The 139,434-nt window shown below is 40.5% G+C and overlaps 3 protein-coding genes, 1 long non-coding RNA gene and 2 pseudogenes across 6 annotated transcripts in view; 4 read left to right on the top strand and 2 right to left on the bottom strand.

The window, feature by feature from the left end:
- Positions 1-17,990: 17,990 nt before the first annotated feature.
- Positions 17,991-39,927, top strand: LOC309861094 (nuclear envelope pore membrane protein POM 121-like). Its single transcript, XM_082723656.1, has 2 exons — positions 17,991-19,303; positions 39,760-39,927. Exons 1-2 carry the CDS (start codon positions 18,081-18,083, stop codon positions 39,761-39,763), a joined length of 1,227 nt encoding a protein of 408 aa, XP_082579782.1. The 5' UTR covers positions 17,991-18,080; the 3' UTR covers positions 39,764-39,927.
- Positions 39,928-48,914: 8,987 nt separating this feature from the next.
- On the top strand, positions 48,915-110,637 carry LOC309861125. Its single transcript, XR_014309770.1, has 2 exons — positions 48,915-49,635; positions 109,836-110,637. It is a non-coding gene; the product is annotated as an uncharacterized lncRNA (long non-coding RNA).
- On the top strand, positions 80,855-81,812 carry OR2Y1 (olfactory receptor family 2 subfamily Y member 1; the record flags this gene model as incomplete). Its single annotated transcript, XM_082725206.1, is given in 2 exon segments — positions 80,855-81,318; positions 81,320-81,812. Coding segments are annotated over 2 exon segments (957 nt in total).
- On the bottom strand, positions 96,795-97,503 carry LOC309861904 (vomeronasal type-1 receptor 4-like; annotated as a pseudogene). The gene has a single exon. The product of its transcript is annotated as a vomeronasal type-1 receptor 4-like (transcript).
- A 14,494-nt stretch (positions 110,638-125,131) lies between the features above and the next one.
- On the top strand, positions 125,132-126,699 carry LOC309860911 (uncharacterized protein; the record flags this gene model as incomplete). Its single annotated transcript, XM_082723353.1, has 4 exons — positions 125,132-125,154; positions 126,038-126,173; positions 126,274-126,352; positions 126,577-126,699. The coding sequence occupies 4 exons, from the start codon at positions 125,132-125,134 to the stop codon at positions 126,687-126,689; spliced, it is 351 nt and encodes a 116-aa protein (XP_082579479.1). The 3' UTR covers positions 126,690-126,699.
- Positions 126,700-136,769: 10,070 nt separating this feature from the next.
- LOC309861107 (dnaJ homolog subfamily A member 1 pseudogene) overlaps positions 136,770-139,434 on the bottom strand; it is a 4,075-nt pseudogene continuing 1,410 nt past the window's right edge. The window contains exon 1 of the transcript in view: positions 136,770-139,434. This exon is cut by the window's right edge and continues 1,410 nt beyond it. The product of the transcript in view is annotated as a dnaJ homolog subfamily A member 1 pseudogene (transcript).

Raw genomic sequence — 139,434 nt, 5'->3', positions numbered from 1 at the left:
AAACGATAGAAATCGGAGGGCCTTGTGGTGATGGTAGAGTCCTGAATCTTGATTGCACTGATGGTTATGTGAATCTACACATGTGATAAAATTGCACAGTGCTACACATACATGTGCAAGTGTACACACACATAAATGAGTGCATGTAAAATGGTGAAATCTCAATAGGCTCTGGGCATTGTACCAATGTCAATCTCCTGGCTTTAGTATTGTACTATACTTATTCAAGTATTACCATTTGGGGAAACTGGTACACAAGACCCCCCCTGTATACTTTTTTTAAAAAAACAACTTCCTTTGAATGTATAATTATTTGAAAACAAAAAGTTTTTAAAAAGTTCCCATAATAAAAAAGCCCAGGCCCTGATGGATATACTCGTGAATTATTTCAACAATTTAAATAAGAAATAACACAAACCTTTCAGAAATTTATCCAGAAAATAGAGGAGAAGGGAATACCTCCCAACTCATTATATGAAGCCATGATTATCTTGGTTCTAAATTTAGACATTAAAAGAAAAGAAAAGTATAGACCAATGTCCTTGATGAATGTAGACACAAGAAAATCTTGACAAACTATAAGCAAACCTAGTCTGACCAAATAAAGTTGATTATATGCATGACTAAGTAGGATTTATCTTAGGAAGGCAACATTGGCTTAATATCTGAAACTCAGGGAATATAATCTATAAGATTGATAAAGGATAAATATCATAAGATCTATCTCAATATCTGCATAAAAATGTTTCAAAAAATCTACCACCCATTCATAATAAAATCCTTTTTATTGACTAGAAGTAGAAGGGAATTTCCTCAAAATGATAAAGGGATTTGCAAAATACCTACAGCTGAAAATATACTTAGCAGTCTTAGTGGCAAAATTTTAAACACTTCCCCCTAAACTCAGAAACAAAAGAAGAAAGCTTACCCTCACTACTTCTATTCAACAGCACTGGACATTTTATCCAGTAAAATTAGGGAGAGAAAAAGAGTGTTCAGATTGGAAAATAAGTAAAACTATCTTTATTCAAAACAAGTTACTCTGTATAGCAAATTCTAGGGCACATACACCCATATACACATGCTTCTATAACAAAAATTGGAGTTCAAGAAGGTTTCAGGATAGATGAATATATAAAAATTAGTTGCATTTCTATAAAGAAGTAATGAAAATCTAAAAATGAAATTAAGAAAAACAATTCTAGTCACATTGGTAGCAGAAAGAATGAATTACTTAGGAATAAATTTAACAAAAGATATTAAGATTTGTACACTGAAGACTACAAAACTTTTGTGCCAAAAGTTAAAGAAGACCTAAGTAAATGGAAAGTTATACTATGTTCATGGTTTAGAGACTTAATAGTTTAAATATGGCAATATTCCCAAGCTGATCTACTGATTCATGGAATTTCTAACAAATCTCATTTGGCCTTTTTTTGGAAATTGTCAAGTTCATCCTTAAATTCATATGGTCATGCAAAGAACTAAGAATAACCAAAGACAATCTTAAAAAAAAAACAATAAGGTTGGAGGACATATAATTCCTTATTTTATTTTATTAATTTAATTTAATTTCATCATGATAAATGTATTCTTTAATCCCCATCCCCTATCTCCCTGCACCCACCTCTGTCTGGTAACCATCAGTTTGTTCTCTGTAGTTAAGACTGTTTCTTGGTTTGTCTCTCATATTTCCCTTGCTCATTTGTTTTGTTTCTTAAATCTCACTTGTGAGTAGGATCACATGGTATTTGTCTTTCTCTGATTGACTTATTTCTTTCTCCTAGCTCTACCAATTTTGTTGCAAATGGCAGAATTTTACTTTTTGTGGCTGAATAATATTCCATTGTATATATATATATATATATATATATATATATATATATATATATACCTCATCTTTTTTATCCATTCATCTATGGACACTTGGGATGCTTCCATAGTTTAGCTAGTGTGAATAACGCTGCTATAAACATAGGGGTGCAGGTATTTCTTTGAATGAGTACTTTTGTATTTTTTTTGAATACCCAGTAGAGGGATTCTTGGATCATAGGGTAGTTCTATTTTTAACTTTCTGAGGAAACTACGTACAGTTTTCCACAATGACTGTGCCAGTTTGCATCCCCAGCAACAGTGTAAGAGGGTTCCTTTTTCTCCACATCCTTGCCAACACTTGTTGTTTCTTGTATTTTTGACTTTAGCCATTGTGACAGGTATGAGGTGATAGCTCATTGTAGTTCTGATTTGCATTTCCCTGATGATGAGTGATGGTAAGCATTTTTCATGTGTCCCTTGGTCAATAGGATGTCTTCTTTGAGAAATACCTGTTCATGTCATCTGCCCATTTTCATTTGATTATTTATATTTTGTGTGTTGAGTTATATCAATTCTTTTTGTTTTGGATACTAACCCTTTATTGGATATGGCATTTGTAAATATCTCCTCCCATTCAGTAGGCTGCCTTTTAGTTTTGTTGATTGTATACTTTGCTGGGCAGAATATTTTATTTTGATGGAGTCCCAATAGTTTATTTTTGCTTTTATTTCCCTTTCCTTATCTAGAAAAATGTCGCTATAGCTGATGTCAGAGAGTTTACTGCCTGTGTTCTCTTCCAGGATTTTTATGGTTTCAAGTCTCACATTTAGGCCTTTAATCCATTTTGAGTTTATTTTTGTATGTGATAGAAGAAAGTGGTCCAGTTTCATTCTTCTGCATGTGGCTGTCCAGTTTTCCCAAAACCATTTGTTGAAGAGACTGTCTTTTTCCCATTGGATATTCTTTCCTCCTTTGTCAAAGATTAATTGGCCATGTAATTGTGGGTTTATTTCTGGGTTTTCTGTTCTATACCATTGATCTATGTGCTTATTTTTGTGCCACTTCCTGTGGGGATTCACAGGATAGATAAAACCTGACTTGTATCTGCCTCCCTAGGTGAGACTAATTGGAAAGCAAAGGAAGAGTGCCAGAAATGCTGGGCCTTTTCTCAAGTTTCTTGGCTGAATGTGGCCATATTCTTACTGGGCCTCAAGGGTCTTATCCAGGTAGGAAATGCTAGAATGCAGACACCTGTAGAGGTCAGTACTTCATGAACTCCTTGCCTGGCATGTGGTGTATTAATTAAATTCATAATAAAAGCAGAGACCGAGCTTAGCTCAAGGCCTTTTGGCACTAGAGCATTTGGCCCTCAGGCCTCTCCTTTCTCCTACTAAGATATTGGGAGTAATCCTTTCATTTACCCTCTCAGGGTTTGCTGGCCAAACCAGACACTACCATACTGTTTTTTCTTTTTCTCTCTTTCTTTTTTTTTTTTTTAAAGGATTTTATTTACTTATTTGACACAGAGAGAGATCACAACTAGGCAGAGGGGCAGGCAAAGAGAGAGAGAGGGGGAAGCAGGCTCCTCATTGAGCAGAGAACCCGATGCAGGCCTAGATCCTAGGACCCTGAGACCCCAGCAGTAGGCAGAGATCCAACCCACTGAGCCACCCAGACGCCCACTACCAAACTGTTTTAATTACTACTGCTTTGTTATATAACTTGAAATCTGGAGTTGTGAGACCACCAGTTTTGTTTTTTTTTTTTTCAAGATTGCTTGGCTATTTGGGGTCTTTTATACCTTCCTATTTTAAAATTACAAAGCTCCAGTAATCAAGATAATTTAGTAGTAATATAAGAAAAGATACACAGGCTTATGGAACAGAATTGAGAAGTCAAGAAATAAACCCTTACATTTATGGTTAATTGATTTTGAACAAAGGTGCCAACACAATTCAGTGAGGGTAAAGGATAGTTTTTCAATAAATGCTGTTAGTACACTTGGATAGCCACATGCAAAAAAGATGAGTTTGGGGGCGCCTGGGTGGCTTAGTGGCTCAAGTCATGATCCCAGGGTCCTGGGATCAAGCCTCAATTCGGGCTCTCTGCTCAGGGAGCCTGACTCCTCCTCCCCTCTCTCTGCCTGCCTCTCTGCCTACTTGTGATCTGTCTGTCAAATAAAAATCTTTAAAAAAAAAGATGAATTTGGCCAATTACCTCACATAATATATAAAAATTAATTCAACATGGATCATAACTACATGTAAGAGCTAAAACTACAAAATTCCTGGAATTTTATAATTCTTAAAAACAAAAACATAAGAGGAAACTTTGAAACCTTATGTGTAGGGAAAAATCTTCACTCTTTCCCGTGTATGTTTCTCCATTGCTCTCACGTGACCCCAAAGTCACATTTGTGCCTCCTGATGTGTGTGGGTTTTCCCAACACCAAGCAATTAGTGACCCCATCTGGGGTTCCTATAATTTAATTCCATTCTGATGCTTCCTACCTGTAGATAGAGTCAGATCCCACAGGTTAAGTGCTCAGTCCCCCGAGATCACCCCTCACTTTAGATGCCAGTTGCAAGTAGTAAGTCCCCAGGTTACCCCACAACTCTTGTCCAACTTGGCTATAAATAACAGGTTCTCATACCTCCTTCCTCTTTGATTTATTTGCTAAAGCAGCTCACTGAACTCCGTGAAACACTAATGTTTACTGGTTTATTACATAACAAAGGCTATGCTAAAGGATATGGATGAATTACAAGATAAAGTGATACATTGGGCAAGGTCTGGAAGGTCCTGATGGCAGAAGCTTCTGTCCTCATAGTCGTGGAGCACATCACTCTCCTAGCACATGGATGTGTTCACTGACCTCAAAGCTCTCCACATCCCCACTATAGTCATTTTATGGAGTTTTCCTTACATGGCAAAATAAAAAATTTTTAAAAGATTTTATTTATTGGGACACCTAGGTGTCTCAGTGGGTTAAGCCTTTGTCTTCGGCTCAGGTCATGGTCTCAGGGTCCTGGGATCAAGCCCCACATCGGGCTCTCTGTTCAGCGAGGATCCTGCTTCCTCCTCTCTCTCTACCTGCCTCTCTGCCTACCTGTGATCTCTGTCTGTCAAATAAATAAATAAATAACATCTAAAAAAAAAAAGGTTTTATTTATTTATTCATGAGAGAGAGAGAAAGAGAGAGGCAAAGGTAGAAGCAGGGAGCCCGATATAGGACTCGATCCCAGGACCCTGGGATCATGACCTGAACCAAAGGCAGAAGCTTAAACATCAGAGTCACCCAAGCTCCCCACGGCATGATAAAGTATTAACTCCATTTCCAGCTCCTCTTTCTTCTCTGGAGAAATATGAACTATAAAAGTTCTCCTGGTGAAGTCACTGATGGGAATGAGGAACATGTTATTGGAAACTGGAAGAATACCAAGTGACAAAGAACTTGGCCACATTGTGTTCCCATGTGTTGTGAAAAGTGGAACTTGTAAGGGATGAACCTGGATATTTAGTTGAAGGTATTTCTAGGAAAAATGTTGAAGGCATGGCTTGCATTCTCCTGACGGCTTATAGTAAAATGTGAGAGGAGAGAAATAACTGGGAAAGAATTACCAAGCAAAAAGGAACCAAAGTGAAGACTTTGAAAAATTCTCAGTTAATCTATATTTGCAAAAAAATGAGGTGTTCTCGAGGGAGAACACTATAGGTGTGTGGCTGGACAACCTCCATTAAAGAGGTCACGGGTGTGCGACATGTGGTTCCAATCAACCATCCCAGCAGAAGCACTGTGGCTTGGACTGAGTGAGGACGGAGGTGGGATGAAATGAAGAAAGCTTGTCAGACCTCTGGAATTTCAGAGGCAGGATATAGGATGACATAGCAGTCTGGAGATGAATGAACATGGTAACAGGGAAAAAGGACCCCAAAGGTGGCTGCCATGGCCACCATGGGTTTAAAGGACACATGCCTAGCCAGTGAGACTCTCTCCTTCTTGGTTCCAGAGGGCTTGAGGCAGCAGCTCAGGGCTGTGAAGAATCAGGACCAGAACCTTGGTCTGGATGGTTTGGAGGACAGAACATTTGAGCTAACGAGGATTGTTTTCTAACCTTGAAATCTAACGGAATTTTTCCACAAAAGCCTCTTCAGATTAGCTGCTTGTATTCATGTTTGTGAACGTGTTCTGTAGAAGTTTTGCAGGCTGAAGAATAAAGATGCTAGTGTTGACATTGATATAATAAACTAAATCATTAAATCACTTACAAATTAATGGAATCTGCTTTGCTAAGTCTTGGGCTTGCTTAGGACCCATCATCCTTCTTCTTGACCATATCTTCCTTTTGGAATGAAGATGTCTATCCTATGTCTGTCTCACAATTGTATTTTGTAAGCAGATAACTTGTTCAGTTTCATGGTTTCACCACCATAGTGGAATTTTGCCTCAGGATGAACCATCCCTCTAATCTCACCTCTACCTGACTTTGATGCTATTTAGATGGTATTTTGGACTTAGAGTTGTTGCTGGAAGAGGTTGAGTCTTTTGTGGTTGTTGGGATAAGGCAAATGAATGTATTTTACATGTGTAGACCTGAAATTTTGGAAGAACCAGAGGGCGGAGTGCTATAGGTTAAACTGCATCCTTAACAATTCACAAGTTGAATTTCTAACCCTGAGTACCTCAGAATGTGAATGTATTTGGAGACAGAATTTTTAAAGAGATAATTAAGGTTAAATGAGGTCATTGGGGTGGGTTCTAATCCAGGATGACTTAAAAAAAAAGATTTTATTTATTTATATTATTTTTTAAAAGATTATTTATTTATTTATTTGATAGAGATCACAAGTAGGCAGAGAGGCAGGCAGAGAGAGAGGAGGAAGCAGGCTCCCTGCTGAGTGGAGAGCCCAATGTGGGGCTCGATCCCAGGACCCTGAGATCATGACCCGAGCTGAAGGCAGAGGCTTAACCCATTGAGCCACCCAGGCACCCCTATTTATATTACTTTAGGGAGAACACCAGTCAGGGGAGGAGCAGAATGGGAGGGAAAGAAGGGGAAAGAATCTCAAGCAGACTTTATGTGGAGCATGGGGCCAGATGTGGGGTTCAACCTCACAACACTGACATCAAGACCTGAGCTGAAACCAAGTCCCACGCTCAATGACTGAGCCACCCAGGCACCCCCAATATGACTTGTTCTTTTAAGAGGTGGACGCTAGGCTAGGACACCCACAGAAGAAAGGACCACATGAGGATACAGTGGGAAGACAGCCATCTACAATCCAAGGAGAGAGGTTTCAGAAGAAATCCACTCTGCTGACACTTTGATCTCTGAATTGTGAATATATAAATTTCCATTTAAGCCAAAAAGCGGTAATGAAATTTTAATACCTTCTACCGCATAGATGAACCTCTATCATATAGATGAACCTCAAACTCAGTGTTCTAAGTGAAAGAAACAAGACATGGAAGAGCACATATTGTAACAGTTTGTTTATAGGAAATGTCCAGAAAAAGCAAATTTATAGAGACAAAGAGAACAGTAGTGGTTGCCTGTGAGTAAGAATGGGGAGTAACTGCAAACAGGCACAAGTTTTCTTTTTGGGTTAACAGAAATGTTATAAAAATTAGATTTTGGTGGAAGTTACATACTTTGTAAAGTTACTAAAAATTCTTGAAGCGTAATCTTTTTTTTTAAAAGCCGGGCTTTTTTTTAAAATTTAAAATTTTTAATTTTTTATAAACATATATTTTTATCCCCAGGGGTACAGGTCTGTGAATCACCAGGTTTACACACTTCACAGCACTCACCAAAGCACATACCCTCCCCAATGTCCATAACCCCACCCCCCTTCGCCCAACCCCCTTCCCCCCAGCAACCCTCAGTTTGTTTTGTGAGATTAAGAGTCACTTATGGTTTGTCTCCCTCCCAATACCATCTTGTTTCATTTATTCTTCTCCTACCCCCTTAAGCCACCATGTTGCATCACCACTTCATCATATCAGGGAGATCATATGATAGTGGTCCTTCTCCGCTTGACTTATTTCGCTAAGCAGGATACGTTCTAGTTCCATCCACGTTGTCGCAAATGGCAAGATTTCATTTCTTTTGATGGCTGCATAGTATTCCATTGTGTATATATACCACCTCTTCTTTATCCATTCATCTGTTGATGGACATCTAGGTTCTTTCCATAGTTTGGCTATTGTGGACATTGCTGCTATAAACATTCGGGTGCACGCACCCCTTTGGATCACTACGTTTGTATCTTTAGGGTAAATACCCAGTAGTGCAAGTGCTGGGTCATAGGGCAGTTCTATTTTCAACATTTTGAGGAACCTCCATGCTGTTTTCCAGAGTGGCTGCACCAGCTTGCATTCCCACCAACAGTGTAGGAGGGTTCCCCTTTTTCCACATCCTCGCCAGCATCTGTCATTTCCTGTTAATTTTAGCCATTCTGACTGGAGTGAGGTGATATCTCATTGTGGTTTTGATTTGTATTTCCCTGATGCCAAGTGATATGGAACACCATTTCATGTGTCTGTTGGCCATCTGGATGTCTTCTTTGCAGAAATGTCTGTTCATGTCCTCTGCCCATTTTTTTTTTTTTAAGATTTTATTTATTTATTTGACAGAGAGAAATTACAAGTACACTGAGAGGCAGGCAGAGAGAGAGAGAGAAGGAAGCAGGCTCCCCGCTGAGCAGAGAGCCCGATGCGGGACTCGATTCCAGGACCCTGAGATCATGACCTGAGCCGAAGGCAGCGGCTTAACCCACTGAGCCACCCAGGCGCCCCCCTCTGCCCATTTTTTGATGGGATTATTTGTTCTTTGGGTGTTGAGTTTGTTAAGTTCTTTATAGATTTTGGACACTAGTCCTTTATCTGATATGTCGTTTGCAAATATCTTCTCCCATTCTGTCAGTTGACTTTTGGTTTTGTTAACTATTTCCTTTGCTGTGCAAAAGCTTTTGATCTTGATAAAATCCCAATATTTCATTTTTGCCCTTCCTTGCCTTGCCTTTGGTGATGTTCCTAGGAAGAAGTTGCTGCAGCTGAGGTTGCAGAGGTTGCTGCCTGTGTTCTCCTCAAGGATTTTGATGGATTCCTTTCACACATTGAGGTCCTTCATCCATTTTGAGTCTATTTTCGTGTGTGGTGTAAGGAAATGGTCCAATTTCATTTTTCTGCATGTGGCTGTCCAATTTTCCCAACACCATTTATTGAAGAGGCTGTCTTTTTTCCATTGGACATTCTTTCCTGCTTTGTCAAAGATTAGTTGACCATAGAGTTGAGGGTCTATTTCTGGGCTTTCTATTCTGTTCCATTGATCTATGTGTCTGTTTTTGTGCCAGTACCATGCTGTCTTGATGACAACTTTGTAATAGAGTTTGAAGTCCGGAATTGTGATGCCACCAACTTTGGCTTTCTTTTTCAATATTCCTTTGGCTATTCGAGGTCTTTTCTTGTTCCATATAAATTTTTGGATTATTTGTTCCATTTCTTTGAAAAAGAAGGATGGTACTTTGATAGGAATTGCATTAAATGTGTAGATTGCTTTAGGTAGCATAGACATTTTCACAATATTTATTCTTCCAATCCAGGAGCATGGAACATTTTTCTATTTCTTCGTGTCTTCCTCAATTTCTTTCATGAGTACTTTATAGTTTTCTGAGTATAGATTCTGTGCCTCTTTGGTTAGGTTTATTCCTAGGTATCTTATGGTTTTGGGTGCAATTGTAAATGGGATTGACTCCTTAATTTCTCTTTCTTCTGTCTTGTTGTTGGTGTAGAGAAATGCAACTGATTTCTGTGCATTGATTTTATATCCTAACACTTTACTGGATTCCTGTACAAGTTCTAGCAGTTTTGGAGTGGAGACTTTTGGGTTTTCCACATATAGTTTCATACCATCTGCGAAGAGTGATAGTTTGACTTCTTTGCAGATTTGGATGCCTTTAATTTCCTTTTGTTGTCTGATTGCTGAGGCTAGTACTTCTAGTACTATGTTTAATAGCAGTGGTGATAATGGACACCCCTGATGTGTTCCTGCCCTAGTGGAAAAGCTTTTAGTTTTTCTCCATTGAGAATGATATTTGTGGTGGGTTTTTCATAGATGGCTTTGAGAATTGAGGTATGTGCCCTCTATCCCTACACTTTGAAGAGTTTTGATCAGGAAGGGATGCTGTACTTTGTCAAATGCTTTTTCAGCATCTATTGAGAGTATCATATGGTTCTTGTTCTTTCTTTTATTGATGTGTTGTATCACATTGATTGATTTGTGGATGTTGAACCAACCTTGCAGCCCTGGAATAAATCCCATTTGGTCGTGGTGAATACTTTTTTTAATGTACTGTTGAATCCTATTGGCTAGTATTTTGGTGAGAATTTTCTCATCTGTGTTCATCAAGGTTATTGGTCTATAGCTCTCTTTTTGATGGGATCTTTGTCTGGTTTTGGAATCATGGTGATGCCGGCCTCATAAAATGTGTTTGGAAGTTTTCCTTCCATTTCTATGGAATTAGTTCTTCTTTAAATGTTTGGTAGAACTCCCCCGGGAAGCCATCTGGCCCACGGCTTTTGTTTGTTTGGAGACTTTTAATGACTGTTTCAATCTCCTTACTGGTTATGGGTCTGTTCAGGCTTTCTATTTCTTCCTGGTTCAGTTGTGGTAGTTTATATGTTTCTAGGAATGCATCCATTTCTTCCAGATTGTCAAATTTGTTGGCGTAGAGTTGCTCATAGTATGTTCTTATAATCGTTTGTATTTCTTTGGTGTTAGCTGTGATCTCTCCTCTTTCATTCATAATTTTATTTATTTGGGTCGTTTCTCTTTCCTTTTGGATAAGTCTGGCCAGGGGTTTATCAATTTTATTGATTCTTTCAAGGAACCAGCTCCTAGTTTCGTTGATTTGTTCTATTGTTTTTTTGGTTTCTATTTCATTGACTTCTGCTCTGATCTTTATGATTTCGCTTCTCCTGCTGGGTTTAGGGTTTCTTTCTTGTTCTTTTTCCAGCTCCTTTAGGTGTAGGGTTAGGTTGTGTACCTGAGACCTTTCTTGTTTCTTGAGAAAGGCTTGTACCACTGTATATTTTCCTGTCAGGACTGCCTTTGTTGTGTCCCACAGATTTTGAACCGTTGTGTTTTCATTATCATTTGTTTCCATGATTTTTTTCAATTATTCTTTAATTTTATGGTTGACCCATTCATTCTTTAGAAGGATGCTATTTAGTCTCCATGTATTTGGTTTTTTCCAAACTTCCTCTTGTGGTTGAGTTCTAGCTTCAGAGCATTGCGGTCTGAAAATATGCAGGGAATGATCCCAGTCTTTTGATACCGATTGAGTCCTGATTTAGGACAGAGGATGTGATCTATTTTGGAGAATGTTTCATGTGCACTAGAGAAGAATGTGTGTTCTATTGCTTTTTGGATGAAATGTTCTGAATATATCTGTGATGTCCATCTGGTCCAGTGTGTCATTTAAGGCCTTTATTTCCTTGTTGATCTTTTGCTTGGATGGTCTGTCCATTTCAGTGAGGGGAGTGTTAAAGTCCCCTACTATTATTGTATTATTGTTGATGTGTTTCTTTGATTTTGTTATTAATTGGTTTATATAGTTGGCTGCTCCCACGTTGGGGGCATAGACATTTAAAATTGTTAGATCTTCTTGTTGGATAGAGACTTTGAGTATGATATAGTGTCCTTCCTCATCTCTTATTATAGTCTTTGGCTTAAAATTTAATTAATTGGATATAAGGATTGCCACTCCTGCTTTCTTCTGATGTCCATTAGCATGGTAAATTGTTTTCCATCCACTCACCTTAAATCTGGACGTGTCTTTGGGCTTAAAATGAGTTTCTTATAGGCAACATATAGATGGGTTTTGTTTTTTTATCCATTCTGATATCCTGTGTCTTTTGATTGGGGCATTTAGCCCATTAACATTCAGGGTAACTATTGAGAGATATGAATTTAGTGCCATTGTATTGCCTGTAAGGTGCCTGTTACTGTATATTGTCTCTGTTCCTTTGTGATCTACCACTTGTAGGCTCTCTGTTTGCTTAGAGGACCCCTTTCAATATTTCCTGTAGAGCTGGTTTGGTGTTTGCAAATTCTTTCAGTTTTTGTTTGTCCTGGAAGCTTTTAATCTCTCCTTCTATTTTCAATGATAGCCTAGCTGTATATAGTATTCTTGGCTGCATGTTTTTCTCGTTTAGTGCTCTGAATATATCATGCCCGCTCTTTCTGGCCTGCCACTTCTCTGTGGATAAGTCTGCTGCCAATATAATATTTTTACCATTATATGTTACAGACTTCTTTTCCCGGGGTGCTTTCAGGATTTTTTCTTTGTCACTAAGACTTGTAAATTTTACTTGAGGTGACGGGGTTTGGGCCTATTCATATTGATTTTGAGGGGCATTCTCTGCACCTCCTGGATTTTGATGCTTGTTCCCTTTGCCATATTTGGGGAGATTCTCTCCAATAATTCTCTCCAGTATATCTTATGCTCCCCTCTCTCTTTCTTCTTCTTCTGGAATCCCAAATATTCTAATGTTGTTTCATCTTATGGTGTCACTTATCTCTCGAATTCTCCCCTCTTGTTCCAGTAGCTGTTTGTCCCTCTTTGCTCAGCTTCTTTATTCTCTGTCATTTGGTCTTCTATATCACTAATTCTTTCTTCTGCCTCATTTATCCTAGCAGTGAGAGCCTCCATTTTTTATTGCACCTCATTAATAGCTTTTTTGATTTCAACTTGGTTAGATTTTAGTTCTTTTATTTCTCCAGAAAGGGCTTTTATATCTCCCGAGAGGGTTTCTCTAATATCTTCCATGCCTTTTTTGAGCCCGGCTAGTACCTTGAGAATTGTCATTCTGAACTCTAGATCTGCCATATTACCAATGTCTGTATTGATTAGGTCCCTAGCCTTTGGTACTGCCTCTTGTTCTTTTTTTTGTGGTGATTTTTCCGTCTTGTCATTTTGTCCAGATAAGAGTATATGAAGGAGCAAGTAAAATATAAAAGGGTGGTAACAACCCCAGGAAAATATGCTTTAACCAAATCAGGAGAGATCCCAAATCGTGAGGGCGGAGAAAAGGGATAAAAAGAGGTTCAGAAAGAAAGAAAGAAAAAAAAAAAGGAAAGAAGGAAATGAATTAAAAAAATAAAACGAATAAAGAAAAGTATAAAAAAGAAAAAAATATGTATATATTAGTTAAACTAGTTAAAAAACATTAAAAAAGGGGCGCCTGGGTGCCTCAGTGGGTTAAGCCACTGCCTTCGGCTCAGGTCATGATCTCAGGGTCCTGGGATTGAGTCTCGCATCGGGCTCTCTGCTCAGCAGGGAACCTGCTTCCCTCTCTCTCTCTGCCTGCCTCTCTGTCTACTTGTGATTTCTGTCAAATAAATAAATAAAATTAAAAAAAACATTAAAAAGAAAAGGGTAAAAGTTAAAAAAATTTTAGCAGAAGAAGAGAAAAAAATGAAAAAGAAAAAAAATTAAATTAACTGCAAGACTAAAGAATCATAGGGAGAAAGCCATGAGTTCCGTGCTTTGCTTTCTCCTCCTCTGGAATTCTGCTGCTCTCCTTGGTATTGAAAGTGCACTCCTTGGTAGGTGAACTTGGTCTTGGCTGGATTTCTTATTGATCTTCTTGGGGAGGGGCCTGTTGTAGTGATTCTTTTTTTTTTTTTTAAAGATTTTATTTATTTGACAGAGAGAAATCACAAGTAGACGGAGAGGCAGGCAGAGAGAGAGAGAGGGAAGCAGGCTCCCTGCTGAGCAGAGACCCTGATGTGGGACTCAATCCCCGGACCCTAAGATCATGACCTGAGCTGAAGGCAGCGGCTTAACCCTTGAGCCACCCAGGCACCCCTGTTGTAGTTATTCTCAAGTGTCTTTGCCCCAGGTGTAATTGCACCACCCTTACCAGGGGCCAGGCTGAGTTAACCGCTCGGGTTTGCTTTCAGGAGCTTTTGTTCCCTGAGCCCTTTCCCTAGAGTTCCGGAGGTCAGGAATACAAATGGCGGCCTCCTGGTTTCCGGCCCAGAGGAACCGAGAGCCCGGGGCCCCACTCCTTAGTGCGCCCTCAGAGAATAGCACCCAGTAACTCCCGTCTGCCTGACCTCTGGCCGCGCTCTGAGCTCACCGAGCCTGCGACTGGTTCAAGGTAACCCTGAGCTGTGAGCTCACTGTCAGCTCTGTCTCTGTAGCCGGCTTCCCCATTCTAATACCTGCAAGCTCTGTGACACTCAGACACCCCCGATCCTTCTGTGACCCTGCGGGACCTGGGGCCATGCTGACCCCGCGTGGACTTCACCCCAGTTTAGCCTCTGGAGTGATGTCCCTCAGCAGAACAGACTTTTAAAAGTCCTGATTTTTTGCTCTGTTGCTCCACCGCTTGCCGGGAGCCGGCCCCTCCCGCCGGGGTCTGTCTACCTGTCGCTTTGGATTCACTTCTCCGCCAGTCCTACCTTTCAGAAAGTTGTTGTTTTTCTGTTTCTAGAATTGTTCTTCTTCTCTTCAATCTGCCAATAGATTTGTAGGGGTTTGCAATCTTTAGATAAGCTATCTAGCTGATCTCCTGCTAACTGAAGTAGTCTCAGCCTGCTACTTCTCTGCCATTTTGACTCCTCCCTTGAAGCCTAATCTTAATATAGGTGAATTTTATGGTGTGTAAATTATATCTCAATAAAGCTGTTTGAAAACCCTATGGTTGAAGAGTTATTCATTATGATATTCATTGGATCACAGAAACATGATTATGTTTTACTTTAATGTGTCTATACTTAAGATTTATTTCTTCAATAGAGTAGTGGGTTATCTTTAAACCCACTACTAAAATTATCATTTTTGTAAAATGATAATTTTATTCATATTGTGGTAATATGAATTTTTCTCTTATTTCACTTTAAAAAGGGCTTTGAAGCACAATAGGCTGATTAAACATTGGGAGGGTGAGAAGTCAATATTGTCAAAATATTCTGCTTAAAAATGATAGTCTCCAACTCCTGGATTTTAGGACCATTTGTGTATCTTAATGTACAGCCTTTTAGATATTGGTTATACAAAATCTTATTTCCTTCTGCTTGCTGAGAGCAGTACAGACTGTAATAATTATTTTGAATATTTAATTTATTTATTTGAGAGAGAGCACAAGGGGGAACAGCAGCCGAGAAAGAGGAGAAAGCATGCTTCCTGCTGAGCAGGAACCCAATATGGGGCTTGATCCCAGGACCCTGGGATCATGACCTGAACTGAAGTCATATGCTTAACCAACTGAGCCACCAGGCATCCCTGTAATAACTACTTTGAAAAACTACCTGGCCTAGTAAAATGACTAATAATTTAATTATTAATAATTAATAATCCACTACATGATAATGATCCAAATGAAGGCAAAAGATTAAAAACAACAAATGACGAAGTGGGGGTAATTATGAGAACATTAAAACTCTGCCATAGTCTAAATACTCTAATGTGTTCACCACTGAACCAATAGTAAGTAACTTGAGTCAGAATGTCTGTAGGGAGTTAAATTTGGAGCTCCACCTTGAATTGCCAGGTCATCTCTCTTTTACCCCACAGACATAGACTTATTAGAAAAGAATGACACAAAGGCCCACAGGATCCGTTAACGTGCAGAAAACAAGTATTAAAATGATGGTAGAGCATGACCTTGAAAACAGGAATCCAATTTTAGGTCCCAGATATATCCTTCTGGTTTTCTCAAAAGACATTAGGTTACTACCTCTAAGTTCTGATTTTTTAAAATCTAATGGATTCTTTTTTTCCCCAATGAGATATAAATGACATGCCATATTATATTAGTTTCGGATGTACGACATAATGATTTGATATTTGGGGATATTGCAAGATGATCACTACAGAAAGCCTAATTAATATCTGTCTCCATACAGAGTAACAGAATCATTTTTTCTCATGAAATGACTTCTAAGACTTAATTGCTAAGCAACCTTCAAATATGCAATGCAGCATCATTAACCATAGTCACCAGCCTGTACACCCCATCTCCATGACTTAATTTCTTAACTGGAAGTTGGTGACTTTTGGCTTCCCTCAACCATTTTGCCCACCCCACATGTTCCATCTCCTGTAACTAACAAACTATTCTCAGTATCTATGAGCTTGGTGCTGTTAAACTTTTTTATTTTTTAAAAATTTACATTCCAAAAGTGAGATCCTATACACTCCCTGACTTATTTCATTTAGGATAATGCCCTTAAGGTCCATCCATGTCACAAATGATAGGATTTTATTTTTTTATGACTGAAAAATATTCCATTGTGTGTAGATACCTATTTTATTTTCTTTTTTTTTAAAGGGGAGATTTTTTTTTTTAATTTAAAATATTTTTTCTTTGTTAGAGAGAGAGAGCACAACAGGGGGAGTGGCAGGCAAAGGCAGAGGGAGAAGCAGGTTCCCCATTGAGTAAGGAGCCTGATGCAAGACTCCATCTCAGGACCCTGAGATCATGACCTGAACTGAAGGCAGACACTTAACTGACTGAGCCACCCAGGCGTCCTGTAGATACCTGTTTTCTTTATTCAATCATCCACTGTTTGGGTTGTTTCCACAACTTGGCTATTATAAGTAATGATACAGAGAGCATGGGGGTGTATAAATCTATTCAAATTAGTGTTCTTGTATCCTTCAGGTTAAAACCCAGAAGTGACAGTGGATCATATGGCTGTTTTAATTTTAATTTTTAAAATTAAATTAAAATAGTTTCCATAGTGAATGTTCCAATTTATATTTCCAGGAACAGTGCACAGTACTGCTCCTGTACAAGGTTCTCTTCTGTCCACATCCTTGCCAACACTTAGTATTTCTTGCCTTTTGATTCCAGCCATTCTAACCCACGGAGCCACCCAGGTGCCCCGATTCCAGCCATTCTAATAGGTGTGATGTGATAGCTCATTGTAGTTTTGATTTGCATTTCCCTGATGATTAGTGACCTTGAACATGTTTTTACAGACCTGTTGACCATCTTTGTCTTTTTTTGAAAAATGTCTATTCAGATCTTCTGTCCATTTTTTAACTGGATTTTTTTGACTGTTGAGTTGTATGAGTTCTTCATATATTTTGGATATTAACCTCTTATCAGATATATGATTTACAAATATTTTCAACCATTCAGTTTGTTGCCTTTTCATTTTGATGTTTCCTTTGCTGTGCAAAAGTTTTCTATTTTGATATAGTCCCACTTGTGTACTTTTGCTGTCCCATCCAAAAATTCATTGCCAAGACTGACGTTAAGGAGCTTACCACCTATGTTTTCTTCTAGAAGTTCTGAGGTTTAAGGTTTTTAATGCATTTTGAGATAATATTTGTGTATGGTGTAAGAAAGGGGTCCAGTTCCATTCTTTTGCATCTGGCTACCCAGTTTTCCCAACACCAGGTCCTTTGTTGTAAATTAATTGGCCCTATAGGCATGGGTTTATTTTTGGGCTCTCCATCTGTTCTTTGACTTATCTCTCTTACGCCAATACCACACTATTCTGATTACTATAGCTTTGTAATAATACAGTTTGAAATCTGGGAGCATTATGCCTCCAGCTTTTTTCTTTTTCAGGATTGCCTTGGCTCTTTGGGGTCTATAATTTCTGGTTTTATAAAATGTATCTAGAATCCTTGCTTCCTAGGAAAGGGAGGGAGAGACAAGAAGGAATACCTGGAGAGTAAAATTCTAGAGAAAGGAGAGGGTAGATTGGCGACTGCGCTCTGGCATCTCAGCCCTAGCCAGTTCCCTCTTGGGGTCCTCCGCCTCCTGAACATTCAGGGGATTGTACCATCCCTTAGGATCTGGGCAGCACAGGCTCTGAGGGGCTTGGCCTCTGGGTATTGAGCCAGAGAGGAAGTACAGGTGATGGGCCCCGATGCTGACTCTGAATCTCTTGCTTGGAGTGGGCACTCCTGAGCCTGGAGCGATTTTGGGGCTCTGGAACCGCGGTACTGTACTGTCTCCTAATGGAGCAGCAGGCTGGTGGCGTGAAGGGCGGCTGTGGCCGCCATGAGCTGCTCTACCTCGTGCCAACACCTTCGATGGGAAGCGGGGGTTGGGAAGCGCCCTGGGTGCGTGCACCCTTCCCTCGCGCGTTTCTTCGCTCACGCGTTCCAAGCGTGCGTCATAGGCGGCACACCTAACAGTGCGCGCTTTGCCTGGGGCCCCTTTGGCAGCTAACGGAAACCTCTCTGAGCCGCTGACTCCATTTGAAGGACGCGACCTTGCAGAACTGCTCCTTATGGGCAGTTACCTGAGCCGGCCTCGCCCTCGGCTGGCAGCCTCTCTGCTGGATGGGGAGCAGCCCGAGGCAACTGAGAGCCTTGGGCCCAGGCCCGCGCACCCCGCCCACGGTGTTCCCCGGGCTGGCCGGGTTCACTCGGCGGCCTCGACCCTGGACGTAGCTCGCAGGCTGTCATACGAGGATCTTGTGGCTTCACCACGTCGGCGGCGGCGGCGACACCGTCGGCGGTTTGCCATAACCCATCGGCGGCAATATCCAATCCAGCAGGCCCGGTGTTTATTTCTGGGGGTCTTTTCCTCTGTGCCCCCGACCAGCCACCCGAAGCCAGCGCTGTCTGCGTGCAGCTCCAAGATGTTCTGCGCCTCCGTGATCCTGAAAATGGTATCCGCTAAGGGCAAACTGACGCTCCGTTTGGCTCTGAAGCAGACGGTCATCTGTATGTGGTCCTCACTTTCTGGTCACTTCCCAAATCTGTGCGTAAGGGAGACCTTGGTGAGGGCCCTCGAAGAGAACCACCAGGTGAGCACCAAGGATGAGAAGGAGCTGGCCTCCCTGGCCGAGAGCAGGGGAGGGCTGGCTAAGTCAGAGGAAGGACACCCAGTCCCTGAGAAGCAGGATAATCTGAGAAGGGGTGCCGAGGGCAGCCAGAGTGTGCCATCTGCGTTCAGACGGCTGATGGTCAATGGAGTCCTCTCTTCCTTCGTACCCAGGCCTGGGCCTTTGAAGAGAGACTTCTACTCCACGAGCTTAGAAGATGGCCTGATTAAGAAATCCCACACCTGCTTTTTGAGCTCATGCAGCAAACGCAATGCCATCACCAGTTCTTACAGTTCCACTCGAGGTGTCCCGCCACAGAAATGCTGCCGATGCGCTGCGGGGATCTGGGGCGCAGCCTCCTCCCAGCCCCAGCCACCCACGAAGAAAGCCAGCGAGGAAAGCTGTCATTCTAGCTCTTCAGTCTCAGTAGAACCACAAAGGAAGATCAGGATCGAAAAGGCTGCCGAGGGAGAGGATGGGCAGAAGCAAAGTTTGAGCAATCACTCACCTCCCCCTGACAGTTCCAGGCCCCGGAGGCGCAAGATTCCTCTACTGCGGTCGTCGAGGCGAAATGACCCATTGATCTTGCCTCCACCGCCCCAGCTAGGCTATCGAGTCACCGCTGAAGACCTTGACTTAGAGAAGAGAGCTGCGATCCAGTGGATCAATAAGGTGTTGGAAGGGTAAGACCGAAGTCCTCTCTGACTGCAGCGCCCCTGAGCCTTCCTGTTTGTCTGTGCTCCTCCTCCCTGCCCCCAGCATGAATGAAGAGCGGGAGAGCTTCTGGCAGGTGCAGAACTCACCAGGCCAGGGGGCCTTCCCATAGTTGATATGGGGGGGCACCTCCATGCGCTGTTTTACTTGGTTCTCCCTAAACCTCTGCCTTGCTTGGCTTGGCTGTAAAAAATTGATCCTTTCCCCCTGGCTCACCAGGGTCTGTTACCCAGTACTTTGTGCTGGACCTCACTGTTCTTTGGAGGAGAATTGTAGGAAACCACCCAAGTTCAGCTATACCCAGGGCACTGTACCTCCGGGTCCAATACAGCCATCAATAGGTTAGCTGTTTCCATAGAGACAATGTTCCATTTCCATCATCATTCTGCCAGATGGTGTCCCTACAAATTGGGTGGCTGAAACTTGTTAGGCTGATCCACCCAGGGGTCAGGACCCCTGCAACAGAAGAGGGAAGCTTTGGACTAGTTTTTCTTTGGGCAGGAGCAGGCAAGACACCCACTGCTGCCATAACTACCCTTTCCCTCCTTCCCCATTTGCTTAATTAGACCCTTGTCAGTCTTTCTCCTTTCTACGTGTGAATGCTTGGTGCTGCATGAACATTCAGGAAATGAACAAAGTTGTATGTGTCACCCACATATATAGTCATATGTATTTATATGTCACGTATAGTCATGTATATACATAGTCATATATGTATTATATATTATGTGTATATGTATTATCATATAACATAATGTACATGTAATATATAGTATATATACTACATATGTATAATGATATGAATAATGTATATGTATATATAACACAATACATATGTATAATATAGATGTATATAATACATAATTGTAATGTATAACAGTATATTACACACGTGTGTAATATATGATATGTATAATAATGCATATACATATATGTAACATATAATATGTATGGCATATTACATATAGACTATAAAATGTGTATTATATTACACATAACAATAGATATTGAATATATATGTGGTGTTTGTTAATTTGCCGAATGTTTTATGTCTTTGCTCTTTGAACCTAGTGGAGGAAAAAATCGATTTGTGTAAGTAGTTTTGCTACTGTGTCAGGTTTTCTGTGGCTCAACTGATCGGAAAGTAGCACCACTTTTTGCCTCTAGATGCTGATTCCTGATTTTTATGTTCAAGTCCATGGGAAGGCAGTTCACACGCTAGCCTTTTCCCACTTCTGCTTCTCACCTGTCCACCTGACATCACCATGGGCTGGATCCTACCTAGGAAATGACGTGTGACAATTAAGTCTTTATTTCCTAAATTTGCTGCAATTTTAGACTTACAGGACAGTTTACACAGACAGTAGAATCTCCGTCTAGTCTTCATTGAGCTTCTCCTAATGTTACCATCTTACCAAACAATTACCGAAGCCAGGAAACTAACAATGATATGATGCTATTAGATGAACTTCAGACTTTAATTGGATTTTCCTTTCTAGTAAAGTTTTCTTTCTGTTCTGGTATCAATACAGAATCTCATGTTGCATTTAGTTGTCATGTCCCCTTAGTCGCCTCCAAACTGACAATTTCTGTCTTAATGCCTTGTGTAGCATTGATATGTCTGAAGAGTACCGATGAGGTATTTTGTAGAGTTTCCCTGGATTTTGATTTCTCTGTTTTCTCAGAAGAACACTGAAATTACAGATTTTTAAGAAAAATCTCAGAGATGATGTACTCTTCTCAGAATGTAATCTCAGGGGCACATTATATCTATATGTCTTATGGGAAGTGTTAACCTTGATTACCTGGTTACGGTGGTGTCTGCCAGGGCTCTCCACTGTATATTTTTCCCTGTGTAATAAATATTGGGGGAGGGAATAATACTTTGATGATACAAAAGAATCCTGTTTATCCTTAAACTTTGCATCATCAGTAGATCTTGCCTACAGCAATTATTATTGTGCTGTTTTAATGATGATTTTCTACTTCCTTTGTTTCTTCTACATTTAATTAAAAATTCTTCTCTAGGGAAAGTTCTCTTGATTTATTTGTTTATTCAGTCATTTAAATCTGGATACACGCATCAATGTTTATTTTGTTCTTTGGGATATTATCTAATTTTATCACTGTTACTTACTTATTTATTTTTTTGTTCAAATTGTTCTAAATTTCACCATTGTGAACTTATTTCATGTTAGCTGGTAAGTCCTTTTTAACATGCCTGCATATACATGCATTCCCCCCTTCCCTTTTCTGTAGGATTTATCTTCTAGCCCCATAAGATGCTCCAGGATCCTCTTTCACTTTACCTATCCCAGCTCTGGAGTCACCTACCGCTCCAAGGAGCTTTGGTTCCTTTTACTGGAGAATAAAAGTTAAAAAACAAGATGTGGGCATTCAGGTGTGCTCATTGCTACTAGGAAGTCTCTGCTTCTAGGTTCTCTCAGGAGACAGAATTAGGATGTCTATGTTTTTGTTTATACATACTTACCTATATTTCTATATTTCTTTGTGTGTGTGTGCACAAATGAATCTACACTGATACCTCAGCATATAATTCAGAAATATAGGTTTCATTCTGGAAATGTTCCCCTTTGCTTATGTGTAACTTCTTTCTCCAACAGTTTCTCCAGAGAGACCTGGTCTAATCTATCTATATTATAATTATACTTATTTTTCCAATTTAATATTTGTCCAAATTCAAAATTTGTCCAGTTTAAAATGCTTACATAACATCTATAATAGATTTATTTAATTGAAAAATCCTACAATACATGTAGTTTTGGAATTGCCAACCCTGTGGGCAACTTATCATTATTATTGTTTGTGTACAATTTCTATTTAATTTCTATTTCTATTTAACCTTACAGTACCCACTGCTTTAACTAAAACATTGCTTTTAAAAATCACTGGGTTCAGCTTTCAGCTTCCTTTCAGTGAGGTTATGTGATCCATTTGTACCACACCAAGATTCATTTCTCACAATCTGCATTCCACTTTGGGTTCCTCCAACAATCTAGTTGATTTTATTTTATTTTATTTTATTTTATTTTATTTTTTTTAAAGATTTTATTAATTTATTTGACAGAGGTCACAAGTAGGCAGAAAGGCAGGCAGAGAGAGAGAGGGGGAAGCAGGCTCCCCACAGAGTAGAGAGCCAGATGCGGGGCTCGATCCCAGGACCCTGAGATCACGACCTGAGCCAAAAGCAGAGGCTTTAACCCACTGAGCCACCCAGGTGCCCCAGTCTAGTTGATTTTAATTTGCAAGCAGGAAAACTCATTCTTTTGATGTATACTTTGCTTGTTTTTTGTTGAGTACCTTTTTTTAAAAAAATATTTTTTATTTATTCATTTTTTAGAAAGAGAGCAAGAACAGGGGCAAGGAACAGACGGGGAGAGAGAGGAGGGAGAGTGAGAGAATCTCCATCAGATTCCACACTGTTTGAGGAGCCTGACTCAGGGCTCAGTCTCACACCCTGAGGTCATGACCGGAGCTGAAACCAAGAGTCAGAGGCTTAACCAACTGAGCCATCCAGGTGCCTCTTATTGAGAATTTCTGTGTCTGTGTTCATGAGAGACACTGTTTTGAAATTTTATTTTTTTGTGTTGTTTTTGTCTGGTTTTGGTATCAGAATACTACTACTCCTATAGAATGAGTTGGGAAGGGTTCCCTCCTGTTGTACCTGGAAGGATTTGTACAATTATTATAATTTCTTCTTGAAATGCTTGAGAGGGTTTACCATTGAAGCCATGTGGGTCTGGTTTTCTATTTATGGGAAGACTTAAAATGACTAATTCAATATCTTGTAAGTACACTAAGGTTTTCTAATTCTTCTTGAATCATTTTCTGTAATTGGTGTCTTTCTGGGAATCTTCCCATTTCATATTAGTTGTCTAATGTGTTGGCATAAAATTATTCATATTTACTTATCATCCTAATAACTATTGTTAAGGTAGAAAATGATACCCTCTCTTCCATTTCTAACTTTGTGCCTTTTCTCTGTATCTCCATCTGAATGTCTCCCATTCTACATTCTTGCTTTCCTTCTGGTCAGTGTGGTTAAAGGTTGATCAATTGTGTTGATTTTTTAAAGAAATCAAATTTCATGGTTTTTGCTGTTTTCTATACTTGTTAATTTAGTTTCCAATATTATTTAATTCTTTCTGCTTCCTTTGGGTTTGCTCTCCTTTATGAGTTACTTCTTTAGAAGTTTCTTAAGATGGAAGATTAGGGATTTGAGACCTTTCTCTTTTCTAATTTAGGTATTTTAAGCTACAAATTCCCCCTTTATTGGCAGTATAAAAATGTTGATTCTATGTTTGGATGACACTCAGTTCAATATATGTTCTAATTTTTCTTTTGATTTTTTCTTTGACCCATAGTTTATAAGTATGTTCTTGAATTTCCAAATATTTGAGGAGTTTTACACATTTCTTTCTGGTTTTGATTTATAATTCTACTGTGGCCTTAAGCCTACATTTAATGATTTCAATCCTTTTATATTTGTTGAGACATTTTTATGGGCAACCATATGGTCTATTTTGGAAAATGTTCCACAGGTCCTTTAAAAAAGGTATATTCTGCTATTGGGGGCAGTGTTCAATCAATGTCAAGTTAAGTTTTTGGACAGCTTTGTTGAAGTCTTGATTCTTACTAATTTTCTGTCCAAATTTTCTACCAGTTATTGAGAATGGAGTTTTATGATACTTAACTATAGTTGTCTTATTGTCTATTTTCACTATGAAATGTCCCTCTTTCTTCCTTTTTTTTTTTTAAAGATTTATTAATTTATTTTAGAGAGAGCATATGCACGTAAGTGGGGGTAAGAGCAGAGGGAGAGAATCTTCAAGTAGACTCACCACTGAGTACAGAGCCTATCATGGGGCTCAGTCTCAGGACCTATGAGATCATGACGTGAGCCCAAGCCAAGAGTTGGATGCCCAACTGACTGATCCATCCATGTGCCCCATATCTTTCTCCCTGGTGATATTTGTAGCCTTAAGGTCAGCTTTGCCATATATTGCTATAGTTACTACAGCTTTTTCATGGATACTGTTTGCAGTTAATATCTTTTTCCATTCTCTTAATTTTCAATTATTTGTATATCTGAATCTAAACTGTATCTCCTAGAGTCAGCATATAATTCAGTATTGCTTTTAAAAATCCAGGCTCCGCCCTTTTATTTGGGCATTTTAATCTATTCACATTTATTGTAATTATTGTCATAGTTGGATTTACTTTTTCCATTTTGCAACTTATTTTCTATTTGTCTCATTTGTGTTTTTTGTTTTGTTTTTGTTTTTTGCTTCTCTGTTCCTCCTTTACTACATTTGTTCATGTTAGATTTTTTTTTTTTTAGTGCATCACTTTAATCTCTCTTCCCCCCTTTATTTTTACTATTTTTTTAAAAGTTATTTTCATAGTGGTTGCTCTAAGAATTGCAATATGCATCTTAAATTTTCAAGTATCTACTTCAGGACATGCAGATGGCAAATAAACACATAAAAAGATGTTTCCTGTCTTTAGCTAGTAGAGAAATGCAAATTAAAACCACAATGATCTATCACTACACACCTATCAGAATGCCTAAAGTAAGTAGTGATAATACCAAATGCTGGTGAGGATGGAAAGAAACTCGGTCATTCATACATTGCTAGTCAAAATGCAAAATGATACAGCCACCCTGGTATTAAGGAGGGCACTTGTGATGAGAACTGGGTGTCATATGCAAGTGAGGAATCACTAAATTCTACACCTAAAACCAATCTTACCATATATTCTAACTAAAAAGAATATAAATTAAAAAATTGAAATGCAAAAACATGATACAGCCACTCTGGAAAACAGTTTGGCAGTTCTTTTGAAAACCAAAAGTGGACTTAACCATTTGACTGAGCAATTGCATTTGTGGGCATTTGTCACAAAGAAATGAAAACTTATTTCCATGGGGAAGCTTGTTCATCAATGTTTATAGCAGATTTATTCCTGATATTCCCAAACTGGAAACTACCAATAGTGAATAGTTAAAGAACTATGTACAGCCATACTATGAAATACCATTCATCAAGAAGAAGAAATGAACTATTGATATGCACAATGTAGATGGACCTCAAGAAAATTATGATGAGAGAATAAAACTAATACCCAAAGGTTACATAACATATGATTCCATTTATATAACATTCTTGAAATAACAAAAGTATAGAAATAGAGAACAGATTATTAGTTGACAAGGGTTAGGCATGAGGGGGGAGTGGATATATATGGCTATGAAGAGATGTCACAAGGGAGGCTTTTGGTGATGGATTAGTTCTGTATATTGCTTGTGGTGGTTGCACAAATCTGCATGTAATAGAACTGCATAGAAGTAAACACAAATAAATAAATAAGTAAAATAGTGAAATCTGAATAATAAACTCTAAAATTTTCCTTGTTTTTATGTTGTATTTTAGTTATAGAAGATATTGTCATTGAGGGAAGCTGGCTGAAGGGTACTTTGCTCCCCGATTTACTGCAGATAAAAATTATATAAAAATAAAATTTAAGGGGCACCTGGGTGACTCAGTCAGTTAAGTTTCTGCCTTTGGCTCAGGTCATGAACCCAGGGTCCTGGGATCGAGCCCCACATTGGGCTCCTCCCTCTCCCTCTGAATGTTACTTTCCCTGCTTGTGCTCTCTCTCTCAAATAAATAAAATCCTTAAACAATTTTTTGATTTTTAACTAATAATATACTACAGGAAATGTATAGGGAGAGCCTATGTACTTTTCACCCAGTGTTAGTGTTGTAAATAACTATACCACAACATAAAAAACCAGGAAATTGACATTGGTACAATCCACAAAGCTTACTGATATTTCACCAATTATACATGAATTAGTTGTGTGTGTATATATATAGGTCTATGCAGTTATAGCATGTGAGCTTTATGTAAACGGCACATCTAACATACAAACTGCACCATTACCACAAGACTATCATGCTACACCTTTATAGTCACCCCTCCTCATCCCTAACCCCTATAAACCACTGATCTGTTCTCCATTTTTATAATTGTTATTTCCAAATGTTAGATAAGTGGAGTCATGCACTATGTATCTCTGAACACCAGCACCACCAAACTATTAACTCAATTATGACACTAGCTACCTTGAGATAGGATTAGAGCCCACGGATTAAAAGTTTAGTACCACAAGACTGTCCCCACTTCAGAATCCATTCACAAGTCCTAATTGTTACTGACCCCCTCCTCAAGTTCAATTAATTGCTAGAGTGGCTCACAGAACTCAGGGAAACATTTACTTATTTTTACCATTTTGTTTTAAAGGATATAAATGAACATTTAGATGAAGAGGTATATAGGGTTGGCTCTAGAAAGGTGCTGAGTGCAGTAGCTTCTGTCCCCCTAGCATGTGCCACCTTCCAGGTATATGATGTGTTCACCAAATTGGAAACTCTCCAAATCCTGCCCTCCTGGATTTTTAATGGAGACTTCATTATATTGGAACAATTGAGTAAATCATTGGTCATTAGTGATTGAACTCAATCTCTAGCCCCTCTCCCCTCCCTAGTGGTCAGGGGATGAGGTTGAAAGTTCTAACACCCTGGCAGCCAGCCTCTACTCTTAGATTACTTAAGAGCTTTCCAAAAGTCACTTCCTTAACATACTAAGGTGTGGTGGGAAGGGGCTTATTATGAATAACAAAACATTCCTTTCACCTTTATTGCCCTGATACTATTTCAGGAACTGAAGACAAAAGACAAAACATAACAAAAGATGCTCCCATTACTCTTTTTACTTAGGAAACCCAAGGATTTTTAGGAACTTTTTGCCAGAAGTAAGACAAAGATCAAATATATGTTTCTTATAAGTCAAGTCATGATATCTTTTAGAGACTGGCTTTATTCACTTAGCATAATTTCTTGAGGTTTATTCAAATTGTGTATATCAGTAGTCATTCCTTTTTACTGCTAAATCATATTCCATTTATGTACCACATAAATGGATGTACCACAGTTTGACTATGCACTCATTGAAAAATCTTTGGGTAAAAGAGGTAAAGGATCTGTACTCTAGGAACTACAGAACACTCATGAAAGAAATTGAAGAAGACACAAAAAGGTGGAAGACCATTCCACGCACTTGGATTGGAAGAATAAACATTGTTAAAATGTCTATACTGCCTAGAGCAATCTATACTTTCAATGCCATTCCAATCAAAATTCCACTGGCATTTTTCAAAGAGCTGGAGCAAACAATCCTAATATTTGTATGGAATCAGAAGAGATCCTGAATTGCTAAGGAAATGTTGAAAAAAAAAAAAAGACAAAACTGGGGGCATCATGTTACCTGATTTCAAGCTTAACTACAAAGCTGTGATCACCAAGACAGCATGTTACCAGCATAAAACAGACGCATAGACCAGTGAAACAGTAGAGAGCCCAGATATGGACCCTCAACTCTATGGTCAAATAATCTTCGACAAAGCAAGAATAAATATACAGTGGAAAAAAGAAAGTCTCTTCAATAAATGGTGCTGGGAAAATTGGACAGCTATATGTAGAAGAATGAAACTCAACCATTCTCTTACACCATACAAAACTCAAAATGGATAAAAGACCTCAACGTGAGGCAGGAATCCTAGAGGAGAACATAGGCAGTAACCTCTCCAACATCGGCCACAGCAACTTCTTTCAAGATATGTCTCCAAAGGCAAAGGAAACAAAAGTGAAAATAAATTTTTGAGACTTTGTCAAGATCAAAAGCTTCTGCACAGCAAAGAAAAGAGTCAGTAAAACAAAGAAGCAACCCATGGAATGGGAGAAAATATTTGCAAATGACAACACAGACAAAGGGCTTATATCTAGGATCTATAAAGAACTCCTCAAACTCGATACACACAAAACAGATAATCATGTCAAAAAATGGGCAGAAGACATGAACAGACACTTCCCAATGAAGACATACAAAGGGCTATCAGACACATGAAAAAATGTTCATCATCACTAGCCATCAGGGAGATTCAAATCAAAACCACATTGAGATACCACCTTACACCAATTAGAATGGCCAAAATTAACAAGACAGGAAACAACGTGTGTGAGAGAATGTGGAGAAAGGGAAACCCTCTTACACTGTTGGTGGGAATGCAAGTTGGTGAAGCCACTTTGGAAAATAGTGTGGAGATTCCTTCGGAAATTAAAAATAGAGCTTCTCTATTACCCTGCAACTGCACTATGGGTATTTACCCCAAAGATAGAGATGTACTGAAAAGCAGGGCCATCTGTACCCAAATGTTCATGGTAGCAATGGCCACAGTCGCCAAACTGTGGAAAGAACCAAGATGCCCTTCAATGGACAAGGAAGATGTGGTCCATATATACTATGGAGTATTGTGCCTCCATCAGAAAGGATGAATACCCAAATTTTGTATCAACATGGGCAGGACTGGAAAAGATTATGCTGAGTGAAATAAGTCAAGCAGAGAGAGTCAGTTATCCTATGGTTTTGTTTATTTGTGGAGCATAAGAAATAGCATGGAGGACATGGGGAGATAGAAAGGAGAAGGGAGTTGGGGGAAATTGGAGGAGGAGACAAACCATGAGAGACTGTGGACTCTGAAAAATAATCTGAGGGTTTTGGAGGGGTCGGGGGTTGGAGATTGGGTGAGCCTGGTGGTGGGTATTACAGAGGGCACATATTGCATGGAGCACTGGGTGCTCCCTGAATTCTGGAACACTGGAAATAAATCTAAAAAATAAATAAAGATTAAAAAAAGAAAAATCTTTGGGTAGTTTCCAGTTTAAAGTTATCAGGAATAAAGCTGCTATAAACATTTATAAATAAGTTTCTTCCTGAGAGGATGGCAGAGTAGTAGCAGGACCCTATGCTTGTATCATCCCTGGAACACAGCTGGATAATGACAAAATCATTCTGAACAACCAAGAAATTGATCTGAGGGTTGATGGAGCAAACTGCACAACTAGAGGGAGAGAGAAGGCCACACCATGGAAGGTAGGATGTATGAAGACATGATTTGGGGAAGAAAAGGCCTGTGGGTGCTGTGGAGGGGAGGGAGCCCTGATCACAGAGAGAGGTGAGAAAGAAGAGAAGAGAGAGGAGCGCATAAAGATCACACAAGGAAAATAATTTCCCAGTGCCACCAATTGGGAAAAGGAGTGGGGCTGATTATTACGAGTTTTTATCAGCAGAGCTCAAAGACTGGTTTTAGAGATCCACACCCGGGCTGGTGTTGAATCTGGTGGGTGCTGCAGTGCTCCTGTGGAAAAGGAGGGTAGAGACCCAGAAGCAGATCTGGGGATCCCCTGGGACACACTAGGAGAGACAGTTTCCCGTTCTTGGAGTGCATCTGGGAGAGGTGTCATTGCTCTGAGGGGACAAAAGAACTGGCAGGTGACATTGAACTCTCCCACCCCTTAGCACTAGGGCAGAGATACAAGCTCAGGGTGGCTAACCTAGACATTGGTTTTTTGCTGTGCTTTACTCTAAACTCCAAGCTCCAGTGCGTTGGTGCAATGGCCCTTCTGGGACAAACCTGCTCTAACCCCAGAGTGAGTGGCAAGACTTTTTCCCAGAGGAATGGTGTGGGTCTGTGCCACAATGAGTCCCCAAAATTTAGAGTTTTAAAACTCATCTGGTGAAGGCAGGTATCTGAGGGATGCCTGGGACATATGAGGGGAGATTGTTTGCTCTTCTGTTAGGGCTTCTGGACATCAACAGGAGCAAATTCCCCTCTCTGGGGACAAGGAAAGGGCTGGTACCATTTTTTTCCTCCCCTTTCCATCAGCATGGACTGACTTCAGTGAGCAGGACAGCACCAACAATGGAGACCTGAGCCTCTTACACAAAGCCATGTCCTCCTGCATTCATCAGGTGCTTCTTTACTATGGTAAGTTTGCCTGGGAACCGGAGCAGAGGTCCCCTCCCCCAGAAGACCAGTACAAACCCTCTGCATGCACCAAGTCTACTGACCATAGAGTGCTATAAAGCTTTAGCTTTAGTGGAACTAGCATCAGAGCCCTCTTAACAAGCAGACCAGTGTAAACCTAGTTAAAACTCATCAGACTCTGGACAAGGTACCAAAACTCCCCACTGTAGGCAAGGAGAAACTCTGCAAAGGGTTGATCTGAGGGAACGGGCAGGCATAACTCAGTAGCAGAGTGCACACAGAATATACCAGAAACACTTCCAAAGAACCATGTCCTGGACAGTATATGACCTCTCCTTAAAAAGCCATTATTCTCTTGAGCAGGAAATATAACAGGCTTTCCTAACACAAAGAAGGGAACAGAAACCTAGACAAAATGCCAAGATGGAAGAATTTATCCCAAAAGGAAGGACAAGAAAGGGTCAAGGCCAGGGATCTAATTGAACAGATATAAGTAATACGCCTGATCCAGATTTTAAGACGACAATCCTAAGGGTATTGAGAAAAGCATAGCGACAAGGGAGTTGCTTACCACAGAGATAAGAGACCCAAAAATTAGTTAGGCCAAAATAAAAAATGCTGTAACTGAAATGTGAAACAGCTGGATGTAGGGATACTTGGATGGAAGAAACAGAATACGAGTAAGTGATATAGAAGATAAAATTTGGAAAACAATGAAGCTTAACAGAAGAGGAAAAATATTTGATCACGAGTGTAGATTTATGGAAATCAGCAACTCCATAAAGAATAACATTCCTATCACAGAAGTCCCAGAAGGAGAAGAGAGGGGAAAAGGGGCAAAGCATTATTTGAGCAAATTATAGCTAAAAACTTCCCTTATCTTGGGGAGGAAACAGACATCAGATCTGGGAGACACAGAGAATTCCCATCAAAATCAACAAGAGCAGGCCAATATGAAGACATATCATAGTAAAATTTGCAAAATATAGAGATAAGGAAAAAATCCTAAAAGCAGCAAGACAAAAGAAATTCCTAAATTATAAAGGAAGACAAATAAGATTAGCGGTAGATCTCTCCACAGAAACTTGGCAGGTCAGATAGAAGTGGCATGATACATTCAACATGCTAAAGAGGAAAAATAAGCAACCAAGAATACTCTATCCTTTCATTCAGGACAGAAGGAGAGATGAAGAAGTTCCCAGACAAAAATTAAAGGCATTCATGACCACTAAACCAGCCCTGCAAAAAATATTAAAGGGGACCATTTTAGTGGGAGAGAAAGACCAAAAGTGACAAAGACCAGAAAGGAACAGAGACAATCTACAGGAACAGTGAATTTACAGGTAATACAAAGGTACTAAGACCATATCTATCAATAAGCACTCTAAATGTAAATGGATTAAATGCTACAATCAAAAGATACAGGGTATCATAATCGATAAAAAAAAAAAAACGACCCATCTATATGCTGCCCACAAGAGACTCATTTTAGACCTAACCACCAGCAGATTGAAAGTGAGGGGATGGATTGAAAGTGAGGGGATTACCATCATGGTAATGGATGTCAAAAGAAAACCAGAGTAGCCAGACTTATTGTCATTGTTTAAAGAACTAGAACAAACAATCCTAAAATTTGTATGGAACTACAAAAGACCTTGAATACCAAAGCAATCTTGAAAAAGAAAAACAAAATTGGAGGTATCACAATTCCATACTTCCAAGTTATATGACAAAGCTGTAATCACCAAGACAGTGTGGTAATGGCACAAAAAAAGACACATAGATCAATGGAACAAAATAGAAAGCCCAGAAGTAAACCCATAGTTGTATGGCCAATTAATCTTCAACAACTGAGGCAAGACAATTCATTGGGAAAAAGAATCTCTTCAACAAAAGATGTTGGGGAGAACTGGACAGCTACATGCAGAAGAATGAAACTGGACCACTTTCTGACACTATACACAAAAGCAAACTCAGAATGGATTAAGAATTTAAATGTGAGACCTGAAACCATAAAAATCCTTGGTGAGAACACAGGCAATAATTTCTCTGACATTGGTCATAATGACATCTTTCTAGAGAAGTCTCCTGAGCAAGGGAAATAAAAGCAAAAGTGAACTTTTGGGACTACATCAAAATAAAAAGATTCCGTACAGCAAAAGAAACAACCAACAAAACTAAATGACAACCTATGGGATGGGAGAAGATAAATATCTTATCTGATAGATAAGATAAATGACTTATCTGATAAAGGGTTAGATTATATTCAAAATATATAGAGAATGGATATAATCCAACACCCAGAAAACAAATAATCTAACTTAAAAATGGGCACAAGACATGAAAAGACATTTCCCCAAAGAAGATACACTGATGTCCAAGAAACCATGAAACCATGTTCAAAATCACGCATCCTCTAGGAAATGGAAATCAAAACCACATTGATATCACCTTGCACCTGTCAGAATGGCTAAAGTAAAAGACACAAAAAACAACAAGTGTTGGTGAAGATGTGCAGAAAAGGGAACCCCCATGCACTTGGTGGGAAGCTGATAGATCCACTGTGGATAATAGAATGGAGAGTCCTTAAAAAACTAAAACCAGAACCATCCTATGATCCAACAATCACATTATAGGGTTTTACCCGAGAACTACAAAAACACTAATTCAAAGGGATACATGCATCCCTATATTTATTGCAGCATTATTTACAATAGTAAAACCATAGAAAACCTAATTGCCCACCGATAGAGGAATGGATAAGAGAGATGTGGGTGGGAGAATGGGTGAAATAGGTAAAGGGATTAAGAGATACATCCCTTTTTTATTTTTTAAAGATTTATTTATTTATTGGAGAGAGCCAATGTGGGAGGGCCAGAAGGAGCAGGAGAGAGAGATCCCAAGCCAACTCCACGCTGAGCCCTGAGCCTGATGTGGGGGCTCCATCTCAGGACCCTGACCATGAATTGAGGTGAAATCAAGAGTTAGAGAGCCTTGCTGGAGGGGCAATGGTGGACAAGATTTTGGATCTAGGGAACAGAAAATAATCCACTTCTGCCAGATGAATGACCTTGGGCAAATCAGTTTAATTCTGCCAGGCTACATTTTGGCATCCAAAAATTGGATACAGCTACCTGAAAGCCTCATGTGAGGTGAATATGTATTCCTCTGTGAAAGGTTTGTTGGTTTTTAAACAGATAGCACTGTGTAAATGTAGGCTATTGTTTTGTACTGCCAATTGCCAAATATACTACTTAATTCTATCCATCTACACAAACCAGTATAGCCTGACAATGGTCTTTTCAATAGTCAAAGATTTATGAATAAAGTGATTTTCCTTAAAAAAAAAAAAAGAGTTGGACGTTTTAATTGACTGAGCCAACCAGGTGCCCCTAAGAGTACACACTGAGCACTGAGTAGTATATGGATTTGCTGAATTACTATATTGTACACTTGAAACAAATATAACACTATGTTATCTACACCAGAATTAAAAAAAATTAAAAGAATCCAACAAACAAAATAACCTATAAATGAATTTAGGAAGAACTGACATCTTTATTATGTTGAGATTTTTGGTCCTTGCCTGTGGTATGTCTCTCCAAGAACTGAGGTCATTTTTGATTTCTTTCATTTGCATTTTGTAATTTTTATCACACAGATCCTGTTCATATTTTGTTAGATTTATACCCGAGGATTTCATTTTCTCTGAAGCAATTACAAGTGGTATTGTGGCTTTGCTTTTGGTTTCTACCTATTCATCATCAGTATATAAAAATGCAATTCATCTTTGTGTATTTATCTAGTATCTTGAGAGAAGGCCAAGCTCAATAATTTGGTTTAGGGGCATTTATTTTACAGATTCTCCTGGGATTTTCTACACAGACCATCATGCCACTTGGAAATGGATTTATTTTTCCTTTTCAATCAATATCCCTTCTATTGCTTTTAAGTGCCTTATTACAGTGGCTAGAACTTTCCATGTCAAATAATAATGAGAGCCAAAATTCTTGCCTTGTTCCCAATCTTCGAGGAAAAGCATTCAGCCTTTTACCATTAATTATGATGTTGGTTGTAGATTTTTTTTTGTAAGCTATTCTTTATGAGGTTGGGGATGACCATTTCTATTCCTACTGTAGTAAGATTTTTTTTTTTAATCAGGAATATGGCTGTTGAATTTTGTTAAGTACTTTTTTGTGCCAACGGATATGATCATACAACATTTTTCTTCTTTGGCCTGTGTAGATATGGTGGATTATATTGATTGGTGTTAGAATAATGAACCAGTCTTGCATACCTGGAATAAATTAAATTCCACTTCTTCATGATGTATTATTATTATTATTATTAAAAATTTATTTATTTATGTATTTAATTATCAGAGAGAGAGAGCATGCACAAGTAGGCAGAGAGGCAGGCAGAGGCAGAGAGAGAAGCAGGCTCCCTGCGGAGCAAGGAGCCCAATGCGGGGCTCGATTCCAGGACCATGGGATCATGGCCTGAGCCTAAGGCAGCGGCTTAACTGACTGAGCCACCCAGCTGTCCCTTCATGATGTATTATTATTTGTATACATTGTTGGATTTGATTTGCTATAATTTTGTTAAAAACTTTTGTACCTACATCCATGAGAGATTTGGTCTTTTATGTACTGTATTTATCTGATTTTGGTATCGCACTCAAAACACTGGTTGCAAAAAACAATTTGAAAAATATTCCCTTCTTATATTTTATGGATAATATTGTACAAAATTAGCATTAATTCTTCCTCAAATATTTGGTAAAATACTCCAGTGAAACTATCTGGGCTCAAGGATTTCTCTTGGGGAGACTTATAGTTACAGACCCAATTTTTTAGTCGTTTTAGGAATAATCATGTTATCTACTTCATCTTGGCTTAATTTTGGTAGTTTGTGGTTTTGAAGAATTGCTCCATTCCTTTAAGTTGTCAAGTTTATGAGCATAAATTTGTTCATAGTATTCCCTCATTATTCTTTTTATGGATGCAAGATCTGTTGTGATATTTTCTTTAATTACTGACAATTGGTTAATTCCTTATATCAATCTTGATATCAATCTTGATAACATTTGTTGATTTTTTTTCAGAAAAGTAAGTTTTGTTTAATTAATTTTATCTCTTTTCCTGTTTCAATTTCATTGACTGCTGCTTTTATTTTTATTCGTTCCCTTTGCTTGCTTGGTCTTTAATTTTTGTTCTTTCTCTAATTTCTGGAGACAGGAACTTAGATTATTGAGTTCTACTGAGTTTTCTTTTCTAATATAAACATTTATTGCTTTAAGTACCTCTCTGAGCTCTGTGTTAGCTGCATGCCACAAATTTTGGTACCTTGTGTTTTCAGGTTTATTTTTTGTGGCACTCCCTCTTTGATTATTTAGAAGTATGTTGCCTGATTTTCAAATATTCGGAGTTTTTGTTGTTGTTGTTGTTGTCATTCTGTATTTGATTTCTTGTTCTTGTCTAGTATGGCCAGAGAACATACTCTATGATTTCTACCCCTTTAAATTTGTTAAGGCTTGTTTTAGGACCCTAGATTAAAGGTTGCCTTGATAAATATTCTATGGATGTCAGAAAAGAATGTGTGTTTTACTGTCTTGGAAATGTTCTATAAATGTCAATCAAATCCTTTTTGTTGATAGTATTCCTGAGTTCTATTTTGCTGATTTTCTGAGTTAGTTTTATCAGTTGATAAATGAGGACTGAAGTCCCCAACTATACTTGTGACTTTATCTATTTCTCCTTTCAACTTTCAGATTTTTGTTTCATGTACTCTGAAGCTTTATTGTTTGGCACATACACACTTAGAGTTGTTGTATCTTCTTATTGGATAGATCCTCTTGTTATTATGTAACATACCTCTTAGTGGCTAGATCCTTTTGTTACTATGTAACATACCTACCTCTTTGTCCCTCTTTTGCTAACTTTATCTGATATTAATACAGCCTTTCCCGATGGAAAAAAAAATGTTTGCATGCTTTTTCTTTTTTCTTTTTTCCCCTTTCTTTCTTTCTTTTCTTTTTTTCTTTTTTTACTTTTCAGCCTATTTATATCATTATGTTTGAAGTGAGTTTTTGCAGGCAGCATACACTCAGGTCTGCCAAGCTCTTTCAATTTGTGTATTCAGACCATAGGCATTTAAAGTAATTATTGGTATAACAGGGCATGCTTCTGTCATTTTCTTGTTTGTTGTCTGCCCCCTATATTTCTCATTCTTCTGTTATTTTTTTCCCCTTTCATTCTGTGAGTTACCTGAGCATTTAGAGTTCAATCATGTTCTTCAGCACATTACATTTTCTGTAATTTTCTTAGTAGTTGCTTGGTATAATCTTACACATGTGCAACCACAGCCTACCGGTGAAATGTAGAAACTTGACTTACCTTATCCTCATTTTAAAATACAAGTATTTCCACTATATACACTGAGCACCAGATTAGATGATGGTTATGTTTGCTTCAACCATAAAATGTGATTAAAGAAACTCATGAGGTAAAGGATTGTGCATTATATTCACTTCTATTTTTACTCATTCTATTTCTTCTCTGAAGTTCTCAACCTCTCTCTGTTACTATTTTCTTTCTATTTGGAGATCTTCCTCTCTGTTAACAATAAATTCTCTTAGTTTTCTTTTGTCTTAGAATATCATTATTTCCCATTCATTCCTGAAAGAAGGACATGGGATTCAAAACACAGTTTTTTGCTTTCGGCACTTGAAAAATGTGCCATTTCTTTTTGGACTCCATTGTTTTAGATGAGAAATCTGTTGTCATTGAAATTGGCCCTCCTTCCTATGCAATATCTCACTTCTCTCTGGCTTTTTAAAAATTGTATCCTTGTTAGTTTTCACGAGTTTGTTAGCTTTTAGAAGTTTAATTATGTAGTGTGTTGGCATGGATTTTGGGATTTGCTCAACTTCTTGAATCTGTAAGTTTCTCTCTTTTGCCAGATTTGCCAATGGGCTTTTCTGCCATTATTTCTTCTAATACATATTCATTTCCACACTTTGTCCTCTCCTACTTCTGGGGCTCTCCTAATATGAGTTCTGTGAATGCTAGACCTCCTTTTTCTATAGTCTTTTAAGTTCCTGAGGGTCCTTTGTTTGTTTGTTTGTTTTTGTCAACTATGTTCTTTTTGCACAGACTGGGTAAGTTCTACTGATTTGTTTTCATGTTCATTGATGCTGTTCTCTGTCATTTTCACTTACTATCAAGTCTATCTAGCAAGTTTTAAAATTTTATTGCATTTCAGTTGTACAATCTCCACTTGGTTCTTTTTTCCCATTTTGTTCTTTATAAGTTCTCTTTCATTCTTTAAAATTTTATTTTTTTATTTGTTTCAAGAGAGAATTTGTAATTGATTATTGAAGCATATTTATGCCAACTGCTTTAAAATCCTTGTCCACTGGGGTTGCTGGGTGCCTTAGTTGGTTGAACGTCTGCCTTCAGCTCAGGTCATAATCCCAGAATCCTGAGACCAAGCCCAGCATCTGACTCCCTGCACCCTGCTTCTCCCTCTCCCTCTGCTGCTCCCCTGCTTGTGCACTCTCTCTCACTTTGTCACATAAATAAATAAAATCTTAAAAAAAACCAAACAAACAACACAAACCAACCCAACGAAATCCTTGTCTGACAATCCATATTACTTATCTTGGTATTAGTGTCAGCCAGTTTTCTTTTCTTAATCGAATTGCGGTTTCACTGGTTTTTGGTATGAGGAATGATTTTTCTGTTATGTCCTCAGTGTTTTTGTCATGATGTTGAGATTCTTTACCCCATTTTAGTCTTCTGTTTCGCAGGTGGTTTTGCTGTTTAGGGTTAGCCTTTAGATTCCTACCTATTTTTTGTGAGCTTGACAGTATAGCTTCAGTCTTGCAATGCTGTTCTGATCTGCTTCATTCTTCTGGGGCTCCAGGGACTCCTGCTCAATTCCCGCTGGTGTTGTCTGTGGGGACAGGGAGTGTTCAACTGGGTTATCTGGTGTCCCTGTTGAAGAGGGGCGTTGGGTCACCTTCTGTTGAAGAGGGGGTTGGGTCAGAGGCCATTTCTTTTGGGTCTACTTATGCCATGGGTAAAGAAAGGGTAGGGAGACCCAGGGCTTTGCTGCTGCCGCTGCCATGAGCAGTTGGGGCTGCTTTCTGATGACTCAGCTGTGGAGTGAGGGTTTAATTTCCTCAGTCTCTGTTGGGATTCTCCTTTCTTGTCCTTTGGCCAGTGAAAGCAGGATTTTATTATTGTTATGGTTTTGTATACACCCATTGGTAGTTCCGTGTTCCAAACCTCTCTGACCTGGATATATATGAGAGATTAATATATAAGTCCTGGATATATATGAGAGATTAAACACATACACACGTGCGTACAAACACACACACACACACACACACACACAGGGAACTCACCACATGTCACTCCTCAAATCACGAGGTTCCTAGTCAGTTTACTTTTATTTTTCCAGACTTTAGAGTGTCTTTTTACCGTTGTTTGCAATAATAATTTCTGAGGTATTCTGTTGCACGAGAAGGGAGAAGCAGGAAATAGTAAGTTTATGTCATCTTGTTATGGTGCTGGTGTAGCTAACATTGCCTTTGAGGAGAGGCTTTGCTGACCACCTCACTCTGACACTCTGGAAGTCCTATCCCCAAATCAGTTTAATTGTACATTTTCTGACAAAAGTCTCATTTATCCCATACTTGTATCCTCTTCTCAAGGGTCCTAGCACAGTCCCAATACCCCTCAACTATTCCCATGAATTTTAACTGTTACTTAAAATCTTCTTTTTAAATGGGTAAAGAAACTAATTATATTACATAAACATTTGGGGGATCATTTTTTCCTGTATTCCTGGTCTGTTCTCTAGGTTCACCTTTGTTCTTGCTGAAATTATTCTTCAATAATTTCTTCAGTGAGGCTGTATGGGAGTAAGTTCTCTTGATTATTTTGTATCTTCAATGACTTTTTTTTCCCCCAAAAGACTTTATTTGACAGACAGAGACCACAAGTAGGCAGAGAGAGAGGGGGAAGCAGGCTCCCAGGGAGCCTGATGCAGGGCTCGATCCCAGAACCCCAGGCAGAGGCTTTAACCCACTGAGCCACCCAGGTGCCCCTCTTCAATGACTTTTTTTAGACCTTACTTTTGAAATATAGACAGGTATAAAGTTTTTAGGCTGATACATATATCCCCTGATATATCCCACTGATATATCCCCTGATATCCCACACTGATATCAAGGCATGGTTATCTGAAGACACTGTAAATTTTGAGTCTTTGGGCAAGTACTTTCCCATGGACAAGATTTTGTGTTCTGGTGCCATAGTCAGTAATCGAAATGTGGACTCGTATGTGTTGGGTAAGTTACTAATCCTGTTTCCTTAAAGATAAAAGGGGGATAATCGTAAGAGTTACAGAATGCTTCTATAAGTCTCCCATGATGTCAAGTGCTTTGCCATTATTACCCTTTTTATTCCTCATGCAGTTCACTATTATTTTTGTCTTTTATAGATGATGGAGCTAAGATCCAGAGCAAACTTGAGGACCATGACATCATGACTCTTCTGCATATGAGCTAACCCTCAAATCTGAGTGTCTAGGCTTTACTCTGTGCTTGTAGTGCAATATTACATTCCATGTAGGGTCATTTTGATACTTAAATAAGATAATCATCTAAAGTGCTAACTGTGGTATGTGCCTTTTACTTGTGTTTGGTACATTTTATCCCTTATGACTTCTTCCTCCTCTGCTGGCCATATCTGCGGCCCCACACTCCCTTAGAAAATCCTCCCATTCCCCTTGGCTGCCATAGGAATGCTCATGTGTTGGCTGAGGCTGACCAGACAGATGCTTCTCAACTTCTCATTCCTCAAGCCGCCAACAGAGGTGCTGGCCTTCATGTAGAGCCCACAGGAGCACTGCTTCCTCCCCCCAGATCTACTGTCTGGGTCATGACATGGAAGCATCTGCATTTATGTCCAGAGCATCATAAAATCTCTCTTCAGTAACACCATCAATGTCTCCATAGGTGCTCAGATCAGTATATGGGATTGAGTTGAGGAGAGAGGTCAGTCTTTTGTCCCTAGACACCTTCCTCCTGTCTTGCCTGTGTCCCCTCCTCCAAATTTCCCTTGTCTTCTTATCCCATTGTCCCACTCACAGCCACTCATCTTCTCCATTGCTAGCTTTTTTGAATCAAACTTGGTTTCCTGCTCGAGGATGGTGAGAGACACAGGGCAGAGCTTCAGCAGTTCAAAATAAAGGAGAACAAGGTGCCTGAGACCTGAATCAGAGATAATTCCTGAAAGACAAGGGGTAGGTTGAGGCAAGGTGTGCCACCAACCCCAGAACAGAAGACTCTGTGAAGGCAGTGCCAGAGGAGGGCTAAATTGTTCTAGACTGGACAGAGTCAGATCTGCTGGGAGGAGAGCTTAGAGGAATGATCCCGCAAGTGCCTTTCGAGGGTATTAAGGAGGGGGAGGTCCCATCGCAGTATCTCTTGGGCTGTTCACTGGAATGACAGACATGTGATAGGCACAGTAAGACCCTTACTGCATTTGTTTACTACAACCAATGCTGAGTCCCAGGGTGTGGCTGTAACCAGGGGACTGGGAAAGTTGACTGTGTCTAGAGCTCCTGGTCATTCCCCTAGCAGTGATTAAATAGATACAAAACAGGCTGGCCCTCAGCTCAGGGCCTCCAGATATAATGGATGATTCAGAGGACAGGCCAAATGCCACATGGCTTATGTGCAAAGGGCAGTGTCTAGCACAGCTTGAGAGATCCTGGGTTCCTGGAGGGGTAGATGCTGACCTGAGGCAGGAGTCTCCCCTGCTGCCACTTCTGAATGGTCTCCTGAAAAGCACAATGCTCTGGCTTCTGCAGGTGAGACACTCTCCCAGAGGCATTAGGTTTATTATCTGAGATGCTGCATTTTGCCCTGAGAGGCAGGGCCTGGATCTTTCCTGAAGGATGTGGCTACCCCACATCTTATAAACCAAGGTGTCCACGGACAAGTGGGTAGGTACAGAATGGCAGATGAGAGCCAGGTAAAAAAGGGAAGCCTGGGGACCAGTGCTTATTTCCCTGTTAAGTCAGTGGAGTCAAAAGAGGTAGGTATGTTCCCTGTTAAGTCAGTGGAGTCAAAAGAGGTAGGTATGCCGCCTTTTACAATGCAGCTTTCAAAAAAACAAAACAAAAAACCAACTTCTTTCCCCCCTTCTTCCCCTGCATTTATCCAATGTTAACAATATTCTCAAATGAATGTATATGTATATACATAAATGGCACACAGAAAAAGTTGGTTACCACCTGTTTTACAAAAATAGCATTATAATATATATATTTCTCTGCCTCTTAACACACCTAAGAGATCTGCATGAATCAGTTAATAGGGATCTAGAACTTTCCTTTTAAGACCCTAATCCTGAGTGTCACCTTAACCCTAAAGGACCAAACCAAGTTCTAACCTTCAGGTTTTAAATTTAAGGCCCTAACTCCAATCCTAACATTAAGGTCCTCACCAGACCCCTAATCCCCACACCCTAATCCTACCAACCCTAATGGTGCTAATCCAAGGGGGAGAGAAACTGCAATGTACCCCCGCACTATTGAGGAACACCAGGATTTTTGCAATAACTTCCTTGTATGTGATCTTAATTAGTTATTTCCTCAGAATAGATATCCAGGAATGAGAGCAGAGGGCCCAAGGGTAGATATATTCTAATGCTATGAGGCATTGTCAAATTGTTTTTAAGGGTCTGAAAATTTTTCCTCCTGTGATGTGTGAAAGGACCCCCCCATTTTTCCTCATCACCAACCAGATATAGGATTCATCACTTCCAACTTCTTCGCATTTGAAATAGCCACTGACCAGGGGAGCTGGGTGGGGAAACAGGTCACACTCATTCATTCCTAAACCTAAAAGGCCCAGAGGTGCCCAGGACTCTGCTCCCTCCTATCCCTCTGTTCTGCTTTGGAAGAGGAGAAGCATACTTGGGAAGAGAACGTGCTAACATTCTCAGAGCATCCCAGGGCCGCCCCCCACCCCCCGGAAATGAGTGAGGCCCTAGAAGAGCGTCAGACTGGGACAGACTGTGGGATCATTAAGGCAGAGTGATGGTGTCCTGGTCACCCAGGCCAGGGAGCGCTCACTGACATACACCCCGTGATCTTTGCAATGTGAGTTGGAAATATCCAGGTCCGGGGGCGCTGTCTGCTGCCCTGTTTCTTAAACATTGGGACAGATCTGTTTCATTGGGGGTGGGAAAGCCAAGATGGGAGAATTTGGCAACTAAGAATGGGAGGGTGGGGGGCAGAGGGTGCAGAACAGGCAAAGGTGGAAAGAAACCAAAGGGAGCACGGAAGGGGACTCAGAGAGTGCTAATGGGGATTACGGGAGAGAGGAATGGGACAGACACAGAAAGAAGGCAGGCGGCTGGCACAGCGCCCTGAGCGGGGTCCTCAATCTGGAGCCACCAGTCTGCCTGTGGGAGCTCCTTTCTGGCTGGACATGGGGACAGAGAGGCACCAATCTGGCGGGCCAGTTCTAAGCTCATTTGCATACACATTGACCCCTCGGGGGCGATTCCTGGGGGCACCACCTCTGTGCTAACTGAACTATAGTTGGGGAATTTCCTGCTATAGCGAAAGCCGAGCTCCCAGTCTGAGGCACTCTCCCAGAAGGATCCAAGGACCCCAACAGGGCTGACCCAGGAGAACAACGCTCCTTGCATTAAGGCACAGAGCAAACCCATTTAAAAAGCATTGTGAAAATGGAGAAAAGTGGAGAATTTCTAGAAAAGATGGGGGGAATAGGATAAAAGGAGGGTGGGATTGTGAACAGGGCAGGGGAAAAAATAAAGGTCCCCGCCCAGGGTCCAGTAACAGCCCTGGGGGAAGGGGTTTTGAGGCTTGGCCAGCTCATTGGTGGTGCTCTCTCGGGAGAAAGGAAGTCAAGGACAACAGCGAGTTGGGGTCTGGGGCAGAGGGCCGGTTAGTGCTCACAGCATCCAAAAGGAGGCAGCGCTGGAGGTTTTAGGAGGCTGGGCTCAGCTCTAAGGGCAGAAGAGAGCTCCAGAAGCAGACTAGGGGAAGTTCCAGGAGGTGGACCCGAGGGGACTCATGTCTAGCTCTGCCTGTCCAGAATGCAACCAGTCAACCCTGGGGGGAGATCCTGGAGAGGAAGCACAACCCCCCAGGAATACTCTCCAACTCCCTCCCTGGTCCTTCACTGCAGCCTTACTCTCCTCTGGAAAGCTAAATAGTTCTAATGTATTGGCCAGCCCTGCACCATGGTACAGAGATTCTCTCCTGCTGTCCATAGTAGATTCCAAGGTGTTTCTAAGGTTTGGAAGCTGAACACTGTCTTACCCATCTTGAAACCAACACCCTCATCAGGACACCTTGGTTTCCTGGTGGCTTGAATGCATCTCTGACCCCCTCCACCATCTCAAGTCCAGCCGGGTGTCCCACTGGCGAGGCAGTTGTGGACCAGCAGGTAGGGCCTGGCCAGTTTGCCAAGGCCTGGGGCTCTGCTGGGTCAGAGTGGAGAGAGAAGGGCAGTGACCACTCCTCCCCGGGCCAAAAGGGAACCTGAGCCCAGCTGCCAGGAACAGGGAGCTTTAGGGCAGATCAGAGGGACCGGCATCCGGGCACTTTGAGGGGAAGAACATTGCTCCCCCGGGGGAACGTGTGTTTCCTATTGCCACTGGACCAAAGTGCCACCAGCTTAGTGGCTTCAAACAACACACATCATTTAGCTTTACAGAAGGCTTGCTGAGGTTCCCCATCTCAGGAAACCATGAGATCCTGAGGCCCTGCTGGCTGATACTTTGGGGGTGGGGTGGGGTTCCCTGTAACTGGAGTCCTGTGGAAAGCAGCCTTTGCAAGCAAGTAGACCAGGGGGCAGAAGGCACAAGGCAGAGATGTCTCACAGGGGCACAGGTTAACAGAACAGCAGTTGACTGTTGCTGGCCAGCGCTGGGCTCACGGACTCTCTTTTTCTTCCCGGGCAGAGGGCAGTTAGCTGGAGCTCCAGTATCTGACTGCACTCACAGGCTGCACATTCCTACCTCCAGCCAGAGAGAGGGCAGGAATATAGCTCCCCCCACTCCCTCCTTTCTCATCTCCACTTTTTCCTCTTCTCTTCCCCTCCTAGACATTCCCTTCTGGACCTTCTCATCTTCTCCCTCCCCTGAGCCCCTGATCCTGCTCCTGGTCCCACCTCTATCTAAGGCCAACAGGAGCGAAACCAGGGGAGGACGGAAGGCTCTTGGGCTCAAGGTCCCCAGGAGGAACTTCTGCCACTCCTACCCCCAAGGCGGACACCCTGCTTTTGCTTCCTCTTCTTTCAAGCACCACACAGACTCAGGCCCTGGGATCCTGAATCTCCATCTGGGGTCAGGCACGGGCCCAGTCAATAGTCCCCATATGACCTACCAGGTAGAACTGCCATGTCCCCTCCTATACCTTTAGTCTCTTCTCCTGCAGCATCACTATTGGGTTTGCACATTAAAGTCCTTCTCCCACTGCCTTGAGGGCATGGGTTCTGACTCATTGACTTTTGTATCCACAGTGTCTTGAGGACCCCATTAGAAGCATGGGGAAATTGAGGCAGGGGGTGGGGATCTCGTGGCCCTTGGCAGTGTTCTGCAGGACACCCTTTCCTGAGATGTCTGTGGATCCCTTTATTCTGGGTAGTCAGGAGACTTTCTGCTTGGGGCAGAGGAAAGGGAGGGAGCATTGGACCTGCTCAGGCAGCAAGAGCAAAGGCCTTGAACAGAGAGAGCGTTACCTAGAGATGAGACTTCTATGTGGGGCAGGTATTCAGGACCAACTCTGGTGGGATGGTCCTCTAGGCTATGGATACCAGGGCCTGCCTGGAAGACAAAGGGTGCCTCTTTTAAGCCTTGCTGGAGCTCTACTCAGTGGGACAGATTAGCCTTTAATGGGAGGCTTGGTTTCAAGCTTGACTTGGCTTTGAGTCTATCCCTCCTCAGTCTCTTCCGGTTCTTGGTCCCCTCACTAGGTTTAACCTCCTGGGAGAAAAATGCTGCAGCTGGCAGGTACCTTATGGGTGCCTCACTGAAGGATGAGTATAATATTTGCTCCGTGGATGCCTGGGGTCTTGTATTAGGATTCTCTGGAGAAACAGAACCAACTGTGTGTGTGTTGGGGGGGGGGGTAGCTGGTGTTTATTATAAGGAACTGGTTCACATCATTATGGAGTTTGAGAAATCCCACCATCTACCATCTGCAAATGGGAGACCAGGAAAAGCTGGTGGTGTAATTGAATTCGAGTCTCAAGGCCAGAGAAACAGGGAATCCAGTTGATGAGGGAGCAGGAGCTGGCTGAGGACAAAGCAAAAGCTGGCGCCTTGAACCCCCCCCTTCATCCGCTCCCCTCCATATGTGTAGCATCCCTCAGGCAGCCCTGACTGCCATGAACAATAAGCAAATAGTTAACTTGCAGAGCTCACAATCCTGCTAGACAGGAGTCTCCCTTGGCTTACAAATGTCCTAAATCTCACTAACAAAGATTGATAGCAGGATTGTGAGACCCCCACCAAAAAGTCTCCCAAAGATCTTAATGTTAATGGCTGGTCTAAAGACAACATTGATCCAGCAGCAAGAGCAAGGCCTCCGGCAGGCCTGGAACATCCTGGCACCTTGTAGGCCCTCTTTAGCATATGAAAACTCCACTGAACCCTCCCTTCCCCTCACCTTCCCCCAACAGCAGGGTACATAACCTGCCATCCCTCACAACCCGGGGCAGCAGCTCTTCCTGCCCACGGGTCCTGTCCCCGTGCTTTAATAAACCACCATTTTGCACCAAAGATGTCTCAAGAATTCTTTCTTGGTCATCGGCTCCGGACCTCAGCCCACCAAACCTCACCTAGGTTCTAGAACTTCATCAGCACAAGCGTTTTAGTCCATTCACCAGGCACCCATCAGCAGCCTAGGATGCGATGGGGAAGTAGAGGGACGCCGGCACCCCTCCAGGGCCTTTTATGGCAGGAATGTCTTCCCAGGGAAGGCAGGATGGTGATCAATAGCGATATCTTGAGGGACGCCTCTGGTCGCTTTTGACACACAGGAACCTCTGACATATCCTGCGTGGGACGCTACCCAGGAGTCAGGGGGGATTTGGTAATGGACCTTCTTTACTTTTCTGGAAGCATGGCCTGAGTAGGCTTCTTCATTTCCCAAGGACTCTACCTTGGGGTGCCTTTTAACCCACTGGAAATAATTTGGATTGCAAAACTTAGGAAAGGACTGAGCTCCTGTAACACTGCATGGCCTCAGTGGGATCTATCAGTTAGATCTCCTCTGCAGGAAACAGGGCAAATGGACCTAGGATACCTTCACTGTTCATACCTAGGCCTTCATTGCTCTACACCAGGACCCCAGACTAAGGACTAAGGGGCTTCTGTGGAATGTGTTTGCCCAAATATGAGTCAGCTAGTAAACTTTCTCCTGACATATTGGATGGTAATTACGTAAATAAGCCTTCTTCTAGTAAACCCAGGTTGCTGGGCCATCCCTAGCAAAGGGGACTCTGGCTTTATTTCTCTGTTTCTCTTAATAGATGTGGGGGCTTCTCCCTCACTCACGTCCCGTGTTAATGGCTATAACTGGAGCCAACTGGGGTTGGTCTAACTCGAGACAGAGACTATAAGGAATATTCCCAAGCAGCTGCCGAAACTCTCTTTGTTTCGGGGAAGTTTCCCTGTGTTCTCTGGCCTGACTTGGACTGCCTAACCCCTCCCCCCTTGCTGGTGGGAAAGCATGGCGTCTGCTTCTCTGTTGGGGCTTATGAGCTCTGAAACCGGGAATCCCTACTCTGCCTCGTGGCAGCACCTTGTTTCCTCTGTTTTCCCCTTCTGTTTCTGCACCAAGGTGCGTGCAGCCTGCATGACTAGCTTCTAGATCATGCACCACGGCTCCTTCTCTCTTCACTGTCAAGGAGCAAGAAGAACACCCCCACTCCAGATTTTCCCACGCATGTCTCAGGTAAACATTCAAAGTGGAGTGGGCCCAGGTGGAAAGTAAATCACTATTGAAACTAAGTTAAGTTTGTTGGTTTAATTAAGATAGATGCATCTTTGAAGTTAACAGCAGTAAATGTGAAGCTTTATTCTATCGAAGTTTACTGAAGGTCAAATAAGCTTGTGTTATTTATTAAAATTTTTTAGCAAAGAAATGACTAAACTGATGGTTAATTGTCTGTCTCAAAGTTCTAATGGGTAATTGCTGAAGTAGCTTTCAAAGTCTTTGGTAACCTGAAAGTTTTAAAGTTTTGCTTGGATGACAAATGGAATTAAATTGTGGACATCTGTATCTTAACCAAACAGGATAAAATGCTAAGTCATTAATTATTGGATGTAGGTTTGTGCTTTTGACTTCTTACTGCAAAGTAAGAGTATTTAAGTCTGCTGGTAAACTTGTTTTCCACTTAACTGATTCATAAATTTGCCACCTGAAGAATTCTGTTGTGTAGCAGTTCACAATTGGTTAATAACTAAAGGTGTTTCTAAGAATACAAAGTTCTGCTTAGTGTAACTAAGACTGATGGAAATAAAGGGAAACTCTGTATGTAGGAAAGTAGGAGACATGTAAGAAAGACTTAAAGAAATGGGAATACATTTTGTGGAAGGTAAGGGAAGGTAATTTTGTCCTAAATGAGATGGTTGTTTAGAAAGAAATGACTTGGGACAAAACCTGAATGCAAAGGAAAGTGTAGAAGGTTTGTGAAGGGAAATCTTCAGAAAAGGAATTTTAGCTATAGTCAAGAATGGATTAAGATTGAAATGAATGGTACATTCATGAAAGGTACATTGGTACAAGACTGAAATTGTCTCTGTTCAAAAGGACAATGTTTTCTTAGATCAATTGATCTGCTGTTAAGAAAATGTAAATGGTTTTCTCTTTGCCTGCCCAGAAAAACGAGTTTCTATGTTCAGTTTTATCAGGTGTTTAACATCCCTAATTATATTTAGGCATGTGCTTCAACACTTTTTAAGATTTTAGCAAATGTTGACAAGATTTAAATTGTAAATCTCTTTAACTCAGGCTTTTCCTTGGTATGTGAAGTTGCTCATGAAGTACTACTGAACCAATGATAAACCTTGGGTTACATTTGGGAAAATGCTATAACTATTCTAGAGATTCTACGCACTTCCTAAAGTTTTATTAACGTTTTGAGAGATCATCGCTTGATACTGTAATTATGGAAATGTTATGTACAGAAATAACCTGATTTCCTTGCAGCTAACTTGTAAACTCCCATGTCTCTTTAGCTCTAACCATATCCATTCTGAGTTTTTGTCATTTATAATTGTTTTAATTCTCTTGTAAAATTATCTTCAAGGAGATTCCTATAAAGGACTTTCAGGACAAATAAAGATATTTGATATACTTGAAAATCCTAAAACTGAAATGGGTAAGAATTTCCAGAACTGACTAAAGCCGCATTCACCAGAATTAGTAACATGGGACTAAATGGACTAAAAGATTATAGTGTTGTGTCTCTTAATGTTTTATCTTATTTTAAACATTGCTGGTTCTCTCTAATGTTTGCTCTTCCAGACTAGGGATACTTTTTCTTAAGTTATCTGTAACTTTACAGAGATGGAAAAGTGCTCATTTGTAAAGTGCTCAAAGCATTCAACTTTTCTCTCTATCTGAACCCTCTGAAACCAAAAGGTCTCAGTTAAGTATTCTTTCTTCCATAGCAATCAGTCATTTGCATAAGTTCAATAAGAATCTGTTCTCCTTTAACAGGACACCATTGGAAACATGGGTTATTTTACCAAGGCTTTGGCTGGAATGTCATATTTGAGAAAGACATGCATAGACTCAGATATGACCAGATAGCTTTAAAGGAACTAAGGTTGACTTTATGAAACCTGGAGCCATAAAGCCCCTTGGGACTGTTGGCCTGATACCTTGCTTACAGAGTTCCCAGCAGCCTCACCAGGTGAGTAAAGAATGTCACTCTTTGGTAGGTGCGGAGACTCAGAAGAGGCATTCGCCCAAATTAACAGGTATTGCAGGCATGCCTGATGGCAAGTATGTGGCTTGGCTTCTGGCCCGGAGAGGCTACTAAAAGTTCAACCTAGAGATTCCTTATACAAAGTTCCAGCAAAGCAGATTCTAAAAGATCTATTGATCACACTCACTGTTCTTGCTGAGCTTATGTAAATAATAGGCCAAGTTTGTTAAAACTGGACTTGTTTCACAAGTGAATTAGTCCTGATTTGGCTATCTCTGTAAATGAGGGTTATTTTAGAGAGAAAAATTGTTTTAGTAACACACCTTTATGGATGTTAAATTCTAGATTTGATTGTCTTTAAATGTTTGTTTACCTATGCTAAACAATTTGAGGTAAACTTCAGAAAAGTTGCACAATAGCATATTTAGTCGATCTTATTATTTTGTGGATATATGAACAAGACCCCACAGCACATGATTAAACAACTGGAAAATGGGATTGATTCCCCTACAATTGTATAACTTAACTAATCCCTTATGTGTGGCTGGGATAATGAAATTGCCTAAAAGCCACCATACCACACTCCATAGGATTAACTATGGACTTGTGGAGATAATGGATGACCCCACTTTGTTTATGAGTGGATTGGATGATGCATGGCGGGCTCCCCTTATCTCGACAAGTTTTCTCACTTGCCAGTGATCCTCTGTAATCAGGATATTGTTAAGGCTGGACCACTCAAAGGTCTTATTGGTTTTATCCCTTAGTCATATTTATCTTAGAAGTCACCTCTGTTGAGGTACAATTGCAAACAGATGCTTTAGCGAAACTTAGAACAGCCCTCCTCATAAAAAGAGCCTCAAAGCTCACTATGGGACAGTCCTTGACTGTAATGATGTCACATCAGGTCCAGATTTGTCTTAGAAGCCAAAGGCCACCAATGGATGATGTAGGCCAACTAATTAAATATTGGACTATACTTACAGATATGCCAGAAATAATACGTAAAATTTGTCAAACTTTAAACCTAGTTACCTGTATGCCTGAACCTGACCTGCACTCCTTTCTCTATAGAGCAAAAATGTTCAGAGGTTATTGATCTTGCTTACTCTATTTGTCCAGATTTAAGATGCCCCTGTTAAAAATGCAAATGACAGTTGGTTTTCTGATGACAGTAGTTTTCATAGAAAAAAATAAGATAAGCTAGGGTTCTAGAACTTCATCACAGTGGTGCAGAGTCTAGTCTAGGTCTGAAGGTCTGTGACCCAGGAGTCCCAGGGGCGGGGAGCAGAAGACAGTTGTCCTAGCTTAAGCAATGAGGTGGAAAAGGGGTGAATTCTACCTTCCCTCACCTTATGTTCTATCCAGGCCCTCAAGGGACTGGATGATACCCACATTGGGGAGGGCAATTTACTTTAATGAGTCCTCTGATTCCAATGTTAATCTCATCCAGAAACACACATGTTCACAGCCACACCCAGAAACAATGTTTGATCTGGCTACCCCACTGATCAGGGAGCAGAAGGCAAGCTGAGGGCAGAGCACAAGCTGATACCTCACTCCACTGCCCACCCCCATACCCACCCCCAGGTTGGCTGTGTGTGGCTGGCATTCCTCAGGCACTCTGGCTGCCAGAAAGCTAAGGGAAAGGAAAAACAAACAGTGAACTGATAAAAATTAGAGGACCCGAGTCTTCATCAGTTTACCAATATCTTAGAGATTTACAAGAAAAAAGATTTCCTAACCAATCACCTAACTTCCAGAGACCCATAAGTCAATTTCCTGGAGCCCTAACATCACCCTCCCCTCCACCAGGATGTGGGAAACAGGCAAAGGGAATGTAAACAAAATTAAATTACTTTATATCCTGCAGCCTATTGACAAGGACTTGTAATAGAGTATAGCATTCCTCAGGCATCTCCCAGCTGTCCTATTAATGCCTTTTAGAAGGAAAAACAACCTTAACTTGGCAAGAGCAACACCTCCGAAACTGAGTATTCTTCAGCATATGAAAGTCCTTTTGGACACCTCCCTTTATCCTTACCTCCCCCAGCTCCCAAGTATATAATCAGCCACCCCGCACAGCCCCGGTGAAGCAGCTCTTTCTGTCCACGGGTCCTGTCCCCTCTGCTTTAATAAAATTGCCTTTTCTGCACCAAAGACGTCTCAAGAATTTTCTCGGCTGATGGCTCCGGACCTCATCAACACATTTCAAAACTCTATCACCATGGCCAGTCAAAGTGACATATAAAATTAACCATCACAGGCCTCTTCACGTTTTCATAGTTGTTCTACTGGAGTTCCTGTTTTATCTTCCTTTGGATTTTTTTTTTCCGCAGGGGCACAGACAGGTGTAACTTATTTTCTGAAAACACATATCATATATATGTACATACACATAAGGTGTGGTGGATACAGAGATGTGCTACCTGGAAGGGGGGGACTTGCTGGCTCACCTGCAAGGAGGTTGTTCAGGGCACAACCCTTGGCTATCAGCTCCAGCAGTCACCTTCAGTGGCAGAGAGATGCCTCCTGAGGTCAGGTCCTTCCCTGGCAGCCCCTTCCTACGCCAGGGAGAGGTGTGGGTATAAAGATCTGGCCCCTGCGTGTTGACCTAGCCAGCTCTCACAGGTCATGCTCGTTCTGGAATCCCTGTCGGCTGGCTGAGCTTCTGCTTAGCCGGCATTACAGTATCATGTCCCCCTCTGCCCAAGCCTGCTTCCGCTGACTTCTTTCATAGATGTGGATCCCTAATTGCTGCTTCTCCTCCAACCCACGGTCCCTCCACCATCTGCTCTGAAGAGCCCGACCTGTGACACAGGTGTATGTACTGTTTTAAAACCTGTTTTCAGTTAATTTAGCAACGTATGTAGTCAATTCAATGACAAGATAGTCACAGTATCATTTTTAATAACTGCACAGTGGTCTAAACAATTGCATATTTTTCTTAATTTTGCTATGATAAGCAATGCTTCTGTGTAATCCTTTAACTCACTACCCCTTTTCCTACTTCATGATTAATCCCTAAAAAAGGAACAGCTAGATCAAAGCAGACGCACTTTTTTTAAAAAGATTTATTTATTTGACAGAGATCACAAGTAGGCAGAGAGGCAGGCAGAGAGAGAGGAGGAAGCAGGCTCCCTGCCGAGCAGAGAGCCCGATGTGGGACTCGAACCCAGGACCCTGAGATCATGACCTGAGGCGAAGGCAGTGGCTTAACCCACTGAGCCACCCAGGCACCCAAAGCAGATGCACTTTTAAGAAAGCCTTTGGATTCCTTGATCCTAAAGGCTCACGGGAAGAGCATCTCATTTTTAATTTCCCACCTGGCCAGTTTACGACAGCCATAACCTCTTCTTGTAACGTTTCCCAGTCTGGTGGGAAAAACAATGTTCCTTGGCTCACAAGGTACTCCTAGGCCCCGCTGTTACTGTGACTTGGGAGGGTTTCCCATCATCCTCAAAGCCACCAAACATTGACCACAAAGGGGCGCTGCTCCCCTGTCCATGTCCTGGGGCGGCACACTCTCCATCCAGCTGCCTTTCCGGGCCAGGAATGCAAAGTTCCAAGCAGGGTTTACAGAGAGTAAGAAAACAGCCTCGATCCCAGCCAGGAAGCAGGTACTCCGGCCTCTTAAACGTCGTTTTCCCGCAACTTGTTTTCAACTCCGGTCAGCTGCAGCTCCGGCGGGGACCCTGAGCCCGCAGAAGGGGTGTGTCCGCGCCTCCGGCTCAGAATCCCTGGGGCACCTGTAGGGCAAGCCTCCAAGGGAGAGCCCCAGTACCGCAGCCGCCAGATTCGGGGGCGCCCCCAGGGGTCGTGTGTAGGAGGCAGAACCAGGAGGAGCAACTACAGAAAATACAGATTGCCATCAGCAGAAAAAGTATTTTTTATCTATGGAACATTTTGTGCAAACCTTACGGGAACAACAGAACCACACTCCAGCGCAAAGAACAGCCTAAAACCAGCAGAAAGGAGGGAATAATCAAGATGAGAGCATGGGAACAGCTGTGTAGCTGTCTGGAGCGAGGTCTTCGCTGAAGCGGGCCAACCGCAGCTCTAAGTGGACACTTCCCGTGATTCAATACTGAACACTGAAATACAAAACTCAGGCCAAACCTGGTGGAGAGGGTCAGCATCCTCCATGCTCTCCCCCACCCCCAAAGGACTTGGTGCATTGCAAACCCGCACTTTGGGGGCGCCTGCGTGGCTCAGTGGGTTAAGCCCCTGCCTTGGGCTCAGGTAATGATCTCCGAGTCCTGGGATCGAGTCCCCCATGGGCTCTCTGCTCAGCAGGGAGCCTGCTTCCCCCTCTCTCTGCCTACTTGTGATTGATCTCTGTCAAATAAATAAAATCTTTAAAACAAACCCTCTTCGTGGCCAGGGCCCAGCCCCCTACTAGGACCGTGGGTTTCCTACCCGAGAGCTTCTCCTGCTCGCAGGCTACCGCCGACTCTGCACTGCCTTAATCCCAGGGAATACAGGCACGGATGATGTCCCATACCTTATGATGTCCCCTGACTTTCATTTAACCTGTCCTTGAGTGGGCTGCTTGCAGCTCGCTACTGGGTGTATCATGTGGGGATTAGAGCAGGTGGTCCTGAGAAGCGCCAGAGAAGACAGGAGACCCCTCCAGGCTGTCTTCGCCCAGGCCCAGCAGGGCTGCCTCCAGGCTAAGAGGACGCAATGGGCCTATTGTGAGGCAGCCATGACGGGAAGGCGTTTCAGGGACGTTGGTCCTCGGAGGCCCTATGGCCATTACCCTGCTCTCCCCTGGAAAGGGAGGACCCTGGGTGCCTGGATGGGTCACCCTCCCCATGCACCGAAGAGCGGCCCAATCTCCAGCTCCGGAATCGGGGACAAGGTGGCAGAGGGCGCCGGCGTAGCCCAATTCTCAGAAAGACTGAGACCTGCTCCCAGAAGTTGGGCTGAGTGTTCGGCACTAACTGTGGGTCTCTACAAAAGAGGCTACGCGACCCCAGACTGCAGGCTCTGCGTCCTGGGTCTACCTTGCCATGGCTGACCTCGGCGAGGTGGCTTTACCTCTTCCAACCCCAGCTTCCAAACATAACATGGAAGGAAGCTGAGCTAAGCAGGAGAACCAAGCCCCGCCGGGACTGAGCCTAGAGCCACAGAACACACCACCACCGAGGAAAACGCTGCGCAGGCGCGCTACAGGCTTCCGCCAGAAGGGCTGGCCAGGCGGAAGTGACCGCAAAGGCCTCTGGGGAGTGTAGTTTTTGCGACGAAAGAGTCCGAAGAGGACGGGCTTCCCTTGAGAGGTCACCGGCGGCTTCGCTTTGAGAAAACAGCGAGTGAGCCACCAGGGGCTGTAGTTCAGGAGGCGTGGCTTCGTCCTCTCAGGGGCGGGCCGAGCCCTCCAAGGATTCTGGGGACTGTAGTCCCGGTGTCTCTGTTAGCGGGTCGGTGAAGGGTGCTGCCCACTGTCCTTCAGACGTCGGGCGTGAGCGACGTGGGGGTGGAGGAGAGTCAAGAGAGGCTGCGGGTGGGGGGGCGGTCTCTGGCAAAGCTTAGGGTGGCGATCTCGATTGTTTCTCATTTTGGGAGAGAATGGGGGTGAACAACTCGCAGCTCGAGGAGAGAATTAGAGGAAGGAATTAGAGGTGGCGAGGCTTGGTGGTCAGTCTGTGGGTTGCGGGGCGTGCCTCGAGCAGAGCACCCAGGACTGCCGGGCCACGATTTCTCTTTTGGGGGGAGGTGCGGGACTGTTTAGGGCCACAGTATTGGAGGTAGTAGTGCCCCAGCTCTAGTTTTCTCTTCACGTGGTGTGTGGGGCTTAGGATGGAAGACCCCAGGGTTTTTGTGGGGTTGTCATAGTCCAGGTGGTGTGAGGGGGTTGGGACTCCCCAGAGTATTTAATGGGAGGGGAGGGGCGTGAAGCCTGAGCGGTGTGGTGGTGGGTTAGAGCTCCTACCTGGATGAAGTCAAGGTGTTTGCTAGCTTGGGGCTAGCTGCCATTCCCCAATTGTGGGGCATATTGGAGAGTGGGACAAGATTTGGCTTAGAAAAACTGCGAAACATTCCCAGGTGTGAATGGGTTGGGGTGGGAGTCGGTGGGGAGTATGTAGTGTGTTTTTGGGTGGTTAGGGCAACTTACCTTCTACAGGTTTGCTGTCCTACTCTTTGCTTCCGGCGGGGAGTATTGGCTTGGTTCAGAGGTCTTTGGGTTTGGCTGGAAATCCGAGTGACCAGTTTTGTTTGCCCGGTTCCCTTTTAGACAGTGGGTGTTAATTGGCTACTTTCAGGGTTGGGACTGAGGACTGAATTCAGGGGTGGGTGGGTAGGTGGGGGAGGTATACGGTGGGAGCCACTGGGTCTAGGTGTCAACAGCCCCTGGTGGCTGTTAGCTGACACCTAATTCACTGATAGAGGCCTCTCTGGTGGACCTTAGGCTTTGGGACCTTTATTTTGAATTTTATATTATGACTTTATTTTTTTTTTAAAGTAGGCTCTACACCCATCTTGGGGCTTGAATTCCCAATTCTGAGATCAGAAATTGTGTGCTCTACCCACTGAACCAGCCAGGTGCCCCTGAACTTTATATTATGGAAAAAATTCAAGCATTCACTTTAGTAGAGAAAATAATGCAAGGTACCGTTGTGAATCTGTCTCCTAATTCCCACACTTACCAACTCTTGGCCAACAGTGCTGTATCTAAGCCCCCAACCTCACTTGACTGGCTTACAGCTAGGCTGACTGGTTAAGTGCATGACCTTCTACAGCCAGAATTTAAAGCCAAGTTAAGCCACTTTCTAGTCTAGTCTAGTCTAGCCTTACTGTGGCTTGGTTTTTTCATCTGTAAAGAGATTTGATGATGGGGCGCCTGGGTGGCTCAGTGGGTTAAAGCCTCTGCCTTCGGCTCAGGTCATGATCCCAGGGTGCTGGGATCGAGCCCCACATCGGGCACTCTGCTCAGCAGGGAGCCTGCTTCCTCCTCTCTCTGCCTGCCTCTCTGCCTACTTCTGATATCTGCCTGTCAAATAAATAAATAAAATCTTAAAAAAAAAAAAAGAGATTGGATGATAAAAAGAGCAGTGGAGAGGCCTAGATGAGGCAAGACTCATACAACAACTGAACAATCTTTGGTGTATAGTAAGTCCTCAAAGAGTGTTAACTCCTACTATTAATAATAAACCTTGAATTCCTGGAGCCACAAAGAGAATGGATTCTACTCTCTGTAGCACATCCAAGAAGGCTGTGTTTCACGGTGTCTAGTCCTAACTAGTCTAGAAGATTTGAAGGGTCTTATCACTCTGTTGTAAGTATTCTGACACCATTCATCCTTTGTGTTCCCCCAAACCCCTCACTTTCCCCAGGCTTTCACTTGAAGATTTCCAGCCTGGACTCTAGAAAGCCAGTGACAATCCTGGGGCTAGTACCACGTGTCTCTTCCACAGGCCAGCTTCTCAGCCTCCTGCCTTCCTGGAAAAAATGGCTTGTTGGGAGGGAAGATCCCAACAGCCCACTCTAAGATATGTATTTATGGTCCTCTAGTGTCTTTTTTGCTCCAAATAGTAGTTAGACTGCCTTTGTTAGTCCTTGACTTCTTGGGCCATGCAATGGCCCATTTGGAATTTGGAGCCTTAGGTGATCTGCAGGAAAGAAGACCATTCAAAGGACAAAAGCCTTTCACAGAATATGGTTCCCCAAACCTGTGGCCCTTGCATGGGGTTCCTCCATCATTGCCCCCAGCCCTTCTCCCACTCCCTCCAGGTGGCTGCATTCCCAGGCCCACCAGTGATGTGAAGTATGTGTCTGTCTGTGTGACAATACCATGCTGTTTTGATTACTACAGTTTTGTAATGTAACTTGAAGCCTGGAATTGTGATGCCTCCAACTTTGCTTTTCTTTTTCAAGGTTGCTTTGGGTATTCTGGGAATTTTGTGGTTCCATAAAAATTTTAGGATTGTTTGCTCTAGCTCTGTGAAAAATGCTGATGCTATTTTGATAGGGATTGCATTAAATGTGTATATTGCTTTGGGTAGTATAGACATTCAAACAATATTTGTTCTTCCGATCCAAGAGCCTGGAATGCTTTTCCATTTCTTTGTGTCCTCTTCAATTTCTTTCTTTCTTTCTTTCTTTCTTTCTTTCTTTCTTTCTTTCTTTCTTTCTTTCTTTCTTTCTTTCGAGATTTCATTTATTTATTTGACAGAGAGAGATCACAAGTAGGCAGGGAGGCGGGCAGAGAGAGAGGGGGAGGCAGGCTCCCTGCCAAGCAGAGAGCCCGATGTGGGGGCTTGATCCCAGGACCCTGAGATCTTGACCTGAGCTGAAGGCAGTGGCTTAACCCACTGAGCCGCCCAGGTGCCCCTTCAATTTCTTTCATAAGTGTTTTGTAGTTCTCAAAGAATAGGTCTTTTACTTCTTTGGTTGGGTTTATTCCTAGGTATCTTATGGGTTTTCGTGCAACTGTAAATGGTACTGATTCTTTAATTTCTCTTTGTCCTGCTTCATTATTGGTGTACAGAAATGCAACAGATTTCTGTATATTGATTTTATATATATTTTATATATTTTATTTTATATATTTAATTGATTTTATTTTATTGTTATTTTATTTTTTATTATTTTATTATATTTTTAAATATTTATTTTATTTTATATATATTTTATATATTTATATATATTTTATATATATTTATTGATTTTCTGTATATTGATTTTATATGAATTTTTATATCAGTGCTAGCAAATTTTTGGTGGAGTCTTTCAGGTTTTCTATGTAGAGTATCATGTCCTCTGCAAATAGTGAAAATTTCACCTTTTCCTTGTTAATTAATTTGGTTGCCTTTTATCTTTTTCTTGTCTGGTTGCTATAGCTAGGACTTCTACTACTACACTAAATAACAATGGTGAGAATGGACATCCCTGTCTTGCTCCAGACTATAGAGGAAAAGCTCTCAGTTTTTCCCCACTGAATAACAATGGTGAGAATGGACATCCCTGTCTTGCTCCTGACTATAGAGGAAAAGCTCTCAGTTTTTCCCCACTGAGGATGGTATTAGCTGTAGGGTTTTCTTTTCTTTTTTTTTTTTTTTTTAAAGATTTTTATTTATTTATTTATTTGACAGAGAGAGATCACAAGTAGATGGAGAGGCAGGCAGAGAGAGAGAGAGAGGGAGAGAGGGAACCAGGCTCCCTGCTGAGCAGAGAGCCCGATGCGGGACTCGATCCCAGGACCCTGAGATCATGACCTGAGCCGAAGGTAGCGGTTCAACCCACTGAGCCGCCCAGGCACCCTAGCTGTAGGGTTTTCATGTATGGCCTTTATTTTGCTGAGATATGTTCCCTCTAACCCTACTTTGTTGAGATTTTTTGTTGTTGTTGTTGTTATTGTTGTTTTTATTTAAATCAGGAATGGATGTTGTACTTTGTCAAATGCTTTTTCTGCACTTACTGAGAGGATCATATTTTTGTTATTCTTTCTTTTATTAATGTGGTGTAACATATCAGTTGATTGCGAATATTGAACCACCCTTGCAGCCTAGGACTAAATCCCACTTGATTGTGGTGGATGACTCTTTTAATGTACTGTTGGATTTGGTTGCTTTTTAAAAAAATTTTTTTTGTATTATTTTATTGAGAATTTTTGCATCCATGTTCATCAGGGATATTGGCCTACAGTTCTCTTTTTTTAGTGGAGTCTTTATCTGGTTTTGCTAACAGGGTAATGCTGACCTCATAAAATGAAGTTGTAAGTTTTCCTTCATTTTCTTTTCTTTTCTTATAAACATTTATTTTTATCCCCAGGGGTACAGGTCTGTGAATCGCCAGGTTTACACACTTCACAGCACTCACCAAAGCACATGCCTTCCCCAGGTCCTGAGTTCTTTTCTTTTCTTTTTGAAAAGAATAAGTATTAATTCTTTAAATGTTTGGTAAAATTCACCTGTGAAACCATCTGGCCCTGGACTTTTGTTTGTTGGGAGATTTTTGACTTTGGATTCAGTTTCTTTGCTGGTTATCAGTCTTTTTAAGCTTTCTGTGTCTTTCTGTTTCAGTTCTGGTAGTTTTTATGTTTCTAGGAATTTACCCATTTCTTCTAGGTTGTCCAATTTGTTGGCATACAGTTTCTCATATATTCTTTTATAATTGTTTGTGTTTCTGTTGATTGTTATTTCTCCTCTCTCTTTTGTGATTTTATTTATTTGGGTCCTTTCTCTTTTTTTCTTGATAAGTCTGAGTAAAGATGATCGATTTTATTGATTTTTTTTTTTCAAAGAACCAGCTCCTGCTTCCATTGATCTGTTTTTCATTTGTTTTTTTCTTTCTATATTATTTATTTAGTCTTTACTATTTCTCTCCTTATGCTGGCTTTAGGCTTTCTTTGTTCTTTCTTTAGCTCCTTTAGGTGTAAAGTTAAATTATTTATTTGAGATTTTTCTTGCCTCTTGAGGTAGGCCTATATTGCTATAAACTTCGCCTTTAGAACCACTTTTGCTGTATTCCAAAGGTTTTGGACAGTGTGTTTTCATTTTCATCTGTTTCCATGTAATTTGAAGATTTCTTCTTTGATATCCTGATTGACTATTTCATTGTTTAGTAGCATAATATTTAACCGCCATGTATTTGTGGTTTTTCCAAATTTTTTCTTGGGATTGACTTCGAGTTTCAAGCATTATGGTTAGAAAAGATGCATGGTGATATCTCATCCTGTTTGTATTTCCTGAGTTCTGATTTGTGACCTAGTATGTGATCTATTCTGGAGAATGTTCCATATGTAGTGGAAAGGAATGTATATTCTGTTGTCTTAGGATGAAATGCACTGAATATATCTCTTATGTCAACTGGCCCAGTGTGTCATTCAAAGCCATTGTTTGTTTGTTGATTTTCTGCTTAGGTGATCTGTCCATTGATGTATTATTGTATCATTATCAATGAGTTCCTTTCTGTTCAATTATTTTATATATTTGGGTGCTTCCATGTTTGGTGCATAAATATTTACAATTGTTAGATCTTCTGTTGTATAGTCCCTTTAATTATGCTATAGTACCCTTTTTCATCTCGTTATAGTCTTTAAAAGTCTAGTTTAAAGTCTAGTTTTAAAGTCTAGTTTGTCTGATATAAGTATGGCAACACCAGCTTTCTTTTGATGTACTTTTGCATGATAAATGTTTCTCCATCCTCTCACTTTCAATCTGCAGATGTCTTTAGGTCTAAAGCGAGCCTCTTGCAGGCAGCATCTAAATGATCTTTGTTTTTTCATCCACTTTGACGCCCTATGTCTTTTGTATATGTGCTGCCGAAGCGAGCACAACGCCCTATGTCTTTTGATGGGACATTTAATCAATTTACATTCAGAGTAATTACTGATAGATATGTATTTATTGCCATTTTGTTACTTATTTTGTGTTTGTTTCTGGAGATTTTCACTTTTGGTCTTTCCTTTCCACTCAAAGTCCCCTTTAGTATTTCTTGCCTGGCTGTTTTAGTGTCATGAACTCCTTTAGTTTTTCTTTGTCTGGGAAACTCTCTCTGTTCTGAATGATAGCCTTGCTGGATAGAGTATTCTTGGCTGCAGATTTTTCCCATTTCAGTATGCTCAATATATCTTGCCATTCTCTTCTGGCTTGCCAAGTTTCTGTTGAGAAATCTGGGTCTTCTCTTGTAAATTAAGGACTTCTTTTGTCTTGTTGCTTTTAAGATGTTTTTCATTATCACTATAGTTTGTAAATTTAATTACAATATGTTTTGGTATTGACCTGGGTTTGTTGATTTTGATGGGAGTTCTCCGCTTCTTGGACCTGGTTGTAGGTTTATTTCCCCAATTAGGAAATTTTCAGCTAGGAGTTTCTCAAATCAATTTTCTGCCACTTTTTTCCTCTCTTCTTTTTTTTTTTTTTAAAAATTTTATTTATTTATTTATTTATTTTATTTATTTATTTATTTATTTATTTATTTATTTATTTATTTGACAGAGAGAGATCACAAGTAGATAGAGAGGCAGGCAGAGAGAGAGACAGGGAAGCAGGCTCCCTGCTGAGCAGAGAGCCCGATGTGGGACTCGATCCCAGGACCCTGAGATCATGACCTGAGCTGAAGGCAGCGGCTTAACCCACTGAGCCACCCAGGCGCCCCACCTCTCTTCTTTTCCAGAGTTTTCTATATGAATGTTATTACATTGGATAATAAAACATCACCGAATTTCCCAAGTCTATTCATGACATGTTCCATAATTTTGTTCAGCTTCCTATTTTTCATTATTTTATGTTCCGTATCACTTATTCTTTTGTTTCTTCCAGCTTTTTATTCCTGCATCAAGCCTGTTTCCAATCTCAGTTACTGCATTTCATCTGTTTTTTAACTCTCTTATCTCTGTGATAAGAATCTCCCTGATGTCTTCTACTCTTTTCTTAAGCCCAGTGAGTATCCTTATGATTGATGCTTTAAATTCTCTATCAGGCATATTATTTAAATTTGTGCCCCTTAGATCTCTGATCTCTGTCCTTATCTTGTTCTTTCATTTGGGTTGAATTCCTCTGTCTTGGCATTTTGTCTAATTCTCAGTCTTCTCTGTGTTAGAAAAGCTCATTATGTTTCCTGATCTTAGAATGATGGCTTCCTGAAGAACAGGCCATATGGTGTCCAGGGTCTGGCACTTAAGGAAGGGTCTCTGGTGTGTGCTGAGTGCCTTCTGCTGTTGTGTTTTGGCTGCTCTGTCATTCAGACCCCATTGTCTGTAGAGGATCTCCTTGCCTGAAGTGCACAATGTCTGGTCCTCTGCCAGAATTTGGTTAAGTGAGTTGTTTTGGTCTGCTTGTGAAATGAGACACTGAAGCCCTGCAGAACACTGTGGTTGGGAGATGTGGTGTGGGCAGGGTTTTGGCTTGTCTTCTAGGGGAGGGCCTGTGGCTCTAGGACTGTCAAGAGCTTGACTGAGAGGGGCAGTCCCACGAGAGCTCAGGCGTGTGGGACTTGGTGTAAGCAGGTTAGGCAGCCCGTGTTGCCACTGCACTGCTTACATCTGGGAGCTCTGTGTTTTTGCTGAGTGGCAAGGGAGGGAAATGGCACCAGCTGGCTCCTTTGTCCCTGAAGAGGAATCTTCCTGATTGTTTTCCCTCTGGGAAGCATTCTGAGCTAAGTGAATAATCTTCCTTCCCTCTGCGTGTCCCAGGTGTTTTTCAGATTGCTATTTCCACACTACCTGCCTCTGGGTTGTTTGCCTGACTATCCCCAGGAACACTGACTTTTAAAACTCCAGGTTTTAGGGACTTGGTGTTGCGGAGAGTCTGTACTGGACTTCTGGGGGAGGGGCCCACTGTGCTGAGCTTTAGGCAAGCTTGTCTGAGCAAGACACTCTTGGGCCAGTAAGCAGCCAGTGTCATGCTCAGCTATTTCCAGTAGGTGGCTCTGTGTTTATGCCGAATGGTTGAGGAGGGACATGATGGCTGCTGGCTCTTTTGTCCCCAGAGACGCAGCTCTGTGAAACTTGATTCTCTGGGAGGCACTCCAAGACAAGCGAACAGTCTGTGTGCCCCAGGCATTCTTCAGATTGTTTCCAAGCTGTCTGCCCATGTCTGCCAGCCTTCACTCCAGGAGCAGGATAGCACTCTTACGGTTCTATCCCGGCAAAGCCAACTGACCTTTAACACTCCAGTGTTTAAGTCCTGGTGGTTTTAAGAACTCATGGAAATTAGCCTTTCATATTTTCCCAGCTGGTGGGTCTGGGGAAACGTTCTCTGTGCATTCCACCATGTGCTTCTGTCTCTGTTTCTCTCTTTCTCCTGTCTCTGCAGCTTTGACATTCTCCCCTCCACAGCACCAGGGATCCGTTTCTCCCCCAAACCAAGGCTCTGCCCTTAACATCTTGGATGTGGCGACTTCCCTCCCTTTACTTTGGAATTTCAGTCTTCTTGATTTCTGGGGTATTTAGAATGATTTGATAGTTATCTATTTGTGTTTGATGAGGAGAGGAATCTAGGGTCCTCCTACTCACTCACCATCTTAGATTCTTCCCCCATTCTTTTTTTTTTTCTCTTTTCTTTCTTTCTTTTTTTTTTTTTTTAGAATTGTTGTGGCTATTTTTATTTTTTGTGTGTGTTTCCACACATATTTTAGGATTGTTTCTTAAAAGGGTAGCCCCCTTCTACTTCTCCTGGTAGGTATGATGTGGGAAACAAAAGCAGAAGAAAAATTATTAAACTTCCTTACTACTTACAGCCCACTGACAAGTTCTTGAAAGAAGCAGAGTGACATTCCTTTAGTTACTCAACTACCTAGATGTTGACACTTCGATAAGGGCAAAAGGCATTCCTAGCCTCAACCCCTTCCTTCTTCCTGTGAGTCAACTTTAACATATAAGAATTCTTTTAGAAATTTCCTTTATCTTTAAACCCGGGAAGATATGTGTTGGCAATCATCCCCCAAGCATATGGCCCACTGATATACATCTAAAGGGTCTCATGCCTAAGGTTTTATTAGCAGTAATTTAATGACCTTTTCCCAACAATTGCTAGGCCCCTCAAGGTCCTGGAAACCTTGCTTCCAAAATTCCTTAGAAACTTATGCCATCCCTAACCCCGACCCAACTTGAAAGTATATAATGGGCCATTCCTCATGAAAGAGTGCAGCTCTTTCTGCCCATGGGTCCTGTCCCCGTACTTTAATAAAACCACCTGTTTGCACCAAAGACGTCTCAGGAATTCTTTTTTGGTCATGGGCTTCGAACCCTAATGTCTTTCCTATATCATTCATTATATCAAGTGCCCTCCTTAATGCCTATCACTCAGCTACCCCATCTTCCCATTCTCCTCCCCTCCCCACCTTCTAATGTACAGATGTGTGGATATCTCCAAGGTCCTGGCATGTTATGCAGAAGAATCTTTTTTGGGTTATGTATGACGTAGTAGTCATAAATTGAAGAAGAAAGACACACAAAGCGACTCACACTGCCATGGTGCTGTCACTCATCATCCTTATATTTACCTAAGTGGTGGCCAGGAGAGACACACAACACTATATTAAAGCCCATTGGCCAAAATTAGTCACATGGCCAGGCTGGCTGCAGGGGGCTTCTGGTGTGGTCTCCTGTGTTCCCGGGACGAGACTCACAGAAGCCAGTGAGTGGTGATTGACGGTCTGCTGAGGATGAATGCTGGGAGTTCTTTTTAAAAATTTTTAAAATTTATTTATTTATGAGAGAGTAGGGGAAAGGAGAAGGGCAGAGGGAGAGAATCTCAAGTGGACTTCCCACTGATCATGGAGTCCCATGTGGAGCTAGTTCCCATAACCCTGAGATCATGACCTGAGCCAAAACTAGAGTCAGAAGCGTAACTGACTGAGACCCCCAGGTGCCCATGCTGAGAGCTCTTATAGCTGATGTGGTCAGAGGAAGAAAGCCCTGACAGGCATATTTTCTTACCTTCTGCCTCTCCAACATGCTTGGACAAAGGTCAGAATTAGGCCTGTAATCAAAATGTTACAGAAATATAATTTCAAGGATGGCAGATCCTAAATTTTTACCTGAAAGAAGTGTTCAGTTGCACCAAGCACACCGGTCTGATTGGGATAAAGTGAGTTGCTGAGCCATTACTGAGGGCATTGTCCACAGGGTGGGACCTTGGTCACAGGTCAAGGAGGTCAGTACTCTGGGCACAGTATTCAGGAACCTAGGTCTACCAGAGTGCTAAGCTATTGGGTATTAGCAGACACTGTGCTGGAGTTAATAGGTGGTTATACGAAAAGATGCTGTAAGATAATGGGAAGATGCAGGCTATGGCCAAAGTGGGCTGGTCAGATACAATGCTGTGTCTGGGAGATCAGCAGACCTTTTGCTGGTAGCTGAAAGTGGTGACAAAACAAGAGTCTGTGAGCTAATGGTGAGTCAGCACTGGGAGTCTGGTCCTGCCCCATTTTGAGCTCTGTCTTCAAAATATAGAGAGGCTGGTTTGAAGCAAAAAGTCCTGGATTCAAAGGGCGCAGGTGGTGACTCGTCTCTCCAGGTGGGGTCTTTATGTCTCCAGGGACCCTCATCGGTGCCCTCTGCCCCGCCCCCCCCAGGTGACTCCACCTTTGGCCAAAGCCACACTGCCCCATCATTGGAGTGTAGGTGGCATACTCCATGATGCTCAAGTTGGATCAATATGGCCAAGAACCTGGGTTCCAGGTAGGGCTTCTCCCTCTGTGGAACTCAGTCTCCCCACCTGAGTTACAACCAGGGGATGGCAGATCCAAGCTTCTTCAGACACCATCTGATAGAGGCACCTGGGTCTTCATCAGCTGTCCTTTTCAACTTCTGAAACTTATCATTTCATATCATAATAAGAATAGTAATACCCCTTTTGGTAAAGTGTTGTTAGGGGAATAAGATGGATAAAATACAGAAAAAGTACCATGTTATATATCAGTTATATTTCAATAAAAATAAATGGGTTAATAAAAAATGATGAATATTCTGAAAATGTAGATAAATTGAAGGAAATGCTTTATTTTAATGTTTATTAATCCCAAAATATTTCAGACTGACAAAAGTTATAAGGAGGAAACTCCTGTGATGGTTAGTTTTATGTAACAACTTAAGTGGGCTTAGGGATGCCCAGATATCTGGTTAAATATTATTTCTGGGTGTGTTCATGAGGGTATTCCTGGAAGAGATTAGCATTTAAATTGGTTGTAAAGTTGATAGCCCTTCCCAGGGTGGGTGGATATCATCCAATACACTGAGACCCTGAATAGAACAAAAAGGTGGAAAATGTTGAATTTTCTCTGCCTGACTACTGTGCTGGGGTATCAATTTTTTTTGCACTTAGTTCTCCTGATTCTCTTGCCTTCAGACTTGGACAGATACCTATGCTATTAACTCAGTCCTTCAGGTCTTCAAACTATACCACTAGTTTCCTGGGTCTCCAGCGTGCAGACAGTAGATCATGGGACTTCTCAGCCTCCATAATCATGTGATATTATACCTTATAATCTTTTTATATAGGAATGTACACACACATACACACAATAAATATACTATAAATTCTGTTTCTCTAGAGAACTCTAACTAACAAAACAACTAGACATCATGATCTAACTATTTAGATGAAAAACACGCAGTTCCAGATGAAATACCCATTATTATCCTTCCTGATCATATCCTCTTTCCATCCCAACTCTAAAGCCACTCCCCAAAGCAACCACTCTCCTGAATTTTGTGTTTATCTTACCTATGTTTTTCTTTATTTTTAATTTTTCTTTTTCTTCCAAGTTTTTACTTAAATTCATTAGTTAATACACAGCTAGTTTCATGTGTAGAATTTAGTGATTCATCACTTACATAAAACACCCAGTGCTTATCACAAGTGCACTCCTTACTGTATACCTCAAATATCTAATCCTTCCCTCCAATACCCCGACACACCTCCCCTCTAGCAACCCTCAGTTTTTTCTTTATAGTTAAGAGTCAGCTTTACGGTTTTTCTGTTTTTTCCCATGTTCATCTGTTATGTTTCTTAAATTCCAGATATGACTGAAATCATATAGTATTTGTCTTTCTGTGACTGATTTATTTCCCTTGCATAATACTCTCTAGCTCCATCTACATTATTGCAAATGGCAAGATTTCATTCCTTTTTATGATTAGGTATATATGGTATTATATACACCACATCTTCTTTATCCATTTATCAGTCAATGGACACTTAATTTGGCTATTGCTTAAAATGCTGCTATAAACATTGGGGTACATGTGTCCCTTTGAATCAGAATTTTTGTATTCTTTGGGGAAATACCTAGTAGTACAATTGCTAAATCATAGGGTAGTTTTATTATATTGATTTTTGTGATAGCTTATGTTTCCATATTTTACAAAAGTATATCTTATACCTTAAATTTTATAAATATGTTGTACTATATGTATTCTTTTTTGTCTATTGTTCTATGCCTTCAAAAAGTTTATAGATTATTTCTATGTTGATTTTATAACATTATTCTAGTAAAATAGGGCTCATAAATAAACTCAAAACATTTCCAATAATTTGTTCTTTTTTCTTTTCCTATAAATTATTGCCAAGATTCTTTAGGTACAGAAGAAAGCTGTCCCTTTAAAAGGGGAATTCTGACTTTTGAATGGGCATAGATGGAGATCCTACTTTTCAGTTTTGATCAAGTTTTGATCATCAAGCAGTTTTGATCATCTGTCTAAGGGCAGATATTTGGGTAGTAAGATGAGAGAAAAACAGTGATATTCTCTAGTCTCAGGCTTTTCTATGCTAGACTACCTTGTGCTGTCTGTAAAAGAACATTGGCATGTAGACATTGATCTAAAACATGAAGAACACACATAGGAAATCTCATAGGAATATGGCATTTAGGAATGCATTGCATGGTCAGGTCCAAACTACTTGGTTTTATAAGTATTGTGATATCCGGGAGCAATATTAGTGGTGCTGCTATAGTTACTGTTGTTTTAATCATCTTGATATAGATCAGCATGTTGATGATTCAGAATAAAAGGGAAAAGGGCCGAATCCATGTTAAGATTTTCAGTTTGAGCTATCCCCACTTACAGTTAATGGGACTGATACCAATGGCCTGAAAGCTACTTAGAAAATAAGTTGTTCACAGGAAAAGACCTCAGGAAATGGAAAGAACATGACAGCCTCATAACTGAAATTATTAAAAATGTGTCTAATTTTGAAGACTGACATTCTTTCTGTCATGACAGAAATGTCATGGCATTTGTCCGTCTGACAAAGTTGGTGGCTGAGATCATGTCTGCAGGCCTGCTTTGTATGGCTGACTTAACAAAAGTTTGTATGTATAACAAGAAGTGCAATGAGTTTCCCAGGAACCCAAAGCTAATTTTAGAGATGGAGAAAATCTTCAGAAACACATCCATTGAAAACACTGTCCTCATGGCTTCTTTAGATCTTTAGAATGCAGGCAGCACAACCTAAAAAATCATACAAATACAATTTAAAATGAAAAGTTAGAAGTAACTAAACCTTGGAAAAAGAAAACAAGACGTCTTTAGTGCTTCATTATTCATGTATAGAAATGTGAGATTTCTGTACATTGACTTTGCATTCTACAACTTTACCAAATTTGTTTATCAGTTCTAGCAGTTTTTGTTTGTTTGTTTTTTTATTTTGGTGGAGTCTACTGGGTTTTCTACATAGAATATCATGTCATCTGCAAACAGTGAAAGTTTTACTTCTTCCTTGCTCATTTGGATGCCTTTTATTTCTTCCTGTTGTCAGATTTCTGAGGCTAGGACTTCCAGGTCTATGTTACCTAACAATGGTGAGGCTGTCCTGTTTGTGACCACAGAGGAAAAGCTCTCAGTTTTTCCCAATTGGGGATCATATTAGCTGTGGTATTTTTGAATTTGGCCTCTATTATGTTGAGGTATGTTCCCTCTATCCCTACTTTGTTGAGGCTTTTTATTAAGAATGGATACTATGCTTGGCCAAGTGCTTTTTCTCCATCTATTGAAATGATAATAAGGTTCTTCCTTTTTATTTAAGAATTACTTAAATTCTTGATAGTTCACATGTGATATTAGCTTAGGTGTACAATTCAGTGATTCAGCACTTCCATACAACACAAGTTACTGATTACAATAAGTGAATTCCTTAATCCTTATCAGCTATTTAACCCATCTCCTGACCCATCTCCCTTCTGATAACCATCAGTTTGTTTTCTGTAAGTAAGAGTCTATTTCTTGGTTTGCTTCTCTCATTTTCCCCCTTTGATCATTTGTTTTGTTTCTTAAATCCCACATATGAGTGAAATCATGTGGTATTTGTCTTTCTCTGATTGACTTCTTTCGCTTAGCATAACACTCTCCAGATCCACCCACATCATGGCACACACATCATGGCAAATGTCCAGATTTCATTCACTTTTCATGGCTTAGTAATATTACATACACACACACGCACACACGCACGCACACACACACACACACACACACACACATCTCACATCTTCTTTATCCTTTCATCCGTTGATGGGCACTCAGGCTATTTCCATGGTTTGGCAATTGTAGATAATGCTGCTATAAACATTGGGGTGCATGTATCCATTTGAATTAGTATTTTTTGTATTCTTTGGGTAAATACCAGTAATACAATTTCTGGAGCATAAGGTAGTTCTATTTTTAACTTTTTGAGAGACTTCCATATGTTTTCCAGAGTGACTGCATTAGTTTGCATTCCTAGCATAGTGCAAGAAGGGCTCCTTTTTCCCTCATCCTTGCCAACACCTGTTGTTTCTTGTGCTGTTGATTTAGAAAACTGTCTATTCGTATCTTATGCCCTTTTTAAGTTGGATTATTCATTTGGGGGGTTGGATTTTATAAGATTTTTAAATAAATTTTGGATACTAACTTTTTATCAGATATGCCATTTGTAAAAATCTTTGCCCATTCCATAGGTTGCTTTTTGGTTTTGTTGATTTTTTCTTTTGCTGTGGAGAAGTTTTTTATTTTGATGCTGTTGCAATAGTTTATTTTTGCTTTTGTTTCCCTTGCCTCAGGAGACCTAGCTATAAAGGAGCAACTATGTCTAATGTCAGAGAAGTTACTGCCTATTTTATTTTCTAGGGTTTTTATAGTTTCAGGCCTCACATTTAGGTCTTTAGTCAACTTTGAATATATTTTTGTGTATGGTGTCAGAATGTGGTCCAGTTTCATTCTTTTGCATATTATTGTCCAGTTTTCCAACACCATTTGTTGAAGAGACATCCCCCCGCCCCCCCCACTGGATATTCTTTCCTGCTTTGTTGAAGATTATTTGGCCATATAGTTGTGGTTTCATTTTTGGGTTTTCTATTTGATTCCATTGATCTATGTGTCTGTTTTGGTGCTAGTACCATACTATTTTGATCACTACAGCTTTGTAACATGAAGTCTGGAAAAAAAGAAAAGCTTTGCTTTCTTTTTTTTTCCAGGTTGCTTTGGCGTTTTAGGGTCTTTTGGGGTTCCATACAAATTTTAGGATTGTTTGTTCTAGCTCTAAAAAAAATGTTGTTGGTATTTTGATAGGGATTGCATAAATATGTAGATTGCTTTTGGGCAGTAGAGATTTTAACAGATGCAAAAAAAGCATTTGACAAAGGACAACATCCATTCATGATAAAAGTCTTCAACAAAGTAGGGCTAAAGGGAATATATTTCAACATAATAAAGGCCATCTATGGAAAGCACTCAGTAACATCAAACTCAATAGGGAAAAACTGAGAGCTTTTCCTCTATGGTCAGAAAAAAGACAGGGATGTCCTCTCTCACCATTGTTATTTAGCACAGTACTGGAAGTCCTAACCTCAGAAACCAGACAACACAAAGAGATAAAAGGCATCCAAAATGGCAAGGGAGAAGTAAAACTTTCATTATTTCCAGATGACATGATACTTTATATAGAAAACCTGAAAAACTCCACCAAAATTTTGCTAGAAATGATACACAAATTTAGTGAAGTCACAGGATACAAAACCAGCATATGGAAATCTCTTGCCTTTCTATAAAACAATAATGAGGGAGTAGAAAAGAAATTAAGGAATCAATCCCATTTATAATTGCACCAAATACAATAAGATACTTACAAATAAACTTAACTAAAGAGGTAACAAGCATGTACTCTGAAAAATATAAAACAATGATGAAAGAAATTGAAGACACAAAGAAATGGAACGATATTTCATGCTCATGAAGAACAGACATTGTTTTGTGTTTTTTTTGTCATTTTAAAATATATTGGCATAAAGTTGTATTTTTTTAATTAACATATATTATTTGTTTCAGGAGTACAGGTCTGTGATTCATCAGTCTTACACAGTTCACAGCACTCAGCATAGCATATACCCTCCCTAATGCCCATCACCCAGCCACCCATCTCTCTCACACCCTTGCCCTCCAGCAACCCTCAGTTTGTTTCCTGAGATTAAGAGTCTCTTATGGTGGGACGCCTGGGTGGCTCAGTCGGTAGGTTCCTGGGATCAAGTCCCGCATTGGGTTCCTTGCTCAGAGGAGAGCCTGCTTCTCTCTCTGACAAATAAATAAATAAAACCTTAAAAAACAAAACAAAAAAAGTCTCTGATGGTTTTTCTAAAGAACAAACTGTTAAAATGCCTATTTTACCCAAAGCAATCTACACATTTAATGCAATTCCCATCTTCTTTTTTAATAGGACAAAATTTTTAATTCATTTTTTTATGTGTAGATTTCCCAAATTTTATACCATCTTGCCTTAGTAAGTAGTACAATTAAAGGGCTTTCTATGGTCAAGTATTGTGGAGAAGCTTCAAGTAAGGTAAAGTTACAGATGTTTACTTACTGAATTAGTTGGGATAACTAAGTTGTTTAAGGTTATAACAATCAAAATAAGGTGTTTTGCAAATGCAGAGAACATGATATATTTTATTCTCCAAAAATTTGTTAATTACCTTTGACCTCATAGTTCAATATGCTTTGGGTAAACTAGTTAAAACCAGATCAACACGGTTTTCCCATTCCTAAATTTGAAACTACGTGTTTTTTTTAACAACGTGGATGGACCTCGATAGTGTAAGCGAAATAAGTCAGTCAGAGAGAGGTGAATACCATATATCTTCCCTCATATGTGGTATTTAAGAAAGAGAACAAATAAACAAACAAAGAGAGGGAAAAGCAAAAAATCAGACTCTTAAAGTAAGCCCCTTCTCTTTAACAAATACCGAACTGAAAACCTGATTCTTGAAGTACCATAGAAATGGCAAACATTATTCTCAATTGTTTGGTTACTTTCTACTTAGCTTCCTAGTCTCTTTCCTTAAACATTGCAAGGACTGCTTGATTTCTTAGGAGAAATATCAATTACTTTTCATGGCCTTCCTACTCTTTGGAACCTGGCACTAAAATCCTGAATTTCTTAGGAGCTTGACCTCCACTTTGTCTCTTCGGTCCTATAAAGTCATCAGAAGCTCTCCTGGCTTCTCTGTTCCTTGGAAAAATGTTTTCAGTGCCTCCATAGTTTTTGTCTCATGTCAATGGTTGGAATAATTCCCATGGGGAAATTTTCTTATAAATTATTAGGCCACTACATGCAGTTTTTCCTACTCTATGACCTCAGTTTTTCAAATCCTCGTCATGAACAGTTTCCTCAAAGATTTGTTTTGTTTTCCTTAAATTTTAGCTTTCCTGGGTTATAGTTTTGTTCTTCTAAAATTTCTCTTAAGGCAAAGCAGAAACCTGTATTCATTATTTCTGATGAAGAAATACTTATTCTGTTTTAGGTATTTTGTTATTTTTCAGTTATTTACTTCCTTTCTAATAACAGCAGAACAAAAATGATTTTCAGTGATGTGATATTCAGAATTTTCTTCTAAAATTACACAGTTTTGGTTTTGCGGTCACTTATGACCTATACTGATATCTTATTAATTTGTGTTTAATAAAGAACTCCACAGGTGACATTATGTGAACTTTGGCTAATATGTTAATTAAAATTTTTAGGAGAACACACAGATGAAATATTCTTTTGACTAAAAAAATTTTCTGGATGGTGGCTATAATGTAAATTTCCCAAGAGGCAAAGGAACTTTCTATCTGCCCAATATATTTATTGAACATATTCCAATCCCAGCAACTCCCATTGAGCACAGATCAAACCAAAGCATCTGTGTTTATTTTTATTTCCCCCTTGTTTCTCTTGTTTTGGATTATCAACATGCTAAATAATATCCCAGACATACAAAATAGCATGGATATAAACATCTCTTGTTGGGTGTAGTTATCTAGGAAATATTATACACCAACAGGGAACAATGTTCAATTATGAGAAGCATAGTTATTTGTAATTTCCTCTTTGTGTTCTTCATGGTCTGGGCCAGTTTCTACAAACACTGAAAGAAAATTCAAGACATGAGCAAGATCAAGCACACACAGATATCCCCCTCAAAGTAGAAAGCCTCCCAAACTATCCTCTTCCTTCTGGTTCTGTTTTTATTTCTTTAAGCAATTCTTTATTCATTGAACTCTTGGTATTTACCCAAGAATCTTACTTGGCAGCGCGTCGGTGTCTTCTCTGCAGTTACCCAACCCTCTGCCCTTTGATCCTGATCCACAGTAACAGGATCATTCCTAATTTCTGAGCTGCTCTTACTCAGATTAAAACCTCTATGCTTATAAAGCAATTTTGGATGCCATCCCCAGAGTTTTTGTTGCATCTGAAGATTCCATGAGAAGATTTCCATTTCAAAGTGGGAGCCTGCTTTGAGAATTTAATGTAGACTGGCTTCTTTTACTTAAAAAATATAAACTTAAGCTTCATCCATTTCTTTGCATGGATTGATAGCCCTTTAAAAAAATTGCTGAACAGTATTCCACTGTATGGATGTACTACTTTATTTATTATTCATCTATTGAAGGACATCTTGTGCACTTCTCATTTTGGATGGTTGTTCATAAAGCTGGTAGCAACAGGGATGCTTAGGTGGCTCAGTCAGTTAAGCAAATGCCTTTGGCTCAGGTCATGATCCCAGGGTCCTGGGATCGAGTCCTACAATAGGCCCCTTGCTAGAAGGAGTCTGCTTCTCTTTCTACCTGCTGCTCCCTTTGCTTGTGCTTTCTGTCAAATGAATAAATAAAATCTTTAAAAAATAAAGCTGGTATCAACAATTACATGCAAGTTTTTGTGTGGGGCATAAAGTTTGAAACCCGTCAGGTAAATACCTAGTACTATGATTGCTGGGTCATACAGTAAGGCAATGTTTAGCTGGGCCTTTTATGTTTTAAACTGAAAATATTAATTTACTCAATTCACCTGAATTTTTAAAAACCAGATGTCTACATAGTGAATGAAAACTATGTCCCTAGTCTCAATCCAGAAGTTACTGTATGGGAATGAAGAGTATGCTAATTTTTATTGGGTAAATTGAAGGATGTAACAGAAAACATTTTGTAGCCTAGCTTTATTTTATTGTTTATCTCTCAAACTGTCTTATTGGTGTAAATTCAGCCAAAATCACTGCTATAAATACCATACACCTTAATCATAGTAAAAAAATGAGATATTATGAATAGGGAGTCTGCTCCTTTGTTTTTTGGTTCTTCCTTTTATTCTGTTCCCCAAGAGTATCTAGTTTATTCTTCTTTCTATTCAGACCAATAAAATGTTGGGGACTATATAAATACTCCTAAGAATTTAATAACACATTTATTAACCTAGATATATATTTTTTTATATTTGAATAAACTTACCCTGATTTGAGGGCACTGTTGCTTTTTTTTTTCTGTTTTTTAAAAATTTTTTTTATTTTTTATAGACATATATTTTTATCCCCAGGGGTACAGGTCTGTGAATCACCAGGTTTACACACTTCACAGCACTCACCAAAGCACATACCCTCCCCAATGTCCATACTCCCACCCCCTTCTCCCAAACCCCCTCCCCCCAGCAACCCTCAGTTTGTTTTGTGAGATTAAGAGTCACTTATGGTTTGTCTCCCTCCCAATCCCATCTTGTTTCATTTATTCTTCTCCTACCCACTTAAGCCCCCATGTTGCATCACCACTTCCTCATATCAGGGAGATCATATGATAGTTGTCTTTCTCTGCTTGACTTATTTCGCTAAGCATGATATGCTCTAGTTCCATCCATGTTGTCGCAAATGGCAAGATTTCATTTCTTTTGTTGGCTGCATAGTATTCCATTGTGTATATATACCACATCTTCTTGATCCATTCATCTGTTGATAGACATCTAGATTCTTTCCATAGTTTGGCTATTGTGGACATTGTTGCTATAAACATTCGGGTGCACATGCCCCTTTGGATCACTACGTTTGTATCTTTAGGGTAAATACCCAATAGTGCAATTGCTGGGTCATAGGGCAGTTCTATTTTCAACATTTTGAGGAACCTCCATTCTGTTTTCCAGAGTGGTTGCACCAGCTTGCATTCCCACCAACAGTGTAGGAGGGTTCCCCTTTCTCCGCATCCTCGCCAGCATCTGTCATTTCCTGACTTGTTAATTTTAGCCATTCTGACTGGTGTGAGGTGATATCTCATTGTGGTTTTGATTTGTATATCCCTGATGCCGAGTGATATGGATCACTTTTTCATGTGTCTGTTGGCCATCTGGATGTCGTCTTTGCAGAAATGTCTGTTCATGTCCTCTGCCCATTTCTTGATTGGATTATTTGTTCTTTGGGTGTTGAGTTTGCTAAGTTCTTTATAGATTCTGGACACTAGTCCTTTATCTGATATGTCGTTTGCAAATATCTTCTCCCATTCTGTCAGTTGTCTTTTGATTTTGTTAACTGTTTCCACCATTTCCTTACACCACACACAAAAATAGACTCAAAATGGATGAAGGACCTCAATGTGCGAAAGGAATCCATCAAAATCCTTGAGGAGAACACAGGCAGCAACCTCTTCGACCTCTGCCGCAGCAACATCTTCCTAGGAACAACGCAAAAGGCAAGGGAAGCAAGGGAAAAAAATGAACTATTGGGATTTCATCAAGATAACCTAGATATTTTTAAACTTCAGAGAAGATGTGGAGAAACAGGCTTCGGTGCCTCAGTAAGTTCATCCTTCTTGCTACTTATTCCTTCTTCCCAGGCCCCTCATCATTTCACAATAATTGATCACTTAGGGGCTCTTCCTTCAGAGATGTTTTTGCAGAGTAAACAAGTGAAGGTTGCAATGGATTTGAAACACGGGGTCATCACACTTCTCAAAGCTCCTGGGCACTTACTATAAAAGTTGCCTGAAATCACGAACTAAGTCTTTTGGAGGGGAAGAAAGAACTCCTAGCCACATCTTGATATACAAGATGTTTACAAAACATCTTGGGGTTCATTGAGCACAATGGACAGGCTCTCAGCTGACAGGTGCCAGAAATTGACATAGCTTATAGAAACCTAGGTGTACTAGATATTAACCTTGATCCATTACAAACTCTTTTTTTTTTTTTTTTTTAAAGACTCAGGATCATGTCTTTGCCCATTTCTGGGAGGGAAATGAGAAGAGGATGAGGACATGACTTGGGGGCATATAATAATTTCTAAGAGTGGGACACAAACAAATAGTTCATGGGCTAAAGCAGAAAAGAATGATAAGAAGAGAAGCAAAAGGATGTGCTGGCAGGTTTTGCTAAATCCCACCTTTTGTCCTTGGTCCCACTATGCTGTTGTGGTGGATAAGTTTTACTCACTCTGAAATGAAGACTTGTTAGCCTTGGCAAGGAGAAAACTCTGTTCTGCATCTTGCTGCTTGGGCAATTACTTTGGTTGTGGTAGGGAGATGAGACCCCTGTGTCTGAGAGAGCCCTAGCATAGCTTCCCTTCTCTATCCAAGTATTCGGATTTCTCTACCCACACTAGGACTTTATGTGTGATAAAGAGTGTGAGAGAAACATAACTTTTAACACATCAGACTGAAAAATGTGTGCGAAGGTGAGTATTGTTTCTTTACCCTCAATCTCTCTAGATGCAGGGTTGTAGCTGGGAGGGACTGAAAAGCCAGGACATAGGTCTCATGAGTGCCCAAATTAGACTTTCCACATTGGCATAAAACTGGGTCATTAATGCCTTTAAGGTTCTACAAAGATGTTTTTTTTTTTTTAATTAAAAGGACACTTCTCTATAATAAAGATGACAACTGGGGTTGAACGCTTGATCTTTCCTCCATTATTTTTACAATCCTGAGTAGTCAGGATTGGCAATGATTTTTGTTGAATAACTGGCAGCTCCCCCTCTACTCTTCACCCTCTACTCAATAAACATTTACCAATTGCCTGGTATGTGCCAGGCACTAGGAGCTATAACTACAAGGGGATTATATGAATAACCACCTACAATAATACAAGCACTATTATATTACAGTTTAGTGATCATGAACTTTGGAACCAGTTAACAGTTTAACGTTCATGTGTATAATCTTCTATAATTTTCAAGATAACCCTATGAAAAAATATTATGATATTGTCACTTAAAAAAATTTTTAAAAGATTTTATTTATTTATTTGACAGAGAGAGAGATCACAAGTAGGCAGAGAGGCAGGTAGAGAGAGAGGGGAAGCAGGTTCCCTGCTGAGCAGAGAGCCTGATGTGGCATTGGGCTCTCTTGATCTCAGGATCCTGAGATCCTGACCTGAGCGGAAGTCAGAGGCTTAACTTCACTTATAAACTGGCTCTCCCATTATATATGTATCCCCCTTGCTTCTGTGCAATCCCAAATTACTCCCAATCAATTTTCCTTCTCCTGTCTCCTCACCTTGTTTTAAGCCACCCAGGTGCCCCAATATTGTCATTTTTTAAACCAAGACCCACAAAGGTTAAAGACATTCCCAAGTTCACATATGTAGTAAATGGCTGAGCCAGACAGAGTCCTCTTGATTTCATGTTTAATACTCTAGGCTGTACATTATAGCCTTTTCAAGTTTTCTGAATCAGTTCAAACAAGAATCACTGAGTGAACTCATCTATCATTGATTATGATGAGTTTAATATCCTTAGTTCTTTATCAAATTTTAGCAAACCTGTATAACTCTTTGATGAACTCATTCCTCTTATTCCAATTAAACCTTTTCTCTTCACCATCACCACTTTCCTCGTGTCTCCTTATTCTCCCCATGGAGAATCTGAACAGTTTTTTCTAAGAAAGACGTCGTGTGGTAGTTCATTTTGTGGTTCAATTATCATGATATAAAAAAGTAAAAAGTGGCTGTCAGATTATTTTTATTATAGCTGGCTTTTGTAAAATTTAAAGACTTCAAAGTAGTCCAAAGAAGTGAAGAATTGAATTTTCTCTACCTGTACATAGGGTTTTACCTCTTGTTTCAGTTTGCCAAGTTCATATTACAAAGATATATAATATACGCCAAGCCCACTTCCACAGGAAGAACATGAAATAATTTGTAATCAAATGCATAGAAAACTGCAGAGTCTTCATAGGGCCTGGGATTGATGGAACCACAGAATCACATGATGGCAAGACCTTGATTTGGCAATGGATGTATGGAGTTTAATCTCAAATGGCCAAAGACAGTAGATGGGGCAAGGTGGATATGTGAGGCAGTGTGGGGCGGGGAGATAGACAGTAGTGAAGACTGGGAACTAGAGAGGAATGTCTGCTTAAAGTTTACCCCCAACAAATTAACATTGTAGATGAATATTGGCTTGGTGCTACACCAATTTTTTTTTTTTTTTTTGCTACACCAATTTTTAAACGAGATACTAGAAATTGTAATTAAAAAATAAAATCCCCCAATTTTAAAAGTTTTATGTGAGTCAAACAAAATATGAGTTTCCAGTTTTGGTTCAAAGGTCACACACTCGAGATCTTTAAACAGATATTAACTGACTTTAAAAAGATATTAATATGCACTTGTCACTTGCCAGGCATTTGACAGCGGATGGAGATTTATTAATGAACAAAACTGATGGAGATTTAATAATGAACATTGTCACATCTTTGAGCTCTGTCCTCAGGGTGTCTGAGAACTCAATTTTTCACTTATAAATTGGCTCTACCATTACATCCTGTATGTTTCCCCCTTGTTTCTGTGCAATCCCAAATTACTCCCAATCAATTTTCCTTCCCCTGTCTCCTCACTTTGTTTTAATTCGTAGTGAGTTTTTAAATTTATGCATAAATTAGTAGAAAATTATTCACTCTTACAGTGTGTAAAAGCTTCCTTATTAAATTTGTTTAATGATTAGTTCTAATGAACTGTGGACAAAGACACAAAGAATATTTTATATACACCATTGCCCCACCCTTACCATCTCAATATGCTCAGTCCAAAGGCATGAAGAGTGCAGATAATAACCTGCATACCAATAGAGAGATAAGATACTGTTGCAAGGAGGGAGGCCAGAAGCTCTAAGAAAAAGTCTTTCTTAATTCAATGAGTAGTGAAGGGGAAAATACAGTTTGAAAGACCTGAATATCTCAAAACTTATTGAAGTCAGTGGCACTCTATCTCCAAGACAATTCTATGAAGTATTTCTGTTTAACAGAGGAGGGATAACTGGAAAAGTCAGAGAAAGAATCGAGGTAGACATTTTTAATGGTACAGATGGAGATGACCTTTTGCTTCACTGTCTGATTTCTCCTTTAACTTCTGTTCCAATAGAGTGAATTTGTTATCTAATTTTGCTTTCTTTCTTTGTACCATTTTTAATAATTCCTATTTAAAGTACTCAAATTACTTTACCTTCTAGCTCATTTATTAGAGATCTATTGCCTTACTATCATTGACAGGAGCTACTCCAAGAAAGTGGGTGTCTCACAAAATTTTGTCCCACAAAACTGAGTGTTCCACTGCCTCTGGTACATAAGAATAAAATGAATCTGGTTGCCTTATATTTGACTCAAATTAAAAAGGATGTGAAACATACAATCACATGTATAATTTATAAGAAAATTATTTTTAAGTGATTTTATGATTCTCAGACTAGTCATCCAGAGTAGATTCATCCACACAAAAATTTAAATAAGTCAAGAGCGTAGAGGGGGGGGTGACCTGGGTGGCTCTGTCAGTTAAGCATCTGCCTTCGGCTCAGATCATGATCTCAGGGTCCTGGGATGGAGCCCTGCATTGTTATTTGCACAGCAGGGAGTCTTCTCCCTTTCTCTCTGCCCCCTGCCCCTACTTGTTCTATCTCTAAAATAAATAAATAAATAAATAAATAAATAAAATCGTTTTAAAAATTGAGAGGAGAGAATTAGAGAATTTGTGAAGATTCGTTTGGAATAAACAATAGCCTGAGTCTGAAACCATTCCCTTCAAATAGGAAAGGATGTTTTGAAGTACTTGCTCCCAATGGTGGGAGACTTCCCAAGAGCTACTTGGGGATTTCAGTAAGTGCATATTTTAGTTGGGAGAGAGCAGAGTGGACCAGGTCAGAAATTCTGGGGGATGAGAAAAGAGCCAACAGCTACTACAGTGCAGATTCAAAACCATCTTGGCTGCTGCAATGGTTTTGAGACAAATATGAAAGGGACCTTCCTCTGTGTTGGAGGAGGGCCACAGGAAAAGGGAGAGCTAGTGCAGGGTTGTCCCAAGTCTAAACCAATAGGGCCATCAGTGGGACAAAGGGATCAAATAGTATGATGCTGGGAGAGAATGCTGGATCTCCAGAGGCTGCAAAAGTTGATGGAAGCTTCATAGGAGGAGATGCACCAGCCCAGGCTGGGAACCGGTCAAATTGTTGTCCCAGTAAGGAAGCTTCTAAGAACCTGAGCTCTTCCCATGAGAGAAGAGTCAGCTCTTTAAACATCTCCTAGGCTCAGAGAGTAAGAACTGTTTTGTAACTCCTTCCCTTCCCCTATGCACTTCCCAAATAGGAGGACCCTATGGTCAGGGGCAGGGGGAGAGAGAAACTGCCCAAATCCTTTCCCTCAAGCACAAGGGTGTCACCAGGAAGGAGTCCTATCTGGGGAGAGGATAAGACTGAATGTTAATCAGATTATGAATTTTTAGTATTCATGGGATCGGGCTTTCAAATTAGTGAACTTAGATGCTGTTTGTGTTTATAACTGAAATTGGTTGTGATACATTTATTACTGTGGAAGTCATGTACCTACAGGAGTTTCATCCAATTGCCGGGAGAAATAAGATAGAAAGGAAAATAAGAAGCAAAAATATAGAATTTAGGTCACATCTAAGGACCATGCTTAAATCCATTATGTATATTAATTACCCACTTATTCTTAAATCCCACTGCAGAGAGTGTGGGATCTCCTGCAGTGATAGGGCTGAAGAGGAGATTGAAACAGCTAATGACAGCACAGGTGGGGATTTCATCTTAGTGGGCTTCTCTGAGCGGCCTGAGTTAGAGCTGATTCTCTCCCTCTTTGTCCTGACATTCTACACGATAACCCTTGTGGGCAATGTGGCCATCATCTTGCTCTCAATCCTGGACACTGGACTCCACACACCCATGTACTTCTTCCTTAGAAACCTCTCTGTTCTTGACCTCTGCTTCACTACCAGCATTGTCCCTCAGATGCTCATGAACATGTGGGGTGGCAACAAGAAGATTAGCTATGCTGGCTGCATGGTCCAGTACTGGGTGGCCTTGGCACTTGGCTCCACTGAGTGTGTTCTCCTTGCAGTGATGGCAATAGACCGCAGCTTCCTGGTGTTCTGGTTTTGCCAACTCCTTTCTACAGTCCTCAATGGCCATGGTGCTGCCTCGATGTGGAAACCGGCGTGTGGACCATTTCTTTTGTGAACTGTTGATCATTGTTAAACTCTCCTGTGTGGATACTGGCCCAACAGAATCTAAAATGTTTATCGCCTGGCTAATCATCCTAGGCATGCCTGTCTCCATCATCTTGACCACTTATCTGTGCATCACCAGAGCCGTAGTAAAAATGCGCTCAGCAGAAGGAAGGAAAAAGGCCTTTGGGACCTGTGCCTCCCACCTAATGGTAGTCTCACTCTTCTATGGGACCATTATGTTTTTGTATCTGCAGCCCAAGGACAACTACTCCCAGGACCAGAGCAAAGCACTGGCAGTGCTATACATGATCCTTGCTCCCACACTCAACCCTCTGATCTACACACTGAGGAATAAGGATGTGAAGAAAGCAGTCAGGAGGTTGATAGGGAAGGAGCAGGTATAGGGAGATCAAGAGTGGGAAGAACAGGCGAGGCAACCACTGGAGACACATGTGGGGTGTACCTGTTTTAACTGCACTTGCTTCATCTTCCTTTGAGGGGCTTGGAAAATCTGCTGTGTTCTAACCGATAGCTATTCCTGGGATCCTTATAGGGTGGGCACTCACCAGAAGGAAACTTGATCATTCCTTAAAGTAACCTCTGGCCAAGGCAATCCTCACTGGCAAGTAATTCTGTGACCCACTGTTGATGATTTCCTATTTTCAATGCATAGTCACTAACTTATTCAAATGCACCAAATATATATTTAGATACTATAATAATACCAGTGATAATTCTACTATATTTATTAAGCTGCTACATGGCCCTAGAAGCTTCTTAATTTTCTCCATCACCACATTCACTACACCATTATCAAAACAGTCAGGCATATGGTTTAGTCAGTAACATACAGTGCGATACTTGTCCATCATGAATAAATATATGAGAGCAAGAACAAAAGAATAAAAGATGAGTAGACAGAGTTTACACAGTGTACCAAGGATTCCTGTTTCTCAGAACTGGAAGGAATACCATGACTATTCAAGGCCAGGTTATAGAACATGTCAAACTCCATCCAGTTTAGGACAGTTTTAAAGATGTTTGAATAATAGGAATAAACACATTTGCTTGCTGGATATATAGACAATCAATAAATTTCAAAATTACAAAAATGATAACTGAACAAGGGGACTATTATTATTTATTAAATGGAGACAAGCTAACTTGATGTCAATGAGATTCTAAAGGGAATCTCTGCTTACCTTCATAGAAAGAGAGAAGAGGAAAATCTAAGTGACCACTAAAGGAAGTGACCACAAAGGAAGTCAGGGGACTTGATCTGCATTGCTACATCTACATGGTTTTCACATGACCATGGTCCCATGGTTTCTAATCCACATTGTCATTAACAAGTTGCTCATTCATTCATTGTGTGGCCCAATATGGGACCCAAGTGCATCCTATTTTCTGACATTTGGCTCAGCCTATAATGACATATCCTTGTAAGAGGAAGTCTCCATTAATTAACGCAGGACTTGAGAAAAACCACCTCTGACTCCCAGAAGAGTGGTTTCTTCTTACATGGCAGCTCTTGATGACATGCAGTTATGCCCTGCTAGGACAGACTGAAAGCATTACTTCCACCCTTCTTAAATTGCTCATCTATGTGCTTAGAAAGGAGCCTAACACTCTGTAAATAATCAATAAATATGGGTCGAATGAATGAATGAACATGGAAAGGTGTCCATACAAGATGGCAGCACAGTTCAGAATATCTCTGAGACATCTTTGTGGAGTTATATGCAACATTTCATTCTATAGGATGGACACTTTGTATTGGCAAGTGACTGAAGATGCAGACTGAAAAAATAAAATTATCATACATATAATGGGCTACAGTCATGTCTATTGAACTCTAATAACCATACTAAAACACAATAGTCAGGCATTAGTCAAAGTATAAATCATTGCTTTAAAGGAGAAAAAGAAATAACTTCAGTGTTTTTCATCAGTTTTTTGATTAAAGCAGTGGTTCTCAACATGAGGCAGTTTTGCCCCACACCCTCACTGCGGGAGACACTTGGCAATGTCTGGAGACAGTTTTGGTGATCATAGCCTAGGAGAGAGGGATTACTGGCATCTAGTAAGTAGAGGCCAAGGATTTTTCTAAATATTATACAATGCACAGTATAGTCTCCTTCAACAAAGGATTATCCAGCCCAAAATGTCAACAGTGATAAGGTTGGAAGCCCTGAATTAGAGAAATAAAATATTATGGATGTTCTGATGAAAGGTATAACATTTATGAAGGCAACAATAATCATGACAGTGAAATAAATTGATATTATCTGGATTTTTATGAAGTCATTGATTACCCTGTGTAGGAAGGGATCTAACTATGAAAATAGAAACAACTTATTATTATTTATAAGGGAGGCTATTTAATGCAGAACATTGGTGTCCCAAGTGATAAATGGGTTGTAAATCCAAACAAGATATATTGAAGAAACCCTGAGATTTGTAACAGTATGAAGCTGCTAACATCCCTATACTTGAGATAAAAGAAGTTGGTTTTAGTAGAACCCAAGAAGTAGGGTTATCTGGAAGAAATGGCAGCCAGAATGGCAGACTGGTTTTGCAGAAAATTGAGCAGTAGTTCACTGCTACTCCCTGAGGTGACACCTGAAACAATATGGGGGACAGTACTAGCTTGCCTTATCCCTTCATTCTGTCCTCCAATATTCTGTGGATATAAGAACCAAGAAGATGCAGCCTGCAGGGTCATTAGCGACTCATTGTACTCCCTCAATATGACTAGATGAGGGAAAGGCCAAAAATTTATGTGGAGACTAACAAATATCATATTTGTCTTTCTCTGACTGACTTATTTCACTTAGCATAATATCCTCTAGTTCCAGCCACATCATTGCAAATGGCAGATTTCATTCTTTTTGTTACCTGAGTAACTTTCCAATATATATATATATATATATATAATTATAATATATAATTTATTTTATTTTATATTATATATTTATATATTATATTATATACATTACATATATCATATATCATACATATATTTATCACATTTTCTTTGTCCATTCATTTGACTATGGATATCTGGACTCTTTCTATATTTTGGATATTAAGGACATTGCTGCTATGAACATTGGGGTGCATGTGCCCCTCTTGTCACTACATCTGCATCTCTGGGGTAAATACCTAGTAGTTCAATTGCTGGGTCATAGGGTAGCTCTATTTTTAGCATCTTAAGGGACCTCCATACTGTTTTCCAGAGTGGATGTATCAGCATGCTTTCCCATGAACAGTGTAAGAGGGTTCCCCTTTCTCCACATTCTCACCAACATTGGTGTTCCCCGTCTTCTTAATTTTTGCCATTCTAACTGGTGTAGGATGGTATCTCATTATGGTTTTGATCTGTATTTCCCTGATGGCTAGTGATGCTGAACATTTTTTCATGAGTCTGTTAGCCATTTGAATGTCTTGTTTGGAGAAATGTCTGTTCATGTCTTCATGTCTTCTGCCCATTACTTTTTTTTTTTTTATAAACATATAATATATGTTTATCCCCAGGGGTACAGGTCTGTGAATCACCAGGTTTACACACTTCACAGTACTCACCAAAACACATACCCTCCCCAATGTCCATAATACCACCCCCTTGTCCCAAACCCCCTCCCCCCAGCAACCCTCAGTTTGTTTTGTGAGATTAAGAGTCACTTATGGTTTGTCTCCCTCCCAATCCCATCTTCTTTCATTTATTCTTCTCGTACCCACTTAAGCCCCCATGTTGCATCACCACTTCCATATATCAGGGAGATCATACGATAGCTGTCTTTCTCCGCTTGACTTATTTCGCTAAACATGACACGCTCTAGTTCCATCCATGTTATCCCAAATGGCAAGATTTCATTTCTTTTGATGGCTGCATAGTATTCCATTGTGTATATATACCACCTCTTCTTTATCCATTCATCTGTTGATGGACATCTAGATTCTTTCCATAGTTTGGCTATTGTGGACATTGTTGCTATAAACATTCGGGTGCACGTGCCCCTTCGGATCACTACGTTTGTATCTTTAGGGTAAATACCCAATAGTGCAAGTGCTGGGTCATAGGGCAGTTCTATTTTCAACATTTTGAGGAACCTCCATGCTGTTTTCCAGAGTGGTTGCACCAGCTTGCATTCCCACCAACAGTGTAGGAGGGTTCCCCTTTCTCCGCATCCTCGCCAGCATCTGTCATTTCCTGACTTGTTAATTTTAGCCATTCTGACTGGTGTGAGGTGATATCTCATTGTGGTTTTGATTTGTATATCCCTGATGCCGAGTGATATGGAGCACCTTTTCATGTGTCTGTTGGCCATCTGGATGTCGTCTTTGCAGAAATGTCTGTTCATGTCCTCTGCCCATTTCTTGATTGGATTATTTGTTCTTTGAGTGTTGAGTTTGCTAAGTTCTTTATGGATTTTGGACACTAGTCCTTTATCTGATATGTCGTTTGCAAATATCTTCTCCCATTCTGTCAGTTGTCTTTTGATTTTGTTAACTGTTTCCTTTGCTGTGCAAAAGATTTTGATCTTGATAAAATCCCAATATTTCACTTTTGCCCTTGCTTGCCTTGCCTTTGGCGATGTTCCTAGGAAGAAGTTGCTGCAGCTGAGGTCGCAGAGGTTGCTGCCTGTGTTCTCCTCAAGGATTTTGATGGATTCCTATCTCACACTGAGGTCCTTCATCCATTTTGAGTCTATTTTCATGTGTGGTGTAAGGAAATGGTCCAATTTCATTTTTCTGCATGTGGCTGTCCAATTTTCCCAACACCATTTATTGAAGAGGCTGTCTTTTTTCCATTGGACATTTTTTCCTGCTTTGTTGAAGATTAGTTGACCATAGAGTTGAGGGTCTATTTCTGGGCTTTCTATTCTGTTCCATTGATCTATGTGTCTGTTTTTGTGCCAGTATCATGCTGTCTTGATGATGACATCTTTGTAATAGAGCTTGAAGTCTGGAATTGTGATGCCACCAACTTTGGCTTTCTTTTTCAATATTCCTTTGGCTATTCGAGGTCTTTTCTGGTTCTATATAAATTTTTGGATTATTTGTTCCATTTCTTTGAAAAAGATGGATGGTACTTTGATAGGAATTGCATTAAATGTGTAGATTGTTTTAGGTAGCATAGACATTTTCACAATATTAATTCTTCCAATCCAGGAGCATGGAACATTTTTCTATTTCTTTGTGTCTTCCTCAATTTCTTTCATGTGTACTTTATAGTTTTCTGAGTATAGATTCTGTGCCTCTTAGGTTAGGTTTATTCCTAGGTATCTTATGGTTTTGAGTGCAATTGTGAATGGGATTGACTCTTTAATTTCTATTTCTTCTGTCTTGTTGTGGTGTAGAGAAATGCAACTGATTTCTGTGCATTGATTTTATATCCTAACACTTTACTGAATTCCTCTACAAGTCCTAGCAGTTTTGGAGTGGAGTCTTTGGGGTTTTCCACATATAGTATCATATCATCTGTGAAGAATGATAGTTTGACTTCTTCTTTGCCGATTTGGATGCCTTTAATTTCCTTTTGTTGTCTGATTGCTGAGGCTAGGACTTCTAGTACTATGTTGATAGCAGTGGTGATAGTGGATATCTCTGCCATGTTCCTGACCTTAGCGGAAAAGCTCTTCGTTTTTCTCCATTGAGAATGATATTTGCGGTGGGTTTTTCATAGATGGCTTTGATAATATTGAGGTATGTGCCCTCTATCCCTACACTTTGAAGAGTTTTGATCAGGAAGGAATGCTGTACTTTGTCAAATGCTTTTTCAGGATCTATTGAGAGTATCATATGGTTCTTTTTTTTTTAAAATATAATTTTTTATTTTTTATAAACATATATTTTTATCCCCAGGGGTACAGGTCTGTGAATCACCAGGTTTACACACTTCACAGTACTCACCAAAACACATACCCTCCCCAATGTCCATAATACCACCCCCTTCTCCCAAACCCCCTCCCCCCAGCAACCCTCAGTTTGTTTTGTGAGATTAAGAGTCACTTATGGTTTGTCTCCCTCCCAATCCCATCTTCTTTCATTTATTCTTCTCGTACCCACTTAAGCCCCCATGTTGCATCACCACTTCCTCATATCAGGGAGATCATATGATAGTTGTCTTTCTCCGCTTGACTTATTTCGCTAAGCATGATACGCTCTAGTTCCATCCATGTTGTCGCAAATGGCAAGATTTCATTTCTTTTGATGGCTGCATAGTATTCCATTGTGTATATATACCACATCTTCTTGATCCATTCATCTGTTGATGGACATCTAGGTTCTTTCCATAGTTTGGCTATTGTGGACATTGCTGCTATAAACATTCGAGTACACGTGCCCCTTTGGATCACTGCGTTTGTATCTTTAGGATAAATACCCAATAGTGCAATTGCTGGGTCATAGGGCAGTTCTATTTTCAACATTTTGAGGAACCTCCATTCTGTTTTCCAGAGAGGTTGCACCAGCTTGCATTCCCACCAACAGTGTAGGAGGGTTCCCCTTTCTCCGCATCCTCGTCAGCATCTGTCATTTCCTGACTTGTTGATTTTAGCCATTCTGACTGGTGTGAGGTGATATCTCATTGTGGTTTTGATTTGTATATCCCTGATGCCGAGTGATATGGAGCACCTTTTCATGTGTCTGTTGGCCATCTGGATGTCGTCTTTGCAGAAATGTCTGTTCATGTCCTCTGCCCATTTCTTGATTGGATTATTTGTTCTTTAGGTGTTGAGTTTGCTAAGTTCTTTATAGATTCTGGACACTAGTCCTTTATCTGATATGTCGTTTGCACATATCTTCTCCCATTCTGTCAGTTGTCTTTTGATTTTGTTAACTGTTTCCTTTGCTGTGCAAAAGCTTTTGATCTTGATGAAATCCCAATAGTTCATTTTTTCCCTTGCTTCCCTTGCCTTTTGCGTTGTTCCTAGGAAGATGTTGCTGCGGCTGAGGTCGAAGAGGTTGCTGCCTGTGTTCTCCTCAAGGATTTTGATGGATTCCTTTCGCACATTGAGGTCCTTCATCCATTTTGAGTCTATTTTCGTGTGTGGTGTAAGGAAATGGTCCAATTTCATTTTTCTGCATGTGGCTGTCCAATTTTCCCAGCACCATTTATTGAAGAGGCTGTCTTTTTTCCATTGGACATTCTTTCCTGCTTTGTCGAAGATTAGTTGACCATAGAGTTGAGGGTCTATTTCTGGGCTCTCTATTCTGTTCCATTGATCTATGGGTCTGTTTTTGTGCCAGTACCATGCTGTCTTGATGATGACAGCTTTGTAATAGAGCTTGAAGTCCGGAATTGTGATGCCACCAACGTTGGCTTTCTTTTTCAATATCCCCTTAGCTATTCGAGGTCTTTTCTGGTTCCATATAAATTTTAGAATTATTTGTTCCATTTCTTTGAAAAAGATGGATGGTACTTTGATAGGAATTGCATTAAATGTGTAGATTGCTTTAGGTAACATAGACATTTTCACAATATTTATTCTTCCAATCCAGGAGCATGGAACATTTTTCCATTTCTTTGTGTATTCCTCAATTTCTTTCATGAGTACTTTATAGTTTTCTGAGTATAGATTCTGTGTCTCTTTGGTTAGGTTTATTCCTAGGTATCTTATGGTTTTGGGTGCAATTGTAAATGGGATTGACTCCTTAATTTCCCTTTCTTCTGTCTTGCTGTTGGTGTAGAGAAATGCAACTGATTTCTGTGCATTGATTTTATATCCTGACACTTTACTGAATTCCTGTATAAGTTCTAGCAGTTTTGGAGTGGAGTCTTTTGGGTTTTCCACATATAGTATCATATCATCTGCGAAGAGTGACAATTTGACTTCTTCTTTGCCGATTTGGATGCCTTTAATTTCCTTTTGTTGTCTGATTGCTGAGGCTAGGACCTCTAGTACTATGTTGAATAGCAGTGGTGATAATGGACATCCCTGATGTGTTCCTGACCTTAGCGGAAAAGCTTTCAGTTTTTCTCCATTGTGAATGATATTTGCGGTGGGTTTTTCATAGATGGCTTTGATGATATTGAGGTATGTGCCCTCTATCCCTACACTTTGAAGAGTTTTGATCAGGAAGGGATGCTGTACTTTGTCAAATGCTTTTTCAGCATCTATTGAGAGTATCCTATGGTTCTTGTTCTTTCTTTTATTGATGTGTTGTATCACATTGACTGATTTGGGGATGTTGAACCAACCTTGCCGCCCTGGAATAAATCCCACTTGGTCGTGGTGAATAATCCTTTTAATGTACTGTTGAATCCTATTGGCTAGTATTTTGGTGAGAATTTTCTCATCTGTGTTCATCAAGGTTATTGGTCTATAGCTCTCTTTTTGATGGGATCTTTGTCTGGTTTTGGAATCATGGTGATGCCGGCCTCATAAAATGTGTTTGGAAGTTTTCCTTCCATTTCTATTTTTTGGAACAGTTTCAGGAGAGTAGGAATTAGTTCTTCTTTAAATGTTTGGTAGAACTCTCCCGGGAAGCTGTCTGGCCCACGGCTTTTGTTTGTTTGGAGATTTTTAATGACTGTTTCAATCTCCTTAACGGTTATGGGTCTGTTCAGGCTTTCTATTTCTTCCTGGTTCAGTTGTGGTAGTTTATATGTTTCTAGGAATGCATCCATTTCTTCCAGATTGTCAAATTTGTTGGCGTAGAGTTGCTCATAGTATGTTCTTATAATCGTTTGTATTTCTTTGGTGTTAGCTGTGATCTCTCCTCTTTCATTCATAATTTTATTTATTTGGGTCCTTTCTCTTTTCTTTTTGATAAGTCTGGCCAGGGGGTTATCAATTTTATTAATTCCTTCAGAGAACCAGCTCCTAGTTTCGTTGATTTGTTCTATTGTTTTTTTGGTTTCTATTTCATTGACTTCTGCTCTGATCTTTATGATTTTGCTTCTCCTGCTGGGTTTAGGGTTTCTTTCTTGTTCTTTCTCCAGCTCCTTTAGGTGTAGGGTTAGGTTGTTTACCTGAGACCTTTCTTGTTTTTTGAGAAAGACTTGTACCGCTCTATATTTTCCTCTCAGGACTGCCTTTGTTGTGTCCCACAGATTTTGAACCGTTGTATTTTCATTATCATTTGTTTCCATGATTTTTTTCAATTCTTCTTTAAGTTCCCGGTTGACCCATTCATTCTTTAGAAGGATGCTGTTTAGTCTCCATGTATTTGGGTTCTTTCCAAACTTCCTTTTGTGGTTGAGTTCTAGCTTTAGAGCATAGTGGTCTGAAAATATGCAGGGAATGATCCCAATCTTTTGATACCGGTTGAGTCCTGATTTAGGACCGACGATGTGACCTATTCTGGAGAATGTTCCATGTGCACTAGAGAAGAATGTGTATTCTGTTGCTTTGGGATGAAATGTTCTGAATATATCTGTGATGTCCATCTGGTCCAGTGTGTCGTTTAAGGCCTTTATTTCCTTGCTGATCTTTTGCTTCGATGATCTGTCCATTTCAGTGAGGGGAGTGTTAAAGTCCCCTACTATTATTGTATTATTGTTGATGTGTTTCTTTGATTTTGTTATTAATTGGTTTATATAGTTGGCTGCTCCCACGTTGGGGCATAGACATTTAAAATTGTTAGATTTTCTTGTTGGACAGAGACTTTGAGTATGATATAGTGTCCTTCCTCATCTCTTATTATAGTCTTTGGCTTAAAATTTAATTAATTGGATATAAGGATTGCCACTCCTGCTTTCTTCTGATGTCCATTAGTATGGTAAATTGTTTTCCATCCACTCACCTTAAATCTGGACGTGTCTTTGGGCTTAAAATGAGTTTCTTATAGGCAACATATAGATGGGTTTTGTTTTTTTATCCATTCTGATATCCTGTGTCTTTTGATTGGGGCATTTAGCCCATTAACATTCAGGGTAACTATTGAGAGATATGAATTTAGTGCCATTGTATTGCCTGTAAGGTGCCTGTTACTGTATATTGTCTCTGTTCCTTTGTGATCTACCACTTGTAGGCTCTCTGTTTGCTTAGAGGACCCCTTTCAATATTTCCTGTAGAGCTTGTTTGGTGTTTGCAAATTCTTTCAGTTTTTGTTTGTCCTGGAAGCTTTTAATCTCTCCTTCTATTTTCAATGATAGCCTAGCTGTATATAGTATTCTTGGCTGCATGTTTTTCTCGTTTAGTGCTCTGAATATATCATGCCCGCTCTTTCTGCCCTGCCACTTCTCTGTGGATAAGTCTGCTGCCAATATAATATTTTTACCATTGTATGTTACAGACTTCTTTTCCCGGGCTGCTTTCAGGATTTTTTCTTTGTCACTAAGACTTGTAAATTTTACTTGAAGTGACGGGGTTTGGGCCTATTCTTATTGATTTTGAGGGGCGTTCTCTGAACCTCCTGAATTTTGATTCTCGTTCCCTTTGCCATATTGGGGAAATTCTCCCCAATAATTCTCTCCAGTATACCTTCTGCTCCCCTCTCTCTTTCTTCTTCTTCTGGAATCCCAATTATTCTAATGTTGTTTCGTCTTATGGTGTCACTTATCTCTCGTATTCTCCCCTCGTGGTCCAGTAGCTGTTTGTCCCTCTTTTGCTCAGCTTCTTTATTCTCTGTCATTTGGTCTTCTATATCACTAATTCTTTCTTCTGCCTCATTTATCCTAGCAGTGAGAGCCTCCATTTTTTTTTAAACTTTTTATTTTTTATAAACATATATTTTTATCCCCAGGGGTACAGGTCTGTGAATCACCAGGTTTACACACTTCACAGCACTCACCAAAGCACATACGAGAGCCTCCATTTTTTATTGCACCTCATTAATAGCTTTTTTGATTTCAACTTGGTTAGATTTTAGTTCTTTTATTTCTCCAGAAAGGGCTTTTATGTCTCCCGAGAAGGTTTCTCTAATATCTTCCATGCCTTTTTCGAGCTAGCTAGAACCTTGAGAATTGTCATTCTGAACTCTAGATCTGACATATTACCAATGTCTGTATTGATTAGGTCCCTAGCCTTCTGTACTGCCTCTTGTTCTTTTTTTTGCGTTGAATTTTTCCTTCTTGCCATTTTGTCCAGATAAGAGTATATGAAGGAACAACAAAATACTAAAAGGGTGGGAACAACCCCAGGAAAATATGCTTTAGGCAAATTAGAAGAGATCCCAAATCGTGAGGGGGGAGAAAGGGGATAAAAAGAGGTTCAAAAAGGAAGAAAGAAAAAAAAAAAGAAAAAAGAAAAAAAAAGAATTAAAAAAAAAGAAAACAAATAAAAAAATATAAAAAAGAAAAAATATATATATTAGATAAACTGGTTAAAAAACGTTAAAAAAGTAAAAGGTAAAAGTTAAAAAAAATTTTACCAGAAGGCGAGAAAAAAATTAAAAATTAAAAAGAAAGAAATTAAATTAACTGCAAGACTAAAGAAAAAAATCACAGGAAAAAAGCCATGAGTTCCTTGCTTTGCTTTCTCCTCCTCTGGAATTCTGCTGCTCTCCTTGGTATTGAAACCGCACTCCTTGGTAGGTGAACTTGGTCTAGGCTGGATTTCTTGTTGATCTTCTGGGGGAGGGGCCTGTTGTAGTGATTCTCAAGTGTCTTTGCCCCAGGCGGAAATGCACCGCCCTTAGCAGGGGCCGGGGGAGTAATCCGCTTGGGTTTGCTTTCAGGAGCTTTTGTTCCCTGAGCGCTTTCCGTAGAGTTCCAGAGGACGGGAATACAAATGGCGGCCTCCTGTTCTCCGGCCCGGAGGAGCCAAGAGCCCAGGGCCCCACTCCTCAGTGCGCCCTCAGAGAACAGCGCCCAGTTACTCCCGTCTGCCTGACCTTCGGCCGCGCCCGAGCTCACCGAGCCTGTGACTGGTTCAAGGTAACACCGAGCTGTGAGCTTACTGTCGGCTCTGTCTCTGTAGCCGGCTTTCCCATTCTAATACCCGCGAGCTCTGCGACACTCAGACACCCGCGATCCTTCTGTGACCCTGCGGGACCTGAGGCCACGCTGACCCCGCGTTGGCTTCACCCCGGTTTAGCCTCAGGAGCGATGTCCCTCAGCGGAACAGACTTTTAACAGTCCTGATTTTGTGCTCCGTTGCTCCGCCGCTTGTCCGGAGCCGGCCCCTCCCCCCGGCGTCTATCTTCCCGTCGCTTTAGATTCACTTCTCCGCCGGTCCTACCTGTCAGAAAGTGGTTGTTTTTCTGTTTCTAGAATTGCCGTTCTTCTTCTCTTCGATCTGCCGATGGATTTTCAGGTGTTTGCAATCTTTAGATAAGCTATCTGGCTGATCTTTGGCTAGCTGAAGTAGTCTCAGCCTGCTACTTCTCCGCCATCTTGACTCCTCCCCACTGTTAAATTTTTTTTTATTACTGGTTTAGTATCATGACTACTAATCAGTCTGTTTAAATTTTCTATTTATTCCTGATTCACTCTTGGAAAATTGTATGTTTTTAAAAATTTATCCATTGTTTTTAGGTTGTCTAGTCTGCTAACGTATAATATTTTCTTAGAATCCTTTGTGTTTCTGTCCGTTATTTTTTCTCCTTCATTTTTGATTATATCTATTTGAATCTTCTGTCTTTTTTTCATGATGAGTCTGGCTTGAGGCTTATCAATTTTGTTTATATTTTTAAAGAATCGGCTCTTGGTTTTATTGAAATTTTCTTTCTTTTTTTTTCTTTCTATTTCATTTATTTCTGTTCTGGTCACTATGATTTCCTCTTCCTACTAGATTTGAGCACTGTTCTTCTTTTTCTGCTTACTTTACTTGTAAGTTTAGGTTGTTTATATGAGATTTTTCTTGTTTTTATATAAGCCTTTATTGCTATAAACTTCCCTTTTAGAACTGATTTTGCAAAGATTTTTGGATCATCGAATTTTCTTTTTCATTTGTCTCCTTGTACTTTTTGGTTTTCTCTTATATCTTCACTGATCTAGTCATTGCGTGGTAGCATGTGGTGTAGTTTCCAAATCTTTTTTTTTTTTTTAAAGATTTTATTTATTTGAGAGAGGGAGAGAGAGAGCGAGCATGCATAAGCATGGGGGAGGGGCAGAGGAAAAGGGAAAAGCAGATTTCTTGATGAACAGGGAACCCTATGCAAGGCTCCATTCTAGGACCCTAAGATCATGACTTGAGTAGAAGGCAACCACTTAACTGACTGAGCCACCCAGGTACCCCTCCACATCCCCCCCACCCCGAGTTTTTTCTTGTAATTTATTTCTAGTTTTATACTGTTATCATCAGAAATGGAAATGGTGCTTGACATGATTTTAGTCTTCTTAAGTTCATAGAATCTATGTTTGTGGCCTAACATGTGATCTACTCTGGAAAATGTTTCTTGTGTACTTGAAAGAATGTGCATTCTTGTTTTTGAATGAAATGTTCTGTGTATCTGTGCTGTGTCCCTCTGGTCTGATGTGCCGTTCAAAGCCACCATTTCCTTGTTGGTTTTCTGTCTGGAGTATCTGTCCATTGGTGCAAGTGGGATATTGAAGTCCCCTCCTGTTATTTATTACCCTCATTTTCTCCCTTTAAGTGTTTTCATCTTGCTTTATGTATTTATGTGCTCCTGTGTGGGTCACATTGAGATTTGCCATGGCTATATCTCCTTGTATTGATGCCTTAATACTAAGGAGTGCCTTTCTTTGTCTCTTGCTATAGTCTTTGTTTTTTAGAGTCTATTTTGTTGGATAAAAATATGCTAACCTCCTCCCCCTTTTTAAAAACTTTCATTTGAGGGAGTATGTTTCCAGTTCTTCACTTTCAACCTGCATAGTTCTTTAGGTCCCAAATTAGTCTTTTATAGGCAATGCATAGATGAGTCTTTAAAAAAAATATCCATTCAACCAACCTCTGTCTTTGATGCAGCAGTTAGTTCATTTACATTTAAGATACTTATTGATAGGCATGTACTTACTGCCATTTTCTTCATTGTTTTCTGGTTGTTTGATAGTTCTTCTCTGTTCCCTTCTCTTCCTCTCTTCTCTCATGGTTTATTGGCTTTTTCAGTGTTATGCCTGAATTTCTTTCTCTTTATTGTTTCTGTATCTAACACAGGTTTTTGATTCATTGTTACCATTGGATTTGTGTATAACATCTTTTTTTTTTATAGCAGCCTATATAAGTTGATGGTCACATGAGTTCAGATTCTAAAACTAAATTTTTATGGAGTTACTCTAAGTATACACAATTTTAGGGCAGATATTTCTTCTGAGCTAATTTAACCCCTTATTATTATAGTTACCTCTCCATCATAACTACATAATTTTGTCTCATATTATATATGCTTAATTTATCATTATGTCAGTTGGCTTACTGTAAATTTTGTCCTTTTTAATTTCAACCTGAATATCCTTATGCATTAGTTGTTTCTATTGTAAAAAGAATGTAGTTGAAATGTGTTACCTCATGATCCAGTCTCTGTTCTCTGTCTCCAACTTCCAGTTTTCTCTTTCCCAAGGAGCTCTGAAGCAGAGTCTGTGCTGTGAGAATCACTCATGTGCTGAGAGCAGCTGCACTTTTAGCATGATGCTCACTCTTTTTTTTCATCAGATTCACATTATATTTATTTCAGCAGTTATTACTTTAAAATGTTTATAAGAACTTTATTGAGAATTTCAGCTGCTTTCAAGAAATGTTTTTACATTTTCTAATATGTCATACTGTGATATATGATTTGTTAAATACTTTTATAAAAGTATGGAACTACACAGTTAAAAATATTAGCTATTGACACACTGTGCTTACACAAAACAGAATGTGTAAGAATTCAAAAAATACTTCAAGTGATGTAAATAGATACAAAACAGTACAAATAGAAGGTAACAGGTGGGTTTTATAAAGTGTTCGAAGAAGAGGAATACCTTTGAGCTTTGGGGAATCATGATCATATTCACAGGGTGAAAGGAGTATGGTTGTATTTACACTTACATCATTTTCCATGATTAAACCAGACATAATCAACAGCAGATAGTAATTTCAAATATTGTTTGGTTCCAAAGTATACAACAGTTTAGTTATAAAATATTTTTGCTTGATGAAGCCTTTCTAGAATAATCCAGCAAGTGTAAGTCATTTAACTGATAGATATGTCACATTAAGGAAGAATTCTTAGAAATAAGAGTATCCAAATAATCATAAGTAGGAATTTTTTCTGTAATTGTAGGTAAGGACAAAGAGTGCTCTGGCTAGGTGCAACAATCCCAAACATGTTCATTCATGTGTCTGGTCATTTATTTTCTGTGTTCACTAAGCTGGATGATTTGAAGAAATGTCCAAAGTAATAAATTGTTAATGCTTTTCCAGAATTTAACTCACTAAAATTGTGGAGTGAACACTCCTAATCAAATGCTCCTTGTGTCAGAAAAGTGTGTGAGAGTGTTCATGCCTCTGAGAGGATTGCCTCATAGATGCAAAAGCACAGTTCATGATTGATCATCTGTTACCATTTTTGATCATCACAAAAGAACAGATAGCTGGATAACAATAGGAGAGAAAAATACTGATGTTCTCCAATCCTTGTACATTATGTCTGTACATTATATAAATGGTAAGGCAGCTGTTAGTCCAGTAAAAGAAAATAAAGCAGCTCACCAGTGCCAGGATTGTGTGAGCAGCTTTGGTTTCAGGAGAAGGTCTTGGGCAGAGGCTGGTCCTGTGGAGATGCTGGACTATCTTACAAAGTTTGAAAAGGCATTTTACCACATACACTCTGGTCCAGATCATGAGGAACAGACATAGGAAATCTCGTAAGACCATGCCCCCTAGAAAAGCAGCCCGCTGAAGTTGATCAGACTTTCTCCCATTACAGTATGTCAGAGAATATACTTGTCCACCTTCAGTGGTGTTGAAGGGGACTGCAGTGGTTATGATGACACGGATGTAGATCAGCATGTTGATGATCCAGAAAGAAAAGAGAGCAGGAAAAACATACGTGGAGATTTGGAGTTTGAGCCATGCCCACCTAGAGTTGCTGGGAGTGATAATTATGGCCTGAAAAATACTCAGAAAAGATGTGGTGCAGAGAGAAAGACCTGGTATGACTCTACATGTACAGCTCTGTCTTACAGCAACTGTCATCTAGAAAATTTCTTACTCCAAAGGCATTCATTATTTCTGGAACTCCACTGAAAAGAATTGTCATGACATCAGCTAAAGTTAAGTGGGTAAATATCAAATCTATAGGCCTCTTTATATATAGCTGGACTAGTAGCAATATGTGTCCAATAAAACCAATTCCAATTTGAGAGAGAAAGAATACTCCTAAAATAATCTCCTTTGTAATCATTATAATCAGTGGCTCTGATCCTATGGATGGACTCCTCCACAGCTAAAAAGGGAACTGCAATGATTTGTAAGCTTGATGGAAACAAGAGAACTTTAAGAAGACTCCATAAGGTATGTTCACCCTCAGCAGTATATTCAGGAAATGAAGAATTAGGTCTAGAAGTAAAAGTCAAGAATTGTTAAAGTCACTTCAGAGGAACCTTAAGGTTAAGACAAACATGTCTTATTTATAAAAACATTACTGTAATTCTCAAAAATAACTTGAGTTTCCTGAAGAAAAATATTTCATAATTATGGAGATGTTATGCTCTGTGTATATATTCTGAACTTCATTTTTTTAAAAAAAGATTTTATTTATTTATTTATTTGACAGACAGAGATCACAAGTAGGCAGAGAGGCAGAGAGAGAGGGGGAAGCAGGTTCCCTGCTGAGCAGAAAGCCCAGTGTGGGGCTCGATCCCAGGACTCTGGGATCATGACTGGAGCCGAAGGTAGAGGCTTTAACCCACTGAACCACCCAGGTGCCCCCTGAACTTCATTTCTGTGTTTTGAATGCACTTTCATCTTTTGTCATATAAAACTTAAAATTTTAATGTATTTTAATGTTTATTATTATGTTTCTACTATAGATGACACTCATCATTTTTACTGTCATTCACCAGAAGACTTCATCCCCGGAGTTGCATACAATCATTAGGCTCTGTAAATACCTTTTCCTGACCCTACTCCTCATGCTTCCCCAACTCCAACTCTACCAATAACACACTGAATATATTTCAGCACATGGACAGTTCATTGGATCCCTTACCCAAGTTCTGAAAATTTGCTTCATTTCTTTATTCTACTCTGAAGCCACTGCTTCACTTGAGATTCTTTCGGGTACTGGGATCTTTGTCTCCCCTCTCCTCTGTTTCACCAGGCTTATATGGGAAAATGTTCTCTTTGATTCTGAATGCTTGCAGATAATTTTCCATTCCTCCAGCTTTGAAAGATTTGCTATCAGTCTATATCCATAAGTGTCCTGGTGGAAATAATATGCTGACCCAAGTCACTCACCTCCCTAGCTTCCCTAACTCAACTCATACTATGTATTAGTACTTGTAGATCCATGCCAATGGATTAGCATAACCTCAGCCTCTTACATTTGTGATCTCTCTCCTATCTCACTCCCAACCTCATCCACTCTCTCCTGCTTACACACTAGCTGTTGTCATTATCAATGTCGTTTTCAAGCATCTCATGTTCTATTACCACCTATTTCCAGCTTAGTCTACCTAGTCTCTAACTTTAATATTACTTTGTCATCATCAGGAGGTGAAAATGTGTACTCTCCATAACGTTTTCAGAGCTTTTCCTCCTTGCCTAAACTTCCATGACCCAGCATCATCACACCAGCAAAAATACGTGATTACATCACTTTTTTTCCTATTTCATACTCCTCATCACACAAAAGACAACCCACATTAAATCTACTATTTTGCTTCATCCATGGCATCCTGGTCAGATAAACAAAGCTGGAGAAAAACATATAATAGTGTATATGAATTTATATCAAATTCCTCAGTAGTAAGTCCAGTGAGCTCTACCTCAGCCTGGAAATAATTGTCATTTTCTAAACCATTTCTATTTTGTTCACTTTCCCACTTCTCTTGATGACTACTTCAAAACATTTTCTCTAGTCTCAAACCATCAACATATACTCTGTCACTGTTATATTGATGTCATGCTGCATATTTTTATTGACATATAATTGATGTGTAATATTGTGTCAGATGTACAATATGAAATTTAATATTTGTATATTTTGCAAAATGATTACAATAGGTCTAGTTAGCATTCACCACCACACAGTTACAAATTTTCTTTCTTGTCATGACATTTAAGTTCTATTCTTTTAGCAACTTTCATATATATATTGTACAGTATTACTAATTATAGTCACCAGTTTACACACTACAACTCCATAATTTATTTCTTTAATAACAGGAAATTTGTACCCTTTGACCATGTCATCTATTTCTCCAAACCCCTGACCCCAACTTAGGCAAACACCAATCTATTCTTTTTTTTTCTTCATTAGTAACCAAAATTTATTACATATGTTGAAATACTTACAGGAATAAGGATTGATGATTTTTTAAATTTAAATTAAATTAGCCAACACAGAGTACATTATTAGTTTAAGATGCAGTGATCAGTGATTCATCAGTTGCCTAGAAAACCCAGATCTCATCACATTACCTGCCTCCTTAATGTACATCACCCAGTTAGCCCATTCCTCCATCCTTCTCTCCTTATTTTTTTTTCTCATAGGTAAGAGTCTCTCATGGTATCTCTCCCTTTTGGATTTCTTCCCATTCAGTTTTCCATTCTTTTCCTTACTGTTCTCTGCACTGTTTATTATATTTTGCATATGAGGGAAACCACATGAAAATTGTCTTTTTCCTGATTGACTTATTTCACTTAGTATAATACCATCCAGTTCCATCCATGTCAATGTACATGGTGGGTATTCATCCTTTCTGATGGTTGAGTAATATCCCAATTGCATCATCATCATATGCCAAGTGATGTGGCACATTTTTTCATGTCTGTTGGCCATTTCTGTGTCTTTGGAGAAATGTCTATTCATGTATTCTACCCATTTCTTGACTAGATTCTTTGTTTCTTGGGGTGTTGAGTTTGATAAGCTATTTATAGATCTTGGATACAAGCCCTTTATGTAACAAGGCATTTGTAAATATTTTCTCCCATTCGATAGGTTGCCTTTTAGAGTTGTTGACTGTTTCTTTTGCTGTGCAAAGGCTTTTGCTCTTGATGAAACCCCAGAGGTTCATTTTGGTTTTTGTTTCCCTTGCCTTTAGAGACATGTCTTTTTTTTTTAATTTATTTTTTATTTTCAGCATAACAGTATTCATTATTTTTGCACCACACCCAGTGCTCCATGCAATCCGTGCCCTCTATAATACCCAACTCCTGGTACCCTGACCTCCCACCCCCCGCCCCTTCAAACCCCTCAGATTGTTTTCCAGAGTCCATAGTCTCTCATGGTTCACCTCCCCTTCCAATTTACCCCAACTCCCTTTTCCTCTTTAACTCCCCATGTCCTCCATGCTATTTGTTATGCTCCACAAATAAGTGAAACCATATGATAATTGATTCTCTCTGCTTGACTGATTTCACTCAGCATCATCTCTTCCAGTCCCATCCATGTTGCTACAAAAGTTGGGTATTCATCCTTTCTGATGGAGGCATAATACTCCATAGTGTATATGGACCACATCTTCCTTATCCATTTGTCCATTGAAAGGCATCTTGGCTCTTTCCACAGTTTGGCGACCGTGGCCATTGCTGCTATAAACATTGGGATACAAATGGCCCTTCTTTTCATGATATCTGTATCTTTGTGGTAAATACCCAGGAGTGCAATGGCAGGGTCATAGGGAAGTTCTATTTTTAATTTCTTGAGGAACCTCCACACTGTTCTCCAAAGAGGCTTGCACCAGCTTGCATTCCCACCAACAGTGTAAGAGGGTTCCCCTTTCTCCACATCCTCTCCAACACATCAACATGTGTTTTTTCCTGTCTTGCTAATTTTGGCCATTCTAACCGGTGTAGGGTGATATCTCAATGTAGTTTTAATTTGAATCTCCCTGATGGCCAAGAACCATAAGATACCTGGGAATAAACCTAACCAAAGAGGTAAAGGATCTGTACTCAAGGAACTACAGAACACTCATGAAAGAAATTGAAAAGACACAAGATGGAAGACCATTCCATGCTCTTGGATCAAAAGAATAAACATTGTTAAAATGTCTATACTGCCTAGAGCAATCTATACTTTTAATGCTATTCCAATCAAAATTCCATCGGTATTCTTCAAAGAGCTGGAGCTAATAATTCTAAAATTTGTATGGAATCAGAAGAGACCATGAATCACTACAGAAATGTTGAAAACAAAAATAAAATGGGGGGCATCATGTTACCTGATTTCAAGCTTTACTACAAAGCTGTGATCACCAAGACAGCATGGTACTGGCATAAAAACAGACACATAGACCAGTGGAACAGAGTAGAGAGCCCAGATATGGACCCTCAACTCTACGGTCAAATAATCTTTGACAAAACAGGAAAAAATATACAGTGGCAAAAAGACAGTCTCCTCAATAAATGGTGCTGGGAAAACTGGGCAGCTATATGTAGAAGAATGAAACTCGACCATTCTCTTACACCGTAAACAAAGATAAACTCAAAATGGATAAAAGACCTCAATGTGAGACAGGAATCCATCAGAATCCTAGAGGAGAACATAGGCAGTAATCTCTTCAATATCAGCCACAGCAACTTCTTTCAAGATATGTCTCCAAAGGCAAAGGAAAAAAAAGCGAAGATGAACTTTTGGGACTTCATCAAAATCAAAAGCTTCTGCACAGCCAAGGAAACAGTCAAGAAAACAAAGAGGCAGCCCACGGAATGGAATTTATTTGCAAATGACAGTACAGACAAAAGGTTGATATCCAGGATCTATAATGAACTCCTCAAACTCAACACACACAAAACAGACAGTCATATCAAAAAATGCGCAGAAGATATGGACAGATACTTCTCCAATAAAGACTTACAAATGGCTATCAGACACATGAAAAAATGTTCATCATCAATCTATTCTTTTTATCTATGGGTTCAGTTTATTTATTTATTTTTCTGATTGAACATATATATGAAATCATACATACTTGTTTTTTACTGTATGACTTATTTTATGTACTTATTTTTATCCTCATTTCATCATTATATATATATGTGTACACATACACATATTTTACCTATATAAAATATATGCATATTATACATATATAAAATCTAATATGTACATATATTTCAGGCATTATATATGTGTATATATATGTATGTATATATACATATATATGTATGTGTATATATGTGTGTATAATGTGTATATACACACATATATGTACATATTATATTTTATATATGTAAAATCATTTCATTTTCTTTATTCACCCATCAATGAACTCCATATTCCATTTAGAAAACTAAGCAATCAAAAGACTACTTCAGAAGATTCCGCCACTACATCAATCCCTTTTAATATCCTTGCTCAGAAATGCGCCCTTCTCCCTGGGTATTATGAGTAAATTGTCTATGTTTCTAATCATAACTAATTCATCCACCATGCAATAAATCTGGAACGCTCCTTCTTGCTCAAGACCCTCTCTTCTGTTATCCTTTCCCTCATGCATTATAAAAATTTCTCCATAAACATGTAAATATACTGTCTTTCTTCCACATTTCTTGAGTCATTGCTTTCTAGAGGGGCAATACTCCTCTATGCAGTTTTCTCTACTCTCTGTCTCCAGTTGCTCATATCTCAATGGCTCTTGATCCCTGAAGTGCTGGACTATAAAAATGCCTGTAAATTCTTTCCTTCCTTGTATACATTATATAGGGACTTTGTAGCTCCACTCGAGAGATGGCCCTTTGTCCATACCTTGAATATAGTTTGGCCTTTGACATGCTTTGGCAAGTCAGTGTGGAGCAAGTACGACATGACCAGCCTCCTGATGAAAGCCTTGGGGGCAAGGCTTGCTTTTTGCTTTGCTATGAACTCACCATACCAGCACATGAAACACCCTCACTTATTAGAGGATGAGCAGGACACATGGAAGAAGTTTTTTCTAGAATTTTATGTGAGCCTATTGCATTCTAAGCAAAATTTGACCCATATGGGACACCAGCCTTTTTCTATCCCACCCCTAACATGACAACACTTGCATGACTGCACACTTGAGAGAGTCCAGCAAAGAAGGGAAAGAGTCTAGACTCAAAAATCACATATGATCTGACTCTATATAGGAAATATCCCCAAATGCATTAATCTGTAGACAGAAAGCAGACATTTGTTGCCAGGGAATGGAGAGAGGGACAGAGGAGTGATTGGGTATTCTGTGGTTTTCTTTGGGTGTGATGAAATGTTTTGAAGCTTAAGAGGAGTTGTGATTGCACAACATTGCAAATGTAAGTTCCATTGAATGACACAAAATAAGATGGTGAATTTTATGTTCTATTAATTTCTTCTCAATAATAAATGTAAATATACATATAAATAAGGTAGACTATATGCACCAAGGTCTAAAAAAGGGTAACGTATTATAAACAAGATAAATTTTCCCAGAAATGCTAAAATAGCTCATCTTTAAGAAATCTCTTAACATAGTTATCCATACCAATATCTTGAGGACAAAAGGCACATAACGTTTTAATAAATAAGAAATTTACATTCATATATATTTAACATGCATTTATGATAAAACTAAACCCTATAGTGTATTATAGATACAAAGGAGATTTTAAATTTATGAAAGGTAGCTAGCTAATGTAGACATAGACAAACCAACAAATTATGAAACTCAACTAATTCTCTTTTAAGTGAGATATGTAAAAAGTGTACCACTACCATGTCCCCATTTTTTTATTGCCTTTTAGCTCCTAACATGTGGTAAAGAATTCAAAGGAGGATAAGCATTCCCAAAACCAAAAGTGTGACTATTATTATTCACTGATGATGATGAGGGAACAGAAAGCAAGCTGAGGACAAAGCAGAAGCTGACACCCCATAATGCCCCCCTGCATATATGTGACATTCCTCATGCATTCCTGGGTGTCCTAAAGCTAAGGAAAGGAAAAACAAATAGTTAGCTTTCAGAAATCACAGTACTGCAAGACCTGAGTGTAAGGACCTATTTAGCCAGAGTGACTCCACAGTGGTTAAAAGCCATTTTTTTGTTTGTGCAGTAAAACTGACCCTCCCCCTCTCCCCCAAAAAAACTTAGAAGCAAGTCTGGGAAACCAGTAAAATATGGTCAGCCTAGTTCCTAATAACAGAGCCCAGAATACAAGGAAGAGTCAGGCCAGGTGGAGACATCCAATCAGTAAGAAACACACATACTTTTCCCCTAACCACCAAAGAATGTAAACCCCACCATTTGGGCACCAACCTTGAGCACCAGTTCTGACCAAAGTAATAGGTTAGTTCAAACAGCTACTATAGGGTAAATTGTAATTCAGTTGGCCACCTGCATGTGACCTAACATGACTACAATTTCATTGGCCACCTATGTGTGGCCAGACTTTCGCTCTATAAAAGATAGTCTGTAAGATAGGGAGGGGTCACCCTCTTTGGAGATGGCCCTGACCAGTCAGTCAGTCGATTCTTGAGCCTATAAGCTGGGGGTGGTTGTTCTCTTCAGAGACGGCCCTGGCCGGTCAGTCTGACTTCTAATGCTTAGCATAGAATAGAGCTTTGCATGACTTCACCTTGTCTCAGTCTCGTTCCCCTGACCACTCAGTCTAACTTCTAATACTTACATTAAAATAAAGCTTTAAATAACTTTCACTTTGTCTCAGTCCTGTTTCATTTAATAATGGACCTAACTCTGAGTGTCCCTCAGTTTACAAATGTCTTAGTGATGAGGGAGCAGGAGGCTGGCTGAGGACAAAGCAAAAGCTGGTGCCTTGCCTTGCACCCCCCCCCCTTCATCCGCTCCCCTCCATATGTGTAGCATCCCTCAGGCAGCCCTGACTGCCATGAACAATAAGCAAATAGTTAACTTGCAGAGCTCACAATCCTGCTAGACCGGAGTCTCCCTTGGCTTACAAATGTTCTAAATCTCACTAACAAAGACGATTGATAGCAGGATTGTGACACCCCACCAAAAAGTCTCCCAAAGATCTTAATGTTAATGGCTGGTCTAAAGACAACATTGATCCAGCAGCAAGGGCAAGGCCTCCGGCAGGCCTGGAACATCCTGGCACCTTGTAGGCCCTCTTTAGCATATGAAAACTCCACTGAAACCTCCCTTCCCCTCACCTTCCCCCAACAGCAGGGTACATAACCTGCCATCCCTCACAACCCGGGGCAGCAGCTCTTCCTGCCCACGGGTCCTGTCCCCGTGCTTTAATAAACCACCATTTTGCACCAAAGATGTCTCAAGAATTCTTTCTTGGTCATCGGCTCCGGACCTCAGCCCACCAAACTTCACCTAGGTTCTAGAACTTCATCATATGGCGCCCAACGTGGGGCTGTGAGTCTTTACATTTGGACTCTGAGCTTCGGTGCAAAATTGGTGAGTACTTTCTTTCCATTTACTCTGATTTCAGGGGCTTTTCAAGGAGTATGGTCTTATTGGAACACTTGCATGTCAATTGCTCAGGCTGTAATCCTCTAGCCCGTGGCTACTCTATGGGGAGGAGAGCGTCTGCCTTTTGGCTGTAAGCTAGTACCCTGGCCGGAATGGCAATAAGACCCAGACACTTGATGGCCTCACTCTATTCCTGTTCTTATAGAAAGTTGTCTCTCTTGGGCACGGGACAGCCAACTAAGTCACCAGGACGGCTGCCAATCTTAAGACTCCCGTGTGAGGTTTCCTCCTGATTGATCTAATGTGATCCCCTCCACATGCCCGGTCTAGCCACTTCTGGCCGCGAGACCTCCATTGGGAGCCGGCCGAAACCAGTACCCGATTGAATTAAAACGCAACCGGGGACCGTTCCCTAGGGAAGTTGGCTGCAAAAACCACATGTGTTGGAATGTCGCACAGACCATGATGGATTTCAATCTTTACTGTTTCTCGTCAGTGTCCTCTGCAAACCGCCTAAAGCTATGAAATTGGGTAATTTCCCCTTGCCAAACTTCTCTAGCGTTTTTGTGGGTTAATATGGCAAAACAGTATGCAGTCTTCAGGATAGACAATGGCTTGGCATGGCACAATTTCCTAGTCCATTCACCAGGCACCCATTGGCAGCCTAGGATGCGATGGGGAAGCGGAGGGACGCCGGCACCCCTTCCAGGGCCTTTAACGGCAGGAATGCCTTCCCAGGGAAGGCAAAACGGTGATCAATAGCGATTTTTGTTGAGGGACGCCTCCGGTCGCTTTTGACACAGGAACCTCTGACATATCCTGCGTGGGACGCTACCCAGGAGTCAGGGGGGATTTGGTAATGGACCTTCTTTACTTTTCTGGAAGCATGGCCTCAGTAGGCTTCTTCAGTTCCCAAGGACTCTACCTTGGGGTGCCTTTTAACCCACTGGAAATAATTTGGCTTGCAAAACTTAGGAAAGGACTGAGCTCCTGTAACACTGCATGGCCTCAGTGGGATCTATCAGTTAGATCTCTGCAGGAAGCAGGGCAAATGGACCTAGGATACCTTCACTGCTCATACCTAGGCCTTTATTGCTCTGCACCAGGACCCTGGACAAAGGGGCTTTTGCGGAATGTGTTTGCCCAAATGAGTCAGCTAGTAAACTTTCTCCTGACATATTCGGTGATAATTATGTAAATAAGCCTTCTTCTAGTAAACCCAGGTTGCTGGGCCATCCCTAGCAAAGGGGACTCTGGCTTTATTTCTTTCTGTTTCTCCTAATAGATGCGGGGGATTCTCCCTCACTCACATCCCGTGTTAATGGCTATAACTGGAGCCAACTGGGGTTGGTCTAACTCGAGACAGAGACCATAAGGAATATTCCCAAGCAGCTGCCGAAACTCTCTTTGTTTCGGGGAAGTTTCCCTGTGTTCTCTGGCCTGACTTGGACTGCCTAACCCCTCCCCCCTTGCTGGTGGGAAAGCATGGCGTCTGCTCCTCTGTTGGGGCTTATGAGCTCCGAAACCGGGAATCTTTTCTCTGCCTCCTGGCAGCACTTTGTTTCTTCTGTTTCCCCCTTACGTGTTTCTGTACCAAGGTGCGTGCAGCCTGCATGACTAGCCTCTAGATCATGCACCACAGCTCCTTCTCTCTTCACTGTCAAGGAGCAAGAAGAACACCCCCACTCCAGATCTTCCCACGCATGTCTCAGGTAAACATTCAAAGTGGAGTGGGCCCAGGTGGAACGTAAATCAGTATTGGAACTAAGTTAAGTTTGTTGGTTTAATTAAGATAGATGCATCTTTGAAGTTAACAGCAGTAAATGTGAAGCTTTATTCTATCGAAGTTTACTGAAGGTTAAATAAGCTTATGTTACTTGTTAAAATTTGTTAGCAAAGAAATGACTAAACTGATGGTTAATTGTCTGTCTCAAAGTTCTAATGGGTAATTGCTGAAGTAGCTTTCAAAGTCTTTGGTAACCTGAAAGTTTTAAAGTTTTGCTTGGATGACAAATGGAATTAAATTGCGGACATCTAGGTCTTAACCAAATAGGATAAAATGCTAAGTCGTTAATTTCTGGATGTAGGTTTGTGCTTTTGACCTCTTACTGCAAAGAAACTAAGAGTATTTAAGTCTGCTGGTAAACTTGTTTTCCACTTAACTGATTCATAAATTTGCCACCTGAAGAATTCTGTGGTAACAGTTCACAATTGGTTAATAACTAAAGGTGTTTCTAAGAATACAAAGTTCTGCTTAGTGTAACTAAGACTGATGGAAATAAAGGGAAACTGTATGTAGGAAAGTAGGAGATATGTAAGAAAGATTTAAGGAATGGGAATACATTTTGTTGAAGGTAAAGGAAGGTAATTTTGTCCTAAATGAGACGGTTGTTTGGAAGGAAATGGCTTGGGACAAAACCTGAATGCAAAGAAAAGTTGTAGATGGTTTGTGAAGGGAAATCTTCAGAAAAGGAATTTTAGCTATGGTCAAGAATGGATTAAGATTGAAATGAATGGGTTTTAAAGGTACATTGGTACAAGACTGAAATTGTCTCTGTTCAAAAGGACAATGTTTTCTTAGATCAATTGATCTGCTGTTAAGAAAATGTAAATGGTTTTCTCTTTGCCTGCCCAGAAAAACGAGTTTCTATGTTCAGTTTTATCAGGTGTTTAACATCCCTAATTATATTTAGGCATGTGCTTTAAAACTTTCTAAGATTTTAGCAAATGTTGACAGGATTTAAATTGTAAATCTCTTTAACTCAGGCTTTTCCTTGGTATGTGAAGTTGCTCATGAAGTACTACTGAACCAATGATAAACCTTGGGTTACATTTGGGAAAATGCTATAACTATTCTAGAGATTCTATGCACTTCCTAAAGTTTTAACGTTTTGAGAGATCACCGCTTGATACTGTAATTATGGAAATGTTATGTATCACAGAAATAACCTGATTTCCTTGCAGCTAAATTGTAAACTCCCGTGTCTCTTTAGCTCTAACCATATCCATTCTGAGTTTTTGTCATTTATAATTGTTTTAATTCTCTGGTAAAATGAGTTTTATCTTCAAGGAGATTCCTATAAAGGACTTTCAGGACAAATACAGATATTTGATATGCTTGAAAATCCTAAAACTGAAATGGGTAAGTATTTCCAGAACTGACTAAAGCCGCATTCACCAGAATTAGTAACATGGGACTAAATGAACTAAAAGATTATAGTGTTGTGTCTCTTAATGTTTTGTCTTACTTTAAACATTGCTGGTTCTCTCTACTGTTTGCTCTTACAGACTAGGGATACTCCCTCCTAGTTATCTGTAACTTATAGAGATGTAAAAGTGCTCATTTGTAAAAGTGCTCAAGGCATTCAAATTTTCTCTCTATCTGAACCCTCTGAAACCAAAAGGTCTTAGTATTCTTTCTTCATGACAATCAGTCATTTGCATAAGTTCAATAAGAATCTGTTCTCCTTGTAACAGGAAAGAATTGGAAACACGGGTTATTTTACCAAGGCTTTGACTGGGATGTCATATTTGAAAAGACTCAGATATGACCAGACAGCTTTAAGGAACTAAGGTTGACTTTATGAAACCTGGAGCCATAAAGCCCCTTGGGACTGTTGGCCTGATACCTTGCTTACAGAGTTCCCAGCAGCCCCACCAGGTGAGTAAAGAATGTCACTCCTTGGTAGGATTGCAGGCATGCCTCATGGCAAGTACAGGGCTTGGCTTCTGGCCCGGAGAGGCTACTAAAAGTTCAACCTAGAGATTCCTTATACAAAGTTCCAGCAAAGCAGATTCTAAAAGATCTATTGATCACAGTCACTGTTCTTACTGAGCTTATGTAAATAATTAGGCCAAGTTTGTTAACACTGGACTTGTTTCACAAGTGAATTAGTCCTGATTTGGCTATCTCTGGAAATGAGGGTTATTTTAGAGAGAAAAATTATGTTTTAATAACACACCTTTATGGATGTTGAATTCTAGATTTGATTGTCTTTAAATGTTTACCTAAGCTATACAATTTGAGGTAAACTTCAGAGAAGTTGCACAATAGCTTCTTTAGTCGATCTTACTGTTTTGTGGGGATATTAGCAGACCCCACGGCACATGGTTAAACAACTGGAAAAATGGGATTGATTCCCCTGCAATGGTATAACTTAACTTACACCTTATGTGTGGCTGGGATAATGAAATTGCCTAAAAGCCAACCTATCACACTCCATAGGATTAACTATGGACTTGCGGAGATAATGGATGATCCCACTTTCTTTATGAGTGGATTGAATGATGCATGGGGAACTCCCCTTACCTCTTGACAAGTTTTCTCACTTGCCAGTGATCCTCTGTAATCAGGATATTATTAAGGCTGGACCACTCAAAGGTCTTCTTATTGGTTTCACCCCTTTGTCATATTTATCCTAGAGGCCACCTCTGTTGAGGTGCAATTGCAAATAGATGCTTTAGCTAAGCATAGAACAGCCCTCATAAAAGGAGCCTCAAAGCTCACTATGGGACAGTCGTTGACTATAATGATGTCACATCAGGTCCAGATTTGTCTTAGAAGCCAAAGGCCACCAATGGATGATGGAGGCCGACTTATTAAATACTGGGCTACATTAACAGATATGCCAGAAATAAAACTTGTCAAACTTTAAACCTAGTTACCTGTATGCCTGAACCTGACCACTGTACTTCTTTCTCTATAGAGCAAAAATGTTCAAAAGTTATTGATCTTGCTTACTCCATTTGGCCAGATTTAAGATGCCCCTGTTAAAAATGCAAATGACAGTTGGTTTTCTGATGACAGTAGTTTTCATAGAAAAAAATAAGATAAGCTAAGTGTGCCATAGTGCTCACTAGCACTTTGCAATTGCCAAAGCCTAAGAATTAACATTTATACTGACTCCAAATGTGCTTTCCTGGTACTACATGCCCATGGAGCAATTTGGAAGGAAAGGGGATTGCTATCAAGCCATAACTCCCCAATCAAATATGGGCCTAAGTTCCAAAACCCTCCTTATCGCTATACTAAGGATGGCCTTAGATGTCCTGACAGCAGCACAGGGTGGCACATGTGCAATTATCAAGACAGAATGTTGTGTGTACATTCCAGACTATCACAAAACTGTCACAGGACTAATAAAAGACATGAATGCCCAGATTAAGGATCTACAAGATCCTTCTCTCTCAGTGAATGGTTAAGTTCCTGGTTTGAAGGAGGACTATGGCCAAATCTCCTTTTCATTCTTATCGCCTTATTAACTTTAATATGTTGCTTTGTTCCATGTTTCTCTACTTGGTGCCGAGACTCCATTGCTGCAATGACTTCACCATGACAGATGATCCTTACCACGCGCAAAGACACTCCTTCACTGTCAGCGCTGGATTCGGCTGCCTCTGCCTTTCGTAACTCCCCTATACATTCCTCCACTGATCAATATTGACCCCAGTAGGTAGGGACAGCTCTACGCCCCTATTCAGCAGGAAGAAGTTACAGAAGAGGAGACCTTCCACCTTCAACCACCTTAAAGATTTAAGGGTCAAAATTGTTCAGGGGGGAATGATGAGGGAGCAGGAGGCTGGCTGAGGACAAAGCAAAAGCTGGTGCCTTGCCTTGCACCCCCCCCCCTTCATCCGCTCCCCTCCATATGTGTAGCATCCCTCAGGCAGCCCTGACTGCCATGAACAATAAGCAAATAGTTAACTTGCAGAGCTCACAATCCTGCTAGACCGGAGTCTCCCTTGGCTTACAAATGTTCTAAATCTCACTAACAAAGACGATTGATAGCAGGATTGTGACACCCCACCAAAAAGTCTCCCAAAGATCTTAATGTTAATGGCTGGTCTAAAGACAACATTGATCCAGCAGCAAGGGCAAGGCCTCCGGCAGGCCTGGAACATCCTGGCACCTTGTAGGCCCTCTTTAGCATATGAAAACTCCACTGAAACCTCCCTTCCCCTCACCTTCCCCCAACAGCAGGGTACATAACCTGCCATCCCTCACAACCCGGGGCAGCAGCTCTTCCTGCCCACGGGTCCTGTCCCCGTGCTTTAATAAACCACCATTTTGCACCAAAGATGTCTCAAGAATTCTTTCTTGGTCATCGGCTCCGGACCTCAGCCCACCAAACTTCACCTAGGTTCTAGAACTTCATCATAAGTGATCCATAAGAACAAAGCATTTCTATCAATGGCCTAGCTTCCAAAAGGAAGTGTAAATACTATTAAATGTCCTTATATGTGTCCTGTCCCTGTGTGATGAGGAAATGGAAGGCAAGCTGAGGACAGAGCAGAAGCTGACACCCTGTAACCTCCTCCCACCCCCAACTCCTGGGTAAGACACGTGTGATATTCTTCCAGGAATCTCCCAACTATCTTTTTTTTTTTAAATTAAATTTAATTTTTTCAGTGTTCCAAGATTCATTGTTTATGTACCACACCCTGTGCTCCAAGCAATATGTGCCTCCTTATATTTGTTCACTTTTTTTTCTCTCTCTCGCCTTGACCGCTTTTGATGGTTTTTTTAGGTTTAGAGGAAAGCAAACTGCACCCTGACTTCCCTCTCAGAGAGAAGCCTCAGTCTGGCTGCAGAGCTCAAATAAATCCCCCCTTGGCCGCTGGCAGAGCAGGTTCCCAGTCGTGGTCCCTGGGGACTCAGGCTGTCTGGGCAGCTCCAGACTGCCAGAGAAGTTCCAAGCAGCAATCGCACACTGAGATTTTCCCACTGGCCGGGGCTGGGAGTGCCTAGTCTTTCCGTCCGAGAGCACCCAGCTGGCGTTTTTGTGCACCTCTCTCAGGGGAGGGTGCGGGGCATGATTCGGACTCTGATGGCAGGGCAGGGCACTGGCGTGGGGACTGCAAAAAGGCTGTGCTTCTGTTAGCTGGCGAGGCTCCCAGCTCCTCACAGGAGGCGGGCGCCACGCACTCTGAGGCACGCTGGTGGTTCAGGGACCGAGACCTGGTTTCTCTGCCGCACTCTCTCTGGCTCTGCACCAGGGGTGGCTGTCCTGGATCTGGGGACTTAAGCCCCGATTCTAACACCCCGATTCCCACAATTCCCCCCCCCCCCCCGCCCCGGTGATCCTTTGCTTTTTTTGAGTGCTTTCTACCAGACTCCAGAGTTAATGCTGGTCCCCAGGAGCAGGGCACTCTTGTATTGGGATATTATTTTCCATTGGGTCGCCTCTGGTGGCTCCCTCCCCCTTTTGTTTATCTTCCGATATCAGTCTGACTTTCCCACTCTGCTTACCTGCCCACTAGCGTCTTCTGCTCCAGTAGAGATCCAGACGTGTATAATTCTGACCTCAGGCTGATTTTGTGGGTTATCGGAGTTCTTTGGAAGGTAATCAGCTCACTTTAGGGTACAGGTTGAAAGGACGCCTCCTCCTACTTCCCCGCCATCTTGTCTCACCCATGTGTGCCTCCTTAATATCTACCACCAGGCTCACCCAACCCTCCATCCCTCTCCTCTAAAACCCTCAGTTTGTTTCTCATAGTCCACAGTCTCTCATGGTTCATCTCCCCCTCCAGTTTACTTTTCATTTCCTTCTTCTAATGTCCTCCATGTTATTCGTTATGCTCCACAAGTAAGTAAACTATATGATAATTCACTCTCTGTTTGACTGATTTCACTCAGCATACACAGATGCATTTCATCCTGCAGTCCCATCTGTGTTGATACAAAAGTTGCATAATCATCCTTTATGATAGGATCATAATATCCCTTTGTGTATATGGACCATATCTTCTTTATCCATTTATCTGTTGAAGGGCATCTTGCCTCTTTCCATAGGTTGGCGATTGTGGCCATTGCTGCTATGAACATTCTTTTCACTACATCTGTATCTTTGGGGTAAATACCTAGTAATGCAATTGCAGGGTCATAGGGTAGCTCTGTTTTTTAATTTCTGAAAGAATCTCCACACTGTTTTCCAAAATGGCTATACCAACTTGCATTCCCACTGTAAGGACCTATTTAGCAAGAGGCTTCCATTAAGGTTAAACAATAACCTTGTTGTTTAACCCTTAAACTGTCCCTGCTCCCCTTTCCCCAGGGGATTTACTTAAAAACAAGTCCTGGAAACCAGCTCCAGGTAACAAAGCCCAGATACAAGGGTGAGTCAGGCCAGGTAGAAACATCGGATCAGTGCGGGGGTTGCATACTGTCTCTCTAGCTATCAAGGAGTACGGGCCCCCGCCCTTTGGGAGCCTTTTGGGTGCCAATTCTAACCAAGGTGGTAGACTAGGTCGAATATCTAGTATAGGGTAAATTGTAATTCAATTGGTCACCTAGCGTCACTGTGCAGCTTTCTCTGTGTGTTACAATTTCACTCGCTACCTCTGTGTGGCCAGGCCTGAGCGCATGGCCTTTGCCCTTAAAAGCTAGTCTGTGAAACAGAGAAAATTCGCCCCTCTCTGTAAGAGGCATGGCCCTGGCTGGTCAGTTTGATTCTTGATGCTTGGCGCGAAATAAACTTTGCTTGACCTTCGCTTTATATCAGTCTCACTCCTTTAATCATGGACCCATTATTGGGTGACTTAACACCCACCAAGAGTGTAAAAGGGTTCCCCTTTCTCCACATCCTCTCCAATACTTATTTACTGTCTTGTTAATTTTGGCTATTCTAACTGGTATAAGGTGGTATCTCAATGTGGTTTTGATTTGAATCTCCCTGGTGGCTAATGATGATGAACATTTTTTTATGTTTATTATCGTTGGCCATCAGGGAGATTCAAATCAAAATCTTCCAACTATCTTAATGTTAATACCTTGTTACAGGGAAAAACAGCCTTAACCTGACAATGGCAAGGCCTCTGTATTTTGTAGGTCCTCTTTAGCCTGTGAATGTTCTTTTAAACTCTCCCTTTTTCTTATGTTCCCCAACCCCATAGTATATAATCAGCCACCCCTCCAACTACCCCCCCCCCCCGCCGCTGACAGCAGCTCTTTCTGCCCATGGGTCCTATCCCCATGATTTAATAAACCACCATTTTGCGCCAAAGACTTCTCAGGAATTCTTTCTTGGTCTTGGGCTCTGGACTCCACCCCACTGAACCTCACCTGTATTCCAAAACCGTAACAATAGTATGGTCTACCCTGAAAGTAAGTTTAAAACTCTTGAGAAAAGTATTACAGTTGGTAACACAGCTACTTCTTTTAACTGGTATTTCTGTAGCTAGACTATGTAATTTTAGAAACTATAAGATTAAGAATGACCGTAATATTATGATAATTTCAAATCTGTGGCAGAATTTCTAGAATAAAATTGTACAAATCAATTGAAAGATGTTAAGACAAAATAGTAACGTTATAAGACTTCTTCATCAGTCCCCTTATTTGATGGTCACACTACTTCAAAGAATGAAGAAGTAGACCAGGCAGAGTGGTGGGCAGCAAAGCAAGGTTTGTTGAGTAATAGCAAAGTGATAATACAAGCCTCCCAAGGAGGGAGGGTCCTGAGAGAATTGCCACCAGAGTTTCTAAATCTAGGGGTCTTTATGGGCTTGTTGATAGGCTTTGTTTTAATCTGATTAACTCTCCCTATGCCTGTGTCCAGTCAGGTTTTTGTCACTTATCTTTCATAAGGGAAAGAATGAAGGGCTCCTTTCAGAGTGGTGCAAAATTCTTTTAAGGGTGCTTTCTTCTTAGGACTGGGGCTCTTGAACCTGTTTGCCTGTCTTCCAACTACCCTTCATCAGTAGCAGTATATAGGACATTTATAAATCAGAATACTCAATATCATAAAGTGTCAAATATCAACCATATTTAACATTTAATGCAACTTTCCACAAAGTCTAAACCACTCTGTTACACTGATTTTGAAAATTTGCGTGCAAATTTTGTTTCTTAGATTAGAGAAAAATGAAAAGGCAAGAAACATGAACATGAAAACAAGGCAGTATAAAAAGAGAATGTTTTACTGAGCATTGGGTGTTATATGGAAGTGTTGACTCACCAAATTTTACACCTGAAACTAATATTACACTGTATGTTAACTACCTGGAGTTCAGGTAAAAACTTTTAAAAATAAAAAATAAATTTAAATGATGTTTAAATAAATGAAAAGATCAGTGGAAAAAGTGAAAGAAAATGAATGAGAAGAAACTAAAATCAAGAGACAATGTTTAATCAAGGTGGAAAGGTAAAGAGAAACAGTAAATTGAAGGTAAAAGTAGAACAAAAAAAACCAAGAGAACAAGGGTAGTGGCCATATCAACAGGGAAGTCAGCAAAAGAAAACAAGGGAGGGAGAGAAAAAAGCACAAGTGGAGGTAGGCAAGATAACAAAAATTGTGCAAATAAAAAAGGCCCAGAGAAAGGACTATGCCAAAAATGAAGCCTAACAAGAAACAGAAAAAAAAAAATTAGGATGTTTATCAGAATAATTAAAAAAATATGAGATGGGGGATTTTAGGAAAGCAAAGAAAAAGAACAACATGCCAGAGTATTTGGTTTCTGAGTAAGAATTTGCTCTGAGAACAATTTAGATAGGGTTGTGGAGACCTATTGAACTCCTCAAATTAATATGATGATTATTCTAAAGTAAACACATATTTGAGAGTCATCAGATACAGAAGTCTTTTAAGAGCTTTCCCTATCTCTTTAAAGGCAGGAATGTCTGAGAATGAAACTACTATAAATGTCCTCTCTTCTCTGAGGGTATTAGATTGCCATGAGAAAGACAAAAAGTAATATTGCATCTGCATAAAAATAATTATCACAAACCTTCTTATATTCTGTTTGTTTTCCTCTGAACCCATTTGTTCTACCATAGAAGGCTCTCCTCCCCTCCATCTCTTCCCTTTCTGAAGTTGGCGATATAAACTCCTAATTTTAGTCATTTATGAGCTATTTCTTTTATGAATTCCCATATGCAATTGAATAAAATTTTTTTTTCTCTTGTTCATCTGTCTTCTGTCAGTTTACTTTGCAGGCTCCAAACCCAACATAAGAGGGGTCTAGGAAAAGGATTTTTCCTCAGTAGGATCAGTAAGAAATCTTAAAGGTCAAGAAGGATATAAATTCAGATAATTTAAACATTAGAAAGTACTCACAAGTGAGAGAAATATCATGAATAAACAATGGAAGACAGAGAAATGACCTCAAAAACATAAACAAAAAGAGAGAGAGAGAAAATAAAAGAGAAGTTTTAACCATAAATGGAAAGCAATGGGGAAATGAATTAAAAGTCAAGGATCGAAGAACATCTGGGTGGCTCATTTGGTTAAGTGTCAGACTCAGGTCATGATCTCAGGGTTTTGAGATCAAGCCCTGTGTTATGCTCCAAGCCAGATGTGGAGCCTTCTCAAGATTTTCTCTTTCTCTCTCCCTTTGCTCTCCTCTCCCTCATGTGTGCTTTCTTTAACCCCCCCAACCCCCCCCTCAAAAAAAACAAAAAAACCAAATAGTCAATCAACACACAGGGTTATGAGTTTTGAGGAAAAGAAGAGGTAAGAAGAGAAGAGGGTATGATAGAAAGAGAGGGGAAGGAATGCAGACAGGAACAGTAGACACAAAAGATGGGAGGACCTAAACTGAAGTAACAAGGAGAGAAAAGAGAGAAAATGAATAATACAACACAAATGTATACTAACCTACATAAATAAGATGATAGGAGGAAGCCTCAATGGAAATGCATCTTAAAAAAACACAGGTTATTGTACCGTCGCTTGGCCGCAATACCAATTAGACAATCGGTCCCAGTGGCCTCCGGAAGGCACATTTGACTATCAGATTCTCATGGACCTAGGCAATTTCTGCAAACGCCAGGGCAAATGGGTCGAGGTCCCTTATGTCCAGGCTTTCTGGACCCTGCGCTCTCGCCCCTCCCTCTGCTCTCACTGCTCCACCTCTCAGGTCCTCCTGGCCCGCTCCCCTCCCCCTACCCTGCCACCCACTGCTCCCAAAGACCCGGACCTCTCCTCCCCGTCTCTCCTCTCTGATTCTCCCCTCTCTGAACCTCCGGAGAGCTTTACCCACCCGCCGACGAGAGGGGCCCCGGCTCCTCTGCCTCCTCCTCCTTATCGCAATCCCCCACCTCAAGGCCCCTCTCTCCCTACGCCCCCTAATCCTCCCGCCCCTCCAACCACCCCCCTTTCGGTCCCTTCCACCCCCTCCACCCTTTCCACCCCTTCCACCTCGACTCCCATCTCATCCCCTCAACCCCCAAAACCTGAGTCTGCTCCTGATGCGGCCCCCCCAAAACCTTCCCCTACATCCCCTCCAGCCTCCCCTCCCATCTCCACCCGCACTAGGGCTCGAAAGCCCCCCGCTGAGTTAGTCTGCCCCCTAAGGGAGGTTGCTGGAGCTGAGGGAGTTGTTTGAGTTCATGCGCCCTTCTCTCTACAGGACCTCTCCCAAATTGAGAAGCGTTTGGGCTCCTTTTCAGCCAGTCCTGATAACTATATTAAAGAATTCCAATATCTGGCCCAAGCCTATGACCTCACCTGGCATGATTTACATGTGGTCCAGACCACCACCCTCACCACAGAGGAGAGGGAACGCATCCAGGCTGCTGCCCGGGAGCACGCAGACCAGGTCCATCTCACTGATGCTGCCATGCCAGTTGGGGCCCAGGCAGTCCCAGCCGTAGAACCAGGTTGGGATTATCAGGATGGCCAAGATGGCCGCCGGTGCCGCGACCGCATGGTCCAATGTCTCATAGCTGGCATGCGGGCAGCTTCTAATAAGGCCGTTAATTATGACAAGATCAGGGAGATTGTCCAGGCCCCTGACGAAAACCCCGCTATGTTTCTTAACCGATTGACCGAGGCCTTAACCCAGTACACTCGCTTGGATCCTGCCTCCCCTGCGGGGGCCACGGTACTGGCTACTCATTTTATTTCTCAATCGGCGCCGGATATACGGAAAAAGTTAAAGAAGGCTGAGGAGGGCCCTCAGACCCCCATTTCTGACTTGGTGAAAATGGCATTTAAGGTTTTTAATTCCCGTGAGGAGGCAGCTGAGCTTAAACGACAAGCCAGACTCCAGCAAAAGGTTCAGTTGCAGACCCAAGCCTTGGTAGCAGCCCTGCGGCCGGCCAGCTCCGGGAGCCAGCAGAGAGGGGCAACCAACCGCACCCCCCCGGGGGCCTGTTTCAAATGCGGGGCCGAGGGACACTGGGCTCGCCAGTGCCCCAATCCAAAGCCGCCAACTCGGCCTTGCCCTCAATGCCATTTGATGGGCCACTGGAAATCCGACTGCCCTAACCTCGGGGTATCTTCGGCGCCTCAACGCGGGGGACCCCCCGAGACAGTAAGTCCGGCCTTTCAACTGCTTGGATTGGAGGACGACTGACGAAGCCCAGACTCGGCCACCCTTCTCACCCAGGCCGAGCCCAGGGTTACGCTCCAGGTAGCGGGTAAGTCCATCTCTTTTTTGCTGGACACGGGGGCTACCTACTCTGTTCTGCCTTCCTACTCAAGACTTACTCGAACCTCACCAATTACTGTTATGGGGATCGATGGGACCTCCTCCAACCCTAGGGTGACCCTTCCCCTTACCTGTAGCCTGGATGGGTTCCCTTTCTCCCACTCGTTCCTAGTCATTCCTTCCTGCCCAGTCCCTCTACTGGGTAGGGACATTCTCCGGAAACTGAGGGCAACTATCTGTCTCTCACCTTCTTCTCCTCCCTCCACCTCAACCCGTCTCATCTTACACCTCTCCACTCCCTCGACCCCCGCTCCAGATGACCTACCTACTGTAGACCCTCAGGTGTGGGACATCTCTGAGCCCATCATCGCTTCCCATCTTACCCCGGTTAAAGTACAGCTTAAGGATAACTCTAAGTTTCCCTCTCGAGCTCAGTTTCCTATTTCCTTAGCCCACCGCCGGGGCCTGAAACCTATCATAGAACGGCTTAAACGTCAGGGACTCCTGATCCCCATCAGTTCTCCCTGTAACACCCCTATCCTCCCAGTACACAAGCCCTCAGGGGCTTATCGACTGGTGCAAGACCTTAGGCTTATTAATGAGGCCGTGGTTCCCCTCCACCCAGTTGTTCCTAACCCCTTACACCCTATTGTCTCGCGTTCCTCCAAACACCTCTCACTTCACTGTACTGGACCTAAAAGATACCTTTTTCACTATCCCCCTGCACCCTGATTCTTACTTTCTCTTTGCCTTCACCTGGGAGGATCCCGACACACGTTTCTGGACAACTAACTTGGACTGTCCTACCCCAGGGGTTCAGGGATAGCCCCCACATTTTCGGCCAGGCCTTGACTACAGATTTACAGCAGTGCGCCCTTAAGGCCAGCACTCTACTACAGTATGTGGATGACCTCCTCCTCTGTAGCCCCTCCCTCTCGGTCTCCCAAGACGACACTTCCACCCTACTTAATTTCCTGGGGGCCAAGGGATATCGAGTCACCCCCTCTAAAGCCCAATTGTGTGCCCCTTCGGTTACCTATCTGGGGATACTCCTGACTCCCACTTCTAAGTCCATTACTGGGGACCGCATAAGACTCCTCCAAGAACTCCAACCTCCCCAAACGGCGGATGAGATACTATCTTTTCTTGGGTTGGTCGGGTTCTTTAGACATTGGATTCCAAATTTCTCTATCCTGGCCCATCCTCTGTACCAGGCAGCTAAAGAGACTCCCCAGGGTCCCCTGACTAATCCCACTTCAATCCGCCAGTCATTCCTTAAGCTGAGAGACCGCCTTACCACCAGGCCAGTTTTAGCCCTACCTGATATCTCTAAACCATTCCATCTCTACACCGATGAGCGCTCCGGCTCTGCCACCAGCCTCCTAACACAACAGGTGGGACCTACGCATAGGGCTATAGCCTACCTATCCAAGCAACTGGATGCCACCGCCCGGGGATGGCAACCTTGCCTCAGAGCCCTAGTGGCAGCCACTTCTCTTACAAAGGAGGCCCTTAAACTTACCTTAGGGCAGCCTATCACAGTCTACTCTCCCCACCGACTCACAGACCTCCTTAGCCACCGATCTCTGGCCCATCTGACTCCTTCCCATCTTCAACTATTCCATCTGCTATTTCTAGAAAACTCTTATATATCTCTCTCTACCTCCCCCCACTTAAACCCCGCGACTTTACTACCTATACCCTCACCCACCCCGGAACCTGTTCACTCCTGCCTACAACTTATAGAAGACCTCATTCCTCCCCATCCCGGTCTCTCTGATCAACCACTATCCAACCCTGACCGCGTGCTCTTCGTAGATGGCAGCTCCCTCCTGGCCTCAGATGGCCAGAGGCACGCTGCTTATGCTGTAGTCACTATGGATGCGGTATTAGAGACAGCTCCCCTCCCAATCGGAACCACTTCCCAGAAGGCTGAACTCGTAGCTCTCACCAGGGCATTACACCTGTCGAAGGGACAACGAGTCACCATTTACACTGACTCTAAATATGCCTACCTCATAACTCACACACACTCTGCTCTTTGGCAAGAACGGGGGTTCCTAACTACCAAGGGCACCCCTATAGCTAATGGACCCCTCATTGCCAAGTTGCTTGAGGCCCTTAGTCTGCCCACTGAGGTAGCAATTGTCCACTGCCGAGGCCACCAAACAACCAGGGATCTTGTCTCCCTAGGCAACAACAGGGCAGACTCAGTGGCCAGACAAACGGCCCTAAGTACCCCTGTGTCTCCTATCCTCTTTCTTAACACCCCTCACCAGCCTTCCTACTCTACAGAGGAAACACAAGCCCTCCAGGCACGGGGAGGAAAAATTGGAGATAAAGGGTGGATCTACATTCAGGACAGGATTGCCCTGCCAGGCAATCTGGCACACACCCTAATTACTGACATCCACCGATCCCTCCATATTGGCCCAAAGGCTCTCCACCAATTTCTTCAGTCATTGTTCTATCATCCTTCCTTATCTAAAGTAATTGAAGTTGTCCACAGGGCTTGCAAAACCTGTTCTGCTGTGAATTCACAAGGAGGAATCCACAGACCGGGGCCTAACCATCAGCTCTGAGGGCATCAGCCGGGGGAAGACTGGCAACTGGACTTCACTCATATGCCTCGCCATAAAACCTTTCGCTACCTATTAACCTTGGTTGATACGTTCACAGGTTGGATCGAGGCATATCCTACGGCTTGAGAAACAGCAGACGTAGTGGCTACAATACTCATCGAGCACATTATCCCGAGGTTTGTATTGCCCCAGACCCTCCAGTCAGACAACGGACCTGCCTTCATCTCCAGTGTAACCCAGCAGGTAGCGGAGAGCCTCAACATAACCTGGAAACTTCACATCCCATACCACCCACAGTCATCGGGTAAGGTAGAAAAGGCCAACGGGCTGCTGAAAGCCCAACTCACCAAACTTACCCTAGAGACCCGTCTTTCCTGGCCCACACTTCTGCCCCTGGCTCTCACCAGACTCCGGGCTACGCCCCGCGGGCCTTCGGGCTTAAGCCCTTTCGAATTACTCTACGGCCGGCCGGCCCTTCCGGCCATCTCCCCACCTCTTTTATCCTATCTACTTTATCTTACTCTCCTCCGAGCTCTCTTAAGGGCTCACACTGACACTGTCTTTCCAGCCCCTAGCGACCATGCTTCCGAAGGGGGTATACGAGATCTATCCCCTGGGGACCAGGTCCTCCTCAAAAGCTTGCGGCCAGACTCCTTACAAACTCGGTGGACTGGGCCTTATACAGTTGTCCTTACCACCCCAACTGCTGCGAAACTGTTGGGGCACTCTGCATGGGTACATATCAACAATCTCAAGCGGGCACCCACAGAGACTAATTGGACCTCCCAGATGGCAGGCCCCACCAAACTTCGCTTGGTTAGGGCCCCTTCTCATATTCCTTCTAATCCAGACATGCCAGGCAGAATCATGTGAGTCTAGCTGCATGAGGGGTTCAGGTACTTCTCGCCATTTTTCAGCCTTTACTTATATGCCTGCAACCTGCTACCGGGGAAAGGAACCGACAACCTGTACGTATGACCAGAAAACCTATTGGGTCTCTGACCTTGTGACAGCCAAACGAGGTATTGCCCCCTGCAACATCTACCCCAGGTCTGGAAAAGTTTGCTGGACCTATCTGGGTCAGGTCGGCCTCTCCGATGGGGGCAGGGTCCAGGACCAGGCTAGCCGTGAGCACATTAAAACAGCAGTCAGGGACCTGACTAAACGACTCCAACCCCCCAACGACCTGGGAAAGAGGAAAAGCAGGGAATAAGTCCAGAGGAAATTAAAAATAGAATTGCAAAAACAATAAGTTAAGGGCTGAGAAATGAACACTTTTGAGAACAATCATGACATATGGAAGATGGTAAAGATATAAACAATCAGAAAAATATCAATTAATTAAGAAAAATATTAACATACAAGTGTGAAGATTATAAGAGGAAGAATAAATAATTTTTATCACACCACTGAGAATTATGGAATGAGAGCAATGAAAGGAGAAAACAGCAGAATAGAAAGACTAACAGGAAAGGATGAGAGAAATGGAAGAGAAAAGAAATGATAAAGGGAAATGATAAGAAGTGTGGGAGTAAGAACATGGAGAGAGGAGACTTATTGTTAAGGACAGACAAAATATTTAGCATAAGAAGAATCCGAAACAAAAAAAGAATTGAGAAGCAAATTCTTGCAAAAATGGCCAGGTCTCTCCCTTCATGCAAGAACTACAGACAGGGTGGGGACTTACTTCCTCTGAGCTCATCTCTGGTGGGCTGTAGCTGGGTGCAGGTGCCTGGGTCCAGGGCTATAGGAGGACTAGCTTGCTCAATCCCCAAGGACTGGAAATTACTTTGCACACAGTGAACTTCCTGATTCATCCAGAAGAATCACAAATTACAACAAATTCTCTTGATATGCTTAGAAATGTATTTAATTAAAATCAGCACCTAAGGTCACAAACACCTTAAAATTTTAAGTGACCCTAGAGAGTTCTATAAGACTAGAGGAGGAAGTAAACTTAGAATGTTTATTGTTTTCAGTTACCAGGAAACATAAAAGATTTTACTGCTACAAATCAGCCATTCAGAGAGTAATCTCTTTCCTCTGAGACTTCAATATTGATCCATAATTTATGTTGGAGCATCCAAGCCTCCATTGATTTAATTAAAAAGTAATATAAATGCTGGGATCTGGGACTAATAAACCAACTGAATTTTTAGTTGAAAACCTAATATGTAGTAAGAGCTCTAATTAACATAAGTATATAATTTAAGCTATGGCTTAAAGCTATGGCTTTTATTGTTCCTTGTGGAATTTGTATAGTTGTTAAAACCTTCCATCTTGCAGACCAAAAATAAATGAACCTGAAATTTATGTAGTGCCTGGTCCAATAAGATAAGTGCTGACCTCGAATTTTTTTTTTTTTTTTGTACAAGAATATTAACAGAATCAGTGGGTTGGTATTTTGGAAGTGAGCTTAAATGAGTTTGATCTTATGATAATGCTGTGATTTGTGGGAAGGTGGAGTTTCTTTCCCATGAATACCCTACTTTAGTATCCCCTTCCTTAGTAGCACAGGCATCCAAACCCAACTTCAGACCTAAAGATACATCTCTTATCTCAGTTGATCATTCACAACTATTTACCAAGTGTACAGGTTGCAATGTCAAAGGTTTTAAAAGTTATTGGTGGCAGAAGACATAGATATTTTTCCAAAAAATCCAGATGGTCAGCAGACACATGAAGATGTTCAAATCACATCATCAGGGAAATACAAATCAACACTACTATGAGATATCATCTCATGCCTGTCAGAATGACTAAAATTAACAACACAAGAAATAACAGGAGTTTGCAAGTATGTGGAGAAAAAGGAACACTTGTGCCCTGTTGGTGGGAATGCAAACTGGGGCAGCCACTCTGGAAAACAGTATGGAGGTTCCTCGAACAGTTAAAAATGGGGCTACTCAAGGCTCCAGCAATTTCACTACTAGGAATTTACCCAGAAGATACAGAATTACAGATTCAAAGGGGTACATGCACTGTTATGTTTATAGCAGCATCATCAATAGCCACATTATGGAAGCAGCCCATGTGTCCACCAACTGATGAATGGATAAAGAAGTGGTGTGTGTATATATACACAATGGAGTATTACTCACCTATAAGAAAGAACAGAATCTTGCCATTTGCAATGACATGGATGGAGCTAGAGGATATAATCCTAAGTGAAATGAATCAGTCAGAGAAGACAAATGCCGTATGATTTCACTCATACGTGGAATTTGAGAAACAGAACAAGCTAGCAAAGGGAAAAAGAGAAAGGAAGGCATACACTTAACAGACCTTTAACTATAGAGAACAAACTAATGGCTATCAGAAGGGTGGTGGGTTGGGGCATGGGTTAAATAGGCAGTGGGGATTAGGGAATATGCTTGTTGTGATGAGCACAGTGTGATGTATGGAAGCATTACATTACTATATTGTATGCCTTAAGCTAATAGAACACTGCATGTTAACTAACTGGAATTGACATAAAAACTTAAAAAAATAATGACAAAATAACAGAGCCAAAAATATATATATAGAAATAAAGTTCAGGACATATACACAGATTTTAAAATCTCTATAAATATGAAGTGTTGGGGCACCCGGGTGGCTCAGTGGGTTAAGCCACTGCCTTTGGCTCAGGTCATGATCTCAGGGTCCTGGGATCAAGTTCCGCATCGGGCTCTCTGCTCAGCCGGGAGCCTGCTTCCCTCTCTCTCTGCCTGCCTCTCTGCCTACTTGTGATCTCTCTCCGTCAAATAAATACATAAAATCTTAAAAAAAATATGAAGTGATATTTTTAATGCATAAGTATTCTCCTTCAGGGAAGCTGTTTTTGAGAATTACAGTAATATTTTTATAAACAAGGCATGTTTATCTTGACCTTAGTGTTCCTTTGAAGTTATTTTAGCAATTCTTGACATTTGCTTCTAGAACTAATTCTTCATTTCCTGAATATTGTTAGAGCATCTGCACAACTTACTGCTGAGGGTGATCATACCTCTTGGAGTCATCTCAAAATTCTCTTATTTTCATCAAGCTTACAAATCATTTTGGCTCCCTTTTTAGCTCTGCAGAAGTCTATCCGTAGTGTAAGAGGCCAGTGAATATAATAGTTTCAAATGATACTGTTTTGGAAAGTTCTTCATTGTCAAATAGGGACTGGTTTATTGGGAACACTTTGTTACTTGTGTTACTCATCAATACCTTTTTATTCCAGTCCCATGCAAAGAAGCCTATAGATTTGATATTAACCCATTTAACTTTAGCTAATAACAATTATTTTCAGTGGGATTCCAAAAATATTAAATGTCTTTGGAGTAAGAAATTTTCTAGATGACATTGGTTGTAAGACAGTGCTATACATGTACAGAGTCATTCAGGGTCTTTCCCTCTGTACCACGTCTTTTCTCAGTATTTTTCAGGTCATAATATCACTTCCAAAACCACTGATAGACATGGCTCAAACTCAGACTGTTCACATACATTTTCCCATCTTTCTTTTCTTTCCAAATTACACATCAGATCTACATCTATGTCATCATAAGTGCTGTGGCCCCCTTCAACACCACTGAAGTTGCACAAGTGTATTATCTGACATACTGTAGCAGAAGGGAACCCAATAAACTTCACAAGGCTAATTTTGTAGGGAGCATTGTTTTATGAAATTTCCTGTGTGTTCCTCATGGTCTGGACCAATGTGTACATGGTAACAGTCCACCAGACCAGCCTTTGCACAAACCCCTTTCCTGGAACTAAGGCCACCCACAGGATCCTGGCATCTGTGAACTGCTTTAGTTTTTAGTTTTTGTTTTTGTTTTTACTCAGCCAATAGCTACCTTACAATTTACAGAAGTTATAGACATAATACACAAGGGCTTTTTCTCTGTTCTTGTTATCTAGCAATCTGTCCTCTTCTACTGATGAAAAATAACAGATGATCCTTCCTAAACTGTGCCTTTGCAAAGATGAGAAAGTCCTCTCTATATTTCCTTCAGAAGTTTGAACACTCTCACTCACACATTTCTCTGACACAAAGGGCATGTGATCATAATTTCCCACACCACAATTTTAATGAGGTAAAATTCTGATAAGGCATTAATAAATTTTACTTTGGACATTTCATCAAACCATCCAGCTTCATGAACATATAAAATAAATGACCAGATACATGGAATAAAACATGTTTGAGGGTTGCCTGGGTGGCTCTGTAGGTTGAGTGTCTGACTCTTAATTTTGGCTAGGGATTGAACCCCACATTGGGCTCTGAGCTAAGTGGGGAGTTTGCATTAGATTCTTTCTCCATCTGCCCCCCCCATCTGCTCATGCCCTTTCTCTCTCTCTCAAGTAAGTAAATAAATCTTTACAAAAATGTTTGAGATTGCTGCACATGGATGGGGCTGTCTTTGACCCTTCCTAAAATAATTGTCAGAAATTTATGCTTGTGATTATTTGGATGCCTTTTTTAAAAAAGAGATCTTCTCTAATGTGAAATATCTATCAGAAAAATGACAGCAACTACACTTGCTGATTATGCTAGATTATCTTTATCAGTCAAAATATTTTATATTTACACAGGCATATACTTTAGATCCAAACAATACTTGAGTTTATTATATAGTTTTGATTATATCTGATTTAATTGTGGATCATGATGTAAGTGTGAATATAACTATGTTTCCTTCACACAGTGAATACAGATCAAGATTCCCCAAAATACAAATGTATTATACAATCTCAAATACTTTATGAAACCCACGTGTTGCTTTTAATGTATGCCACTTTGGATTTATTTACCTCACTAGAAGTGTTTCAATTTCCACTCCATTTATATAGTCATTTTTCTAACAATAGCAGAAATTTATATCTGTGTAGTTTTGTACTTCTATTAAATATTTAACAATTTCCATGTTGGAATGCCCGGGTGGTTCAGTTAGTTAAGCATTTGTCTTCAATTCAGGTCATACCAGGTCGGGTGCTGTGATGGAGTCCCACCTCAGAATCCTTGCTCGGTGGGGAGTCTGTTTCTCCCTATTCCTGCTCTCACTGTTTGTGCTCTCTCTCTCTCTCTCTACCCCTCTCTGACAAGTAAATAAATAAATAAAATCTTTAAAAAAATCCCATGTATCACAGTATGATATATTAGAAAACCTAAATTTTTTTCTTGAAGACATTAAAATCCCAATAATTATAAACAAATGATGTATTATACCTTGACTAATTGAATTTAAATAAAAATTAAAAAGAACTATTACAAACAGTAAAAATATATACACAGTTTAATTAGTTAATTAATTAATTAATGTTAGTCACCATACAGTACATCATTAGTTTTTGATGTAGTGTTCCAAGATTCATTGTTTGCATATAACACTCAGTGCTCCACGCAATACATGCCCTACTTAATGCCCATTAGCAGGCTCACCCATCCGCTCACTCCCCTCGCCTCAGTGTGTTTCTTGGTGTTCATAGCCTCTCATTGTTTGTCTCCCACTCTGATTCCCCTAACTATGCCTTTTCCTAATGTCCTCCATGTTATTCCTTATGTTCCACAAGTAATTGAAACCATTTGATAATTGACTCTCTCTGACTGATTTCACTCAGCATAATATCCTGCAGTCCTATCCATGTTGATACAAAAGTTGGGTATTCATCCTTTGTGATGGAGCTGTAATACTCCATAGTATATATGGACCATATCTTCTTTATCCATTCATCTGTTGAAGGGCATCTTGGCTCTTTCCATAGTTTGGCAATTGTAGCCATTGCTGCTATGAACATTGAGGTACATATGGCCCTTCTTTTCACTACATCTTTATCTTTGGGATGAATACCTAGTAGTGCAATTGCAGGGTCATAGGGTAGTTCTATTTTCAAATTTTTGAGGAAACTTCACACTGTTTTCCAAAGAGGCTGTGCCAACTGGCATTCCCACCAAGACTGTAAGAGTGTTCCCCTTTCTCTACATCCTCTCCAACACTTGTTGTTTCTTGCCTTGTTAATTTTTCCAACAGGTGTAAGGTGATATCTCAGTGTAACTTTGATTTGAATTTCCCTGATGGCTAGTGATGATGAACATTTTTTTCCTGTACCTGCTAGCCATTTGTATGTCTTCTTTGGAGAAGTGTCTGTTTATGTCTTATGCCTACTTTTTGACTTGATTATTTGTTTTTTGGGTGTTGAGTTTGAGAAGTTCTTTATAGATCCTGGATACCAATCCTTTATCTGTCATTTGCAAATATCTTCTCCCACTTCATGCATTGCCTTTGTTTTATTGACTATTACCTTTGCTGTGCAGAAGCTTTTTATGTTGATGAAACCCCAAAAGTTCATTTTTGCTTTTGTTTCCCTTGCCTTTGTAGACATGACTTCAAGGAAGTTGCTGTGGCTGATGTCGAAGAGGTTACTGCCTATGTTCTCCTCTAGGATATTGATGGATTCCTGTCTCACATTGAGGTATTTCATCCATTTAGAGTTTACTTTTGTGTATGGTGTAAGAGAATGATTGAGTTTCATTCTTCTATACATAGCTGCTTAATTTTCCCGGCACCATGTATTGAAGAGACTGTCCCTCCCCCTCTACTGGATATTTTTTCTTGCTTTGTCAAAGGTTATTTGACCATAGAATTGTGGGTCCATATCTGGGCTCTCTCTTCTGTTTCATTGGTCTATGTATCTGCTTTTGTGCCAGTACCATGTTGTCTTGGTCATCATGTTTTGTAATATAGTGGGAAATCAAGAAAAAGGATGGCCCTAGAATTGTTTTTCTTTTTCAGCCTTGCCTTGGTGATTTGGGATCATTCCTGGTTCCATACAAATTTTAAGATTCTTTGTTCCAGCACCTTGAAAAATGCCATTGGTATTTTGATTAGGATGGCATTAAAAGTATAGATTGATCTGGGAAGCATAGACATTTTAACAATCTTTACTCTTCTGATCCATGAGCATGGAAAATTTTTTCATCTTTTTGTGTCTTCTTCAGTTTCTTTCATGAGTGTTTTGTAGTTCCTAGGGTATAGATCCTTTATCTCTTTGGTTAGGTTTATTCCAAGGTATCTTACGGTTTTTGGTGCTATTGAAAATGGAATCAATTCTCTAATTTCTCTTTCTACAGTTTCACTGTCAATGTATAAGAAAGTAACTGATTTCTGTGCATTGCTTTTGTATCCTGCCACATTACTGAATTGATGTGTGAATTCTAGTAATTTGGGGTTTTCCACAGAAAGTATCATGTTATCTGAAGAAAGAGTTTGACTATTTCTTTGCCAATTCGAATACTTTTAATTTCTTTTTGTTGTCTGATTGCTGTTGCTAGGACTTCTAGCACTATGTTGAACAATAGTGGTGGTATTGGGCATCCTTTGTTGTGTTCCTGATTTTATCGGAAAGGCTCTCAGCTTTTCCCCATTGAGAATGATATTCACTGTGGGATTTTCATAGGTGGCTTTTATGATATTGAGGTATGTTCCCTCTATGCCTATACTCTGAAGAGTTTTAATCAGGAAAGGATGCTATATTTTGTCAAATGTTTTTCTGCATCAATTCAGAGGACCACGTGGTTCTTCTGTCTTTGTTTATTAATGTGTTCTATCACATTGATTGATTTGTGAATGTTGAACTACACTTGCATTGCCAGGACAAATCCCACCTGATTGTGGTGGATAATTCTTTTAATATCCTGTTGGATTCTGTTAGCTAAGATCTTGTTGAGAATCTTGGCATCCATATTCATCAGGGATACTGGTCTGAAACTCTCGTTTTTGGTGGGGTCTTTGCCTGGTTTGAAGATCAAGGTAGTGCTGGACTCATATAAAGAGTCTGGAAGTTTTCTCTCTGTTTCTAATTTTTGAAACAGCTTCAGGAGAATAGGTATTATTTCTTCTTTGAATTTTTGGTGGAGTTCCAATTCATCAGGTCCTGGACTCTTGTTTTTTGGGAGGTTTTTAATCACTGCTTCAATCTCATTCCTAGTTATTGGCCTATTTAGGTTATCAATTTCTTCCTGTTTTAGTCTTGGAAGTTTGTAGGCTTCTAGAGATGTATCCATTTCTTCTAGGTTTCTTAACTTAGCTATTGATATTAATTTCCAATGATTGTTTCTATTTTATTGGTGTTAGTTGTGATCTCTCCCCTTTCCTTCATAATTTTATTAATTTGAGTCCTTTCTCTGTCCTTTTGGATAAATTTGCCTGGTGGTTTATCGATCTTATTAATTCTTTCAAAGAGCCAGCATCTAGTTTTGCTGATGTCTTCTACTGTATTTCTGGTTTCTAATTCATTAATGTCTGCCCTAATATTTATTATTTCCCTTCTTATGCAGGGGTTAGGCTTAAGTTGTTGGTTCCCCAGTTCTTCAAGATATAAAGAGAGTTTGCATATTCAGGATTTTTCTATTTTTTCGAGTGAGGCTTAGATGACTATGTATTTACATTTTAGGACTTCCTTTGCTGTATCCTATGTGTTTTCATTCTCATTGGTTTCCACAATTTGTTTAAGTTCTTCTTTGATTTCCTGGTTGAACCAAATATTCTTGGGCAGGATTGTCTTTAACTTCTAAGTATTTGAATTTCTTCCAAACTTTTTCTTGTGATTGAGTTCCAGTCAAAGCTTTGTGGCCTGAGAATATGTAGAGAATAATTTCAGTCTTTTGATATTGGTTGATACCTGATTTGTGACCCAGTATGTGTTCTATTCTAGAGAAAGTTCCAGGGGGGCTTGAGAAGAATGAGTATTTTGTTGTTTTAAGGTGGAATGTTCTGTACGTATCTATGAAGTCTATCTGGTCCAGTGTGTCATTTAAAGCTCTCGTTCCTTTGTTGATTTTCTGCAGAGATGATCTGTCCATTGCTGAGAGTGGAGTGCTAAGGTCTCCTACTAATATATAATTAATTATTAATCTCCTATTAATGTATTATTATCAATATGCTTCTTTATTTTAGTTAACGGTTGGCATATGTGATTGACTACTCCCATGCTGGGGGCATAAATATTTACTATTGTTAGATATTTTGGTGAATAGACCCTTTAAGAATGATGCAATGTCCTTTTGTATCTCTGACTACAGCCTTTGGCTTAAAATCTTATCTGTCTGATACAAGAATATAAGATATAAGAATCACTACCCCAGCTTTCTTTTGAGGCTTGGAATGAAAGATGGTTCTCCATCCCTTCACTTTCAGTCTGGTTGTATCTTTAGGTTCAAAATACATCTCTTATAGACAGCATATGGGTGGGTTCTGTCTTATTATCCAATCTGCAACCCTGTGCCATTTTATGGGAGCATTTAGGCCATTCACATTGAGAGTGACTATTGAAAGATATTTTTATTATCATCATGTTGCCTGTGAGGACATTGTTTTTATAGATTGTCTCTGTAAATTTCTGTTCTATATTACTCTTTGGGGGGGTCTTTCTTCTTTTATAGAACCTCCCTTGATATTTATTGTAGTGCCAGCTTGGTGGTCACAGAATCTTTTAGTCTTTACCAGTCTAGGAAACTCTTTATCTCTCCATCCATTCTAAATGTCAGCCCTGCCAGAGAAAATACTCTTGGCTGCATGTTCCTCTTATTTAGTATCCTGAATATTTATTGTCAGCCCTTTCTGGCTTGCCAGGTTTCTGTGGACAGGTCTGACGTTATTCTGGTGTTCCTCCTTCTGTATTTTAGGAATCTCTTCCCCCTAGATGCCCTTAAGATAATTTCTCTGAGTTTACAATTTGCAAATTTCATAATCACATGTCTGGAGGTCTTTCTGTCCTTGTTGATCTTGGGGGGGGGTGTCCTCTCTGTCTCTAGGACATGAATACTTGTTCCATTCCCCAGATTAGGGAAATTCTCATCTAGGATTTGCTCAACTTTATCTTCTAGACCTCTCTCTCTCTCTCTTCACACTCTCAGGGGTCCCAATAATTCTGACATTGGAACATTTCATTGTGTCATTTATTTCTCTAATTCTGTGTTATATATATAATTATATTTTATATGTGTATATTATTATATACATATATGTATGTATATGTATTTAAATTTATATATACTTATATTTATATGTATATGTATTTATATATTTATATGTATATTATTATATACATGTATGTATATAATATATGTATATTTATATATACAAATTTTATATATTTGTGTATATATAAATTACATATATATTTTAAATATATATATTTATACATATAAATATATACATATATTATATACATACATGTATATAATAATATACACACATAAAATATAATTATATATAACACAGAATTAGAGAAATAAATGACACCATGAAATTATATACAATTTTATATGTATATAATAATATACACATAAAATATAATTATATATATAAAACAGAAAGAAACAAATGACACAATGAAATTATATATATATTATATATATAATACATATATAGAGAGAAAGAGAGAGAGATAGTATTGAATAGGGAGAAAAGACTACATTGAAGTACATATCTATATTATCTATATGTATCTAAAAGAAAAAAAGTATATGTATGAAAAAAGTTCGAGTTAAAAAGTTACTTTGGAATATGCTGTATTAAACATCTAGTTGAAATGTAAGTAAGTAAAAAAAAATAAAAGAACAAGAACCATGAGAATGAATTAAAAAAAAAAAAAGAAAAAAGTTGTATCTAAGAAATATACAGGCTCTGAGGCAATACCAGGAACTTAGTATATTGATTTCCCTTGATGCTGGGCTTTTACAGTTTTTTGGGGACCCTGGGGTTGATGTCCTCTTGTTTCTTTCGCTTGTCTTCTCGGAGAGTGGCCTGCCTTGTTGTTTTTCAGTCAGTCCTGCTTGGACAGAGTTGTCCTGCCCCTATCAAGGGGCTGAGCTCCATGGAAACCAGTGTGGGGGGCTTCTGCTCTCTGGAGGCTTCCATTCTCTGGCAGCTTTTTGTGCCTTTTTAGAAGGTTAGAGCAATGTAAAATGTGCATACCTGGACCTCTGCCTCAGGGAGAAGCCACAGTCTGCTCCTCTCTGAATGGTCCAGAACACACAGACTCCCCTTCTCTGCAAACTCTGTTGAACACTTCAGCCTTCTACAGGGGGTGCACACCCCAACCATTGTCTCTGTGGTTGCCCAAGTCTCCTGTTTGTTTATGTGTCTCTGTGCCACCAAAACCATGAGTGATACTGGTCTGGGCAAGTCCAGTCCCATGGCTGCCATTTCTGGGACCACTGACTCAAGTCCATGCCAGGTATGCTCAGCCCTGGTGATGGTGGAGGCAGTGGAGGTGGCTGTGATGGTCACCAGCCCTAGGGACCACCAACTGTAGCCTGCACTAGATGCACTCAGGTGTGGAAAGGTCCCAGATGTGGCCACCTGGGACCTTGGGCTTGGTTCCACACCTGTGGCTGCCAGTCCCAGAAACTATCCCTTAAGTCCCTTTGTTTTGTTTGAGTGCTATTATCAGTCCCTTCCTGACTCACAGCCACTGGTCTCCAAGTTACTATTGGTACAGGCACTTTTGCATTAAGGTATTACATTTCAATGGCTTGCTTCTGATGGCTCCCTCCCCCTTCTGTTTATCCTCTGATATTTGTCCACAGACTCCCAACTCCTCTGTATCTCTCCACTGATGATCCTCTGCCCTGGTAGAGATCCATAAGTGTGTAATTTTACATCTCAGTCAGATTTCATGGGTGTTCAAAGTACCCTGGTAGATATGTAGCTCAATTCAGGGTTGGTCTCCTATTCCTCCACCATCTTTCCCCTCCTCCCCTCTCTTTGCATTTTTTATTCCATTTCTTTTTCTCTTATCTTGGATCTGGCTTTTTCTTTTTCCTTCTTTTTTTTTTCTTTCTTCTTCTGCAGGCCTTACTTGACAAATCAAAGCATACCTACTTAATGATCCAAACACTCCCCACTACAAGCAAGGAGGAACTCTGTAGAGGATGAATCAGTGAGAAAAAGGAGTCAAAACACAACAGCAGAGTGTGCACAGGTGAAATATTCCTGACACCAGTGACACCGGAAATACTTCCTGAAGTTCTCTTTTTGTTGTTGTTATTATCACTGTTTTTTCTTTCTTTTCTTTTTTCCCCCTTCCTCTTTCTTTTATGGACACAACAATTAGAGAAATTCACTGCAAAAGAAAGAACAGAAGGTAGTACTCTCTGCCATGGATTTAATCAATATGGATATAAGTAGGATGTCTGAACTAGAATTTATTTATTTATTTATTTTTAAAAGATTTTATTTATTTATTTGACAGAGAGAAATCACAAGTAGATGGAGAGGCAGGCAGAGAGAGAGAGAGAGGGAAGCAGGCTCCCTGCTGAGCAGAGAGCCCGACATGGGACTCGATCCCAGGACCCTGAGATCATGACCTGAGCTGAAGGCAGCGGCTTAACCCACTGAGCCACCCAGGCGCCCTGAACTAGAATTTAAAGTAACAATTGTAAAGATGCTCATGGGGCTTGAAAAAAGGGTAGAAGACATTAGAAAATCCCTTAATGCAGAAATAAAAGAACTAAAATCTAAACAGGTTGAAATTAAAAATACTATTACTGGGTAGCAGTAAAAAATGGAGGCTCTAACATCGAGGATAAATGAGGCAGAATGGCATGTGAGTGATATAGAAGGCAAAATGATGGAAAATAAAGAAGCCAAGAAGAAAAGAGAAACACAACTACTGGATCATAAAGCAGACTTTGAGAAATAATTGATTCTTTAAGGGAAAATCATATCTAGATAATATGGGTCCCAGAAGATAAAGACAGGAGAGAAGGTTTATTTGAAGATGAGATGAGATGAGAACATTATAGATGAGAACATTATATTATAGATGAGAACATCCCTAATCTGGGGATGGAAATAGTCATTCAGATCCAGGAGGCAAAGAGAACCCCTCTCAAAATCAATGAAAATAGGTCAACACTCCAACATAAAGCGAAGCTTGCAAATTTCAGAGATAAAGAAAAAAATCCTGAAAGTAGCTCAAGACAGGAGGTTTTTAACCTACAATTGTAGAAACATAAGGATGGCAACAGGCCTGTCCACAGAGACCTGGAAGGCCAGAAAAGACTGACATGATATATTCAATGTGTTAAGCGGGAAAAATATGCAGCCAAGAATACTTTATTAAGCAAGGCTGTCAGTCAGAATAGAATGAGAGAAACCAAATGGAGTTTCCAGGACAGAAACCAGAGGAATTTGTGAACATTAAACCAACCCTGCAAGAAATATTAGGGGATTCTTTGAACAAAGAGCCAAAGTAACAAAGACCAGAAAGGAACAGAGAAAATCTACAGAAATAATAACTTTACAGGTAATACAATGACATTGACTTCATATCTTTCAATAATTACTCTGAATATAAATGGAATTAGAACTCCAATCAAAGGACATAGGGTATCAGGTTGGATTAAAAAAGGAAGAAAACAAGATCCATTGATATTCTGTCTAGAAGACACTCATTTTAGACCCAAAGACACCACCAGATTGAAAGTGAGAGGGTGGAGAACCATTTATCATGCTAATGGATATGAAAAGAAACCTGGAGTAGCAATCCTTGAACCCTGGATCACAGGTGGTCCCATTGAGGTATGTTTAGCAAGCCTTCATCTAGAAACCATGGAGCCGCCTTTTCCACTGTATTCAAAAAGGCCCGAGCAGTTTTTGCTTTTAGTGGAGTTCCATTGGCTTTCAGCAGGTCTTTTAAAGACCCTTTCAACCGCACTTTAGATACTTCAGATCCCATTATGAACACACAGACAACAGACGTGGACGTTAAAGACACTAAATAGCAAATTATCTTTTTAAACGCATATACTTCAGTCGATCTTTACTCCCCACTTTACCACGGAATTCCCACTTTTGAACATGGCCTTTACTCCCTGCTTTACTGCGGAATTCCCACTTTTGAATGTGGCTAATGTCCCCACTTACCTGCGGACCTTTACTCCCCGCTTTCCTGCAGATTACCTTGCAAGATTCCTTTATTTAGTTCCCGGGTTTCAGCCCTCCACCCGCAAGGACGACAAGAATCCCCAGTTCAGATGTATCTTCTCTCTCTTTATTTCTGCAAGTCTACACACTTATATACGTTTACATGACCAATCAGTGAGCAGGGTACAGGAGGGAGCGAATCAGGCTGCGCACCTAAATGAACAACTTCGCTAGCAACCAATGCTGTTTACTTCCTCTTTGGGTATTCCGCTTAGTCTCACGAGGCAATCCTAACCTGGCAACTAGCCAGGCGCCATCTTTTTTTTTTTTTTTTTTTGCTTTGTAATCAGTATATTAAGGATACATTCATACATTCCAATTGCTTAATTCTGATAACCAGATTTAAGCTTGTGAACATGACTTTTTAAACATACAATTAAAGCTATTCATCATAATTTGCTATACTACCAACATTAAATTACAGTTACTTTGGAGCGTTATTTAAAGTAAGCCTGTAACATACCTTAAAAAAAAAAAAAAAACTTCCTATCTCATACATGCAAACTTCTCCACGTAAATGTCTCTTCACTGTAAGTTACCCTGCTCCCGAAGCCACTACTCTGAATCTTATCATGGTCCAAAAAGAAGGCAAAAAAGTATAACCAGGACTAATATATATATATACATATATATATGTATATATATATATTAAAAAAGGGGGGAAGAAAAAGATGGCACAGAAGGGAATGCAATTCTACAAGTGCAAGCCCTCAAGCAGCAGCATATGACAAACCCCTTCTTTAAAGAGATATATTTTCTATCACTGATACCACAGGCCAAATTACATAGCATGCCATCTTCAAGTAACAGTTGAGGCAATAAATGCAGAGGCATCACAATGAATCCCACTTAAGATAACTATAGACCAACACTTCTCTACAAATTCTTTGTCTGATTGCCAATTAAATACAAGTTTTAACTTCATAGCTTAACAATTAAGGGTCATACACTGAAGTCAATACATACACCCAGCATTTCAGTCTGAGCTGTTTCATATACATAGAACTGAAATTAATTACAAGGTATGGCCTAACAAATGCTAGGGGAGATTTTTTTTTTGAAAGCAGTTTTTACAAATATTAAACTTATCTTCCACACTGAAGTCATCATACATACGGGGCAAAGTCAGAGCTTTTATATTTGAGTTTATTCTTCATTTAACTTTTAAAACACTACTATAGTTGAATATTAAAACAAAAACAATAGCAAGTAGTGAGCTATGATTATAGTCCTTCACTCATTCACTACTGCACATAAAATGCCAGCAGTGTTATTCACTGGCCCCATTAAGAGGTCTGACACTGAACACCACCCCTGGGATGATGTGCATCATCCTCATATGCTTCCCCATTGTAATGACGCCATCTTTCCTGATTTGGATCAAAGTCCACCAGTTCTACCTGGTCCATTTCATCAGTCTCTTCTACTTCCTTCCTCTCAGGTAGGAGTTTTTCCAGAAAAGAGAGTTTATCAGGAGACAGAAAGCCATTCTCAGGAAAATTTACCTTAAATTCGATGATGAGGCGACCCTTCTCATATGGCCTATGATAAATTGGCATGCCTTCATTTAGCACACACTTGATATCTCCATGCTTGACAATTTGACCTGGATGAGAGGTGATGACAATGGTTCGGTTGTCAAGAGTAGATATTGGCTTTTGAAAACCGCACAGTGCTTCAACCAGCTGTATGTCCATACACATGAAAAGGTCTTCTCGCCGAGTAAAAACAGCATGGTCCTTCTGATCTAAAACAATGATAATATCTCCTGGTTCCAGTCCTGGTTCTTGGTCTCCCTCACCATGGAATGTTATCTTCTGGCCATCTTTCATGCCTTTGTCAATATGAACTTCTAGAATCTTCTTCTCTCGAACTATCTTCCTTCCATTGCAGCTTTTACATCTATCTTTAGGACTGATCCATTCCCCATGGCCCTGGCACTCCATGCACAGAGACTGAATTTGCTGAACCATTCCAGTACCTCAGCAATTGGGACAACACTCAACTGCTCCTTTCTTACCACCTCGGCCTTCACATTTATCGCAAATCACATTCTTTTGCAGAGCTAGTTTTCTTGTTGCACCGTTATATAAATCTTCTAAGGTTACTGAGAGCTGATGCACAACATTTTTGCCTCTTCTTTCTCTCTGCATTCTTCCTCCTCCTCCAAAAAACATATCAAAGATGTCCATGGGGGAGCCAAAACCACCACCAGCTCCACCTTCTTTAATTGTCTGTTCACCTCCTTTGTCATATAATTCCCTTTTCTTTGCATCAGAGAGTACTTCATAAGCTTGAGAAATCTGTTTAAACTTCTCTCCTTCATTTGGATTCTTATCAGGGTGGTACTTCAAAGCCAGTTTCCTGTAGGCCTTTTTCAGTTCTTCTTGGGTGGCATTGGGTTTGACCCCCAAAACATCATAATAAGTGGTTTCTTTCACCATTTTCTACAGCCCGTGAGAGGGCTGAGGCCTATGTGGGGGAGAGGGAAGGAGTGCGTTGCTGGGTGCAGCTCGGGTAGCCACCGCTCCTCCGTGTCTCACTGAGCGTTCTGGAAAGTTCCCCAGGAGCCATCTTTTAATGGTGGAGGCTGCCCTGGCCAGGGGCCTGCCTCTGACAGTGTACAAAATATATGAGGAACTGATACAACTCAATACCCAAAAAACAAATAACCCAATATAAAAATGGGCAAAAGACGTGAGCAGACATT

This window comes from Mustela nivalis, assembly GCF_964662115.1.
Source record: "Mustela nivalis genome assembly, chromosome: 3".
NCBI lineage: Eukaryota > Metazoa > Chordata > Mammalia > Carnivora > Mustelidae > Mustela > Mustela nivalis.
This window is presented reverse-complemented; position numbering and strand designations above follow the sequence as displayed.

What these genes read in the sequence shown, in the direction of transcription:
- LOC309861094 (XM_082723656.1), top strand. Translation starts at nt 18,081, where the DNA reads ATGGGCAGTTACCTGAGCCGGCCTCGCCCTCGGCTGGCAGCCTCTCTG.